Source organism: Molothrus aeneus, chromosome 7 (genome assembly GCF_037042795.1).
Source record: "Molothrus aeneus isolate 106 chromosome 7, BPBGC_Maene_1.0, whole genome shotgun sequence".
Lineage (NCBI taxonomy): Eukaryota > Metazoa > Chordata > Aves > Passeriformes > Icteridae > Molothrus > Molothrus aeneus.
This window is the reverse complement of record NC_089652.1, coordinates 752,573-874,468: the sequence shown is the minus strand read 5'-3', so window position 1 is coordinate 874,468 and position 121,896 is coordinate 752,573. Positions and strand designations below refer to the sequence as shown.

General features: G+C 45.2%; 1 protein-coding gene across 2 annotated transcripts; it reads right to left on the bottom strand.

Moving 5' to 3' along the window:
• Positions 1–1,294: 1,294 nt before the first annotated feature.
• IQCA1 (IQ motif containing with AAA domain 1) lies at positions 1,295–108,104 on the bottom strand. Of its 2 annotated transcripts, none has more exons than XM_066553380.1 (19): positions 107,877–108,104; positions 96,549–96,873; positions 93,337–93,450; positions 90,833–91,021; positions 90,039–90,110; positions 77,804–77,976; positions 55,116–55,200; positions 49,005–49,127; positions 44,937–45,012; positions 37,418–37,524; positions 37,127–37,219; positions 29,624–29,685; positions 27,085–27,167; positions 24,622–24,729; positions 22,013–22,209; positions 12,388–12,474; positions 9,646–9,823; positions 6,478–6,716; positions 1,295–1,847 (listed from the first exon to the last, which is right to left on the bottom strand). In XM_066553380.1, exons 1-19 carry the CDS (start codon positions 107,885–107,887, stop codon positions 1,734–1,736), a joined length of 2,436 nt encoding a protein of 811 aa, XP_066409477.1. In that variant the 5' UTR covers positions 107,888–108,104; the 3' UTR covers positions 1,295–1,733. The 2 variants fall into 2 exon arrangements, with proteins under 2 accessions (XP_066409477.1, XP_066409478.1); XM_066553381.1 differs by lacking the exon at positions 107,877–108,104 and adding an exon at positions 97,234–97,337.
• Positions 108,105–121,896: the final 13,792 nt, after the last annotated feature.

Here is a 121,896-nt window from a genome sequence, read left to right as displayed (position 1 = left end):
AGAGCAGAGATGAGGGGGTTTGAAACACCAACCCTGTCAGCTCTTTGGAGCTTTTCTGCCCAAGGATGAAGTTAGAAGTGCCTTATTTGATCAGTCTGGGGTGTGCTGCTGAGTTTGGGCACCCACAAAGAAGAAGGGATGGGAAGCTGATGTTTGCAGCTGCACGTTGCCATGGATTGAAGCCAGGGGCTGGCAGCTCCTAGTGTGGGTTATCCCACACTGTATCCCTCTTGTGGAGATTCCAGCAGCTGGATTACTGCTGGAGGAAGGGCTGGTGTCCATCAGGAATGTCCTGAGGGGTGGCACAGGGGAGATGGAACAAGAATTCCCTCTGTTACTGCTTGGATCTCCTTGGTGGGGCTGGAGGTGCAGCCTCAAGGATGGAAGGGTGAAATCATGGGAAGCCCTGAACCAGACTGTAAAATACAGCTAGGAAGGGCCAGAGAAATCCCAAATTGGGGTGGCTCTATCCTGTGTGCTGGGATAGTCTAAAGGGAGAAAATTCCCTTTATTAACCAGACCCATCCAGGTCCCTCCACTGTGCACGGTGACACAACTGCTTGGATCCTTTTCTGTGCAGTCTGTTACACCCAGGAATCCTCCCAGGCCCCTTTTCTCAGGCATTCCTGTTCCCAGGAGTGCCTTTTCCCTTTGGTTCCCTCCTAGGAGCAGGAGGGGCTCAACACCATCCCCTTCCCAGCAGCTTTTTCCAGCAGTGCTGCCCAGCTTGCACCTCCCAGGCTGCTGATGCAGGCACAGAGAGGTTCCTCAGCCCCCTGGGGATGGTGTGCTGGGTATTTCCAGGTACCTGTTGTCAAGTCCACACAGGAATTCTGTGATCAGAGGGAAAACCAGGTGTTTGTGGCTCTTATTCACCAAGATCTTCTCTAAGTGTGATCCTGTGCCTGACATGAAGGTGGTGCTGCCTCCATCAGTGTCCTGCAGGGTGTCCCAAAGTTTTAGAGTGTCCTTATAAATCCTTTGCCCTCAAAACTGCTGACTTGTAAGTAAACAAGGTGCATTAAACAACAAACACATTGCTGTTCATGCAAACGAGCTAATCAGGCATTACTTTCTATGGGAAAATAGAAAATTAAACCCAGATTTTGGTGGCCATCCACCCAAATTACCAGCTGGCTGCTTGGCTTTTTTCTGCTGACACCTACAGATATGAATTTGTCTGTGCTAAGGCCTCAAAAGGTGCAAGTGCTGCTCCTCCTGCAGCTGTGTAAATATTCAGCTTGTGGTGGATTGCACCAAGTGCCTCCTAATCCATCCCAATTAAAAAGCAGTCTTTAGAGCTGTAATGGTTTTATTGAGGACTGTAATGCTTTAGACCCACAGATATATAAAGCAGTTAGTTTTATAAAGCATATAGGATATTAAAGTAATGAAAGACATTAAAGTGACATCAATTTTTAAGGAGAGTTACTTGCTGAAATAAATGAGTATGGCCTAAAAGTTGATGGCATGTTACAGGCCTGAGTAATGAACCCTTCTGCCCCCTAAAATCTCTTAGAATAAATAATGCTTGAGCAAGTCAGTGGTCATTAACTCTTTATCCTCTGAGAGCTACATGTTACATCTCATCTGTTTTTTTTTTTTTTTAACTTAAAAAAAATCATTCAGAGAGGAATTCTCTTCCCTGGAATACCTATAACATTAATTTGTCATGCCTTCACAGAGAAATAGAGTTGTGACTGGAATGGCCAGGTGAGAAACCCTTGAGGAAGTTACTTTTTCCCTTTCCCTTTTCCTTTCTTTTTCTTTCTTTTTCCTTTTCCTTCTTCGTTTGTTTCCTGTGCTGCATTCCACGCTTTCCCCAGCGGGGTCTTGGCATACCAGGCCTGGAGAACCAAAAAAGCATTTAATAAAATTAAAAAAAAACCAAAAAACCAGGGCAAGTCAGACTACTTAAACATTTTACTGCTATAACAGAGCATTCCTTAAAAAACTCAAACCTCTTAAAATCCAGGCTGGCTGGTGGAGAAGCCAAAATGAAACCCTCAGATCTCTTGAGAACATTATTATCCCAAGAAGTGCAGCAATTGATCGAGCTGAGTCTCATTAACAGCAATACTTAGCTGGGCCATTTGTGTTGCTATAGTTATGGAAATGTTAAATTCCATGATCAACCCCATTTCCAGAGAATATAGCTCTTGTCAGAGCTCCCTCTGCTCCAGACTTGGCAACAGACAAATCATCCCCTCCTCGTGCCTCTGCAAATCGATGCAGACAGCTTTGATTTCCATGAGGGAGCTCAGGAAGCCAAACAAACCCCCAGCATTAAGAACCTGTTTATTGCTTTCAGATGCCTGCTCACAGGCCTGTGACTTGTAAATGATGCTGCTGGAGCTGCTCTGCACACTTGCCCAGCTCCTGGTGTCAGGGAGGCAGCTCTAGGCTGTGTCAGAGTGATGGGAAGTGAAGGAGAAGGGGAGGCTTTCAAGTCAGCCCTGGGTGGCAATTACTCCTTCCTTACTCCTTCTTCCCTACAACAACCTCACTCAAAGTCCTGCCTAAACCAGAGATTCACATTGTGCCAGGCATTGATAACATTCCTTCCTGACTATGGGCTGCTATTTAATGTCACATCTCTGCCCAGGTCATCTCCAAGCTCCCTCTCAACGTGGCATCCTGCAAAGTCCATCTGCTCCACCCCAAATCCCTGAAGAGTTTGCCTTCTCCACTTGCCCAGTGTGTGTTACAGGAAGAGAAGCTGGGAGAAGAGGTATTGGAAGGGAATAGGGAAGGAAAACTCAGCATGTTCCTCTCCTGACCCCAGATGGTCCTTCCTGGTGCCACCTTTTCAAGATGGGGTCAAATTTCCAGCTGCCTGCTGGACACTGCAGTTCTGCTTTAATTATCTGAATTAGCTGAGCTTCTCTCCTCCAAAAACCCTGATGAAAACAGCCTCCAGCCTCCTGGGTGCCCACATCCAGGCAGGACATGGATGGTGGTGGGCAGGAACCCCGTGGCTCTCAGTGAAGTTGAATTTTGCTGCCTCAGTCCCAGGCCAAACTATTCCAGGTTCTGGGAGAACCACAGAGCTGGGATGTGTTGCTGTTTCTGGTCCTTCCCATGAGAAGGATGAGGTGGGGACTGTGAGTTTGGGCTCCCTGGCAGTAGCTGAGGGAAGCCAGGAGAGCCCAGTGATGTCTCTGGCCCAGTGAGACTCCACGAGGCCACAGAGATTTTATTCCCCTTATTTTTGTGTTCTGGGTGTAACACCCTCCAGACCTTATGTGGGAGGTGGAGAGGGTGGGAAAACCTTGCCAAGAGCTTTCTGGGAGCTTGGTGGGCTGGAAAGAGCTGTTTGATCATCTCCCTGCCAGCTCTGGGTCACTGGCAAAGGACTCGAGGCATTTGGCAGGAGAAGCCAAGAGACCCTGGATGTCTCTTTTTGTTCTCTTCCCAATTCTTTGTCCAAATATTTCAGTGCACAACAGTAACCTTTTGTCTATTTAGCTGGTGGAGCTGTTCCATGAAATCAGCTCCTCAGACACAGCTAAAATTAAAGTCCATTTATCACCAGCAGCTGCACTGGGGATGGAAGTTACTGGCAGCAGTGACTGATCAGTGTTAAAATATTTGGCTTTTGGAGGAATGATGTCCACAGGCTTTGGAATGCATTTTCTTGGGTAATTCTGTGGCTGCCACATCCCTGGAAATGCTCAAGGCCAGGCTGGATGGGGTTTGGAGCAACCTGGGATAGTGGAAGGTGTCCCTGTCCTTGGAATGGGGTGGAACAAGGTGAGATTTAAGGTCCCTTCCAACCCAAACCATTCCATGATTTTGGTCCAGTCACTACCAGGCAGAACTGGTGTGGTGAGCTGGCTTTGCCTCTCCAGAAATCCTTTCTGTGTGAGGATTGATATCAACCACCCTGGTGCACTAATTTATAATTTCAAAAAATGTGGCTGTGTAATTGGGGCCAGAATTTGAGTAAATGGAAGGCAGAAATCACATTGTCACCAAATTTTGCATTATTTATATTCATTTTGGAACCCTGGCAGAATATAAATGTTAGACTGGGAGATTCATGCTTTCAGGAAAGAAAAACCCAAGATTCATCACAGGGCTAATCTTCACTTGGAACACAGTGTTTTAGCTGCCCCACTTCCACAGGGGACACAGCAAAGCAAAGGGAAAAGTCCAGAAATGGCAGTGATTGGAAGCTTGGGAAGAGGGGCTTCTGTGTGAGGAGAGATGGGGATTACTGGAGTTAATTAATGCACAAGGCTATTTTGACAATCCTGCTCCCCTGTGCCATATCACAGGTGCTGCAGCAAGGCTCCGTGACATTTAAAAGGGAAACAAAATTCCACCAGATAAAAGGAAATACTTTCTTAAGGGCTGTAATTAATGCAAGGAGATGATTGCCATGGGATGCTGAGGACAGGATCATTTGAGCTGTGTTCCAAATGAAGGGCTGCCTGGGCACTTTGTGCTGTACAAGATAGGAACATTTTATAGTGACTGGGATAATATTTTCAAGTTAAACTCACACTAAATACTTGCTCTCATGTTTCAGGGTACAAATGGATTACTATTTGGAGCTGGGAATGATGGAGTATTTTTTTTTTCTCTTTGCTGTAACACTGAACCATTAGCCTTTCCCTGAGGAGAGATATTGGTTTAGTGAGCAAGCATGAGGAAAAAAAAAAGGGTAATTTGCCAAATATCACAAATTCTGCATGTGTTGAGTGAGCCAAATGGCTCTAAATGGAAATGGGGAAGTACTCAGCAGGGCTGGGAGAAATGTGCACTGTCATTAGGGCAGCAGTGGGAGAAGCCTTGGAGAACACTGTGGGAATCAGCATCCTGGTTGTGGTGGGAGGTGCTGGGGGGTTCAAGGAGCAGGACAACAAGGAAACCTCCCAGCCAGGAAATTATTATTCCCAATAATTCCTAGAGGCAGTAGGAATTAGGGGGGGCATGGGATGGAGAAAGCTCTTTTGGGGACTGCTGGAGCAGTCCAGAGGTCTCACCTCACTGGGAGCCCCTGGGGCTCCCTGGGGCACAGCAGGGCTCTCTGCCCAGTGCCCAAGGACTTTGCAGCATTTATCAGGCTGGAAGGTGATCCATGGGTATTTGAGGCATGTGTGGAATCACAGAATCCCAGACTGGTTTGGGCTGGGAGGGACCTTAAAGCTCATCCCATCCCACCCCTTAGTGGGTGGGGACACCTTCCCCTATCCCAGGTTGCTCCAAGCCCCATCCAACCTGACCTTGGACACTTCTAGGGAGCAGCAACAGCTTTTCTGAGCACCCTGTGCCAGTGAAAAAATACACCTCAAACTCTCTCAGTTTTGCCCTCAAGATTTTATAGCCCTGAGGGATGGAGCTTGAGGCAGAAACTCATTTATTTTAAAGCCTGGAAGGAAAACCTCTAAAGAAATAATTTTTGAAATTATTTAAGAGAGGGGCCTAGATCTTGGACATTGAATGGCCAAGTGTTTTGCCTTCTCAGGGTGATGTATCCATGCTTGCTGAACACCTCAGCTCTGGAAGGAAAAGGACAAATGCATGGAATTGATGGTCCCTGTGTGTTTTATCCATGCATGTGGAGGCTACTCTGCTCAACAAGAGCAGCAGCAGGTTCACCAAAGCACTCTGCCAGCTGTGCTGCCAAAATAAGGACTGGTTTGGCACATCCCAGCTTGGGGGAGATGGGTTTTGGTGCTGTTGAGCCCTAAATCATCATTCAAATAGTGAGGTGCCAACCCACCAGCACAGTGAGCCGGTCCCTACACCAAGTGTGGCTGGACATGGCAGGGAATGTGTTCCAGACTGCAAGGCAAGATGTATTCTGTTACCATCTGCAGGGCAGCTGTCTTCTGTTAATTGGGCAGTTTTCCTTATCTCTTCCACACCCACTCCTCCCTCCAGGTAGACATCTGCTGATAACAGCTATTGAATGTCACTGCATGCCTGATAAGAACTACAGCATCCCACTGGGAGATGGGAGCCCAGGGGGAGGAGCCAAGCATTCCTACCTGGATATAATCTGGAGATTCTGGAACACCAGCACAGCTTCTGCACTGGATTGCCCAGAGGAACAGCAGCTGCCTCTTCTTCCACTGGATCTTCAGAGGAAGATTGCACCCTTCTACAGGATCCCCGCTCCAGCAGAACCACCCCTGACACTGCAGGAGGGCTGCAGCCACAATTCCAATTGGACTGCCACCAACACCCTGACCCACATGGTGTCAGGTTGTGTTCTGACTCTGTCAGTGTTGTTCTGGTTTACTGCATTGTTTATTTTATCCTTTTATTTTCTTCTCTAATAAAGAACTGTTCTTCCCTGCTCCCATATTTTTTGCCTGAGAGCCCCTTAATTTCAAATTTATAGCAATTCAGAGGGGTGGGGAGGGTTTACATTCTCCATGTCAGGGGAGGGTCCTGCCTTCCTTAGCAGGCTCCTGTCTTTCCAAACCAAGCCAAATGACAAAAGACATGAAACAGAGAATTCACCTGGAACGCTTCTTCCTCCTCGTTGTACACTGGGTCATGTCTGGCCAGAGAAGTAACAAACTCAACAGTCCTCAGGGGCTTCCTGGCCATCTGCAGCAGCCTCAGCTCAGTCAGCACAGTGTGCACCACGTCCACAACGTGGCCCTGGGTGAAGCCATCTGACACCTGGGCCAGGCAGTTGAGGTTCAGCAGCTTGGTGAGGGTCCCACCACACTGCAGGATGTAGTGCTTCCACAGGGCTGAGCACCAGGACATGCAAGAGAGACAATGCAAAGACAGAAATTCAAGGAAAGCAGGGGAAAGATATTTTATTATTATTTATTTTGTTACTGGAACAAGAAAATAAGGACTATCAATCAGGAAAGTCAAAATTCAATTTTTTTTTATGTGCTCTCTTTTCTCTTCAGATTTGCAGCATAGGGCTTTTAGGCATGTGTGCTTTTAAATCCTTACTGAGAATTTTTGGTTTGTGCCAGTGCCTTTCACTACTGAATTTATGGTCTAGTTATTCAAAGGCAGGCAGGAAACAATTAATTTAAAGAGGAAATCCTTATTTCCAGAAGAAATCCTTATTTCCAGCTCAAGTATAATAATATTTTATTATTATTTATTTTGATACTGGAACATGAAAATAAGGACTATCGATCAGGAAAGCTAAAATTCAAAATTTTTTTTTGGTGTGCTCTCTTTCCTCTTCAGATTTTCAACATTTGTGCTTTTAAACCCTTACTGATAATCTTTAGCCACCAGTCCGTGCTTCTCAGCAAGTCATTGAGGGCACATAGAGTGGGGTGGGTATGTGTGTAAGAATGGGAAGAACCACTTGTGTGTGCACACAGAACCTGTGCAGTGCTCCCATATGGATGTGCAGTGTTAAATACCTTTACCACCAGCCTGTTTTTCTTTCTCTGACCCTCATCACAGCTTATTCCTGCTGAGCTGAGGGGCTCCATGTCCCAGAGGATTCCAGCTATCAGGCACATGTTTAAAGGTGCAAACTTTCTGTGATTGGGGTTTTCTGGTTACTTGAAAGGTGAACTTGATTGTAACTTTTAGCTGTGAACTTCTGTGACCTGATTGATTTCTTTGGGGTTGTGAAGTGGCTGAGATTTTGTTCCCAAAGAATAGGAACAATACCAATTTTTTTGCTTTGTTTTATGTTAAGTAAAGCTCTATTTCAGAGAAATTTAGGGGAACTTTGATGTGGCCTCCTCAGGCTTTGCTTTAAAGCATTACATAGAAATATTTGGAAAAGATTAGGAGGATTATGGATAAGAGGTTAAAAAGTTTCTTGAATGAGACATTTTGAGTCTGCTGTGCCTGAATGCTCAGATGTAGCATGAAGATGTTGGGTGGAGGTTGGTGCTGCTGGAAAAGCTGCCTTGTTCTCCCCTGGACATCAATTCCCTGGACTGGAGCCCATAACTATTGACAGCTCTGCTCTGCATTTCTCACTCCAGCAATTTGTGGTCTCCCACTTGACTCGTGCTCGTGCTCAATAAATATTGGCTGAATCACTAATTCATAAAAGAGGAATTGATGCACACAGGCAGATATTGTGTGCTGCAGCTCCTGGTGCAGGTGTGTAACACAAGGCACTGTCTTGCTGGGTGATTAATGGCAAGAAATCAGTATGGGATTGTGAATCTTCCAGTTTAATGATTTCCATTGTATATTTACTGCTCCCACTGAGCACAGATTGGAATACTCTGCTCTGTAACCAGAGGGGGGGCTGCAGCACACAGGTAGCTGTGCACTGTGTGTTACAAGGATTTGTTATGTCATTATTTTTCTGTCAAAACAAGTTTCTTTCCTTCTCAAAGGGGGTGTCAGGCACTGAAAACTGACAGCATTGGGAGCTGAAGATCCTATTTCCATAGAACTTCAGAGAAGGCTGGGGCTGAAGAACAAGCCAGGCACTGTTTGAAATGGGGCAACATCAAAGAATTAAAAAGCTACAGATTTATTCTGCTTTAAAATGCCACAAGTTAACTTTTTTGGGCATTCTGAAGTGTGCAGTTGAAATCCCCTTGAGCTGGTCATTTTTTTGGACTCCAGGTTAGTGGTGAGAGTCCCAGAATGTGGCAGTTCAACCCCCAGAAGTGAGCACAGCTAAATTCAGCTGCTGTCACCTCCTTTCTCTAGGCTTTTCTTGTGTCTCCTTATCTCTCAGCAATTCCTCAGAGCTGTCACCTAACATGAAACACTTGTTCCCTTGCTTGGTGACCATTTCCCATCCACAGCAGGAAAATTATGGAACCTGGGAGAGGTTTGCAATGTGCCAGGCAGCCAAACTCTGTCCTGGGCTCACCCAGATGTGCATCACCTGGGTACCTGGGCTGCCCTGGAGGGATGCAGGATGAAACTGGGCTGCACAAGGTGTTTGTCAGAGTTTTGTAACAAGGTGACACTGGACAGAGCAGAGACTGCCTGTGTGGCAAGGTCCCTGAGCAAAATGGGTTTTCTTTTATTGCTGTTTATTGCAGATTTCAGGGTGCTTAAAAACCTCAAAACATTGGAGTTTTGTTTTATTAAAAAAACCCTGTTTTTCTTGAAAGCTTTGAGTCTCAGTACATGGAATATTCAATGATTTTGTCAGAATTTGGGAGGGCCTGTCTGTCACTGTAAACATTTGATAGACCAGACATGCAAAATCATGGATGCCTGTACAATTTCTCTCGTGATCTGTAAGCACAAAAAGTGAAATTTGTGAGACAGAAAATTTAGTCCTCCTGACATGGTTTGGTTTTGGAGAGGCTGAGAAGTTGTGTTATTTGGAGTATGGAGACTGGAAATTCGGAACTGCAAACTGGAACCAGAAATTCAGAAGCAATGTGTTAAAAAAAAAATTAAGAATTAAACCACAAAATGTGTGCTGAAATGGGGGGGGGGGGGGTGGGGGGGTGGGGGGGAACCAGCTCAGCTTGGTGCACACTGAACTCATGGAAAAATGTGAATTGGTGGTGAAGAGTATTTTAAACTCTTCTCCCAGCTTCCATTTTTATTATTTGGCCTTTGGAGTAGCCTGTATTGATTTAACCTACATTTCCAGGACTTGAGACACACCATGGGCATGACTTGAGCTGAAGGGCAGTTCTGAGGATGACCAGGCAACAAGCAGGAATTTGAAGCAGTGGCATTAACCCTGAGGATGAGTGAAATACTTGCCAAATCTTGTCAGGTAGTCAGGCTTTGGGATGAGAATGATTTTCTGGTAGACTTTGCAGAAAGGTCCCACATTGGCATCAAAGGGTCTCCTGGAGGTGCCCACCAGCAGAACCCTGTCCTTGGGTTTCAGAGCCCTCAGGAATTGGGGCAGGAGCCTGGCCAGGCGCTTGAAGTTCACCTGCATCACGTGGAAACAGGAGAAGGAAAGAGTTGTTAAGGATGCTGACAGCTCAGAGTTAATGAGCTGGAGCTGGACCTGCTGCCTGCAACAGGATTTTGGGGGTTTTTCAGTGCTCTGGTTGTATTTGGCGTGAGCTGGTGAGATATTAACACAAAGTAGGAAGATTCTGCTTCCTCAAATTCAGGTAAACACTTGATTTCTGCTTGTGTTTTTGTGGGTTTGTGCCAGTGCCTTTCACTACTGGATTTATGGTCTGGTTATTCAAAGGCAGGCAGGAAACAATTAATTTAAAGAAGGAAATCCTTATTTCCAGCTCAAGGAGAAATATTGCAGGGACCTGCACACCTGATGAACCTCAACAGGCAGAAAATTGTAACCTGGTTTGGAATCCTCCCAGCTCTTGGAAGTTACGATTTTCTGACTTCTAAGTGTGAAAAATACACTCCCTATTTTTTGCTGTGCTTTCTAACTTTGCTGAGGCTCTGAGAACAAAGGTTCTGGGAGCTCAGGGTTCATTTCTTTGCAATAATTTACTGCTTGACTTTGTAACACATTTTTAACTGCTACTTACAGAACAGATAAGTATTGAGCAGAACCTTTTATTGGAGAGCCTTTCATATACAATATAAATATTATTTATATTTGATAATGTTCAAGTGAATATTGGCTGCAGAAGCCTAACCAGATTGTTGCGGTGTCATTACTGTTCATCAATAAGCTTTCCCACAAGTTTTGGGGTAGAGTAGCACTTTTTTTTTTTTTCCTAAATAAGCTTGTCTTAACACAATACATCTGGTGGATCATTCCTTTTCTTCTCATGGTCATGCTATGCATTTCTGTCACCCTGGGATGAGCACAGTAACTGATTCTTGCTTTGGCTTCTGAAGGCTGAGCTTGGCTCATCTTTTAGGATGGGCCTGGTCTAGTGGAAGATGTCCCTGCCTTGCAGGAGGTGGAACCAGATGAGCTTTAAGGCTCCTTTCAACCCAAACAATTCTTCAAAATTCCACCACTCCCAAGGGACCTCTGCCTGTCGTTCCAGGCTCATGCTCTCTCCTCTAAGTGTTGGGTGTGCTGTGAACAGTTTGGGATGTGTGGGATTCCAAGCCTGGAGCCAACAGGCTCCCATCAAGGGAAGGTCTTGGGATGGGTACAAGGGCCAGAGGGGATACCCTGGACTCTGAAGTGGGCAGGACAAGAAAATTTTCCACACAGATGGCAAAGCAAGCAAGGATCATGAGTAATCCAGGCCATTTTGGGCCCCTAATCCTTATTTTAGTCCCCATCTGCATTCTCTGTCAGGGTTTGAGCCCAAGAGAAAGGTTCCCTCCCACTGTGGGGACCACTAAGGGTCCCTCTGATGCCTTGAGAGGCTGACCTAGAACAAGAGTTAAAGAATAAAGCAGGGATTTATTAAAAGGATCTCCTCCATGGATCCACCTTGGGCAGCACAAGAGCCCAGCCAGGGCTGCACCCAATATGATCCAAAATGGTCACAAAATGGACAACTGGTCACAGGGTCTGTCACTTTTGTAAGTTCTGCTCCATTTGCATATTTGAGTTAATTGTCCAATTCCAGCTTTAGCCCCTGCAGTCCCACCCTGCTTCTTTTTCTCTCTCCAGCCCACGTTGTTTGTGCTCTTGGGCTGAGATTTGGATCATTTGTCCTTGGTGCCCAGCTGGAGCAGGAATTGTTTTGTCTCCCTGCTCTGTGAAGAGAGCTCAGCATCCCATAATATGAAGCCCAGACCCACACACTAAAGCAGCACAGAATCTGAAAAATACCAAAGCTAAACCTGACGCATCACCTCCAAGGATCAGTGCACCCCCATCATCTCACCCAGCCCTGGCAGAAGGAACAGCCCCAGCCAAGGCTGGGTTGCCTTGTGCTGCCTTTCCAAAATACATTCTTGTGACCACCCCACAGACACTCTAAGATAAAAAGGTTTAATTTTCCATATAAAGCTCTAAAACAAAATATTCTGCAGGCAGCAGGAACTGGGGTGGTGTTGTTGCTGTGAATATGGGGCAGAATTTTAATTTTCTTTCCAATGTGGAAGCCCCACGGGAGAGGAAGGAATGGAAGCAATGGCATTAGGACTCCTGGGAGCCCAAAGAAAATAATCTGTAATTGTAACTATTTAACACAGGCTCATTGTTTTTGCAGTGGAAATCTATCCTTGTTACTTTATTGTTCACTTTGGCTCTATCCAATTTCTCAAATTAGTAGAGCTGAACAATTTAGGTTCATCTCAACTTTTAGCTTCTTGCCTCATATTTTGAAATTCTCCATTTTTCCCTTTTACTTTCCAGTGCACTGATGAGCAGTGACTGGACTATTTTTAAATAAAGCAAGGATAGGTGGAAGAGAGAAATGTGACCTCTTGGGGGCTCTTAGGAAGTCACAAGACTCTCTGAAAAGCTAAAAAAAAAAAAAAAAAGTTAGTGAGACAAGCTATTATCAAGCAAGCTTTGGCAGGTCTGGTCATAGTGGTATGTGCTTTGTGTGGGCTGTAGTGCAACAGGAGAAATGATCTGCACTGAAATAAAGAAGAATTCACCTCATCTTCTCCCTTCGATGCCCCTTTGGAATATATTCTCTCAGTGTCTCCAATCCACACCACTGAAGGCTGCAATTCCTTGCCCACCTAGGAGAAAATGGGGGAGAAAAGGCAAAGAGTTGATTAACACAGCTGCAATTTCACACCTGGGAGCCTTCACTGGGCTTTTGTATCCAGATTTCAGCAGCTCAATTAGCCTGGCTTATTTTTTATCCCTGGGAATGTTGAGCAATCATGGATAGCAGTGCTTGGCAAATCCAACTCTTTCTAGTTAGGAATGGAGCATTAAGAGCCCACCCCAGACTGGATCATTTTGTCTACTATGCTTATCTTTAACTTCTCAGCATGAATTCAGTTGTGTTCCTGCAAAATGAAGCCTGGATTTGGTGTTCAGTGGAAAATCATAGTCCCAGGGCAGCTTTAGGCTGAGGCTGGGACCCCACCCTGCTTTTCTGGATGGGGACACAGGCAGGGCATGGCTGGTGCATGAGAGGGAGGGCACTCTTCATTAAGCAAAACAGTTTGTCAATTTTCTGGTTGAAACATTTAATTTGCAGTGAGCCCAAGAATTAAATTTGAAGGTGGGGCATTGCCCAAAACTGGTTTTTCCTGCTCCAAAGTGGGAGGCACGATACCCCTGGTTCACAGCAGGATGGCAGCAATGCTACAGGCTTTTTCCACATCCTGCACTCTTCCCCATTGCTATAGAAACGCCAGAGGTTGAGCCATTCCAGAGGTTTAGACACTCTGCTGCCAAATTTTAATCACTTTCCAGTGGCTCTCAGAGTTTGCTCAGCAACAAAAAGTGACGGCTCGAGGAGCCAGTGGTAACGAGAGAGAGAGAGAGAGAGAGAGAGACAGGCACAGCTTCTTTCTATCCTGCCTATTTCTTTTTTTATTTTTTTCCTTTAATTCCCCCTAGTTGAAGCTGCTGCTTCCAGGAAGGCAGCTGACAAAACCCAGGGGCTGTGTACATCACAGGCTGCTGGCTGATTGGCAGCCAGGCAGGAGGAATTAAGTTGTGAGCAGCCCTGCAGCTGATTTTTGTGGCTGTGTTTCAAAGAGTGAGTGTGGGTGTGCAAGAGGGGTGGGCTGGGGATGGGGGAGAGCACAGGGAACAAGGGCTGGTCACTTTGTTTGCTGTGCTGCTGATGGGGTCAAGTGGAAGCAATGCCACCTTCAGCATGTGACACTTTGGTGGGTGGCAGCTGGTCAGTCCTAGAATATGTCAGGTGATAGCTCCAAGTCCAGTTGGATTGTACAACCCTGGAATGGCTGGGGCTGGAAGGACCTTAAAGCTCATCCAGTTCCACCCCTGTGGCACTGTCCCAGGCTGCTCCAAGCCCCAACCAGCCCAGCCTTGGACACTTCCAGGGATCCAGGGGCAGCCACAGCTGCTCTGGGCACCCTGGGCCAGGGCCTGCCCACCCTCACAGGGAACAATTCCTTCCTAACATCCCATCTAAACCCATTCTCTGTCAGTTTAAACCCATTCCCCCTTGTCCTGTTCCTGCAGGCCCGTGTAAATAGCCTCTCTCCCTTTTTCTTGTAGCCCTTTCAGGCACTGGAAGTGATGCCTCAGGTTTGAGCTTTTATATTTTCAGGTTCTGTGCTGCTTTAGTGTGCAGTTCTGAGCTTCATATGAGGGCATGTGAGCTCTGTGCACAGAGCAGGGAGACAAAACAATTCCTGCTCTAGCTGGGGACCAAGGACAAATGATCCAAATCTCAGCCCAAGAGCACAAACAACATGGGCTGAAAAGAGAAAAACAAGCAGGGTGGGATCCATAAGCTAAACCTGGAATTGGACAATTAACCCCAATATGCAAATGGAGCAGAACTGATGCAGAACCGTGACCTCATGACCATTTTGGGTCCATCTTGGGTGCAGCCCTGGCTGGGCTCTTGTGCTGCCCAAGGTGGATCCATTGAGGAGATCCTTTTAATAAATCCCTGCTTTATTCTTTAGCTCTGTCTGGCCTCTGTTCTAGGGCAGCCTGCACAGAACATCAGGAGGGGCTCTAAGGTGACCCCCAAGCCTTCTCTTTTCTAGGCTTGACAATCCCAATTGTCTCAGCCTTTCCTTGGAGGAGAGGTGCTGCATCCCTCTGATCAGATTGGTGGCCTCCTCTGGGCTCACTCCAACAGGTCCATGTCCTTCCTGAGCTTTTTCCTTTGGTGGACGGCAGGAACTCAAATATTTAATGTTAATAGTGAAGATGGAAAAAAACAAAACCAACTTATTAGAAAAGATATCACATCCATGGGGAGCCTGTTCAGTGCCTGCTGCTGCAGTGGGAAATAAGGGTGGGGAAAGGTTACAGAGGCTACAAAAGCTGTTGGCAAAGGTTGGATACTGCTGCTGTCTCTCTTTGTCCTTCTGGTGGGGTCTCCACAGGCTGGGAGGTGCAGGTATTCCTTGTTTGGCTTGGAGATGGTTTCTGTGCTGAGCAGCCCCCCTGAAATGCAGCCTAGGTCTGAAACCAGATTATACCTTCATTTTCACAGGAGAACACTCACTGTGGTCACACCTTTCATCTTCTTTGCCCCCTTTGTTTCCCCACTAAGTGGAAATACAATTAATAACCTCAGTTTTGGCCCCTAAAGAGAGAATTCCCTGTGTTTTCTGTTTTGAGGCAAAGAGCTAAATGTAGAAAATGACCTGCATGTGTTTGCTGCCCAGAAAAGCTGTGGATGTTCCATCCCTGGAAGTGTCCAAGGCCAGGCTGGACACTGGGGTTTGGAGCACCCTGGGAGAGTGGGAGGTGTCCCTGCCATGGCAGGGTGGCATTGGATGAGCTTTAAATCCCTTCCAACCCAAACCATTCCATGATTTTTCAGGTGTTAATAGACATTCATATAACCCAATTCAACACACTGTATTTGAGCCTGGCTGTTTCTTCTTGGAAATCCAGATGAGATCCCCAGAATACACTGGCATCTAATTTCAATTGTTGGCAGATCTGTAGCTGCCTGTATATCCCCATGTTAAACGCTCCATTTGAATTATCCATGGACAGTTTGAATCCATGGATAATTAAATGCACTGTACATAATTAATTTGTAATTGAAATTTTATTAGCTTCGCTGCAATTCCACAATGTGTTGGAGCTGCCAGCAGATGGCCCCTTAACCCTTCTAATACCACACTGAGTGAGATTTGCTTTTCGGGAAAATCATTATGGAAAAAAAAAAAATAAAAATCCCTCTCATCCTGCTGTCAAGAGTCACCAAAGATCAAACAGCACTTTTGAAAGCCTGGGGTTCAGCTTTTCAAACCTGGGAGCCTGAGTTTAACAGTTAAATTGTTACACTTGAAAATGCAGGAATTTGATTCTTGCCCAGCACATGTTGCACAAGGCTCCTCCAAACTTGAAGGATTTGATGGAATTATTTTTTTTAAAGGCCCAAGATATTTTAGAAGTTCAAGTTATTGCTAAAAAACTTAGTGCTCTGTAGTTTTATACCCCCAGAAATGCTGCACTGAAACCTGTGATTAGACCTGATCAGTGGGAGCATCACCAGGTAAATATTCCTGTGCTAGTGATGAGGCCACTGTATTCTGTTTTGTGAGGCAGAAAATGACTTGCAACAGGATAAATTTAATTTTTAACCTTAGGGTAACACAAGTTCAAGCTGCTTTCTCACAGAAATAATTGCATATTTGAGCACTGTATGATACTTAACACTTCAAGGATCTCAGAACTCCAGCAGGCTGAGCTGCACCAAGAGCAGAATTGTTCTGGATGCTGGAAGAAAGACTCATTGTACTGTTGTCAAATTTTAGCTGTGGTGGGAGAGTCTTGTGGCATGGAAATGCTAAACACACACAGAATTCTGTCAGTGTACCAGGACAAGCTCCTGAACCTGCCAGAACAATGGTCTGGCTGACAATACAGCAGTGTTTATGAACAAATGAACACAAATCAGTGGGAAAAAAATTAAATTAATGGCAGCCTTGAAAATTCTGTTGCTTCTAAATGCTGGGGTTGTATAATTTAATCTAAATAAACTGCATCATATCCCTTTTTTGGGTGTAACACTTGTACAGTCACCTCTGAGCTGCTGAAGAGCAGACCCAAAGAGGCTGATAAGAGTCCTCCAGCACTGATGGTGCTGAAATATTTCTGGACAATATTTAATTTCTGTGGCCCTGCACAGCTCACACCGAGCTGCTGTCACACACACACAGAGCTCCCCTGCTGGCATTTCCTCCTGGTCACCTCTCCCCAACCTTGCAGCCTGGCCAGAGCTGCTCTGAGGAGCTTTCCCCAGGTGTGCCTTGGGGCACAATGAGCTCTGTGTGTGCTCTGTGCCCTGAGAGGGGATGGACCCTGGGAGGGGCTGGGTCGGGGTTAATCCTCTGCTCGGGATTAACCCCCTGCTTGGCATTTTTATTGCCCAAAGCTAAACCTCTGAACTACCTGGGCTTTTGTGTCACTGAGGTGGGCATTCTCCCCTCTGCCCTTGCTCCTTTCTGGATCTGATTTTGCTTCCATGCCTCCTTCCCTGCCCTTCCTTGCATCTTTCCTGGATTTTATGCGGACATAGGAGAGGCAATTGGCACAAGCTGGCAGCTCAGGCTGGGAAATGGGGCTTAATTGGAATATTCCAGTGTGGAATATTTCAGTTAATATTGAAATATTAAATAAATAATAGTTCATTAAATTGTTATGTAATATGACATAGAAATAAATAAGATTTAATATTGGAATATTAAATTAGTAATAGTTCATTAAATTGTTACATTGTATTACATTATTATTGTATTATATTATAATGTATAATATATAATTACTATAATAGCTAATATTACATGATATATATAATATTACATTATATATAATAATATAATTTAATGATATATTATAATATAATGATATTATAATATATTATAATATAATGATATATTAAATTATAATGATAAATATGATAATATAATATTATATTATGCTATATAATATGATATTATATTATAATATAATATGATAATATGATAATAATATAATATAATATAATATAATATAATATAATATAATATAATATAATATAATTATCATATTACACATTAGAAATAAATAAGATTTAATATTGAAATATTAAATAAATATTATTTCATTAAATTGTTATGTAATATTACATTATTCTTGTATTTTATTATAATGTATAATATATAATTATTATAATAGATAATATTATATAACATATATAATATTATACATCTTATTATATTACAATATTACACATTAGAAATAAAGAATATTTCATATTGAAATATTAAATAAATAATATTTCATTACATTGAAATCATTACATGATATTACATTGAAATAAATCATATTTCAATATTATTTTAGAAATAATATTTCAATATTTATTTTATAATAAAATTTATCAATATATTTTATTGAAATAAATAAGATTTCAATGTGGAATATTCTGCTTCACGCTTCCAGAGTGAGTTTTGTTTTGGGGGGAGGATTTCTGGGAAGTGCTTCTCTGCTGGACACAGATCCTCCCCTTTTGGCTGTGAGGCAGAGCTGACCTGGCAGGATTTGCTCAAGCTTGGTGTTTGCAGCCTCTTTCAATAGTTTCCCTATTCAATATCAATCTCCCTCCCATCTCTGAACAGGCAGATTGAAATGTTGGTGTTTCTGCTCTGGTATGAGAAGTCATTTCCTCTGGATGACATTAAAATGCCTGCCTGGAGTCACACACAAGCTCTCTTGGATCAGGGCTGCTGTGTCTCCTGTGAGTCCCCTCCCTGAGAAAGGGGCGGGGGGGAAAGAATTTGGCTTTTGCATCTGAAACAAATTAAAGTTTCATTTTTTCCCCAATCCTATTCACTTGTTTAGGGCGTCTTCCACCAAACAAGTGCCAGCAGCCAACACTTCAGTCATGGAAGGAAAGTTTCCTCATGGTCATTTTATGCTCTGCAGAGTTTCCTTTCATTACAGAAACTCTTTTGTTTGCACATAGGACAGGTAATCAAAAGTGTGAGGTGACTTCACCTTTCTCACAGAGCACCATAAATCCTTATTTACTAAATCCTGGTTGTGTGGATCAGAATTTAAGAGGCAAAGAGCTGTCATGTTTCCTGTCCTTCACTCACAACTTGCAGTGCCAGGTCTGTATTTTGCTTGACTAACTCTCCATAAAGGCACTTCTGGGAAGGTGGAGTACAAAGCTGCCTTAACAAAAGTTGCTGTTTCCAAAAAAAGCTGCCCAGAAGTGTCTGATTATGGAGATCTGGGGCATTTTCAGTGATCTCTGCACACAGGGCCCTCAGATGGGGGGTACTGTGCTGGCTCAGGTAAGACTCAGAGCTGGGAATATTAAATATAAAATATCAGCTGCAAGCTATCAACGACTTCCATGGTTTGTCTGCCACATGTGCCACTGTCCAGTGTAGTCTTACATTAATCCAAATAACCAGAGTTTTGTACTGTGGTGAAAAATGAAGTTTTTGGGGAGGGCAGGTACCAGTGCTCAGCTTTCTCTTGTCAAGGAATTTGTTTTGAATGTGTGTTGTTTTCTTCAGCTTGGGTAGCAGTAAATTCCTGCAGGATATAGGAGATTTCTTGTCCTCTGGTTCCTCATAAAACTTTCTCCTTAATACACAAACAAATTTCCTTGTTGCTGCTTGTGCCCATTTCTTCTTGTCCCATCTCTGTGTACCTCTGGGCAAAGTCTGACTCTGTTCTCTGTGTTATCCCCTGAAAACCCTGAAAACAGCAGCTAAACTCCCTCTCCCTCCAGCTTTATTTTAGCCCCAAATAGCTGGATTTGTCCAGATGTGTCTCACACTCCTGCCCCTTATCTCCACAGCTCTCCTCTGGAGCTGCCTGTTTAAACAGGGCAGCCCAATACTGCACACAATGTCCAGTTGTGGTCTCATAAATGCCCAATAAGAGGCAACAATTGATTATTTTAAGGTGTTTGCTATATTCCTGCTGGTACAGGCAGGTATTTGGCTGAGTTAGTGCTGCTGGACTGGAGCAGAGAGAGGGGGGAATGAGGCACATTTGGCATTGTCAGAAATAAAGAGGTGGAAGTTGTGTGAGGGCAGGATTGTTTCCAGCCTGGCTCTGAGAACCTATAGGCTCTGAGCTGAAATGCTCAGCCATGGGGACAGAAGGTGATGGGAGAGCTGAGACCACCACAGGAACTGGGAATGCAAATGGAACACAGTGGATTTGGATGCTGCTAGTACAGGCCAGTGTGAGGTCACAGGGTCACAGACTGGTTTGGGTTGGAAGGGACCTTAAATCCCATCCAGTGCCACCCTGCCATGGGCAGGGACACCTCCCACTGTCCCAGGCTGCTCCAAGCCCTGTCCAACCTGGCCTTGGGCACTGCCAGGATCCAGGGGCAGCCCCAGCTGCTCTGGGCACCCTGTGCCAGGGCCTGCCCACCCTGCCAGGGATGGACTGAACATCCAGGAAAGAGAAACCCTGTGCTGTGCCATTGGCTGTGCTGTTGAAGCAGCAGGGTTTGCAGCAGTGCTGCAGATGGAACAAGTCACCTTTTGGTAAACAAAGGTGCCAGGGATGCTGTGCCTCCTTTGCTGTGCCTGCAGCAGTGACTGCTCAGCACTCCTGTGAGAATTTAAAAAATTAAGAGTGTTTTGGGAAAGCTGTAAAAGGTGTGCTTATAGTGATTGGATAAAACTACTGTCAATATGCTTTTACTTTATGTGATTAGTCAAAAAACTTTTAAAATAAGTTGTAACATTAAGTTCTTAGTCTGCTGCCTAAAATGTAAGCTGCTGGCATCTTCCCATTGTCATAACCATGTAATAAAACTGATGCTAAAAACCAAAACAACTCAAGATACGTTCCTAGCAATCCCATCCTGTTTGTGATTTGGACATAACCCCCAACCAACAACACATTCCCACTCTGTCTCCATGGCTGCTCCAGGTAAATTCATCCTGGGCTGTGCCAAATATGATCCATCACCTGGGAAAGCCTCAAACTGGGGAAACACAACAGCCCTGGAGAGCCCTGATTCCATGAGATTGTGAGCAACTCCATCCCAGGAACTCACAGGGGCTCACTGAAGTGTCACTGTCCTTTGCAGGAGAGAAATAAGCTTGGACTGCTCCCCATGGTTTTGAGGAAGGAGTTGGAGAAGTATTTCCAGCTATTTTTAATTAATGTGGAAAAATGTAGGGGTTTGAATGTAGGCACACACATACATGATGTGTGTGTGTATTCTTATTAATGTGTATAAATACACATTTTATGCATACTCCTCTTATTGTTCATATTATTTATATGCAAGTATACCAAAATTGCTATATTCCCCTTGCTATCTTCAGCTGGAACCTTGTCCAGGAGTACAAAGGCTTCCCTCATTTTCTCCTGTGCTCCAAGCCCTTGTGCTCTGGCAGGGCCTGGCCTGCAGCCAGAGCTGAGCTCTGCCATGGATGAGGGCAGAGAAATGGAGAGCAGAAAGGTGAAATGTGCAGAGAAGAGGGACATTATCCTGCTAGCTCAGGAGAATGGCTCTGAATTGTGTCAGGGAGTGCCAGGCCCAGTGCCAGTGCCACAGCATCACAGGTGTGTGATCACAGCACTGCCACCCCTCCCTCAGCACCACCTCCTCGAGGGTGGCTTTGCTCAGCTGTCACAAAACCTGCTCCAGTGCTGGATTCCATAAAATACAGCTGATAAATCCCCAGCAAGGCCAATTTTAGTAGACCTCTGGCACTGGAAAAATATTCCCTTTGGCTTTTTCCTTATTTTTTTTTTATTTGTCTGGAAATGTCTACCAGCTCCCATTTCTGGAGCAGAAATGCTGAGGATTTAGAATCTGGAAGAAATCTTGCCAGGATAGTGTATTTTTTAATTTTTTTTTTTTTTTTTTTTAGGAGGAGGGTTTGGGCTGTGTTTTTCACAGTTCATATGCCTGCTTTCATTTCCAGACTTCTCATACATTTCTGTTCCTGTAATCCTGAACCAGGATTCCTTCTTTTGAAGAACTTGCTGATAGGTAAACAGAGAGCAATATAGGGGAGAGAGCTCTTGTCCAGCAACAGCCCCAGAGAGGAAATTTCTGACCACCCCCAGCCTAGCATTTGATTAAATACTGCATGGCAAGCATTCCTGGCTGATGTGCACATAAACAGAGAACAGAATTTGCTTTATCTGTGCTGCTTTTCATATTCAAGGTAACACAAAGCTCCCATAAATCTTAATGTGAAAAATATGGCTGCTCCCAGTGATTTCTCCTGGGGAATGAAATCCTCTGCAGAGCTGCACACACTGGCTGTCAACAAGTGGTTTCACAGAATCACAGAGCCATTTTGGTTGGAAAAGACCTCTAAAATCAAGTCCAACCTTTGACTTATCACCACCTTTCAATTAGTCCAGAGCACTGAGTGCCATGTCCAGTTGTTCCTTGGACATCCACAGGGATGGGGATCCACCAATCCCTGGGCAGCCCTTTCCACAAATTCCAGAAATTCCTCCTGATGTTTTGAACACTTGAAGGCAGGGAAGGAACTCCAGATTGGGTTGAGCAGCTTTGCCCAAGCTGTGTATGCTCCTTGTTAGGGAGGAACAACAATCCCCTGTTTGTCCCACAAAAGAACTGGGCCACCTTTGTGGAGAATTGCCCACCTTGAGAATCATGTGAAGCATCATGATGAGGCCTTCCCTGCCTGGATACTTCCCAGTGCTGGAAGGAGTGAGGCTGAAGAGGTTGGCTCCTGTTTCTGTGCAGATGGCATGGACCAACATTTTCTTTCCAACACCAGCAGGTCCTGCCAGCAACAGGGATTTCACCAGAGGAGCATTCTCATGGACAGTTTGGGAACCTGTAAAAAGTCATAAGGCACTATTATTGCTTTCATTTAAATCTGCCATAAAGGTAATGGAATGATTCCTCCTTTTTTATTCCCCATAAATAATTGATAACATGAATTAATTGTTTCCTTCCTATGCCATGAGTGCTCTTGAGTTCAATTCTGTATAACCAGAGCTGAGAGCCCAGCAGATTTAACATCTCTCTTTGGAACAGGACTCACCCACCCTTCTTTGTACCTCCTGATGGGAAAACTTCACTTTTAAACCCCTGTGAGCTAAAAGAATGATTTTGAGAGCAGAGGAAATGTGAGTGCCAGGGCTGCTGTGCCTGCTCAGCATTCCCACTCTGTCTCCATGGCTGCTCCAGGTAAATCCATCCTGGCTGTGACAAATATGATCCATCACCTGGGAAAGCCTCACCTTGGCAAAACACAAGCACAGACAGATTTAGGTGGTTGATGGGGATGGAACTTGTCTTCCCTGCAGCTGCCAGCACATGAACTGGGGACAGGGGAACCTCCAGAGGTGGAAGTGGCAGGAAATGTCAAATGTTTTGTCCATGCCCACTTTGCCTCGATGCCTAAAGATGTGCTGTGTCAACAGTGGTGCTGTTTAAATGTGTTTGAAAATCTCTGGGAGCACCCACTGCATCTGGAGCTCTCTCAGCCTGGTGTCCATCAGATTGTGGGAGTGAAACTGGCCCCAAAACTGATGGGCTGCAGAGGGAGCCTTTGCCTCAGCCTGGAGAAGCCCTCTGGCTTAATGGGGATGGCTGCTATTTAAAACAAATCCAATCAGGGTGGTTATCTATGTCCTAATGGTTTAACATCCCAAATAAATGGCAGGGAACTGAGCACAGAGACAAATGCCATTATTCCAGCACGGTGCAGGGTGTAGGAAGTTGTCAACCACCCAGGCTTTATTAATATTTGGTCATTCCACAGCAATCCATTACTATTGCACAAAGATTTATTAGGAGGGGAGCAGCAGACTCCTCTGTGTTAAAAATGAAGTATAGCTTCTAATATTCTTTCTCCTTTCAGCTGCTTGTAATTTTCTTAATGCCATTTAAGCTGGGGCTTTCCTTGCCATCAGGTGGCTATTTTGAGAAAAACTTTCACTTCTGTGATACACAATTATCTTATGATGAACAAGTTTGGAGACCAATTAAGTGAAATGTCATCTGTAACAGATCACCCCATAGGTGAAACCATTCCTGAACCTTTTTTTTTTTTGGTTCATGTAATAGCTTTTGTTACTCCAAGGCATTTTTCAAACTGCTCTTGCAAGTACCTTTTGTTTGTTTAACTAGTCCAGGGTCTCCTCTCCCTAGAATTTTTGCCAATTGTATGAATGGCAGAAAACTTATGGGTTCTCTTGATTAAGGGGGTGTCTCAGGGCTTGATTTCCCTAGATCAGATGGTGTCAAAACACAGCTTTGGAGGAGTCTGGGGATATGTGAAACACATTGTGCAGACAGGGATAACTGCTGAGCTCTCTCAGCTGACTGCAGTCAGACCTTCAGCCTTCCCCAAACCAGCTGAGGGTGTTGCTCCAGGTGGGAAGAGCCCCATCCAAGCTGAGGAGAGAATAACCTGAGCACTTTGGAAGGAGGGGAAAACAGAAATTCTGTGTTTGCTCTGTGTTCCAGGGCGGGAGGCAGGCAGATGTTGGTGATTTTGCCCTCTAAGGGGGATGAGCAGACACTGACACATCCTGGAGGAGTTAAAATCTCCCTGAGATCCACTGAGATTCCATTCAGGAATGGAAAAGGAGGCAAGTGAAGTACTGAGGCTGGAAAATCCAATCAGGAGTGGAAAGGGGCACAAACGAGGTTTTGATAAAGGCCCCCGAGACAGGCACTTCTTGCAATCACTGGAGTTTGGCACAATGCCATTCCCAAGTGAAAAATGGGATAGATTTTCCATTAAAAGCAAACAACCTGACCCAGCAAAGCCTTGCTAGGTATTGGCTAAGCCTGGCATTAAAACTGCAAGGGCATTTACAAGTGTTTTCTGTGATGTACAAAATGTATCCAGACTAATTCCTCCAACGATTGCACCGTGCAGCACCAGTAACATTAGCCAGCTTGTAAAAGGTAAATTTCAACCTTAGCCCTTCCCTTAACTTGATTAATTTTGATCACTGGAGCTTGTTTTAGCTATTATCTTTCCCAAGTGGTTTCCCTTGATGTGCTGCCATTCACAAACTGTTGCCATGCAAGCAGAGATGGGCTGGGGAGGGGATGCCTGCCCCTCTGCACTGTTCAAGTGCACAGCCCTCACTCTGAAGGCTTCATTGAAAAACAATTAGACTGCAAAATGCTTCAGATTGCCACTAATCAACCCTGTCAAAGCCAGTAAGATGCACTTTCTGGCAGGAAGCAAAGCCTCAGAGTGCTCTGCCCTCTGGTGTGCTCTTACCCAAGGGCAATATTCCATAGAGTGCCACGAGCTGCCTGACTTCTGGGATGGAGGGCATGGGCTGGGCCCCTGTCTCACGAAGGAGGCTCCCCAGACAGTCGTAGTAGCCTGTGAGGAGGAAGCAGGAGCTCAGCAGACGTGCCAGAGTTGTTGCAGAAAGCATCACTCAGGGAATGAGGAGCTGCCCCAGCACGGGGGCTGGAGCACACGCTCAGCAGAGCCAGGCTCAGGGACTCGAGCTGGGCAATCTTCTGGTGGAATGTGGCCCTGAGAAAGGTGAAGTGCAGAGGGAAACTGGAGCTGAGCAGGCTGTGGAAGTTGTTCAGCAGAGAGCAGACGGTTTCCAGTAACCCTTGAAAGGAACTTTGTGGAGAAGAATCATTAGCAGCGCCATAAATCACGCTGCTGGCAAAGCATTCCTGGATTTGGGATTTTGCAGGGCTAGAATCCCAGTGAACCATGAGCTCTCAGAAGGATTTCAAAAAGGGGGAAAAGCTATTTTAACAAGCTTTTCCCTGGCTGGGTCCCATCTCAGCTCCTCGCTGTGTCACCTCATTTGGTGGGGCCCTCTGCTTTGCAGTTCACCTCTTCTTTTTTTCCCCCCCTTTTATTCAAAAAAACCTCCACAAAACAACCCAAGGAAACTAAAAATCCCTGACATGAGCTGGAAGGATTTAATCTTGCCTTGGCTCTGGTTGCAGAGCTATAATCACATTGCTTGCCCTGTCAAAGCCCATATCCAAGCAGTGCTGGAGAACAAAGATATAGGAGGATGGGCCACAAGCAGGAAAAGCAGTTGTGATGCAGTCAGTGATTATTTTTAGCATAAATTACATGTGATTATGGTGATTATTATTGAAAAATAATAATATATTATGTTTTACTGGAGATAAGAAGGCAGAGGGCAAGAGGCCTCTGGAGCAGAGGCAAATTAGCAGTGGTTAAGAGCAAAAGTGGAGGTATAATTTGGGGGCAAAAAGGCAGACAAGGCCTGGTGCAACTGCCCCCTCCCCTCTGAAGAATAAAATTAATTTCAGGTTTTATCTTTTATTTAAGGAGAAATCAAAAGAACGGGATAGGAATTAATCTTCACAGATTTAATTAGAAGGCATCAAAGGGTTTAATTGCAACTGCACATAAATCACAGTGGATATTCTCTGACTAATTTAGATAAGGTCACCAAGAAAATTAGTTCAGTGATGTCAGTTTGTCATAGAGGGGGGACATTTCAGTGCCTTTACTGGCTGTGTAGCACAGTTCCACTCTTTGTCCTTTCCCCAGGAACTGGAAGTGACCTTCCTTAGGCTCCAGCCATGGAAGGCTGAGCAGATGAAGGCTTCTTTCTCTGCAGGCTTTGACTGTGTCCTTGGAACCTTCAAAAGAGTTTTTCTGGATTTCAAAAAATGGTTGGAGATGTGCTGTTTTAAAAGCATTTGTGATGGGGGAATGTTTGTTGGACAAAAGTGACCTTGATAGGTTGGGAGAACAAAGAAAGAATGGAAATCTTCCTTTACTCGGTGGTCTTTAATGAGCATGAAATGGATAGGACACTTAATTGAGAGAATGAACAGCTCTTCAGAGGGGTGGGCAGAGGCTCTGCAGGCTGAACTGGTGCTTTTAAGAGTTTATATAAACATGGCATTTGGGGGTGATATTGAATTTGTCTTTTCTGCCTTGGCCTTGTACTATCAGCCTATAGCACTTCTGCTTCTGGATGGCTGCAAATTCAAACCATGGCCATTGACATACCTGAATCTTGGGGTTTTTTTTGCTGTTAAGATGCTGTGATTTCCCTGTGTGTCACAAAATGTTTGTGGGCATGGTGTTAGACACCTCTAAAGTCTGCAAATGTGGGGTTTGGGGGTTTTTTACCCCTTTTTTTTCTCTGTAGAGCATAGATAAGCAGGTCTGGCTGCAGTTGCAGCTAACAGAAACCAGACAAGAGGAGTGTGAAATGCAGAACTAGGCAGAGACACATCTTACTCACATGAAGGGCCAGATATGCCTCAAAGCACTGCTCAAAGTTCATGGGCAGTCAGGGAGGTGCAGGGAAGGGGCTGAGTCTTTACAAAAGACAACAAAAGCTGGAGGTACAATTTTTGCTGCTCTCTGGGAAATATTCTGCATTATGGATTATGACCCCAGCTCTGTTAGACTGGCACTGTCTTGGCACTGCCTGGCAAGGGCTCCTTGAAGGGTGTTGTGGCTCCAGCTCAGAGTGGCTGTGACATCCACAACCATTCCAGGCTGTTGCTGCCTGGAGTCAAACACCAGCTCTGCAAACAGGTCCTGCCTTCTGTAGCAGAAGTGAAAGCTCCTGAGCAGCCTTGATTTGCATACCTGGCCTTAGATATTCAAAGTGCAGTGACCTGAATTCAGTCTTGACTGAAATAGGGGTCAGTGAAGGTGGAATGGCTGGAGGTTTGGTCAAACACCATGTTTGCTCCAAAAGGGGTACTTTACCCATGTAGTCAGAGAGATTCACATTCTTGACTTGGATGAGCAATCTTTCTTCTGCAAGTTGCTGGTACAGGGAATCAATGGTCCTGCAGGCAAGAGACATCAGTCAGAAATGGTCAGGAAAAGCTCAGTGCTCTCAGAACTGAGCCAGCCTGGGAGTTATTTGTTTGCCCAGCTTTATAAATGCCCTCTGTGGCTCAGAGGTGCATGATTAGTGCCATCAGTGTGAAATCAATAAGCACAGTTTCTGTCTTGTGCTGAGCAATGACTTTCCCTCCCTCACAGGCTGGGTCCCCCTCTCCTGCTGACTCCATTTACCCATTTCAGGTGATGCCAGATCAGTTATGACTTGTGTAATGGACTCATTCATTAATATCAATTACTGGGAAATTATTTTTAAATTACACAATAATGGCAATCCTAACACTACTATACCTGTTCACCCAGCTCTCCAATTAGTACTAATTCATTAATTCTTCTTGGAATTCATTGTGTTGGCAACAGACAGCCTCATCTCTCTGGGAACACACTGGGAATGCCTCACTCAGATCCACCACCTGCAGGGTTGTGGTCACAGGGGGATTGGGGCAAAAATATCCAATTTGGAAGTGTTGCCCCATCCCTGGCAGTGTCCAAGGCCAGGCTGGACAGGGCTTGGAGCAGCCTGGGACAGTGGGAGGTGTCCCTGCCCATGGCAGGGGTGGCACTGGATGGGCTTTGGGGTCTCCTCCAACCCAAACCAGTTTGGGATTCCATCAAATGGGCAAAAGTTCCCCAGGGGAAGTTTCTCCCTATCTCCATTAGTGTCTGGAAGTAGATTCCAATAATGAAGGAGTTAAAACACTTAAATTTGTGTGTGGTTTTCTAGTGATGTGGATCCTCTCTATGCTTTCTTTTGGAATTCTAGGTATTAATTTCAAGGACATTTCTGGCACTTGGTTTTATAGAGTAATACTGCTTCCAGGATGATGAAAACTGAATAAACCTGTCGGAAATTCTCAGTGTATTGACAGCATAAACAATATTGACTTCAGTCTTTTTAGATCTCTCAGTGTTTTTCCACAATTTTCACATTCTTTCCCCTCAATTATTCTGTCTTTCTCACCTATCTTAATTGGGATGTCCTGGTCTGGCTACAATAAATATATTTAATAGTGCCTCTCAGCTGGCTAATAAACCTCCAGGTATAATTTGAGGTCTGCAGCCCTTTTTTCCATTTCAGCTGAGAAGTTTTATGTTTATGCAGTCTTAGTGGCACAATTAATGTAGGAGCAGCAATAAGCAAATCCAAAATTTAATGCACCTTCAACAAGGTTGATTTTGCTGCTCTGACTCTTGCTTTCATCCTCAGTGGTTTTATGTTGGGAATGCATCATAAACCAGGCAGAAGTTGGAATGGGACTAACCTGGCAGCTCTGGTGGGAGCAGGACTTCTACTTTTCCTCGTTTATTATTTTTACTGTGCCAGTTAAATGATGCATGTCCCCTGCAAGGGAGGGGGATGTGACCAGTCTGTGCTGACTAGAACCCCCTGTGCCCCCTTCACTGGGCCAAAAGGGAGATTTTAATCTCAGTTATTCAGCTCCTCTCTGGGTTATTTCTGAAATGCTCAGCAGGGAAGAGCAAAGCAGGGAGCCAAAATTCCAGATAAAAAGCCAGCTACTAAAAAGCTCATGTTTTCAGCTGGCTGCATGGTAAGTTTATATCTAAAGAAGCAGATATGTGCAAGAGCAGTTTTAAAAGCAGGGAATATATCAGATTTTGGCCCTGTTCTGTAGGAGAGATCCTGCTCTGTTAGAATCCATGAGACATGGATTTTAAATATTTGCTTGGAGGTGTTTTTTAATTTTTTAAAATATATTTTAAAGCAGGTAAAGAGCTCATTGGCTGATTGTGTGGTGCCAGCACCCAAATGATGGAGTCCAGGTCTGGCTGTTCTTGCACCAATGGGTTTGGGGGGTGAATTTCACTGACTGTGTTTGGCACTGTGCTGTTCTCCAGCCCTGCTCCTGGATCAGCTGCTCCCTGTGGTGATGCCTCTGTGTAGTGTGAAAAATGGCTGGGTTTTCAGGGAACACATCACTCTCATTGAAAATGGCAGGGCAGAAGGAAAAATCCTCTCAGATGCTCCAAATAAAATAAGAGTGATTCAAAGAGCAAGGGTCCACAAGAGGAGGCCAGGTCTGCCAGGACTCTGATTGATCCATGAGACTGATTTATGGCATGTACACCACAGCTCAGCCATGAGGGGGATTTGGGGAGTGTCTGCAGCCTCCCTTACTGGGATGGAAAATCTGAGAGCCAACAAACCAGCCAGGTGTTTCTGCACCTGCAGAGAGGGGGAAGAGGCACCCAGGGCCCATCTCCTGCTGAAATGCTGCATGTGCTGAGCTCTGCCCACTGCAGTTCACCTGCCTGCAGGGGAGGGACTGCTCCTGCTGCTGTGTGGCAGCACAGTGGGGACTCGAATTTGTGTTTGGTGGTGAAGGTGAGGAAAACCAAGGCTGATATTGGAGATGTAATGCAGAAAGGTTCTCCTCACCTGCCAGGAGTCAGATCTTTCTCCAGCTCAGATATCTTTTTCTTCGCAGGTGTCTTGCTTGCCTGAGGACCACACAAGCAAGCAGGAGTCAGTGACTTTGGAACAGATAAATATTTTTGGATGTACTGAAGCAAAGTGAGGGCCAGAACAGCCAATGTTTCAGTGTTTGAGTGTAGCCCAAAGAGAAAAACCAAATCCTTAACCAGCAGTGCTACATAGCAAAGCATCCCAGGGTCATTTTGCTCCAAGGGAAGAAGCTTCTCTCCTTCCTTTTGCTTGGATATTAAACTTTTTTTTTTATTGGCACAGCTGTCCAGGACAGAGGTGGAATCCCCAGCCCTAAAGGGCTTTAAAAGCTGTGTGGATGTGGCACTTGGGGACATCATTTGTGGTGGCCTTGGCAGGGCAGGTTAAGGGCTGGACTCGATGATTTCTCAGAGACCTTTTCTAGTTGTGTGATTCTTATTCCATGATTTTTCTGGAACCCACTTCTGTGGGTGAGGGGAGACATGGCCCTTGCTCAAGAAGGAAGCAGGAAGGAAAAGGGTGTGGGGTCTAAGTAGCTGCTCCAGAGACTGTTTATGCCTTTTTAAAAAATAGATATATATTAAGTAAAATATCTAAGCAGCTTCCCTGAGGGGAAAAGCTCCTGAGACTCTGGCTACCCTCCTAACCACTGGACATCCTTCTCCTCCCTAATGCCTCAGGGAAGAAGCTGGAAGAGGTCAGAAAACACAACCTGCTCTTTTCATCTTTTCACCACAATTTCACCACAGAAAGATTTTGACTCGTCTCCCTCATTTCTTTCCATCTTACAAAAAGAAACTCCTGGCAAACATAAATAAGGAAGATGTGACTCAGGCTTGTCAAGCCCCTCCATTAATTACAGCTCAGGAGCCATAAATATGGTTAGGGATAATTAGTAGTGTGGAGAGGGCATCATTAATCCATGTTAGTGCCCACCACTGGTGTCTGAGCTCCTTAAACCACCTCAGCATTGCTCCAGTGGAGCTGTTTACACAGAAACCTTGGTGCACCAGGGGATTTCTCCAACAGCTTAAATTTAAGCACGTGCTTAAATGCTTAGTTGAACAAGACAGTTTATTCTTTCCAAAAGTTTATGTTCACTTTCCTGGGAATACAGTCATTTACTTTGCTTTTTTTTATAAGAGTGAATACTTCTGCAGAGCTCTGGCAGCTGTGTTGTTGAGTTTAAAAAAAATCCTATCCAATTATCTGGAAAATGCTGGGCTTTTTCACAGAATAGATCAGCAGCCTTCAGGAATACATCAATTTCAGGTTTTTCAGGGATAGACACAATGTGAGGAACCTGTGGTTCTATCACCTGTTCTGTTTGTGATGCCACAAAGATAATGCAGATGAAAATGCAGCCTAAGCCCAGCATTACATGGATCAGCTACTGAGACAAGGAGATGGTTTGGGTTAGGATAAAGCAAACAACTCTGTATTTGGAGAACTAAACCTTGGGTTTCTTTACATAAATAAGTTTGGCAGCAAATATTGATCCAAATGTGCCAGGGGGATTTTGTTTTGAAGAAAAGGACTGGGAAGAAGAAAGCACATGCCATGCTGTTTTAACAACTGTGGAAATATTGAGGCTGTCACTGGTTTATTTTTGCTGTTCCTCCTGTTTTGTCTTTTTAACTTCTCTTCCAACAAGCCAGAAATTACGTATATTTGTGTCTGACTGGGAAGAAAAGCTCGTTTCAACCTATGTAAAGACACAAAGCATATGTTGAATTTATTGGCCAACTGGTATTGTCCTCAAGGCAGCTTCACCAATAAAGTAACTCCAGAGCAAAACAAAAATGAACTGTGTGGAGGAAAAATGTGTTTTCCTAATTAACAACAGCACTTGTGGGGAATTTGGCACAGGCTGAGATGTGATAAGGGCAAATATGAATTGTAGACAATGGCTTGTCTCCAAAATGTCTTACTGGGAACTGCTTTTATTTAGGAAATGATAATGTTTAATGGATGTGAACACGCTGCTCATTTAGAATGGAAATCTCCTGGCTGCTCTGCCTGAAGTGCCAGCTGAGCTCCTGTGCAGCCATGCCCTGACTGGGTGATTTCCTGCTTTGCTGACCCCACAGAGTGAGCTGCACCAGGTGGCAGCTGGGAGGGACACTGGGCTCTGTCCTGTGCTCTGGGGGTGGCTTCTCCCACCCAGCAAAACGTTTTGGGCAGCTCAGAGGTTGGAGCAGGCAAGAACCTGATTTCAGAGCCAATTCCAGAGCCCTGGCTGCTGCTGGGATGGCAGCAGGAGGGAGAGGCTGTCCAGAGGTGTCCCTGAGGGGAATGGTTGAAACTGGAGGATGTGTGGCACCCTTTGGCTGTGATCTCACAGTCCTGGCCACCACAGGAATCATGGCATGGCTGGTTTGGAAAATCACCCAGTGCCACCCTTGCCATGGCAGAGACACATTCCACCATCCCAGGGTGCTCCAAGCCCTGTCCAGCCTGGCCTTGGGCACTGCCAGGGATCCAGGGGCAGCCACAGCTGCTCTGGGCACCACGTGCCAGTGCCACTCACAGGGAGAAATTCCTTCCCAATATCCCATCTAAAGGCACTCTCAGTTGGAAGCCACTCCTCCTCGTCTGTGGTGTTTGTGAGGTCCCCAGGAGGAGGTGAGAGATGAGAATCTGACTCCATGTTCTCAGAAGGCTGATTTATTATGATATGATATGATATGATATGATATGATGCTATACTAAAACTCTACTAAAGAAAGAGAAAGGATACACACAGAAGGCTTAACAAGAATGAATAATAAAAACTGGGGACTGACTCCTCAGAGTCTGACACAGCTGGCTGGGATTGGTCATTAATTAATAACAATTCACATGGAACCAATCAAACATTCACCTGTTGGTAAACAATGTCCAAGCCACATTCCAAAGCAGCAAACACAGGAGCAGCAATCAGATAATTACTGCTTTCATTCCTCTCTGAGGCTTCTCAGCTTCCCAAGAGAAGAAATCCTGGGCAAAGATGATTTTCCAGAAAATATCATCGTAAAACTTGTCCCTTGTTGTAACAAGTCCCTCTCTGTGGTTCTTGCAGGTTCCCTTGGGGAACAGGGACAGGACAGAAGTGCTCCTGTGGTTTAAGGGAAACAGCAGCGGCTGATGCAGTTTTTTAGGGGATTCCTTGGATCATGTGAGATGTTTAAGATGGGAGGTTGAGCAAGTGAAGCTTTGCACAGGACCTGGGTTGAGAAGTCTGTTCTGGCAGTGCTGAGATAAAACAAGCAGCTTCTGACACTGAAAAATGCTCAGCAAAGATGCTCCCACTGATTCATTAACTTGCTGAATGAGGGACTCTGCTCTGCCATCCCTGTTGGATTTAGGATCCAAAGAGGTGACAGCTCCTACAGCTGGCTGAGGGCTCTGGGTGCAGCAGTTACAGGAAATCCAGCAGGGCTTGGGAAACAGAGCCTTCAAACCCAGCCTTTGCTCAGTTCTCACCCAGCTTCTCTCCTGGCATTTATATCTATATCAATATTTATATTTTCATATAATATTTATATTTCTATATTACATATTATATAAAAATTTATACCTACACATATAGCTATATTATAACTATATATAATTATTATATATTAATTTAATTTTATAATAATGAGTAGAAATTATTTTCATTTATATAATATAAATATTTATATTTTATACTTATATATTTATATCTATAGAGATATGTTTATATTTATAGATATATTTATACATCTTGTCAGTATTTCTGTCACAGCCACTTGTGGTTTTCTTGCTTCTACCCAGTTTCACCAAAAAGGAACCTCCAAAGCTGTGTTGAGGCCTAGCTCAGAAGCAAGTTTTCCATCCACACTTAGGTTCTCATGTCCCTCTTTCCTGGGTTTTCTGTGTCTTTTTTTCTTTTTTTCCCCTGAATTCTGGCCATGCCTTTGTGTATGTGTGGGTGTGTTCATTTCCAATGCATTGCTTTACCTGCACTTGGGGATCAGCAATAAATCCTTGGGGGAGCAGAGCAGGAAAAGCAGCACAATGGGCTCGAGAGAAAGAGCTCTGATAAGCTCTTAAATGTAACTTCCAGATCAGTGACTGCCATGTTCCTCCCTCAGAGGACATCTCCCTGCCAGCCCTTCCTCAGCCTGGTCATTCCCAGTGCTCCCAGTCCTACCTTGGTGATCCTGCCTGGGCAGGGGATGAGCTGCCACTGTGCCAAGAGAAGGAAAATGCAGCTTAGAGCAGAGCTGACCCAATTCCTCTGTTCCTGTTGTGTCCCCATCCCCTTTCCAGTGAGTCATGGGACCAGGGGCTCTCTGGAAGAATCAGAGGCCAGCAAAGTGTGTCTCAAACAGGACACTCTGCTCCATCCCTGGGTGTGGGAAGCTCCCGGCTTGGAAAGAGGCACAGGTGTCACAGACATATTTTATGAAAAATCCTTTTTGACAGGATTTTTTCTCCTCAGAAGCTGAGAAGCCTCAGGGGAAAAGAAAAACAACAATTATGTGCTGCTGTGGAATGCAACAAGTGCATCTTTGATTGGTCCATGTGAGTTGTTTCTACTTGATGACCAGTCACAGGTCCAGCTGTGTTGGGACTCTGGTCAGTCACAAGATTTTATTATCATTCCATTCCTTTCTTTTCTAGCCTTCTGATGAAGTCCTTTCTTCTATTCTTTTAGTGTAGTTTTAATATCTCATTTTCTTTTAATATAATATATATATATATATATATATATAATAAAATAATAAATCAGCCTTCTGAAACGTGGAGTCAAGATTCTCATCTCTTCCCTCATCCTGGGACCCCTGTGAACACCACCACACACAGGATCTGTGACTCCAGCAACAGCAATGTGCTTTATTGACTATTAGCTGCAATCTAATTAATTTTGCTATTTCCACATCAGTCTGCTGCTCTGGAGACCCACTTGTCATGAGAAGAACAATTTTTTTTCACCCAAGTTTGTTCTTCCACAAAGCTGCCAAATGGAGGATTTGTAGTTTTACAAAGTTTATAGAGAGAATAGTTCTTTCAGGTGAGTAATCTTAACTTCAGCAGTGGGAATGGTGGGGATGGAGGAGGATGGGGTATTTTGGTAAAGGAAGACACTCCAAAGAAACTCCTCTTCTCTTCAGGAGGTCTAAGAGCAGCCCTTGGTAGGGCTAAGTGTCAGCTTTTAGCAGTAAGTGGTGTTTGAAGGTTTGGGAATCAGTGATAAAGAACTGATGAAAATAAAGGAGTGGCTCTGGCTAGGCCTGGAGATGTTATATATTGTTTTTCTTAAATCTAAGACCTGAGAGGCCATGATTTCCAGTCTGGAACACTGACTGGAGGGGAGAAATTTCCCTTTAGATTCAAGTTCCAAAATGTCCTTATTGTATTCCCCACAAAAGGGACTTTAAAACTCAGATTGGTTCCTGTGGGTGAGGCAGATTTTTTGTTTTTAATATGGATTTGACAGAAATTTTCTGAGTTGTGAGCTACTCATCTTAAGGCTTGGGCAGGCACAGAACACCTGCCTCTGGTAGGGATTATTCCCTGACAAAGAGAGCAGAAGAAATCCCTCCCTAAAACAGAGAGAATGGCCAAATGTGGCATCAGGAATTTGGGATAATGGTCTCTAGACACAAAATTCCACCTGTAAAAGCTCTCCTGAAGAAATGACCCTTTCATTGCCCCTTGCCCACTGCCAGAGTGCAGGAGAAGGTCTGATTCCTCTGAAGAATGTTGAATTCTCCTGAGAATGCAGAATATCCCCTTTGTTTTTTGGCAGGAGGATGTTTCACACTGAACTCAGACACACTCCTGGCTACAATGAGAACCTGAACCTGTTATTTTGTGCTGCAGAGCTGAGGGGAGACATATGGAACCTCAAACGTTGCTTGAAAAACTAGAGATTTTTTTTGCTGAATAATAAATTAATGAGGCATTCCCAAAACTTTCCAGCTCATATTATTCTTATTATCTAGAGCAGGTTATCCTAAAGCAGATCTGCAGTCTGTGTGCACAGGTATGCACTGGTTTGGTTTATGGCTGAGATATTTATGCAAACACTAATTGGAAAAAGCCTTTGCCAGTGCTGAATGGACATTTTAAATGGCTTTGCACAGGGAAGATGTGTTTTGACTTAAACTGCACCTTTCCTTTGGTTCCCCATCCCTCAAACAGAACTGTTTTGGCTTGGGTGGGGTTATTTTACATGAAATCTTTAAGGAATTTCTATTCTCTAATTAGTGCTTCTTTCCCTGCCTCTTTCTCTCAGGCTACTGGCACAACTTGGGAAGATAAAAGTTAAATAAATCTTAAATAATCTCCACCCTAAGCTATTCCAACACTACACTGAAGGGAAAAAAACAAACCCAACCCAGCCCCTAAGATAAAGCTCTGTAATTCCAATGGGACATTTTGCAGCAGGGCACAGACCAGCTGATCTAAATGTGGCTGCCCATGAAAACTTGGGGGAGATTGTTGCAATATTTTGTCTGTCTGTCTTAAGCCCCCCCTATTTTTGAAACAGATTTAGGAATCCAGATGGGATCAGCTTTCAGAGCTGCCCCAGTCTTTTCTTATTAGATTGTCCCTGGAGGTTTGTCAGGTGAAAGAGCATTTTTAAAGATAATTTGAGTAGAAGTAGAGCAACAGCAAGTATTTGCATGCTAAAAGGTATTACAGAAATGAAATGCAGCATGAGATTAGGGCTGGCTATTTGCCCTGAGGGTTTTGAGTGGATCTGCTGATTGAGTGGTGGGCTGTAAGCTCTGAGTGATTTTGCACTGACATGATCTCTAATTTAAATGCTTTGGTAAGGAATTTTAGAGAACCACAAGCAGTGGAATTCTTCATATGATAATGCTATAAAACTAGATGTGAACATGACATGTGCTATATTTTGGGGAGGGTTTAAGCTATTTTTTATGCCTAAATAAACTTGGCTTAATTGCAAATTCCCAAACCCTTCAAGAGGATGTAGTAACATAATGAGTACCTGGCTGTGTGTGATCTATGTGGTGTTACAGACAAATGAAAGGTTACATCAAAACATTCAGAGGGAATTTTTTTGGTGTATGGTCTTGAAACATAATAACCAGTCCTTATTCAGGAGGAAAACAGCCAGCAGCTGGAAAACTCACTGGCCTCCAGATCCCTGTTTTCCTTGGAAAACTATAAATCTGAACTGGTCACCCTAAAGAGAGGGTGCTTCCATTTTGCTGTTTGACTGCATCCAAGGATTTCAGGAAGGTGAAAATCTGAAATATTTTGTAGTGATTTATGTCTGGAATAGCTCAACTTGCCCTAAGCAATATTTATACAAGTTAAAGAGCAAGAGCTAATGGAGAAGGCCCTGAAAATTGCCACAGGTGAAGAGATTTTCAGATGCTCCTGACTTGAGATTCAGTAAATGTTATGGGGGGACATTTTGATGTTTGTCCCTGAGGTTTGCACTGATGGAATTGAGGCTGCCCCTCAATTCTCCCACCTTGCTGCTCTTACCTTCTCTTTGGCAGCTTTGACCTGACCTGGACCTGTCTCTCCATCCACAGCCTCTTTGACTCTCAGCAGCTTCTCCTGCATCACTTCATCGACCTGCCCAAGACAAACACAGAGGGACCTTCCTCAGTTTTCTGTTCTGCCACAAATGTTCAGCTGAACAAGCACAGAACAGGTAGAAGGGACTATGGAGGGAGGGAGGGAAGGGCTGTGCCAGGGCCAGTTCTTGCAGCTGGAGAAAAATCTCCCCAGGTAATGCATGTGAGCAGTGTCCTCTTGCTATTGTAAGCTCACCTGCACTCTGATCTCCTCCTCCACTTCTTCCCGTTCCCCTGCTTTGATCAGCTCTGGGTCATGATCCTGGAGAAAATCTGCTTTGTTATCTCTGTTCTCCCAAAAGACTGTTAGCCAAAAGAAAGAAAAAAAAAAAAGGAGAAAAGTTACAGAAGCCATTGGTTTCTCCAACTGCTTCTGGAGGCAAAAGAAAGGGTGGCTGTAGGCAGCTTTTGTTAAATGATGAGCTGCAGGAAAGCAGCAGGCTCTAGGGACCCTCACCAAGTTCAGAGCCCTGTTGTCACCATGATCTTTTCTGAAAAGTCCCTTTGTCAGGATTTTTCTCCTGGGAAGCTGGGAAGCTTCAGCTTCTCCATGTTTTGCTCCTCTGGAATGTGGCCTGGAGATTGTTTATCCAAATATATTAATTGTTTTTAATTAATGACCAATCCCAGTCCAGCTGTGTTGGACTCTCTGAGTCTCTCACAGGTTTTTATTATTCATTCTTCTCCAGCCTTCTGATGTCTCCTTTCTCTTTCTTTAGTATAGTTGTATAATATAATATAATATAATATAATATAATATAATATAATATAATATAATATAATATAATATAATATAATATAATATAATATAATATAATATAATATAATATAATATAATATAATATAATATAATATAATATAATATAATAATAAATCAGCCTTCTAAGAACCTGGAGTCAAATTCTCATCTCTCACCTCATCCAGGTGACCCTCACAACCCCACAACACCCTGTTGTGTTAGGATCTGCAAACCTTGAGGTTAAGGGATTTCTGCTTTTGCCTTGGGTTGCAGAATGGGATCAGAATTCAGGAGGATAATGGGATATAGTGAGGCTGTAAAGCTGAGAGCCTGGAGCGTGCTCAATCTCCACGAGCCCTGTCCCGTGCCTGATTTTTTTTTTTTTTTTCCCATTTCATTTCACAGCACAAGGCTTCAATCTTTTCCATGAAGAAGGCACAGAGGTGGCTCCTGCCCTGAAGGATGCACTCTCCACCAGTGTCACTTGGCTTGGGGACCAAAGGAAGGGGGTTAATTCAACCCACAAATTTCCCTCTTCTCCCCATGGCTCAGCTAGAGCTGCTGCATCCTGTGGAGCTGGCCCTTGTAGTCATTCCCAGGAGGCTGAAATATGGGAATAGGGGCACTGGAACGGGAATAAAACCAGCACTGAGCATTTGGAGGTGGGAGAGAGGAGGGGACAGTGAGGGTGACAGAGCAATAACCTGCAGCTGACCACAAGGGATGCAAGGCCACATAGAGGCTTCACTTTTTAAGGGGATTTTAAGCTCAATTCAGAAATTAAAAGGCAGTTAAGCCCAAAAGAGACAAGAACCACCAGATCCAGCCCCTCTGTTTTGAAGTGCTGTGCAAAGGAGAAGTAACAAGGAGACCTAACACCCAGTCACAGTGAATTTGTGGAACTGGGGATGAAAAAAAAGCTATTTATGATAAAGTACCTAATGATCCTGAGGTGCAGCTCATTATTTTTGTTGAGGCAAACTGCAATTTGCTCTTTAGAAAGAAAACTAAATGAAGTCTGACGAGCTCAGTGCATATCTGAGTTCTCTAAGTGCCTGGTTTTAATGGAAACACTTCTTTTTTTCCTACACTCCTTGAGATAATTTGAAGGAAGACAATTCATATCTTGCCTTTCAAGCCCTGATTGTATCTTCCTAAATGACAGCTAATCTCCAGCTGTGTGCTAATTCAATTTCCTGACGATTTGAAATGACAGTTTTCCACTTTCAGATGTTGGCTCCTGTGTGAATCAGTTTTGTACAGACATTCTATTTGTACAGACATTCTATTTGTACAGATATCATATTTGATATTCTCCCCTGCATCCCTGGCCTGCTGAAGGCACCATGCAAATTCAGAAGGGTTTTAACATCCAAGTTTTAATTAATCCAAGACTGGCTGCTCTTTCCATCCCCCCCCCCCCCAAATTTTTTCAGGGCCCAATTCCAGGCAGAGGATTTGTAGTTTTACAAAGCTTATAGAGGGAGTAGTTCTTGCAGGTGAGCAATCTTAATTTCAGCACTGAGAATGGTGGGGATGGAGGAGGACAGGGGATATTTTGGTAATGGAAGAAACTCCAAAGTACATTTAATTTCTTTAAATTACTTGTGGGTCATCAGAGGGCATGACAGATGTCATGTAATATTTCAGCAGGAAAAGCTGATTTGCCCAAGTTATGAGGTAGTTCCTCCAGCCTGGAATTCCAGCCTTGGGGAAAGGGGACATTACATAGGAGTTATGTGAACTTTTAAACACTTTCCTGACTGGGTCAGCAGGTTGCCAGTGCTATGTTTTCACAGGAGTACCAGGCTTTAGAGATTTATTTTTCATAGAGGGATCTGTAGGTTTTTCTATTCTGTTTTTTTTTTTTCATAATTGTTTATTGTCATTTTGTAGATTGATTAGTGGTTAATACCCACTGCAGGCAAAGCAGGGAGGGTCCCCCCAGACTCTGGGATTACCTGGCAATGAGTTATCTCAGTGTTATATTAACCAGTGGGTTAGAGGGGCCTAATTTTAGTGGAGAGATCAATAACTCATAGGTGCTAGATGCTCTGTTATTCTTTTATAGATCAACAAAATGTTTCAAAGTTAATTTTAAAGGGGGGTCAGGAGGCTAAGGATGTTATGTTTTCACTGGCTGGTCAGCAGAGTCTGGTATTTTGTTACAGGCAGGGTCAGCCAGCTCCAGAAGCTATTTCTGGGCCTGTGTGTGTGCAGTGAAATTTATGTCACCTTTTCTAAAATAGTGTATTGCTTATTTTGGGATTGTTTTATATGCAGAGCTAGCTCAGGGCTCAAAGGCAGCCCAGAGCACTCCTAAATCTGCATCCCAGCTCTGCAGGCCAGTAGGGAACTCCAATATCCCAGAATTTCACAGAACAGCCTGTTAATAACAATTCTATAATATTTATTTGAATCATGAAGCTTCTCTTGAAATGGCCACTTTGAACCTCCTGGCAAAAGGATTTGAATCTTTTGAAGGCTGGTTAAAAATACAGAGTATCACCACACCTTCAAGGAATATTTGGGCACACCATGGAGTATTTGAAGTCAAATATCCTCTGTGACACTGAGCAAGTCATAAATATGATCTGTAGAATGGGGAAAATAGCACATTGCTGCCTCACACTGCAAAAATACGCTGCAAAAATACAGAGGGAGGAAAAGGTTCAGCCTTGCATTTGCCCCCTGTAAACTCTGGCTATTCCAGTGTGACAGGAGATGCCACACAAAGAGGCTGTTTCCAACCACATCATTTAAAATAAGTGTTTTAGGGCTTGGCAAGTGGAGTTTAGCCACTAGAAAAATGGCCAGGTACAGCTCTAGGAGGATAAAAGGCTTCCAGTGAAGTTTAGGCAGCAGCTTGGTAAAGGAGTTAAAAACAGAGTGAAATGTTCAGATTTCTGTCAAAACTGATTTATATTTTAAAAAATATTCAAGAAAGCTAGGTATAAAGCACCAATTTCATGGGATGGGAACACTTTTTTCAAATTAAGTGTTGGGGGCTGTGACAAAACAAAGATGTTTGTTGTTTGGTCAGCTGTCATTTAGGTGAACTTTAGACACACTTTGAATTACTCCTGATAGAAACATTTCTTAATCCACCTCTGTTGCTTCAATTATGTCTTCAAGATTTCTGCACTAACAAAGCTGAAGTTCTGTGCAAATGCTGATAGCAAATGACCTATTTCTGTATAAGATTAGGGAAAAAAAAGTTCTCAGTAGAAAGTCCAAACTCAGACCTAATTTTTTCCTGCATAATTCTGCTACTGAGAGGAAAGCAGCCTAAAAATTAAAAATACAAGAGACTGTGGTGTTCTGGGTGGATGTTGTTGTAGATTTGATTCTGATGAAAGAATTTGATTCAAAGAACCTATGGTTGCATTCAGAATAAAATCATTTTGGACAACCCCCAGGTAGTATTGTATGAGTGCCCTGCAATGAAAAGCCCAAAGTGCTGCAGGATTGTGCTGCAAGGAGGAATTAACAGCTAAAACAGCTAATTACTAAAAATAAATGTGGTGTCAAACAGACCTGGTTCACCAGGAGAAAAGGAGGAAAAAAAACCCCACCTGAAGTTGAACTGCACAGCTACAGACTCCTCCTGTGCCTGAGCCAGAACTGCAGGTATCCTTTGAAGCCTGCAAGAGAGCTTTTCCACTCTGAGGGCTCCTGCTTGTGCTCTGTGCACAAAAGGGCTCCTTCTCATGTGCCTTCAGAGCTGGGCAGCAGCTGGCAGCTCCAGCAGGATGGGCTGGAGGTGTGTGGTGTGTAACTGGGAAATGGGAACCACAGAGGCACTCACACTGTGGGGATAACCCCCCAAAGTTCTGTGTTTGGAAATGGGAATGACAGAGGCACTCACACTGTGGGGATAACCCCCCAGAGTTCTGTGTTTGGAAATGGGAACCACAGAGGCACTCACACTGTGGGGATAACCCCCAAAAATTCTGTGCTTGGAAATGGGAATCACCCCCTAAGTTCTGTGCTTGGAAATGGGAATGACAGAGGCACTCACACTGTGGGGATAACCCCACAAAATTCTGTGTTTGGGAATGGGAACCACAGAGGCACTCACACTGTGGGGATAACCCCCCAGAGTTCTGTGTTTGGAAATGGGAACCACAGAGGCACTCACACTGTGGGGATAACCCCCAAAAATTCTGTGTTTGGGAATGGGAACCACAGAGGCACCAACACTGTGGGGATAACCCCCCAAAGTTCTGTGTGTGCAGGGCTCAGAGCAGGTGTCCTGATGTTCAGATACAGCTTGGTGACCAATCCCCCATCCCCTTGTAACCCTCCTGGCTCCTCACACAGGATAGTTGTGAAAACTGGGAGTCTCCACGGCTGTTAAAGTCCCCCCTGTGGTGTCTTTATTCCTCACTCCTGTCAGGTTTTTGTGGTTGAAATGGCTCCCAAGGTATTAGAAAGTCTCTTCCCAGCTCCACAATGAAAGAAGTCAAGATTCTTCAGCTCTGCTTCTCAAGGTTGTTTATTTTCTCTTATCTATTCCATTCTTTCTCTGACCTGCTGAGATCTGTCCAGAAGGTTGGGTTGTGGCACCCTGACCACCCTTGGGGTGGTGTTGGCTTTTTATACTAAGAACTGTGTGTACTTTATTTACAGTAATTTTCCAATACCTATCTGTTGGAACCCAGGACATCCCTCTGGCTGTCCTGGATGGCTCAAGCCCCTGCCAGGGGGCTCAGAGACCTTGGCACAGAGCCCAGGACCCCTGTGCCTTTGATTTTGACCCATGGAGCAAATTACCACCTTTATATGAGGAATTATAATTATTAAGTAGAATAATAGTTAGTTTGTCAAAGGGTGAAAAATAGATTTTTGGGGTTTTTAGAATGGGGTCCCAAGATGGAGGAATTTGGGTGTGCCTTGTCCTTCTTCCTTCTTCTTCCTAGCCTCCATCTTCTGGGTGATGTTGGCACTTTTGGATTGGTTTAAGGTAGAAGCTCACTGTCTAACATAGGTGATAGATATTGGAAAATTATTGTAAATAAAGTACAGGTAGTTTTTAGTATAAAAAGATAACACTGCCTTGAGGGTGGTCAGTGTGCCTCTGTCTGACCTGGACAGACCTCAGCAGGTCAGGGAAAGAATGTTATAGATAAGAAGCAATAAACAACCTTGAGAACAAGAACTGAAGGGTTCTGATTCCTTCTTCCACTGCTGGGCTGGGAAAAGAGACTTTCTGACACATCTTGGGGTCACTCTGACCAGCAGAGATTCCAATACCTATCACCTATGTTAGGCAGTCTGTCTCTACTCTAAACCAATCCAGAAGTGCCACCATGACAGCAGAAGATGGAGGACAAGAAGAAGGAGAAGAAGGAAAGGACACACCCAGATTCCTCCATCTTGCCTCCTGAACCCCCATTCTAAATCCACAAAATTCTACATTTTCACCCTGTGACAAATTCACTGTCATCCTACTCAAACTCTTGTGGTTTGTAACTCCTCACACAAAGTTGGTAATTGTTCCCATGGGCTAAATCAAAGGCACAGGTGTTTGTGACTCTGTGCCAAGGTCTCTGAGCCCCTTGACAGGGTCTGGAGTCCTCCAGGGCAGCCAGAGGGATGTCCTGGGTTCTGACAACTCTGGTACCCACAGCTGAGCTGAGTTTACAGCCAGGCATGTTCCCTCCAAGGCAAACCCCTCCTGCCCTGCCCTGGGCACTGCCTGGCTGGGAGCCCCACTCTTGCCAAGGCTGCCTTTGTCTTCCAGGTGCCATTTCATGCTTGGCCAGCTCAGGAAAGAAGTTTGGATGGATTTGATGCTTATCTAAAGCTCCTGCTGCCTTCAGCAGGGTTCTGACGTGGTAGTTGAGAGCAGATGGGATGCAAAGCTCCATTTTTTAGCCAGAAAGCTGCTCTGTGATTTATAAGGTGTAAGAAAATCCTAATTGTTGCGAGTCAGAGGTCAGGCCAAACTACTGATGCACATTTAGCAAGTTTAAGTTCACTTCTTTCTCTCCAGCCAGCTCAAATCAGGCAGAAAACTTGACACCAGTAATTTGTCAGCAGGAGGGAATAATGGAGACTTTTCATATGAGGAATTTTAGCAAGGCACTAGCTCTAAAGAGTGGAGAGCAGAGAAGCTATTTTTCCACATTGTATCAGAACAGGATCTGCAGAGATACAGCAAAAATAACCCCATTTTCCACTTTAGACAAGTGCAAGACTTACTTCCTAATTCACTTGTGGATCAGGCTGAGCACTGAGGACAAGTGTTGAAGAGATAAACAGAAATATCAAAAGCAGAGGAGAGGATAGAAGAGATCTGGAAAAGAACCAAATGCCCTTTCATAGTTTTTATAAAGAAATCCCTGCTTTTTGGGGCTTTCTCCAAGTGAAAAACCAGCCAGACCCCTTGCTCAGTCTGAATTATGTTTTAGTTTCACACACTTGGCATGAAGCAAGTACATTCAGAGTTTTGTGCCTCTGCTTGGGAAAACGCTCCTCCTATTGAAAGATATAATAAAAAAATAATTTGAGCAGCTGTGAAGGAATCCATGGACTCTTCCATGAGTTCTCACTCTTGGAGGAGACAGGACAGGTAGAATAACAGGAGTATGAAAACATTGATGCTGAAAATTGATCTACAGTCTGCTGCTTTTGAATTATTGGCTATTCTGATGTCATCCTTGTTGCCCTAAGAAAATCCTAAAATGCCATTTTTTTTTGCTTTCTGAAGCACTTTGCTTTGAGTTTGTTCACTTTCACCCACAGAAATGTCCCTTCCTGCATGATTAGCTCAATGGTTTTGACAGATCCCTTGGAAGAATTGAGGTCCTGAGAGCCTCCCTTCCTAAATACCATTTTTAAATCTAACATCCTAATTTCTATAACATTCCATAGTTTGGGCAGCTGCCCACCTGACCTTATAGGAATGACACTGCCATTAAGCTGATCTGGGAGAACATTCCAGCTGGAATTGTTATCTTCTGCTACTGACCTTGGTACTGAGAGCTTCCTTCCTCCAGCATCAAAAGGAAATTGCTTGGACCCATTTTCCAGCCTTCATCCACTACCTAGATTAGGGGCAAAGTGAAGAGAGGAATTGCTGACAGCATTGTTTCACACAATTATGGAATGGGTTGGAAAAGACCTGAAAGATCCAATTCCACCCCCTGCCATGGGCAGGGACACCTTCCACCAGTCATTTTATCAGCTGAAGTCACCAAATTAAACAAGAATTAAACTCCAGCTTGTTTGAAAATGTAATTCAGGTAGGAGACTTGCAACATTGAAATCGAGTTTCATTTAAATGCCATTTTTTCTGTTACTTTTGCTGCTATTGCCATACTCCTGAAGCAGTTTCATTTCATTGAAGCAGTATTTCTGAGGGAAAAACCTCCCAGAAAATGATCAAAGTTTCTTCATCTTGTATCAGGCATTAAGTCTTAAGATGTGAGTGAAGTAATAGTTGATAAAGAGAGATTAGATCACTGTTTGGGGAGGAGGTGAATGTGGATTTATACCAAACAGGATCAGGATTTTGCTAATTAACCTGCAAACCACTTGTTATCAGCAAGATAAAATATCAGCAGCTCTTGGGATGATTAAAACTGAACACTCCCTAAATTAGCTCTGTAATTAGGGACATATCTGCTACCTGCAGGTACAGCTGCAGCCCCATTATGGGAGTTACCAAATATCTGGTTTTAATTAAAGTATCATTACAGTAATTCCAGTTTGGGCCCAGAAGGACAGGAAAATAATACATTTATCACTTCTACCCTATAGATGCATTTGAAAGAGACTTGGGAGGTTCTTGACTGAACATCAAGAATTGTTTTCTTTTAGAACTTTGTTTAAAGGGTAACAAAAAGTTGGAGGATTTGAGCTCAAATCCCCAGTTACTCCAATGTATTCCCAGTTTCACAGGGTATGGTTCATCCTTGGATCATTTGCAGTGGGCAGAATACTTCTTTTACCATTTTTTCCATGGTATTTTATAGAAAATTATTCAACCATGATGTTCTGAGAGGAAATGTGTCAACTATTAAAAAACCCAACAAACAAATTCCCCCCAAACCAGCCTAAAAATGGGTTAGTCATTTTTAGCCTCTCAATACCACAGGACACATCAACATTTTATTGTTATAAATAAGCCAATTAATTGTTTTAGTTATTTGCTTCAGTGGTTTTATACACTGATGTCAATGATATCATTGTGTCAATTTAATTGATTTTAATCAAACCCACTCTCTTAAGGATAGTTGCTGCTCTGTTTTCTCTTGCCTCAATTAACAGCCTAAGAGTCAACATAATAAAAAGAATTTTTCCTTTGAAACCAGTTCATCCATTTCAGTGGATTGAGTCCATGGTTGTTCTGTTTTAAATGAGTTAAGGCCCCTTGAACCAGCAATATATGTTTGAATTTAAGCAATATAATTTGAATTAATTAAGAAATGTGGAAATAAGAGCCTCAATCTATTTCTGACGCTTTCCAAAGCCAGCTCCACACCAGGTGATTCCCACTAGACAGCAGGGAAACCTGAATTTGCTTCACTGTGCACATTTCCTTTGGAGATTTCCCTCAGAGGTTTCATCAGGGACAGGAATGTGCCTCACTATTTGACATTTCTGGGTGAAATTCAGGGATGCACAGCCTTGCTCTCACTCAGTGGGACAAGCTCCAGCAGGTTGCTGGGTGAGGCAGCCCAGACTGCTGCTGCTTTTGGAAAAAGGGATTTTTTTGGGGATGGAGCCATGGGTTGTTTTTTTCCTTAGGGAAATCAAATCAGCACCCTGCAGAGAAAAGAAAAAGTGAAGTTCCTTTGATATCAAATACTCTTTTGTAAAGATTGCTATCAGGCTTTTCAGAAATACTTAAATTTCCTTCTGGGATCCAACTTTTGTTTTCTTAAAGAGCTGAAGTTGGGAGCAGAGCTTTTTTCTGCCTGCATCCCTATGACTTATAGCCTACACTTATTTTAATAAGAGTCCTGCTGTTAGAACTTTTCCAAATACTTCTCAACTGGTCTAAGATACTCTTTTTTTTCCCCCCTGTCAGTGCTATAACCTGGAGAGAATGTTCCCTTTGTTGTTTCTCAATGAACCACAGAGAACCTGATATAATGGCTCAGAATTTTACTTGACAGGAGTTGTGATGGCTGAGGAGATGGGAATGACATGAAGTTATAAAACCCCAGAGCTCCACGCTGTTATTTCACCCCAATTCAAAACAGCCTTGCAGAGGCTGTCAGGGGATCAAGACACATTTCTGCTGTTGTTGGTTCTTATCTTCAGAAACGTGCAAAACCAAGAAGGAATCCAATTTTATCCTGGAAAAATCAGGTTTTTAAGCAGATGAGTGAGATGCCATCCAGCTTCAGGAGTTTCACCAGGGCTCTGACAGTGTCACCCAGCAAACTGGTCACAGTAACAAGGGACTGAAGACATGTGTGACCAGAACTTAAAAATTTGGTTCGCACAGGAGCAGTCACAACCCTTCCTAGTTACCAAAGTTAAGCAATCAGGCTTAAAGACCTTGAAAAACTTCCATGTAATTGTTCCTTCAGCCTGTTGTGTATTTTCATTTACATTTTTGTATTTTCATTTACATTTTTATTTAAGGGGAAAACAAAAACACCCACCCCAAACCCCCAAATAGTGTTTTTAAGATGCTCATTTACAAGTTAACATTTAGGTATCTACCTTCCAATTAAATTGACTGATGCTTCCTAAATTCATGTAATTTAGGTTCCTGGCTGGATGTTTTGAGAACTTTGGCCAGATTAATGGATTTTGTCCAAGAAAAGCATAATTTTTTTGAAATATATTTGTTCTAGGGTTAGGCCTTCAAATTAATTTGTGTAAAACTTGCAGTGAAGAGTAAGCTTTGCCCTAGAAAACTCACCCTTCTCCTCCACATATTTACTGAGAGATTAATGACCCTTATTAAAAAAATAGATATTCTTTTAACTTTTGTTTATACTGTGGAGGTAAATGAGAAACAAAAGCTGCTGCTTCAGCAAAAGCTGACAATTTTTGTTGCACAGCTTGCTTTTGAAGATGCCCTTTGGTCACTGCTCTGTTCCACAGGTGGTTTGGTCTGTGAAGATGCTCCTGAAATAAGCTGGAAGTGTCTTTTGTGGAAGCAGCCCTTTACCTCAAAGATTTCAGGGGGTATATTGTACATTAAGTGTACAAAGATTTCAGGGGGTATATTGTACATTAAATGGTGTCTGTTGATATTTGAAACAAAACTAGTTCCTACCCTGAGGACATGGAAAATGCATGGCTTTATTTATGCATGGCTGATGGGGTTTAAAAGTTGGTTTGAAATGCACACAAGCTCTGAGGCTCTTAATTCCTAATTTTGCAAGGGGTGGCAGTGATGAACTCCTCTGCACCATTAAATTCTTTTTAAGGTTCCTTCCAACCCAAACCATCCTTTGATATTTACCTTTGGGGATGTATGCTGAGTACATCTGAGTGCTGTAGAAATTCTACCATATTCTGAAATTGGGAAGGGTTTTCTGGTTTATAATCTGTATTTTCTGTGGGATTCTCCTCCTCTGAGAGGGTGCAGTTGCTTGGGGTGATGTGGCTCCTCTCACCTTTTGTTGGTAGCAACTTCAGCAGGTGCTTATGTTAAAAAACAAGGGGAGGAGAAGACAATGTCCATCTTTCCATGGAAAGAGGGTCAGGCATTTCCTGAGCAGCCAGGGATAGCTGGGATTTTCCATGGAAAGAGGGTCAGAGAATGCTTGATTACCACTTTGTGTCCTGGCAATGATCTCAAAGCCCCAAAGTGGATTTTTGCTCTCACTGATGTCCCTGACAGTCTGCACATCCATCAGCTCTTCCCACTGAGCTCAATTGTGGCCATTCCTAAAATATGAGAGGTAAAAAGTTCCCCAGAATCCCTGAGGTCATGGGAAGGCTGAGAGAGATCAACCCCAGGCACTTCTTGGTGTCCTGAACCTGAGCCTGGAGCTTTGGTGACCACTTTAATGTTGCTTTCCAGCCCCTGCCCACACCTGAGGCTTCACAACCTGCTTTCATTCCTTACCTGCTTTTCAACTTTTGGTGGCTTTTTCTCTGGGGCAGGTTCCTTGGCTTCTTTTCCCTTCTTATCCTTTTCATTTTTCTCTGCCTCTGCCTGTGCCTTTTTGGCAGCCAGCTCCTCAAGGATCTGAAAGAGGCAGGGAGGAAAGGGATTTGGAAAACATAATATCCAACAGGCTGCACTCTCTGAATTCCAGACCATCCCAGAGAAGCCTTTTTGTACTGACCAACTGCAGCACAGGTGCTGAATATCCCAATTTATCATTAGGGAAAGGCTGATTTCTCTGTCCCAAATCATGGAGGCTTTTATGGAGTAAGACCAGTTCCTGAAGCTGTCCAGAGCAGAATATTCTAATGACACACAACTCCAAGTTCCCTCTGGACTCAGACCCAGATGATGAGTACATAATGAATTATCTCAGACCCAGATGATGAATTTGTCCTGGTGTTTGTAAGGCAGATTGATTTTTACAGGAATGGATTTTGAGAGGCTGCCCTGAAGTGTGTCTAATTTCAATATATGGCTAAAGACTGAAATTGTTCTAGTGGCTGAGGGAGATTGGATGGAGATATTGTGACAAACCCTGACAGATACACAGGGACAGCTCAGCATCTTTATCCCTGCAAGCAAGCAGCAGCTGATAACTGGCTACAGCTCCATCAATTCCCATATCTTTAGTTCCTGGCCAATTATACTTTATTATCTGAAAAAGGCAGGGAAAAATTTGCTGCTTCCACCATTCTCTTGTTTGTAGGCAGCTTTCTTGTCCCTGAGAGGAATTCTAAGATCATTCACTAATGAGTCTAAATCAGAAAACCCATTGAAGTTTATTAATGGACGACTAATACTGGCAGTACTGTGAAAGAGTAAAAAATAAAACATTTCCTTCTGTAAGATGTGTTTCCTGTAACAGTGAAAATATTTGTTTTCTCAAGTACACCTTTTAATGTACTGAGCACTGGATGCTGGAAGGGGACAATGACAAGGGCTGTGCTTTGCAGCCATTAGTAGCAGTTCCATTAGTGGCTCTCCTCAAGCCTTTCGGTACCTTACATTTAATTAAATATGGTAATTCAAGCCCTGAGCACTGCTCAGTCACATCTTGTGCTGATAAGCAGCGAAGCATTTCATTCCCTGGGATAGATTAACAGATTGACTGGAGTTCAGAATAGCTTTTTAGTGTCCCAGCAGGCCTGTTGGATCCAAAACCAACACAGCTACTCAGAGTGTATCCTTTACTGCAGTGCTCCTACACAGCCAGAACCCAGCCCTGGCACCTCTGCTCTGCTCTGCCTGCAGAGGGGAAGCAGAACCATCCCCAGCATCTCTGTCCAGCAGGATACCTGCACACACACATGGGATTGACAGAAGGTCCCTGTTTGCAGGAGGGCCATTCTGCAGGCAGAATTTCAGTGCGTCCACACTCTGAGTGCACTGATCTGCTTTCATGTTCCTGCACAGAGCAGTGATGCTGGAAGGGGTGAGCCAGAGTTTGTGTTCTCATGAACCTGCTGGGCATAAACAAGGCACCGAGCAGCTCAAGTGTCCTTGTGCCTGGCCTTGCTGCAGCTCCTCCAGCTCTGCTCCAAGCAGCTCCAGGATTGCAGAGCTGGGGGAAGCTATGTGTCCAACCTTGAGTGGCTTCTGCTCTTTTATGCAGAACCACTTCCACTCCAGCTGCAAGGTGTCACTGTCACATTTTCTGAAAAATCCCTCAGCCAGGATTTCTTCTCCTGGGAAGCTGAGAAGCCTCAGAGAGGAATGAAAACAACAATTATCTGATTGCTTCTCTTGTGTTTTGCTGCTTTGGAATGTGGTCTGGAGATTGCTTATCCAACATGTTTCATTGGTTCCATGTGAATTGTTTTTACTTAATGACCAATCATGGTCCAGCTATGTCAGACTCTCTGAGTCAGTCACAAGTTTTTATTATTCATTCTTGTTAAACCTTCTGTCTGTATCCTTTCTTTAGTATAGTTTAGTATAGCATTCTTTTATATAATATAATATAATATAATGAAATAAAATAATAAATCAGCCTTCTGAGAACATGGAGTCAGATTCTCAATTCCTCCTTCATCCTGGGAACCCAGAAAATATCACAGCAAGAAGATGCCTGAACAATCTGACAAAACAGGAGGGAAGAAAGGGAATGGCAAGCAAATGTTAGTTTGAGATGAGTAGGCAATTGACCCACATTTTAGTGTAGGGTTTTTTGGGTTTTTTTGCTCTGGAGAAAACTTCATTGTAGAAAGAGAAGTAGATGTTTTCTTAAGTTGTTTTGGACTCCCCTTTTCTTTGCTAGGTTGTCTGGTTTTGAAATGATACAGAAAGTAGTTAGCAAACTCTTAATACTGAGGAAGAGACTGTGTTTCAGTAGGAGCAGATGAATTTTAGCCTCTTTGTATTTTTTCCCAGTCTTTCCTAGAACTCCTGTTGTACCAGTGATGATTCTTCTCCAGTAACATTTTCTTCAGTGGCTGAAAAGACATTTTCCTTTAAAACTGATGCTCCATGAAAGTTGAATTGACTTTTGTATTCCTATATCAGTTTCTAATGTCTTGCAGTGCAAATCTCCTTTTTTTTGGAGGCAGGGGAAGAACTGGGCACTAAACCAGAGTGTAGCCTGTGAATGAAAGTGTCTAATGCTGGTTTGTATGAGCCAAGAATAAGAAAACTTCCAGCTGCCAGCAGGACTCACTTCTTCTGCTGTCCTCAGACTCAGGAAGTTTTGGTGTTGGCTTGGGTAAAAGTTCTTCTTCAGGAATAAAACCTTCCCTTATTCCTTGAAAGAAAACCTTACTTGAACTTCTTGCCTTTTAGAGTTGTGGGCCCAAAAGAAAAGCAGGGCTAGAGTGAGTTTGGGAATGCTGGGTCTCCAGCTGTGCAGGTGAGAGCAGCCTCAGAGCCTGGCTCTAACACTTCACAGGGACACAGCCCAGTGTTCCTGGAGGGAAAATTCCTCTCTTGGAATATTAACTCTACAGAAAGAAGTTTTGTTGGAATCTAGGAAATGTTTCTTCTTTATGGAGGATTTTTGGTGTGTTTTTTTGGGGTAGGTAGATTGCTGTCTGTAGTTGAGTATTTTAAGTGTTGTGTAATTTAACAGAGGCCAAGTAGAGTTTCCCTCCTGCATGGTTAACTAGAAATATTCAGAATATTTTAAGGTTTTTAGTCCTTCTCTGACATCTTTATTTTTGTTTTTCAATGCTATTTAATATTGGAAATGAGGAGCTGGGAGAGGAGGAAGTGCCTGTGAAATGGCAACTCTCTTGGCTTATTTTCATGGTGATGAGACTTAATGAGCTACAGGGAAAGATCATAATTTTGTTGGCAGCAGGATAAGGGCAAAGCTAAAAATTGTCACAACTGATGATTATCTGTGGAGCAAAACATAAAAAACCATTAGGGACAGAAATCTGGAACAGATGCAGGGAGATTACACCAATGTCCTGGAATGTTAAATTTCTCTTGAAGAGCAAGTAAAGTAGAGAAAAAGCTTCTTTTTGAGGGACAGCACTTCTTTTTCTGACTGAAGCACCAAGTGCTGTGCACTGGGGATGTCTTTGGAAAGGTATTTGTAAAATGTCATGGAAGCAGTTTGTGCAGAAGGCCAGCTACATCACAAAGTCAAGTAAGGTCAGGGTTGTCAAAGGATCAAGAAATATAGAATGCATAATAATGCAGCAATGGTTCGTGAAGTGATTAATTTGTATTTTATTTTCCCCAAAGTGTCTTTACTAAAGACTTATAAAATGCTCCCTTTTTAAATACGGCTCAGTCTTGATTTTTCATGGAGTTTGACATGGGAGTAACCAACCTCTGCTCATCCAGGAGCTCATAGAGACAAGAGGTGAACTCCTGTCCCCCCTGGAGTCAAGGACAGAACTCCCATCAGCTTCCATGGGGCCAGGATTTCCTTCCCTATGTTGCCCAGTAGACCAGTGTGTGGAACAAACCCAGTGGCCTCAGGGATTTTTTTAATATGCAGCTGACTCAGTGGAACAAAAAATGTTTTACTTGTCTGACATTCAGGTAAAATCATGATTGCACTGAACTTTCTCTGGCCAGCTGCACTGGGGAGATCTCTTGAGGCTGTGACACACATTCTGCTGGCTAAAAAGGGAGAAAAAATGAGGCCCCAAAATTGGTGAAAATCAGATAATTGCTAGTGAAAATTTGTTAGGAAAATAGAGGAAGGTTTTTTTTTCCAGAGTGCAGGGAAAACAAGCAGTTAAAACAACCTCTCCAGACTTTTGGCTTCCATTTTTCCATGCAAAGAAAAAGCAGATGCTCAGCAAAGGCAACAAAGCAGCTGAAGGTGGGAATTGAAAGCAAGGAGCATGACAGGGAGGTTAAACCCATTTCTCCACAATCTACCTCCATATCCAGTGTTGCTCAGAATAATTCCTTGCTGTGTTTTCTTCCCCATCTGTGTTAATCCTTGATGCTGGCAGCTCTATTTGGCACCACATCCCCCAAACCCTTCCCCAGCAGTCAGCCCCACTTGCTGGGTGGCTCCCATCAAAACCTTCTGGACTCTGGCAGGAGTTTCTGCTTTAGAGGCTGAAAACTCCACTGAGGGTCTCCTTCCCTCTGCCTGCCTGAACAGCAGTGTCACTGTCACATTTTCTGAAGAATCATTTCACAGGATTTCCTCTCCTGGGAAGCTGAGAAGCCTCAGAGAGGAATGAAAACAACAATTATCTGATTGCTGCTCCTATGTTTGCTGCTTTGGAATGTGGTCTGGACACTGTTGACCAACAGGTGAATGTTTGATTGGTTCCATGTGAATTGTTATTAATTAATGACCAATCCCAGCCAGCTGTGTCAGACTCTGAGGAGTCAGTCATGAGTTTTTATTATTTCATTCTTGCTAAGCCTTCTGATGTATCCTTTCTCTTTCTTTAGTAGAGTTTTAGTATAGCATTCTATAATATTAATAGAATAGAATAGAATAATAAATCAGCCTTCTGAGAACATGGAGTCAGATTCTCATCTCTCACCTCGTCCTAGGGACCTCACAAACTCCACACAGCAGAGCAGAGGCCAGCAGGGTTTAGCCCCTGAGCTTGGCTAAAAGCAGGAGCATGCCCCAAACTTAGTTTTAGTGGGGCACAGGGAGCTCTTTGTAGCAGTTTTCCTGTGTTTTTAGCAAAGCTAGCTGATGGTTAGTGCTGTGCTCTGTGCTGTCCTTACATCCCCCCAAACCACACAGAGATCCCAGGGAGGACTGGATCCAAAATTCTTCATCCTGGAAGCATTTAAGGCCAGCCTGGATGGGGCTCTGTGCAACCTGGGCTAGTGGGAGGTGTCAGGGTGGCTGTAATGAGAGGATTTTTACATCCCTTCCAACCCAAACCATTCTGTGATTCTATAAAAATCCTCTTTTACCATGCCTGTGTTAGAGCACCAGTTGCAGAAAAATCATGCAACAATCTCAGGGGTGGGGCTTTCAGGACCACAGAATTTGGGTTTTGACCTCTTAAGTTTTGCTAGGCCAGCACAGTGCTTGACTCAGGGGCCAAATCCTGCTTCCTGTTCTCCCCCACCAGAGCCATGACCCCCTTGGCTCCTCGGGATGGGTGGGAAAGGCTCCAAGGGCTCAGCACTGCCTTCAGCTGGGCTTAATCACTTTCCCTGTGTGACACCCAGTGATCAGAGGAAGAGATTATCAGCCACTTCCATTAGCCAGAGAAATCAGGAGAGGGATTTACCAGGAAAAACAACCTACAACACACAAGATAAACTGAGATACTTCCTTAGCTGGGATGTTCAATTTGCTTAATGAGCCTTGGCAGTAAATCAAGGCTTAGCCCTGCCTGCACTGGAAACTCTCCTCTGCTGCTGTTCTCTACTTTCCCATCACCTGAGCACCTTCAGTGGTGATTAAGTGGCTGCACAGCTCAAAAGGGAACAGATTTTAGCACCTGATGAAAACACCCTGGGAAAAAACTTCATTCTTATATTTGCAACAAAAAGCTTTTAACCATAAGGGTCTTGGAGAACTGGAGCCACTGTTAGGGAAAATTGCTACTTAAATAAACAGACATGTTTTGTAGCAAATCCTTCTCCAACACCATGAGGTTTTTTTCACTAAAAGAGGGACAGTACCTCCTCTGGATGTTTTTCAATAATAATAGCCTTGGAACCACCTGTCTTCTCAGGGGGATAGTCAGGAAACCTGCCTGTGACATGCCTGTGGGGGAAACAAAAGTGGAAGAGGAATTAGAATTCATCATTTTTCCCCTGGTTGATAAAGATGTTAGATAGCTGGAAAGCTTCTTATGGCAGTGGTTTCTGTCCTGTAAGTTCATTAAGACAGTTACCAATCCATGTCTCTTATCCCATGGCCCAACAAAAACTGCAGATTCTCAGGGAAATTTCTAAAACTGCAGATTCCTGCCTAGCTGAGAGATGGAGATTAAAATGTTTGTACCTGGAAGTGGCCAGGGCCAGGTTGGACAGGGCTGGGAGCACCCTGGGACAGTGGAAGGTGTCCCTGCCCATGGCAAGAGGGGAATGGGATGAGCTTTAAGGTCTCTTCCAACCCAGATCGTTCTGGGAATGGCTATTATGGTATTTTACATTATTTCATGTTCATAGCCCAACTCTCTGCTTTCAACATCCAGTTTGTTTTTGTTGTTTTTCTTTTTTCTCAAAGAGTTATTTTGCTTAAATCAGGATTTAATCTCTAAATGTGAGGATTACCACTCCTAAATTTCCAGTAGACTTGGTGATGATGGAAGCTGGGAAGGGGCAGTTGGTGACTGTGGGAAGGTTTCATGGGTAACACAGGGAGCTTCCAGACCTTTCAGAAAGGGATTAAAAGATATAGAAAATAATTTCAGCCCCAAGGCCATTTATACTGATAAAACCCTTTAACTTCTTTCCCTTTTGTTGCTTGGTGGAATATATTTGTAAGATTTTCTGTTTATTTGGTAATACCAGGAAGATTTTTCTGTTCCAAAGAAAATTCTGACAGTGCAGAAAAACCCTTGTGATACTTTCAAACAGCATGGTTATATTTCCTCTAAATGAAATTAAATTTCCCTGGAGAAGAAAAGAGCTCAGAAAGGTCAACACCATTCCTAAAAATGTTTTCATTTTTTTTAAAAACAACTGGTACCTTAAGGGACTTTGCTAGGCTGGTGTTAAGCTGCAGGCTCAGTTTTAAGCTGAGATCATTGGAACAGAGCATCTGTTCTGTTTCTGAAGCACCACGTGTAGGGTTGGGATCTCTTGCTGCTATTAATGCAACACCAATTAGGGCAGAATCAACAAACATTCATCTGTGCTTGGGAGCTCTGGCTTGTTCCACAGTTACAAGTTCTACATGCAAACAGATGCAAATCCTTGGTCACTGCATTCCCAGAAACCAGCCTGCATCAACAAAGGGCTGTGCTTGTCAGTGTGTTTTTTAAAAATCCATTAAGAATGGGATTTTGGCCTCAAAACCCTGCCTGATCTATTATTTAATGTTAGCTTGTGTTCCATTTTTTACAGACAGCCAGCAAATAGCTCAGTTTTATGTTAACTGAAGCCTTAAATGCTGCTACAAGTCTGGTAACAGTAAAAAACTTCCCAAAATTTGTAATTGAGGTTGTTGCTACCTCAGTGCCAGCTGGGAGGAAGGAAAGGCAAATGCACTGTGGGTGAAGAATCAGCTGGGAGCCCACTGAACATGATACCAGGGCCAGCTGCCTATATTTATTCATGTTACATTTGGTATTCGTACTCCCTTTTTCACTTTTAAATCATTTACAGCTCTTGGAGATGCTGGGGGGTTGGAATGAAATTCTTTTTAAGGTTCCCTCCAACCCAAAGCATCCTGTGATATTTACCTTTGGGGATGTATGCTGGGTATATCTGAGTGCTGTAGAAATTCTACCATATTCTGAAATTGGGAAGGGTTTTCTGGTTTATAATCTGTATTTTCTGTGGGATTCTCCTCCTCTGAGAGGGTGCAGTTGCTTGGGGTGATGTGGCTCCTCTCACCTTTTGTTGGTAGCAACTTCAGCAGGTGCTTATGTTAAAAAACAAGGAGAGAAGAAGACAGTGTCCATCTTTCCATGGAAAGAGGGTCAGGCATTTCCTGAGCAGTCAGGGATAGCTGGGATTTTCTGGCTGAGGGCACTGCAGGATGTGATTTTCCATGGTCATCAGTGATCTGAGAGCAGAGAGTACCAAACAGTTTGATGTTCTAATTCATCCAGGGCATCTGCTTTTTTCTTGAGTGTATCCATTGCTGTCTGATGGTCTGGAAGCAGCACTCTTAAATCTTATTTCCCTACCCACCCTCTTGTGGGTTTTCCTCTTTCTCTTCTAGGTTGAAATGACCACAGCTTCAATCTTGTAATGCCTGGGAATTCACACATGTGACCCCCAATAGGCAAATTCCTCCCTTTATGAAACCCTCCGAGTTCAGAGGTTAAACCAGGGATTCATTTGGCCTGTAAATCTGCCCAGAAAAATGGAGCCATTCATCTTCCTGGTCAAAAGTCCACTTTAAACATAATGAATCTCAATTTTCATTCCCCCTTCACTTTCTGGCAGCGTTCTACTCAGAGCCATCGCAATGGGTTGTCTCGGGCATTTATCTTAGGATGTTCATTTGGACTCAACTGGACCTAAATTCTTTGGTTTGCAGTTGGAAACACCAGAATAAAATGAGCAGCCAGGGAAGCTGTGGCTGCCCCCCAACTTTGGAAGTGTCCCAGGCCAGGTTGGATGTGGCTTGGAGCAACCTGGGACAGTGGAAGGTGTGGGGTGGGACTAAATGGTGTTCAAAGTCCCTTCTTACCCAAACCACTCTATAATTTTAAATTCTTATATCTTTTTGCCATCAGATAAGGTACACTCCATCTAGGGCTGAAGAGGGTCCCACCAGGCCTGTCCCATGAACAGCTCTTGAATTAGGAGGAGGTCCCAAACACTCTGGAGGGATTCTGAGCTTGCTTCACAATATTATTTGTTCAAATAATTTTTAACCGCCTTCCCCTTTTGAAACTTCCTAGAAACATTGAAGTATTGGTGATTAGAGGTAATAATAGTGTAAGAAAATGATCCCAGATGATGCAAGAAGTTGCTCCCAACTGGAGCCCCAGCAGACTGCTTTGTTTTGTGGGAAGTGTGCAGGGGAGCTTTGTGATGAGAATCCTCCCTGGTTCCAGTGCTGATGGGGAGAGGAGGATGTAAAAAGCTTAAGCTCTTGATAACAGGAGCATTAGAGTGTGTAATATATTTGAAAGACATGGTACATGTCAGAGACACCTAGATCCGAGTCAGAACTCTGTGAATCTGTTACTTATTACTGTCTCAGCATTTGCAAGGGGGAAAAATATCCAACTGTACTTTTCCAGCGTCTCATAAAAATGTGTAAATGCCAGAACTGGAAGAAGCAACTCTTATTTTCAGTGTGATTGCTTCAGTGGGAGTGCTGACAACGTGCTAAGCACTGCAAGCAAAAGCAGAAGCAAATTGTCCTGGATTTCTTGAGGAGGACACAGTTCCAGCAAAAACCAATTGCGTGAAGGAACAAATGAAGTTTATAAAATCCCATGGTGGGACTGGACTCGGTGGCTGAACAGAGTAAAGAAGGAGAGATGGAAGGACAGGGCTAGGAAGAAACCTCCTCCTTGTGAGACAAACCCCAGCAGCAGCCTGGGGAGGCCCTCAGGAGCCCTGAGGCCCTGCAGGCAGGGAGCTGAGGATGGCTCCTAGGGGTGACCTGCTCCTCGTTTTCTGTTCCCAGGCACCGAGCAGCAGCCTCTGCTTGCACTGCTGCAAATAAAAATGAGGAGTGCTGGAGCTCACAGCAGGCAAAAAGATCCTTCTTTGGGTCAGAGCCACTGCTATAACACAACTGCTCAAGGTTTCTGTGCTGAGGAGGATGCTGTTGAAGAAGGGACCTTTAGAAATTGTGCTATTTGAGAAATCCATCACTTTTCTGGAAAGCACTGAAATCCTGTCAACGGAGGCAGAGCAGGGGTTGGAAAGCAGCTTTACAGAAAAGCCATCTAATTGGGATGAATGGGGGCCCTAAATCTGAATCAAAGCAGCTCAAGTGGAAGAGTAAAGGGATGAACAAGGATGGAGGGGTGAAAAGAAACGATCTTGCACTCCCAGCTGAAAAGGAAAAGGATGTGATGAGGTTTTTGTGCTGTTTCTCAAATTACATTATGCTCTCTGGTTCACTGTTACTGCTCCAAACCTATTCCTCTTACAATAACTCAGACCTGTCAAGTGTAATTGAAAAAGAATGATCTTTTATGGTCTGCAGTGCAAATCCTTTTGTCTGTGATCTGTAGCAAAGAGTTCTGGCTCTTCTGGGCTCAATATTTGTACAGCACAAACCCCACATAAATGTTCAAGTTTTAACTAGGTTCAAATGGTTCTGCAATGTCTCCAAATCACCACCAGACTGGGACAAGTCGGGGTGATTGGCAGGCTCTGCTCAGCCCTCGATGCTGTGGCACCTCCATTCTCACCTGTACAATAAATTCTTTGTCTGGGAGATGACCCTGCACTGTGCTTGTCTCATCTGCTGCTTCCTCCCGTCCTCGTTTAGGAGCTTCAAATTTGTTCTAAAGTGTTTTCTCTCTATTCCACATTGCTCAGGGATGGTTATAGCTAGGACTAAATATGGCTTTTGATTTATGAGAGCACACCATTGATTTAAACATTTTGTCTGGTAATAGACTCAACAAGTTCCTACCTACTCTGTTCTCTGGTGTGGTTTTACATGTGTTATTCTTTCTTTTTGGCTAGGGCTTCTCCAGCTAATTGCATAAAAGGCCTTGTCAGGAAAAATAAATTGTTCTTTGGAGGAACAAGAGTGTTTAACTCTTCTCAGGGGAAGAAAAGATGTGGGCTGTGTGCAGAAGAGGAGGCATGAATGATGGTGAAGGCTCTGAGTGGAGGGACACAGGGGTGTTCTGTGTAGAAAAGGGACACAAAGAGGGGGGAGCTCTTTAAGGAAATAAAACCCTCCTCAGTTGTGTAGTTCTTGCCTGTTTCTGTAATCCCACCTGATATGGATTCTCTCAGACTGCTTAAATAGCAGTGCTGGTTTATTTTAGGTGTCTTTGCTGTGGTGCTTTTTTTTCCCTTTTGTATTTGTGATCTCTTTAGCTCTTTGAAAATCACTTCCAGAAAAAATAACCTGGGCAAATACAGAATTACTTCTAAAGTGAGATTGATGTCCACGGGCTTCTTATCATCTTTAATGAGTTTGGACACAGGCAACATTACAACTGATGTTTTATCTCAGGTCCTGATCCTCCCAGTGTTTACTTGTACGTGTGCTTGTTATGCATGGAAGCATTTCAGTGCAGGGTAATTGGAGGATCAGAAACTTTATTGTTCTGCATAAATATTCAGCTTTGAAAATTGAAGATCAAGTGTAGTGAGGCCAACAATGTGCAAGGGAAAGCATTCCCATGGAGGAATGAGGAGGCAAGGTTTGTGGGGAAAGGTGATATCCTTTATTATAGTAACTATCATAATTAGAATGGTCTTTTGGGTCCTCAGTGCCTGCCTTAGATCTGAAATGGGAGAAGGGAACTTCAAAGCCAAGTAATAGTTGGGAACAGTTGTTGGAGGGGACAGAGCTAAATGAGGAATGTGGTAATTCTCCCTGATAGTTTTATTACATGTGGTGTTACTGGCCAGGAAAGGTAGACCTTTGGCTGACCCAGTGCAGTTGTTCATAAGCTGCTTGAGTTCTTACAGCAAAAGAGTCTGTATGCTTTGTCATGAGGTTATTACCTTTCCAAGGATCCTTCTGGTCTTTTTGGGATAGCAATAAGTAATTAATGTAATGGAAAAATGGGAATCTCTGTTCCCCTTCAGGTGGGCTGGGGCATGAGCTGTCTCTGACAGGACTCCTGGTTTATCCTGATTCCTGCTGTAAAACCACGAGGGAAAAGGATTTTTCAAATTTTTTTTTTTTTCTCTTCAAAATTCTGACAAATCATTGCTGGTTTAAAATGGGATTAGGTTTTTCTCCTTGAGATAATTGGAGACATGGATGATAGCACTGCAAATGGCTCCTAGGTTTTTGAATGGGAATAAAAGGCAGCTTGGGCATGAATAATGCCAAGGAAAACCAAAGCCACTTATCCTTCCAATATTAGCTTAAGTTAAAAGAAAACCTGCTACAATCAGAAGAAAAACTTTGCAATATTGACACTGATGAAACATTCTGGTGCTCTGATTTTGCATGACCCTCCACACTCAAAAATTGTTGCCCAAAGTTTTCTCAGAGCTCCCATTTGAATTAACTGAGGATTGGGAGAAATCACATCCTGGCTGATAGAACTGAACTGCTTGGCAAGAGCTGGTACCAACCAAGCTGTGCTGAAGGCTCAGACTAACCTAGAGAACACTCAATGTACCCACCAAGCATGGAAATGGGAAGATTAAAGGGGCTGGAAAGCAGATCCCTGGAAGGTTATTTAGGGTTTTTGGCTTGACTCTTGCAGTGCAGAACAGCTTTGGGCAGAGCTGCAAGGTGTGGAATAACATTGAAAGCATCTCCTGATGGATCTGAGGACACCTCGATGTCCCATGCCTGCCCCTGGAGGGAAAATTGAGATCCAGCAGTACCCCATGCTTGGTTTTCTAGCTCTGAAATTCCTCGAGTGTGTTTCCTTTGGAGAAGGAAACTCTTTTGGAGTTGTTGATCACCCTGTGTTTACCAGAGCTGCCTTCCTCCGAGGATGAAGGGCTGCTCCCCCTCTTTGCCAGTCTGGCTGTCCCTAGGCTTCTTTCCAGTGTCAGCTTCCTGGTGGCTGACTCCAGCCTTTGGAGAGCAGGGTGAGCAGGGTGGGCAGTCCTTGCTGAACAGGAGAGCAGGGTGAGCAGCCCTGGGTGAGCAGGAGAGCAGGGTGAGCAGCCCTGGGTGAGCAGGAGAGCAGGGTTAGCAGCCCTGGCTGAACAGGAGAGCAGCCCTGGCTGAACAGGAGAGCAGGGTAAGCAGCCCTGGGTGAGCAGGAGAGCAGCCCTGGCTGAGCAGGAGAGCAGCCCTGGCTGAACAGGAGAACAGGGGAAGCAGCCCTGGCTGAACAGGGTAAGCAGCCCTGGGTGAGCAGGAGAGCAGGGTGAGCAGCCCTGGGTGAGCAGGAGAGCAGCCCTGGCTGAGCAGGAGAGCAGGGTGAGCAGCCCTGGCTGAGCAGGAAAACAGGGTGAGCAGCCCTGGCTGAACAGGAGAGCAGGGTGAGCAGCCCTGGCTGAGCAGGGTAAGCAGCTCTTGCTGAACAGGAGAGCAGGGTGAGCAGCCCTGGGTGAGCAGGGTAAGCAGCCCTGGCTGAGCAGGAGAGCAGCCCTGGCTGAGCAGGAGAGCTGCCCCCAGGGGCTGCTCCAGGGCTGGGGCCTCACTGATGGAATAGCTCCCATTAAACTCTCATCTGGTTTGATCTTCTCATATCTCTCCACTCTCTTCAGAGCAAGGTCAGAAATACAGAAGCTGGCTCAAAGAAACACCAGGTCAAATTCCCCCTGCATTTACTGAATTCCTTACCTTTGGTCAGCTTATCCTGCCAGCATAGAACACCCAATCCTGGCTCAAATTTGGCAGAATTTCCAGTGCTCAGCATTCAACTTAAGGGACTGAAACAATTATGGGCAGTTTTAAGCAAGATTACTTTAGCCCAGACTAGGAGCTTTTCAAGAATAGTTTTCCTGCAGAGTCAGCCAGAGGGAATCAAGAGTACTTTATTAACAAACATGAATCCTGTAAAGAGGAAAATAAAGCATGCCATTTTTTTCTAGCAAGGCCAGCCAAAAGAAATAACTTGCCCTCCAACATCACAAGTTTCTTTGGGATTTGGAATGAAATAGAGTATAAGAGAGCATTTTGTTTTATGGGATTTGTTTATGAGAAATTTGAGCAAATGTTTTTGCTTCTCAGAAGTCAAGGTGGACCAAAATGCATCTCTACAGGAGGGGAAGAAGGCTCTAACATGGCTGCTCCACACTGCTTTGCCATGGCCCATCACTTAAAACTGAGGATAATGCAGTGCTCCTGGGGTGTGCCAGACTCCCTGTGTGTGCTGTGCAAAGGTACACCCTTTGGATCTGCCTGGAAAACTGGGAATGGGAGCCTGGGAGGAGCACAGAAGCTCTGTGCTTTGATCCACCCTTTTTTCAGTACTACATATCTAATATTCCAACAAGGAGGACATGTAGGGGTGCTGTGGTGATTAGACAACCCTGCTTGTGGGGAAATGGTGTGATTTTCATTGATGGAATTTTTGCAGTGTGATGAAAATGGATGGATCTGAGGTGGCATCAAAGGTGGCATCAGACACATTTCAGTATTCCTATCTCTGCCTTATGGCTGTGGTATCAGTGCAGAAATCCAGCCCAGGCTGGCAGAACTCATTTTTTGCCTCTCAGGATTAAAATGCTGTCCAGGCACTGTGTCATGGCTGTCCCACTCACACATCACCGTGCCCCTGACGTGCTGCCTGACCATGATTTAACCTCAGGAGTTTCCAAAGGACAGAGTGTGACCAGGCTCATCAGGCACTGCATCACTGCTTGGGAGAGTGGCTGGAGATTTCATTTAAAACTGGAATCACTATTTGCACCCAAGACTGAACTGCCTTGAGAAGCACTTGTGATGCAGCAGGAAAATGTCAGTGGGAAAGGAGAAGCTGAAAATGGGTTTTAGGGATGTAACCAGACACTGCTTTCTCTTTCACTGCTCAGAATCCCAGAATGGGTCAGGTTGGAAGGGACCACAGTGAGGGTCTGGTCCAGCCTCCCTGCTCCAGCAGGGTCATCCCAGAGCACAGGGCACAGGATTGTGTCTGGATGGCTCTGGAATATCCCCAGTGAGGGAGGCTCCACAGCCTCCCTGGACACTCTGTTCACTGCTTGGTCACTGCCCAGGGAAGAATTTCTGCCTCCTGCTCAGGTGGAACTCCTGGGCATCAGCATCTGCCTGTTCCTCATGTCCTCCCATTGAGGAGCATAGCCTGGTCCATGCTCTGGGATATCCAGATATATAAATATCCACCCTTTGGATATTTATACACGTTACAGAGGTCCCATCTCTGCTGTGGCTACTCTTGAGCTCCTCTTTTCCTCCTCAGAGATGCTCCAATCCCTTCATCACCTCTGCAGCCTCTGCTGGACCCCTCCAGGAGCTTCTTGTCCTGAGGAGCTCAGAAGTGGACACAGCAGCCCAGAGGTGCCTCCCAGGGCTGAGCAGGGGGCAGGATCCCCCCCTAACCTGCTGGGAATGCTCTTCCTGATGCACCCCAGGATCCCATTGACCTTCTTGTCCCCTAGGGAACACTCATGGCTCAGGGACAGCTCCTTGTCCACTTCAAGAGATCTGGTTCTCTGTGGTTTATGTGAAAGCATAAATGAGCTATTTAATGATAATTCTGAGGCAATTTCATGCAGATGAAAGCAGTCTCAGTGCTTGATTTTTCCATGTTCATCCCAAGTGGCTTCTGCAGCCTTATTGGAATAAATCCCCATCAGGTGTAAAACCAGGGAAAAAAGGAGAATGTTGCAGAGCCCATCTATAAAATTAGAGATGTTTACACTCCTGGCCAATGCTGATAACCAAAGAGCTCACTAGAAAGAAAAATAATTTAGAACCTCTACTCTGGCATTTTAAAAGTGTGGGAAAAAAACAGGAGAAACATTCCAGATGAGCTCAGCTCTAAGCCAGGCATGGTATTAAGAGCAGCCATTTATCAGGAGTTTTAGCTCAAAACCCCAGTCATCTCTGCAGTCCAAGAAACACACTGTAATGCCTGGAGGTGCCAGGTTCTTTAACTATCACCTTTTTAGTTTCGGGAGAGAAAAACTGGGATGTTCTAATCCTGTACCTCTTTGGTATGGCTCTGATGCGTGATCCATAGTTTCTCAAAATTGGCTGGAATTGTGCAGACTGATAGAATTAAATACCTTTTGCCTCTCGAAATGACTGATTCCTTCTGCACATTACTCAGTGGGGTACACTCAGAGTTAATCAAAAATAAGCACAAAGTGCAGCTTTTTTATTATTGTTAATTTAAATGGTGGCTTAATAATGTGCTTTTAAATAATTTCTTTGGTAGATGGGGTCGGTGCTGCTGAGAGTTGCTGGCAACGTGGCAAAGAGGCTGGAAAACCAGGGTTAAAAGGGATATTCTCTGGCAATTTGGAGCTGGAGCTTGCTCTGGGAAGCAGCAGAGAGCCCAAACACAGGTCATTTCCCCAAAGTGGTGGAACAGGCAAGGTGGGGTGGGACGTGCAGTTGGGAGGTGAGCCCTGCAGGGCAGCTTTGCTCAATCTTTTGTGTTGTTTTCCAGGCCTGGAGACGTGACTATGCTGCTTGCCAGGCCTCTGCAGAGCATCAGTTGTCTTGGATGGCCTCACTGCACGATAGCAGAGCTCCCTGGGGCAAGGGATGGGGAGATTTGGGCAGAAGGGAATGCAGGCACACACGTGGGAGAGGCAGCAATCAGCTGCTCCCACCCTCGCTGCCAGGCTGGCATCACACAGGGACAAGGGACAGGGACAGGGACAAAGCCACATGTCAGATGGGGTTTTTCAGGAGGGGATGGAGGTGGGAGGATGTCATGGGATGGAGTTACCCTCTCTGTAGCAGCCCTGAGAGCTGAGCCTGTGATGGAAGTACACCTTAGCATATGGCACAGCGCTGGCTCTGGAGTTTTGGAACAATTGTGCTTTGCCTTGGAATGCTTGGAGGAGTCCTGCAGCTACACTGGCTTTAACTCACAGCCATGCTTTCAAGCAGCACCTTCAGGACTGGCTGCTGGATCAGAGATGCTTTCCAGAAAAAAATAAAAAATCTGGGAAGAGCTGTTTTAGAGCTGGTTTCCCTGTGTGATGAGGAACACAAAGCAGGAGAGAAAATTTCCTTTCCAAGCCACCAAAGGATTACTGAGGCAGTAAGGGGCTCTGGGAAAAGACAGGGGAGTATTTGAACAGATTTCAGGGCCAGGAAGTTTCCTGCTATTCCATAAATGTCTCAGGAAATACTGAACCAGCTTTTTTTATGCTTCTGCACCCTTTGCTCAAGTTGTGGAATCAAGGGATAGTTTGGGTTGGAGGGACCTTAAAGTTCATCTCATTCCATACCCTGGCCAGGGACACCTTCCACTGTCCCAGGCTGTTCCAAGCCCTGTCCAGCCTGGCCTTGAACTCTTCCAGGGATGGGGAAATTCAAACACATTTGTATTTGGCACAGGATCTTACTGATTTAGTTATTATTACTGTTGATACAGTTATTTTGTACAAGTAGAGCCTAAGAAGAGCCACCTAAACTCCCTTATATGCCATTAAATGTCTTTTATTCAGCCTAGGATGATCCTAAGCCTGCCTGACACAGCACACAAACCATAATAGCTGGGTGTTTTTAGAGTAAATGACTATAAATAATTAGAATTTCTGTTGTCTCTGCACAGGGCTGCAATGCAGCATGACTTAAAAGCCCTGGACTCTGACCTGGATAATAAAAACAACCTGCTTGATGGAGTCTGACTAATCTCCCCCATGCTGAAATTCCCAGTAAAATTGAAACACATTGGCTCTGGAAGGAATGGATATGACTCAGGTTTCAGGCAAGTTCTTGCTCTGCCCACAGAAATACTGCCATCAAACCGTTTCAGCCTTGAATCTGAGTACAGGATTTGGACAGAGTGGCTTTAATTTGAATTTTTCCCTGGGAAGAGCTTCTCTAGGTGCTCACCAACCCACAGTGCCCAGCTAACAAAGGAGCAGCCTGGTAGTCTTGAGGGAAATAATCAAATAATTTTTAAAAAAGCTTTGTCTCAAGTGTGCTTGCCATATTTCCCAGCCCTGGGATTGCAGCCAGTGTTCTGCTGTCACCTAGAGCCTGTTCCAGCTATTCCACCATGGAGATGTTGAGGTTTAGGGGATAACCTGCTCCTGTTGCCTGTGTCCTCCTTCCCCCTCAGCTCCTGCTCGTTGGATTTGCAGCGTAAGCCTGGAATTTTCTCTGCTGGGTGTGGAATTCACTTGGAATTCAGCACTTGAGGAACTTGTCAGCAGCCTGTTAAATAATCCTGTTGGCACACTGGAGCCACAGTGCCCCGAATCAGCCTCGTGTTCCAGCAGACATTCCCCTGCTGTGGTCCCCAGGGTGCAAAGTGGGAAAAAGCCCCTGCCAGTGAAAACAGGGAAACAACTGGATTTCAGAATGAAACATATCCTTCTTCTCTTGGGGGAAAGAATAACAGGCTGTCATCCACAGCCACATTCCCAGCCATGACTTGATTCCTTCATCTTCTCCAAGTCAAATATGTTCTCTTGGCAATCAAGTCTTTTTTAATATATTCACCTGCCACTGACATTTGAGAACTGCTCTTTTGTCTTTGCCTTGGAAACACTTCCTATTTTCTGTCACTCTTTGGTCCTAACTGTGCCTATTTATCAAAATGGTAACTCATAGGGGTTTTTTCCCCCAGTTTTATGCCTCTTTCATCCCTTCTCTTCTGATTCTGCCCCTCCAGCTCCTCGTGGCTGCTTCTGCTCTCCCTTTGCTCTGCTTGTGTCAGTCCATGCCACGGTTCTTTTTTACCCCACTTGCCTCCTTTTTTCTTTGCATTCTACAGAGCCAAGACTGAAAATGCCTTTTCAAGCTCCTCTGCTTGCTTCTCCAAAGAGATCCATCTGTGGAGCAAGGGCTGTAGCTTGGGAGCCACTGGTCTGTGCTTCATGCTCATTTTTATTCTCCCTAGTTCTGAGCTTTTCCCTTAGTCTTTCTCTTCCCAGAATACCCATTAAACACCTCTCTTCTGCCAGCCACTGGCTCTTCAGCTCTTCAGTGCTTCTGCCAGGCACCAGTGGGACTCCTGGCTCTTTTTTCTTCGCCTGTTTCTTGTTTCTGTATCCCAGCAGATCTTTGCTTGTTGGAAATGGGGAAGTGGGGAAAATTGCTTCTTCCTCCTGCTCTGTATTAACTTGCTGGAGAAGACACCTCTCCCTGTCACAGTAGAGTGAAATAATAGCTGGGCTGGGGCTCTTCCCCTTCCCCTTGGGATTCATTCCCTTCTTCCTTTCTTTCTTTCTCATTGATTAGGACCAGGCTCTGCTGGTTAAACCAAGAGCAGATCAGATGGCAGAGCAGGCTCCCCTGGGCCAAGCCTAGTAGGTATCTAGCTGGATTCCTGAAAGAGAAACCAGCTCCAAGGTGAACATCAGGCCCCAGTTATCAGTCTGAAACACCCCACTGCTCTGTTCCTGCCTTCAGAAACCCAGCCTGCTGTGTTAGGACTCTGCTTGAGAAAGGAACAGAGGAGGAGCAGCTTAACACACCCACTGAACGGGCACAGCCTGCAGGATTTTCCAGGGAAAAAAGAAAAAAAAAAACCCAATCCTGCCTTTCAGACATGTAGAGCTTTATTATAACAAGCTGCTGGCAAGTGTGAGTCCCTGGGTGCCACTGATGTTTGTGTCTGTGTGAGTATCTATGACAACAAATAAACCTAATGTTTGGGAAGTGTCCTTGGGAATCCCACTGGGGGGGTTGCTGCATTAGGTCGGGAACACTTTGCATTTTCAGACTTTTAATTCCTAAGTATTATGGAGATGAGTATGAAGTGCTTTAGGAAAATGAACTAATTAGTCACCAGATTTTATTTTTCTTGTGTGCAAATGGGCAAGCTCAGACTAATGCTATTTACTTTAGCTGATTCCAGACTTTTGGATGTATAAAGGAGGGAATATTTTCTAAGCAGGAGGCTTAGCCTCAAGGTCAGTGGACTGTGGGTATCCGTGGGTCACTTGCAGCCATTTGAAGAAAGTAGGAAAGGGAATCTAGCCTCAATTTTTTGTAATGGTCAGTTTTGCTTCTAGAGTGCTACAAATCAAAACTTTGGAAGCCTGGAGTTATCCTACAGAGCAGTGGTCAGGATGGGCAGGTCTGTGAGAATGGATCAATATAGTTAAAGGCACAATAATTATGCTAAATAAATGAAAATGCTTAATTGGACCCATCTTTTTGCTCACAGGAGTTTTACCTTTCTCTTTGGTCCTCCTGCCTTTTGGAACAGAAATGTCTCTGCTATCCCTGTAAAAATTCACACAGGCTGAGGACAATCTTGCCTTTGGTCTACAGCTGAAAACTACAGAGACAGAAACTAGGGCAGGAATGGGGTGGGGAAAAGGTAAAGCCTTTTTGGGCAAAGGGATTTGGGAGCAAGCAGGTTGAGGAGAGCCTGGTCTGTAGAAGAACTGTGCTTGTTGTGGCTTTGCTGATGTGAGGCTGTTGAGATCTGAATGAGCTTTTCATGTTGCTTCTGCATCATTTGTGTGCACGTGTGGCAAGAGGTGTGCAGTGCAAATCCTGCCTGATGGAGAGCTGGGTATCAGCTCACAAATTCTGGAAGTTCTGAGCATTCCTGCAAAAGGTGCTGAGGGAAAACCCCATCAGAGGCAGAAAGCCCCAAGTGCCACGGCACTGAAATGTGTTTTTTCCTGGTTTTGCATTGGTGAACTGCTTGGAGAACAAGACTGTAATTCTGCCTGGCTGTAACAGCCTTGAAAAAGGCTCAAAAGCAACAATGTCTTATTCTCTGAATCCCTGTGGAAGTCAATGGGAGTCTGCTTAGAATGAGGACAATTAAATAACATCAGGACATGACCCTCTTCCCAGTGAATGCAAAACCTCTCAGGGAAAGGAGAGCTCAGTCAGGGAAGATCCCTAAGGGCTTTGTGATCTGAGATAGCTGAGTGTCTATCTGGAAAGGAATCACAGTGTTTGGAAAGCTGGTGAAGATGTGCTTATGTGCAGCATTGGTGCACTTGGTGATTAAATAAGAGTGCAGGAGCATTACTTGTTATGTTGAAAACCCCTTGGGGAGCTCAATTTGCACCTGTGCAGCTTTAAGAAGCTTATTTTCATTCCTTAGAAATTTGGATAGTTGAATGAGCAAGATCCAGGATTGCAAAGAGCCCTTTGCATGTGTTTTCAATCACTGCACAGAGGTGGCAATCATAAATCCAAGTGTCAAACTGGAAATAAAACGTTATCTCGGAGTTTGTGGTGATTTAGAAAGCAGCATTGGTGATCTTATCAATGCCTCTCTGGAGATGTGACACCAGGGTTCAAGTGGCCTTGCTGTTTCAGATACCTGCAAGCCAAGATTTATCTGTGTGTGGGAAATAGGTGAATCCAGGGGCTTCCTGCTGGTGCCCCCCAAAGCCATGGAGCTGCCTCCATTAATGTCAGCACACTCATAAATTCTGAGCTTGCACTCAAGGAGGCAACTTCTGCCACTGCACAGAAGCTTCCAGAGGTGTCCCCTGCCTCCTGTAAATCCATGGACACCCAGTAAAGTAGATTAACTGCAGGTGGACTCCATAACAGCTGCCCCTCCTTTGGAATTAGAGGGGTTCACACTTCTAAAAAGATGATCCCATAAGCAAGAAAGGCCTGAAGGGGTTTTTTGTTGTTGTTTTGTTTTAAATGGCTTTCAGGTTAGGTAGTTGATTCCAATCTATGGGAAAACAGGTTGCAGAGCTGTTGGCTCCACTCTCCTCTGCCATAAACAAACAATTCTCTTGTTTCTGATAACTTATTTCCCCTCTATTAAAGGAACCCAGTGGGTTATTTGCTTTGGTTCACTCTTCCCGTGAGCCGGTGGAGCATTTGCATTCCATTCCCCTGCTCCCTCCAGCCCTAAAGATGCCTGCCAAAATTACTCAACAGATAACTACACAGTGGAAGCTTTTAAGAACGTGTTACGAAAGGCTTGAACATTACCCATTAATGTTTACATCTCCTAATTATATTAATTAATCAGCCTTGGAGGCTGTCTGAGCAGGGAGCCCAGAGGCAGGATTTCAGTTCCCACAGATGGTCTTTAAGTCACTGCCATGGCTGCTTGCAGCGAGGAGCTCAGCAGGCTCTGCCTGCCAGGATATTTGTGCTGGGTCCTGGACAGCCTGTGCTGGGGGGTTCCTGCCGGAGTTTGAAACTCCCCAAAGCACCTGGGAGCAGGCTGGGCTGTGTTCAGGGAGAGGGATGCTGAATGGAAGCTGTCCCTGCAGAAATGCCTCCTGGCAGGGGACAGAGGCACTCACCAGCATTAATTGTTGGGATACAGGGATTGCTGCCTTGGCAAAACCTGGGACTGCTGGCTCTGTCAGAAAACAGAGGTGAAACTACTGATAGAAACCCTCTTCCCCAGATACTGCCTCTTCTAATAATGTTTCTTTACTTCTGCAGGAAGACCAAGTGTTTGGGCAGAGGACACCCCAGGTTGTGCCATCCTCTTTCAGAGCTTCATTTCCATAATTCAGAGCTTGTCTGCACTCTCCTGAGGAAAACCAGGAGATTTGGCTAAGAGACACAACCCTGCAGAGGAATTCAGAAGGAGAATCTCCTTTTATGCTATTCCCAGAAGAATTTTGTTTGTGTAAACTGCACAAAGTACAAGAGAGAAGGTGAAGATGTATTCAGCTCCAGGAGAAAATATGGTGCAGGTACAGATCTCTTTCTAATTTAGTTCAGCTCATCCTCATCTGGTGGAATTAGCAGACAACCACTTATTTATACCCAAATCCTGATTATTACCATGAGCTCACAGCTGCTCCTAGCTGGTAACTTCTGCTCCTGGGTGGAATGTCATGTGCAAGTGGTTTGTGAGCATGTGACAATGATGACAGGGAAAACAAGTAATGAGAGTTTTCATTAGGTGAAAAGAGAATGGTTCTTCAGCCATCTACAGACAGCTCTTGTGGACAGCAACTCCTCTCTGTGCTGAATATCAAGTGCCAAATACCAAAGAGGCATTTTTTTTTGGGTAGGTTGCTACAGCAAGAATGCCCCTGCAGTGTGGGAAATGGATTTGTAGGGAATTTTTAGAGTCTGATAGAAGGTTTACATAGTATGTATTTAAATGTAAATACAAATTTCAGCAGGGATTCCTGCAGGAGTTCCTACAGCAGGAATGCCCCTGAAGGAGTGGCAGAGAAGAAGGGAATGGTTTTCCCAGACTCACAGGGCATTGCATGGGAAGAGGCCTGTGATCAAAGGGCTCCATGTTTCTGGTTGTGTTCCAAGGATCTTCAGCCCAGCCCTTGCTTTTGGACAACTGTCTGCTGGAGAGGCTCGTGCCACCAAAACCTGGTTTTTAAGCAATTTTCCCATCAGCTGTTCCAGGAGTGGCTGCCATGCTGTGTGGAGTGTGCAGTCCATGCTCCTGGGCTGCTTGGAAAGCAGTGCTGGCAGGTTGAGGTGAGCCAGATGGGACTGGAAAGCGCAGCAAGCCTGGCTGGGTTTGGAGCTGTGATTCCCTGGCCTTGTATTGGACTAAAAGGCAGGAATTCTTACACCTTGGAAGCAGAGCAGAGGGGGTGCTGCTGCTGGCACTGCTGGGGTGCCATCCCTCTCTGCCTTGTTGGCCAGGCTTCCCTGCTGAGGGATTGCCTGGCAGCTTCACCACTGACTCCAAAAAAGCAGAGTGCATGGAGTGGGAAATGGGCAGTGCCTGACACTGATGCCTCAGGTTTTAGCCTTCCTGTTTTTCAGATTCTGTGCTGCTTTAGTGTGTACTTCTGAGCTTCACATTATAGGATGGTGAGCTCTGTGCACAGAGCAGGGAGACAAAACAATTCCTGCTCTAGCTGGGGACCAAGGACAAATCATCCAAATCTCAGCCCAAGAGCACAAACAACGTGGACTGAAGAGAGAAAAACAAGAAGGATGGGATTCATAACCTAAAGCTGTAATGGGACAATGAACTGCAATATGCAAATGGAGCAGAACTGATCAAAGTGAGAGATGTCTTGACCAGTCATCCATTTTGTGACCATTTTGGTTCATCTGGGGTGTAGCCCTGGCTGGGCTCTTGCGCTGCCCAAGGTGGATCCATTGAGGCCTCCTACTAAATCCCTACTTTTATTCTTTAACTCTGTCTAGTCTTTGTTCTAGGTTAGCCTTGACAAGGCATCAAGACAAATGAACACTTTCCCTATTCTGTGGGGTTTGAGTGCAAAAGCCTCTCTATCCATTCACCTCCCTCCTGCCTCCCCCTTCCCCACCCCCTGCTGCCCAGGGAGCCCCAAGAACAGGAGTATTGGCAGTAAACTCAGCTCCACAAAACAGGCTGGGGAAAAAAGGGAAACAAAACACCATCACTTCCTATTTCTTTCTCTTCCCTCTGCATCAAAGCCCGGGCTGGCTGTCAGGAATGTTCAAAATGAATAAATAAAGCACAGGAACCCCCCCTGCTTCAGGAGGAGTCTCTCTCATTCACTCACCATGAAGCTTGGCCAATTCCTTTTCTGACAGTACTCGAGTCAGCAGGCAGAGCAAGAAGATCATTCAAAGCTAATCAGTAAAGTGTAAACCTATTATGAAAGCACATTTACCCCTCACTGCCTCCTCCCTCCCGAAAACCAATCCCCAAATCTGTGGGAATAACACACAGCCTCCATAAAAGTTGCTATTACTTAGATCCCCTGTTATTAGGTCAGTGATGGCACTGATGAAATGCTCCCCAGAGCTCTGAGCAGTGGTGGATAAATCCTGCCAGAAATTCATGGAGTAATTTGTTACAGCTCGAGGGCATGAGGCACAGCACAGCAGAGCCCGTGCATGAGGCTCTCCCCTGTGATTCTGGAGGCCATCTCTGGTAATAAAAACCTCATCTTGATTTCTCATCCTTTGTATTGATTTCTGTCAGAAAAGACTTGTCTTTGACAAAGATACTGCTGTATTTCTCTGGATAATAAAGGCATCCTTCTCCCCTTTTCTGCCCATCCCTTTTTGAAATTCATTTTAGGGATGACTCTAACAAGACTCGTTCTTTGGGAACTGGTTTATTCACTGGGTAAAGAGTTGAGAAGATGATGAGTGCCTTTGCATATTCAGCACAAAACCCTAAATGTGAAATTTAACAGAAAAATGGGTTTGGTTTGGAACAGGAAAGGAAATTGAAGCTAAAACCCCAGCTCTGCTGCATCTTAATGTGAAACTCTGTTATTAATTGAATGGATGGAATGTGTGGGACTCAAGTGATTACCATCCAGCCTCAGATCTATAGAATCATAGCAACTGCTAATTTTGGATCATTTGCACTCCTGCTCTTGGAAAAAAAATAAAAGAAGGGCGGGTCTGTAGGTAAACTGCATGATGCTTCTTCACAAAGCATTCATAAACAATTATTTTTCTTTTCTAGTATGGTTGGACAAGGCCACATGGAAATCTGGAAGGCCTTATGTGAATAATTTGCAAGCCAAAAAAGAGCAGCTCCACAGAAGTCAACCCAGGTAAATTGAAGGATGGATGGTAAGGCTGAAAAATGCAATGTTAGATCAAAATTATTTTATCTTCTCTGCAGTAGGATTGATATAAGCAACTGGAACAATTTCATTTAGTCCATTCCTTTGGGCTTTGCTTTCCTTGGCTTTTTTATAACCTCTCTTCCTAAGAAGCTGCTTTGGGTCTTGAAATGATTGAAGCTGTTCCCTTGTGCAATGAAAGTGATAAATATTTACAGCAGCTCTTACAAGTTGAGAAATTTAATATGTGCTCATTCCTTTTGTAATCTAAGAGTAACTGTGCTGAAAGACAATACCTGCTAATTGTATTTTCTATCACAGTGCTTTCAGAGTGAAGGATAAAATATGGGACTTTGGCTTTATTTTCTACTCCGCACAGCAAAATTTATTCAAAAGAATCTTTGTTCCCCTTTATCTATTTATTTAATAGACTATAAAAAATGGTAAACTCTGTCAAAAAAACCTAGTTGAAGAATAATTTATAAGCTACAATTAGCAGTTGATCTGTCAGACTGGCTTAGGGGACAGCCAAAATATATCCTGGCAGGTAATAATTAATGCAAACCTTGACACTTCAGGCCTGGCCCTCTGCTGAGCAGGACACAGCTCCCAGTCCTCTGGCAGGAAAGCCTGGCTCTGCAGGATACACACACTCCCCTTATGGAGAAATAGGCTGATTTTTTTTGTTGTTTTTAAACCTCTTTTGGATGCCAACAAATGTGTCTGAGGGGAAAGTGATTGTGGTCACTTAGACAGAGGCCTGCTGTGAAGAGCAGGGCTCAGCAGCTTGCTCTGGTTCCTCTCAGCTCTGTAAATCACTGCCTCACTCAGCCAGAGTCAAATGAGCTCCAGCACTGGGCCATGGCCAGCCTGTGCTGCAGCTGATGGCAGCTCTCCCACTGCCTTCACCAGGGGCAGAATTTCATCTGCTAAATCACCAGAAGAGCTTTTATCAATGAGAGCTGTCTGGTCTTGGCTGAGCCATGCACTAATGATTTTTAGGGGTCATGACAGAGAGTTCATTTGAATGGAGAGAGTAGCAGGGAGTATGATGGGGCTTGGAGCAACCTGGCCTAGTGGAAACTGTCTCTGCCCATGGCAGGGGGTGGGATGAGATGAGCTTTTAGGTCCCTTCCAGCCCAAACCACTCTGGGCTTCTCTGATCAAACACTGACTGCAACAAGTGTGACACTGTCCCTCTGCCACCTGCAGATTGCAGTCCCACTGTCCCACTGCAATGACCCTGCTCTCAGGCAGGCCACAGAACTGCACATCTTGAGCCAAAAAGCGGTTTTAAGCCTAATCAGACCATTTTGATAGAAAATGGTTAATGGTTAAAATATGATATTGTTTCAGATGGGTGGGTTATTGTACAAGGTTGGAAGGGAGCTGTTTTCTCACTCTGTCTCAAATGCAGCAGAGCAAGCCTGACTGGAGGCTTATCTCTAAGCACCCTGTGGGTGTATCTTAGTCCCACCTAATATAATCCCTTGCTATGGGGATTATCCATAAAACTATCCAAGAACAGTTAATGTGGTGCTTAAATTCCAGCAGCTGCTTTAATCTTTGTTAATTTTCAAACCTAGATGAGATTCAAGACTACTGAACCTGACTAGGCAGACCAGAAAAAGGAATCCTTGGAGCTTCTTTAATCAGGTATGTTCATATGCTGGGCTTCAGGTGTGCCTCTAGCCTTGAGTCTCACCTGAAGCTGAGATATAAATGTAGCAAGCAAGTTGCATCCTGCTTGTAAGGGCTGCAAAAAGAAAGCTCAGCACTTTACATTCCACCTTGGACAGGTACATGAGGCTGAGGGCTCCCCTGAATCAGGCAGCAGGGGTTTTGATGAAGTGCCCTCTCAGCCACCCCTCTGCACCTCCCTCCACTGAACCATGGCTTCAGCTCCCTCAAATGATCCTTTGGATGGCTTAGGCTGCTGGTTGGCTCTGCTGTTAAGGGTCTCTGTGGACCAGATTTAACTTTTAATAGTGTCTCATAATGTCTTTAAAGAGGTTTATGGCTCAGGCTGGTTCTCTGGGAGATTGCCTGTTCCCTGCTAATCTGCTACAGAAACATTGCCATTGGTTCCTGCAGTATTTCAGGGAGTTCTCCCCCAGCTCCACAGCCAAGTTAATTGGACACAATTGACCTATGGTAGGGAATGACTATTAGGTGAGGAATATTAAGCAAAGGGAATAAGATCTTTCTGTAGCTCAGAACATGCTGGGAGCTGTGGGGAATGGCAGGAAATGGCAGCTCAAGGAGTGTGCAGAGCAGGCCCTGGGAGAGGGCTGATTTAAGGAATGGGAAAGTGCTTTGCAATAACTGAGGTTTGTAAAACCAGCAGCTCTTTCCAAAGGAGAGTAAAAATACACTGCAGTCTTGAGAGTCTGTAAGAAGCAAAAGTGCAAGAAAGAAGAGAAATAGGTTGTGGCAGACCTGTGAGAGTGCTGGTTTTGATCATTCTTTCTTTTTTAACAAACACTTCACTGGAGCACAGCTGCCCAAACCTGACTGAAGGAGTGAAGGAACAAACAGGGCAGGATTTTATCAGAATGCATTTGTGTTTCCAACTGGAAACTGCATGCTGAAGGCAAGTCCAGCACCCCGAGCAAACACTCAATGATTAATGGGCATGACACTGGTCCACAAGACAAATATGAGCCCTGTAACATCCCTGAGCAGCTCAAGACACAAAAACAGTTTGCAGAGCAGCTTTATGCAGAGCAAATGAAGCCTTGCTGCCAAATCCTGGAAGTTTTGGTTGCTGCTTCCCAATTTACTTTCACACACTGATCCTCTGGATGGGGCAAATCCCATAAAATTATAAAACCAGCCCATATTCCTTAGGACAAGAGTTTCCAGTGTCAGAATTGCCAGTCTCAAAAGTTCTTCGGCTGAAGTAAACTTCCTGAGAGAAGCAGAGGTGTCAGCAGAGGCTTTAAAACTGTGTAAGTACGTGCTTAACTCTACTGAGACGTGAAGTTTCCCTGAGATCAGCAGAGTAAAGTTCCATTTGGGGGAGTGGCTCCAAGGCCAGGCCTCAAGAACAGAAGTGCTTCAGATTCATGGCTAATACCAGCAGCAGGATGGCAGTGCCAGTGACGTGATGTGATTTGCTATGGCAAATAATGGTCCTTCCATCTCATGGAAGAGTGAGTTCCCTCTCTTAAACTTTTCAGGGAGAAAAGTCACTGCTCCTGAAGTTTAGAGTGTGCTGCTTGTAATTCCAAAGACTGGGCCCAAGGTAATGTGCAAGGTGAAGGTGTCCCACTTGAATATTTGTGGACCTGATCCACAGCCAGTGACTGCAGGAGCACCTCTGACCCCTGCCAGGAGCTCTGGTCTCCCCAGTCAGGAATGCTCCAGCTCAGCATTTGGGCTTTGCAGCTGGTGCAGAGCTAACTCCTCGCCTGGGACTGGCAGCACTGCCTTAAAGATGGATTTTGCAGTTTGTAGGAACTCAAAATCAGGCCCTTTGGGGCAAATGGGCTGGTTCAGGGGTCAGTGTTTGTGCTCACCTGCACTCGAGGAAGCACTGGGTGATCTCGTCCTGGAAGGTTTCCTTGATGTGGGGCCCCTCTGCTGCCCTCAGCTCATGCCTGAAGGAGAAGTTTTCTCTTTCCTGGACTTCACCTTCCAGGACATTTGTTTTCTGCAAACTGCTCATTGCCTCCAACTCAGGAGGCAGGCTCTGAAAAGGAGAGGAGAAAATAAAAGGTATGAATGAAAAGAAACTTAATATTTACTGGAATGTCAGGTTGACAGTGAATCTGAGCTTAAGCCTTAATTTACTTGCAGGAAGCCAGGAAACAAAACCAATCCTGTGCTCATAAAAAGTGCCTGGATGCACACAATGGTCTATTGTTGGTATTTCAGCATTAATTAACAACATTGCAATGTACAAAAACAACCTTTGCAGCGTGGGATCCTGGATCTCAATGAGACAGGTGAGAAAGCTGCTGTTCTGCAAATGCCAGCTTTATCCATGTCAGAAGGGTGCCAGAGAATTTTTTAATTGAATTTTCAAATGTCTGGACTTCCCATTGGAGCTTTTTAATTAGCCAGTATTGTTTTTAATTTGTGCACTGAAATTTTTATATGCACACTGCTTGGTCAGTGGTTTCCTGGTATTTTGTTGCAGCTGGTCAGGCTCCTTTAGGAAATCAACTTCCCTTGAGGAACAACAACAACAAAAAAGGAATAAACAACCCCCTGCCTCCCCCCAATCACTATAACAAAAATCACAGCTCCCCAAGTTTCCCATGATTTGATAACCTTGGAAAGAAAGGCTTCTCAGCCAGTTTCAAGTCTTACAATAATTTCTGCTCTGTGATTGATTTTACACATGTAGTGTGAGGGAGAAAAATGAAAGTCTTTCTGGTATTCAAATACAGAAGCATGAAAAAACCCATCTGCGTGGGTGGGCTGAAACTTTGCATTTTTCAGCTTGCAATCATTGATAAAATTAAGATGTTCCCAGTGTTTTACGAGCTATTGCTACCTTGTAAGTGCAGAGGAAAATCTATTTTAAAAATCAACTTGTGAACTGGCTTTGTGGTTTTAGGTTTTCTTAATTCTGGAGCAAATTGGTTTTTTCATGTACTTGGGAATTATTAATCATATTGTCTGATGGTATATGGCAAATTTAAGAAGGGAAAAGAGGAGAAAATATGACAATCTGGTTTTGTAGTATAATTTTATTTCTTTTCAAAGTTTGTAACTGACATAGGTGGCAGCATATGTGAACAAAAGCTTGGTTTGCATGAAAAAAAACCCAACATAATTTAGCTCTGGTGTTTCAACTTCAGAGCATACAGAAATTGTCCTTAACTGGCACATCTCAAACTGATTCAGTAATGCATTCTTCTTGCTCTGGTGATGTATTTTCTAGTGTGCTCCAAGTCTCAGTTCCTGAGGCCTCCCATGAAGACAAAAAGCTCTGTCAAAGCTTTGGCCAGCTCATATTTAAGATCTGTTATTCCCTGGTTTTCTGTGCTTCCACCAGGTTCCAAAAATCACTAATAAGTGCCAAGCAACTTTGGTTTCTGAGCACCCAGAGGGATCCCCCAGTGTCCAAAGCAAGCACACAGGCCCCATTCAGAAAAGCAATTTACTGCATCTGGGATGTGTGACTTGCACTGTGCTCCAGGAATGGGTCAAGGCCACCAGGGAGAAAATATTCAGGAGGAAATAAGAACAGCAGTGTGCTTCTGAAAGGTGGCTGCACATGTTCCCTCCCTGAATATGTGACCCCAAGTGCTGCCTTTTACCCTGAGATGTTGCCTCTGCTCAGTTCCCAGTTTTCAGGGAAGTGGAGTGTTTCCAATCTTCCTCCTCACCAGCACCTATTTATGAGCATAACACAGCTACTATTGACAGTGTTTATTTGTATTTCACCATTGCCTGCATTGCTGATGTTAAACAAAGCCCAGGACAGCCAGATGTGATGCTGCTCTCTCAGGGGCTCCTTTGGAAACCAGAGGAGCCCCCACAGGCCCTGTTTTCCAGACTGAGATCCAAAACTAACTCCTCTATTTGTGTCCCTACAGCAATCCTGAGGGGATTCCTGAGAAATTCCCAGCAGATGGTCATGAGGAACCTGCAGCTTTAGGGAGGCTGATGGAGAGAGACAGGCTCCTCTCCAGCACAGCTTGCACACTGGAAGGTGCAATGTCACCAGGTGGGCAGGGAAGGGTCAGCTCCTGCAGCACCTCAACTGCTGGGTGCATCATCCCTCCCTTCTGCTCAGGCTCTGGCACTCACCTGAGCCCACAGTGAACCAGTTCAGCTCCCTAAAAAGTGGAAAATAATCCCTTTTGTCTTTTCCTCTCCTCCCACCTCCTCAAGTTACTCATCTCCCTCCATAATAAGGTGATCAGCCAGCCAAGGAGCAGCTGAGGGCCAATGCCACAGCAAGGGCAGTGGGAGCAGAGCAAGGTGGGGAGCAGCAGCACAGGCAGCAGAGCTCCTCCCTGCCATCCCAAAAGCTTTGCAGCTCCTCTGAGCTGCTCTCCACTGCATCCTGAGGGAGCCTTGCATGACCAGCTTGTCCCACTGTGAATTTATTCAGCCCCCCTTTCAGGAGCCCCAAAGCCAGACAAGGTAAGAGCTGTTTGAAGTGGCAAACAGGAGGTGCCAATGTGAGATCAGCACTAGGAAATTCTTCTCTCAAAAAGAGAATTGCTACAGCCCATATCTGATGTCAAGAAGCTGCTGAGGACACAGCCCAGGTAGCTCTGAACCAGCTGGCTCAGATGCTGATAACAACAAGGCCATGGGAAATGTTCTGGTTGGAAAAACCCAGCTCAGTCCTGGGTAAATATTTGTCCAGTTCCCTGTCTGAGCACCATTCAGTTATCAATACATCTGCTAACAGGAGTTTATCAGCAGTACTCAGCACCAAGGCTGGAGTACACACATAAACCTGCAGAAGCTCTGTTGTATTCTATTTTTTGTTGTTTTGTTTTCCACAGTCCATTTTACTACAAGAAAACAGAAGAAATGAGAATTACTTCTAGAACAAGACTCCAGCCATTCACCTTCAATATTTCCCTAAAGAAAAAGCATGAAAGAGAAGAGAAGTTGATAAGGCTGTATCCTCTCTTTCCCCCAGTTCTCCCGATTTCTTGTTTGGCAAGAACGTGCTCCAGCTATGATGGGAGCAGGACATGAGGAGCATAGCTGGCTGTGAGAAATAAAGCCTGAAGGACTCAGGGCTGGCTGATGAGGAGCTTACATAGAGTGCCCTGCCCATGGGGGAAGAGCAGGAGGGGTCAGGAACCCAAGGCTGGCTCCAGTTCTGGGAGAGGAGAACCAGGAGGAAAGCACTGGCTGGCAGTGAGGACATCATGCCATGGGCACTTGGTTTTTAAATTCAACAGCACAGGTTAATGTACAGCTGGCTTGGCTCTCTGTTCTGTCACTTTGAAATCAATGCAGTCAGGTAAACAAAAAATGAATGGACTTGAGGAAAATAAGGATGAAGAGACATCAAATGAATTTATGTGTACGTGGGCCAAGTGAAATGGGGACTATGTTAAAAATGTAAGAACTGATCCAAGCATGTGGATACAAGGAAGTGAATTAATTGATAAAGGAGGGAGGGAATAAGAAGAGGAACTAGACAAAACTAAGTGTGGAAGGGAATTTAGCAACATAACCTAGACACTGGGGCAGTGGGAGCTGCTGAAGAGATGTAAAAAGATGTCCAGAAGATGGAACTGTCAGTTCTCTACCATTTGTCAGGAATTTTCACAGAAAATGCTTTTCTTCTGAAATGATGATATAAAATGTTTTAGACTATTAAAACGCTTTAAAAAAAGAAAATAAGCTATGAATAGCACAGGTGATTCCTTCCAGCTTTGAAGAAAGCTGCTCTGTTGAACTTGTTTTATTTTGTCCCCAGTGTTCTTGACCTAATCACAGAAGCATGTGTCACCCTAAACCTCACCAGCTTCAGGGTTTTGTTTGCCATGGAACCTCTATTAACACCATTTTCATCTGGGGGGTTGCAACTGGATGGGCTTTAAGGTGCTTCTAACCCAAACCATTCCATGATTTTAAGGTTTCAGCACAAAACATTCAGCATAAAGCACATTCCTAACCCTGTTTCAGAATGAGGAGCCAACTGCACAACCTGGGGCCTTGTGTTCATCTTCAGGTGCTCCTGGACCTTCAAAAGGAGACAGAATCTCTCCAACAGCCCTGCTCTTGCCAACCAGCAGAACTCAGAAGGAAACAGGTGTGAAAAAGCTTTGGCCATCTGAAGATGCAAGAGGGAATAGGAAGTGAAATGGCTGGAGAGTGCCAAGAGAGAGGATGAATTCCAACAGCTCCAGCAGGAATGCTGGAATCCCTGCTGGCCAGCCTGTGACCTGTGCCTTGCAGCATCATGGAAGAGCTTTCCATGTTTCCAAATGGCTCTTGTGGAGCTCTGAAATGATCCTGAGTGTGCTTCCACAGCCCTCTAATGTGCATGGAAGGAAGACAAAGGCCAATTTATTTCTAACATCCCTTCTCTCAGCGCCTCTAATGTTCCTACTTCTGAATCAAAGGGAGGCATTCTCCAGGAAGATGCTAATAAATAGCTTTTCCTTGGGGGAAGAAGTATTTTCCCATCTTTAAGAAATTTCTCTGGCCATGTGAAATTCAAATTTGTTAACTTGCCCTACAAACAGCAACTCATTTAGAAACAAATTACAAATATTACATGGAGACAGTGAACTTGATAATGCAATGCTGCCACATCAGTTGTAGAATAATGCATCTTAATGAAGGCTTCCCATGTGAATAAACCATTATATTTACAAGCTTTTCACAGTTAATGACCCAGAACTGGATAACGAAACTCACATTTTTAGTGTGGTCCTCTGTCAGCAAAAGTATACATATTAATAATTGATGTTGCTGTAAAAATAGGACATATTATGAAGATTCCTGAGTTTGTGGGAAAATAGGACTACATGGTCCATTAACTTAAAAGGCTTATCTAATGTTTGATGGGCTTTGTCTTTAAAATCCTTGTTTAAATTAATAAGGCAAAATGGACATTTGTCTGAAAGAGAATTTTATTCCAACTCATCAGTCACGAGTGTGCTGCTAAGATTCTTCTGTTCTGTTCTTTGCTCGTTCCCCAAAAGAATTTAAGTTTTAGGGAAGGGGATGATGCACCAGCAGAAGGGAGAAGACATTTCCTACAGCTCCCAGGTGGGATGAAGGACCATGTGGGTGATAATGGGACAGGAGAACCTCCCATCTGGAGACAGGGTGAGGGAGCTGGGCATGTTCAGCATGGAGAAGGTTGTGTGGAAACCTCAGGGCCCCTTCCAGTATCTGAAGGGGTTACAAGGAAGCTGGAGAGGGCCTGGAATGGCAGGACTAGGGAGAATAGGTTCCAACTGACACAGAGTGGGTTTAGATGGGATATTGGGATGGAATTCCTCCCTGGGAGGGTGGGCAGGCCCTGGCACAGGGTGCCCAGAGCAGCTGTGGCTGCCCCTGGATCCCTGGCAGTGCCCAAGGCCAGGCTGGACAGGGCTTGGAGCAGCCTGGGACAGTGGAAGGTGTCCCTGCCATGGCAGGGGTGGCACTGGCTGGGCTTCAAGGCCCATCTCAACCAAAGCACTCCGTGGTTCCACAGAACTGGGTCTGTTTTCCCTCCCCACCTCGGGGCTTTGCTTGCTGGGATCCCTTTCCTGGCTGGAAAGCCCTGCCTTGGTGCTGAGCTCCCCAGCAGAGCCTTCACTGCTCATTGTGAAGCACTCAGAGGTGTGCAGGCTGCCTGAGCATGCTTGGGGCTGCTCTTCCTCACAGAGGAGGAGGAGGAGGAGGAGGAGGAGGAGGGCCTGCTGTGGAACTAACTGCTCCTCAGTTGTTCCATTAGGAGGGCAAGAGGCTCAGTGGCAGTGAAATAAATACATTTCATTTCCCTCCACGTTGGAAGGCCAACATCCCTATTATGCCTGAGAGGTAGATTTACTGCAGCTTTTATTGCTGGGTACTTAATTTAGGACAGCTTCTTGTCGTAGGCCTGGAACAGCAGAGCTGAAGCACATGCTCTGTGGTTTTATGGGGCTCCAGGAAATGTTCTGCCACAGCCAGCATCGCCCCTAATGGTAAGATTTCAAAATTTGGACCAGTTGTGTAGCATTTTTTCAGTTCATGGTCAGAGAAGCAAACAATTACCATTCGCTTCTCTGGGGGAGAAGCTTAATTTCCAAACATTTTTAAAGTAAGTAGTTGTAATAGTCACTTATTTTAACCAGTAGTGAAAGGGAAATTCTTTTTTTTTTATACATTTGGACTACACAGGCATGTAGACTAAAATAATTTACAGTCAGAGCAGCTGGGGTCTTGTTCTTTACTTACAACTCTTGTTCCTCAGGTGGAAGGTGTCCCTGCCCATGGCAAGGGATGGAATGAGATCATCTTTAAGGTTTCTTCCAACCCAAATCATTCTGTGATTCTATGATACAATTCTGCTGAATTTTGAACTGTGATCCAAACTGCATTTAAAAGTTTGCAGTAGGATTGAGCTATGTCCTTGCTTTATTTCAATATAATTTGTCTGGCTGAGGGAAGAATAGATTTTTAAAGAGGTCTCTTATCTTGTGAATCATAAAATCATGGAATGGTTTGGGTTGGAAGCACCTTAAAGCCCATCCAGTTCCAACCCCCCAAATGAAAATTGTATTAATAGAGGTTCCACAGTACACAAATGGTGATAGCCACATCAATTATATGGCTGAATTCCTAAATTAGGCACAAAAAAAAGGAACAAGTAAGCAAAATATATTGCATTCATTAAAGCTTCCCTACTCTCTGACTCACTCCAATGGCTTTGCCAATTAAAGTAATTGTCATATGCATTCAAACAAAGCATTTGTAGTAGGAGGCCTTGCTAAAAAAATACTGAAAATGGCTGGTTTAGAGATTCATATGATACATATTTAGAAATATATTTACATGTAACACCTTTTAGGAAGATAAAGAAAATTTGAAGGTTTACACGCAGGGCCAGATGAGTTTACATAATTTGGGTTTTGTTTATTTCTGATATGATACCTGGGCACGCTGTTAAACTTGACTAAACATGGCAAGCATGTTTTGGGCTCTGAAAGGCAGTGATTTCATTGTTAGTGTGACTGCAGCCAATGAAAGCCAAATTATTTAGCATTCTTTCTTCCCAGAGTCTTTCTGTTTCAAAAATAAGCAGGCTCAAAATTTCTATTGAAAACAGGACAGATTAGTTATCACTGCTGAGATGTGAAATAACAGAGGACTTTGTGCTGACACCCAGGCAAGCAAAACTCATTTTAATCTTAAACTTGGCAAAACCAGGCCTGATCTGCACCATTGCTGTAGCTGCCCACTCTCAAGAGCTGATGAAATATTTTAAATTTCACTTGATGGAGTTTGTAGTTTGTTAAGTCCTGTGTAATATTTATTTAGCCATAGTCTATAATGTTTACACAGAAAGCTATTCTGGGAAATGCTGATTTTATTTTTTTTTTTTTCTGACTGGATGAAATGAATTATATTTATCAGGAATTCAGAGAAGGAGGAATGTTTGGCAGACTGTTTTCTCAGATATAAATAAAGCGTTAACCAAGACAACATGCCTAAATTTGGGTATGTTTAAAAGAGCTAAGAAGGAGAAAACAGCTTTTTATTTAACACCACACAGATCCTTTCATGTGAAAAGGATCATGGAATGGTTTGGGTTGAAAGGGATCTTAAAACTCATCTTGTTTCATCCCCTGCCAGGGCAGGGACACTTTCCACTAGGCCAGGGTGCTCCAAGCCCTATCCAGGCAGGCCTTGGATATGGAGGAAGGAAGGATGTTGGAAAGACCATGTCAGAGAATCACAGAGCAGCAGGTGTTGCACCTCCAACTCTTTGGGAAGGGCTGGAATTTCAGGATAGAGCTCTGTAAATGTAAATTCATAGCTGTGAGACCCTAAGCTGGGGTTTAGTTTGTCCTGCAATGTGTTGGAAGTCTGGTATCCTAGGAGATGTATTTCTATGAGGACCTTTAGGAGAAGTTGGATCTGGTGTGGAGAGGAAAACCTGATGCTCCAGTGGGAACTACAGTGGCTCCACGTGGCTCATGCATCCTGCTGAACTGTATCCATTTGAGAAAAAAGACAGAAAGAGCCATGAGGCTTTGTGCCACTAAAAGGAGAATTCCTTAAGCTGTGCAGTGTTTACTTTTCTGATGGGATGGGTTTCTGGATGTGCTGCTCGGATTGCAGTTCTTCTGGTGAAAATGGAAGGAGGGGCTGCTCTGAGTCAGCGCAGCCCAGGGAGAAGAGGCTTGGGGGAAAATGTAGCAGAGCACTGCAGGTGGAGAGAGGGACTTGTCTTTCTGTTCTCCTGGACTCCTCTAATTCCTGCTCAGCAGGTTTAGGGAAGGCAGTGTGATTTACTCTGGGTGGTGCAGAAACAACAAAATTCTCAGGAGTTCCAATAACAACTTTTACTTGCCAGCGTTGGAACATCCTGACAAAATAAGGCACGTGGCAAACTTTAACTCCTCCAGACACAACAGAGGATTTACCAAAGCATTGACTGGAATTTTTTGGCCTGACTTCCAGAATATTTTGAGAAGAACAAGGTAGAACTGGACACAGCATAGGATTGTTCTCTGTCATCAAGCAAAAGATTAAATAGAATCAAATTCCAGAAAAGATACATAAATTTTTTGTGAAGCAAGTAGAGAGTAAAGAAAATAATAGCCTGACCAGTGCCCAGCCCAGGGCAGGTACACAAAAGTGCCCTTGGCCACCTGGGCGCTCGCTGGCTTCGTGTTCTTCCCACTTAATTGCTTTAAACCAACTGTTCCTCCAGTCCCCAACATCCTCCTACCCTTCATAAATCAGTCTGATGGCAAACTGTTTATCCTAATGTTTTAGGTTAAACCCAGCCTTTCCTCTTTCCAGTAGCCTGTGCTGTGAGATTAAAAGTATAACTTCCTGCAGGAGAGTGCTGAGGGGGGATATCCAGGAGCAGTCTGCACCACCCTGAGACACAGCAGTTGCCAAAAGCCAGGTCACACAGCTCTGCAGCAAAATTCAACAATCATAACCTCTGAAGGGGGCTTTCAGTGACAGGGAATCTATAAATGCCAGAAGAACAGGGCAGTTTAAAACCCTGATGTGTTAAATGGAGCTGGGAGGGTAAAACAGAGCAAGGAAAGGCAGGTTTGCCCAGACAGCATGTCTGTGTTTTCAGATAGCTCAATGTGTCTTCTTGCCACATCAGTGTGGTTTAAACACAGCCCCGTGCCTGGAGCAGTGGTTCTGGTGGTTGTGCTGGAGCTGGCAGTAAACAGCCCTGTGGCAGGAATGTGAGGAAGATCAGGAAGCAGCTCAGGATACAGTTAGCAAGATATATGTGCTCTTAGGAGGCTTGCTTCTCTTTACAAATTAAACTGGGACTGCAAAGTGTGATTTATCGGGGCTTTGGAGAACGTGTGCTGAGGGGATCATGCTGTTTCTGCAATTAGGCTTTAATAAATAATAATAATAATAATGAGGCTTTATTTTTGAGCCAAGAAAAATCTCTCTACCATAGGCTTGTTCTCTGTCATCAAGCAAAAGATGAAACAGAATCGAATTCCAGAAAAGATACATAAATTTTTTGTGAAGCAAGTAGAGAGTAAAGAAAATAACACTGAATTATGCAAAAAAAGTGGACAATTCTTGGGTTTGACACTTATTTTCCTATTTTTTAGGCCAACACAATCGAATTTTCCCAGAAATCTTTTACACAGAACTTCAGATGGATCAGCTCTTTGTGCAAAGCAGTCTTTGTCTGAAAGTAACACAGACATTTTTTTAAAAAAGCCCTAATTATAAGAGAATTTATATTTATTGCAACAAAAGTCGAGTCTCCTTTGGGATGGACTTGGAGTAATGGATGGTTGGGTCTTCTAATTTATCTAAGTCGTGCAGCATTAGAAAAGCAAATTCAACATATTTACACATGAAGATCTGTGGTCATTTTTTAGAGGGCTGACGTGATCATACATCAAAGGGACTTGACCTTTGGAGCTCCCTGCCTATCTATCAGTAGGAACCAATGTCTGCTTCCTTTGGAGACCAGGGAAGGGAATGCAGCATGGAAAGGGAATAGAAAAACCCTGGAAAGATGAACAGGATTTTTAAAACTTTATTTAGAGTTATCATTTTTTCCCTCACATGCTTTGATTATAAACTTGATAAAGAGCAATGAGTCAGAGTGCAGGGGAGCAAACATCAATTCTCTTGCTTTTTAAATGGAGGTCAGGAACTGAATGCACTCGATGTGTTTGGTTTGAATTCCCTTCATCCCTCTGATGATATAGATTACATTATGCTCCCCATAAACCAGGCTGTTCACATCCCAGTTTCCAGTTCCTCCCACACTGGCCACCATGAAATGAGGGCTTGGCTGTGAACCCTCAGATAACTGATGCCAGATTTACATTTCCTTCCTAAGGACTCGGTAGAAACATCGTGGGATTTGACAGGAAACAATCCCTTGTTCTGCAAAAGGTGCCCTTTCTACCTCATTTTCAGTACATCCCAAGTATTTAGGTCTGCACTGGTTAAAATCTCTGGGAATTTTGTCTTAAACAGAGGCAGAATTGGCACCCAAAGTTCTGTTTAGCTGTTAGAGACCAGCAGATACTAAAGGCAGTAATCCCTAAGGTGTTACCTGTATTTAACATGACAAAGCTTATATAAATGTACATTATTTTCCATCCTAAAGGTAAGATATTAATGGTATTTTTAACTGATGTGAGATGTATTCTCTAGGCACAATCAGTTTTCAGAACCCTCTAAAGTAGCTAAGGGCAATTCTATTGCTGGGCAAGAAAATCCCCCAAACTGCTTGGGAAAAGCAGAAAGCATGTTTTAAATCAAAATTAAATTATTAGTTTATAAATTAATCACTTAAGTACTGTGGACCATGGAAGCACAAATAAACTTAACAAATGCAGAGCAGTGCTGGATGTTTCTGTGATGTGCTGCTGCTTTACTAGAACTTAACTTGGTACAGGGGCTGTGCTATGTGAAAAAGGGATTTGTAGAAAATGTTTAAATTTTTATAGAAGAATACACTTATAACGTATTATAATTAAGAAATAATTAGCTTATAATAATAATAATAACATAAATTATAACATCTGCATTATCTCAGCCTTCACATAAAACTAAAAATAAAATAAAAGTTTTTAAACACCTCTCAGTTACCCCATCTCTAAATCAAAAAAAAACCTTAATCCAACAGTGCTACTGCAGCTGGACTTGGGTGAGGCTTGACACCTGTTACTGCCTCCAAAAACTTGGAGGGGGGCAAAAAAAAGATCAACAGTAAAGAATTTATCCTATTTTTGGGGTGTTTGTTGCAAGGAAGGGGGTGGGAGGAACAGATTCCTTGTGGAAAGGATGCCATGATTTTTTTCTTTCACCCCTGTGCATTTTAACTGACCATGGGCAGCTGTTCACTTCCCTGTGCCTCTGCAGTGTTATGTGAGGAAGATTTTGATTATTTCTATATGGACTTAGAGAAATATTGATGGATTAACATGCCAGTTCTTAGGTTTCTCTTCCCTGCTCTTGACATACACAGGCAGTGGCTTGCAAAGGGGTGGGAGAAGAGGATTTTGCTTCTTTGGTTTAATTGGATGTTAGGAAAAATTCATTATTTTAGCCCACTCTAAGGGCTGTCAAGCATTGGAACAGGCTGCCCAGTTAAGTGGTAGAGTCACCATCCCTGGAAATGTTCAAAAAATGTGTGGATGTGGCACTTGGGGATATGGTTAGGGGTGATGGGCTTGGCAGTGCTGGGTTAATGCTTGGACTTGATGATTTTAGAGGGCTTTTCCAACCTTCATGAATTCTACTCCAGACATAAGGCACCTCACCACTCTTGAAATCAGGACTGAAAAGCTGATTAACAAAATTTCCTTGCTGATCATGCCTAGGTCAAATTCCCTGGAACCCAGGGCAAATTCTCCACAGGCAGTTTCCACATCTGCCACACACATTGGAGAATGTATGGACAGCACAAACCCATTCAGCAGAAGACAAATTGTGCTACTCCTGTGCCATTTATCATTTCAGCTGATCTCTGTATTCCTTGGAGACTCCTTTTAAAATAGGAGGAATCGTAGAAATTAATTTCTCCTCTTGGGCTGAATGATAGAAGCCTGAAGAACAAACAGAGTGTGGCATTTTGTGTTCTGGAGGCACAGCCCCACTTACCATGCCCAGAAATATCATCTCCTCCTCTCTCAGCCTCTCTGTTTCCTTGCGCTGCCTGTGCCCACGCCAGACCTGCATTGTAAACAAAACTCTGATCAGACAAATGGGCCTTGGTACAGCTTCCTTTTCTGGGGCAGACACAGGAAAAAACAAATAGAGGAAGGAAAGGCACAATATACCATTGAAACTATTGCTTTTTAACAGGTTGCCATCTGCTATTCTTTTTTTTTTTTTTTATGACAAATTTTGAGGTTTGTTATCCCCTCATGCTGCTCTGGGTGGCTTCTAAAAACTGTCACTGCTTCATGAAGTTCAGACATAAGATTTAGGCTGAGCTCCTGCTCTCATCAGGCTGAATTGTCTGAATTATTCATGTGCAAGGACTCTTTGTGGAATTTAGCACTGACCTCCCTCTGTCCTTTTTTCCAGATATGGGATGAACTCTTCCCTTGGAGATCACAGAAAAAGGCATGAATTCAGAGATGCACTGAATTCCAAGGGGAGGCCAGAAAGAGCAACTGAGGTCATAAAAATCAGAATGGAAAATCAACGTGTAAGTTACAAAGTCATCCTGCATTGCCAGGGCAGGACTGGTTCCATTGATCTTACATCTGGGGGTCCTGTCTCATTTTTTAAGTGGTTCAAATGATGTATTTCACCTTGCTGGACACCCTAAAAAGGATCATTTCAGAAAGCTCCCCATCACGTGAGCTATGTTGCTGCCTACAGCTGCTCTCCTGACCAAAACACTGTCATTTGGCTTTGCTAGAATTGTTGCTACACAAGAAACCCACCTTTTGAATGCAAGTGGCAGCATCATCTGGACTTTTAGCCATCTGTTGCTCCTGTTTTTTACTGTGCCTTTTCTCTTCAAGGTAAATTCTCCTCATGAAGGCTGCTCGAGCGCGGCCCTGGCGAGCGCGTTCTGCCACCTGGATCACCCGAATGCCCTCCTCAAGTGTCATGGCTGTGACAGCTTCCTTCTACAGCACAGCCAAAAAAAAAGGAATCAACACAGCAAAGTTATGTTTTGTAAATTGCCTGCCTCAGTTAGAAAATGGGATCTTAGGAAACAAAGAGCAGAGACTGCTGTTGATGTGTGAGGTGGAAAACCTGCTCTGCTGGGAAGCCACAGTGGCTCATGCAGCCCTGCTGAACTTGATCCATTCGAGCAGAAAGACACAACCATGGGGCTTTGTCCTTCTAAAAGGAGAGTTTCTTAGGCTGTGGAATGTTTTCCTTTCCTTTTCTGAAGGGAGGGTTTCTGGAGGTGCTGCTGGGATCACAGTTCTTTAGATGAAAATGGAAGGAGGGGCTGCTCTGAGTCAGAGGGGAGAAATGGATCAGAACAGAAGGGACTCCCCCTTCTCACTCCTGAGAACCCTCATGCTCCCCATGGAAAAGCTGAATTAGTGTTTCTTGATGTTCCTCTCCCAGCTGGAGGCAGCTCCTATTTAATTATTATATTTATATTGTGTGGCACTTACTTTCAGCAGGGCTTTCTAGGACACAATTACACAGAATAGATTTCCTGAACAGAATCCCATAAACCATGTGCAGAGCAGATTCCTGAGATGAACTCTGCTGGTTTTGATTTATGTTGGACTGCTCCTAACAGCAGTGCCACGGACATGGAGAGCTCCAGTTGGTTACACAGCAGCCAGGATTTCCTGAGAGGATGAGGTGCAGAAGTGCTGACAGCCCTGCAGCAATCCCAGTGGTGAGTGAGCTGGAAGTGCAGCACAGGACACTGGATTTGCACTGGCTGAGGTGATTTTATTGCTGTTTATTGAATCCCCTGGCTCCCTGCAGCAGCCTGGACCCTGCCAGAGCCTGGTGCTCTGCCTGAGCTGGCTGCTCACTAGACAACCTCATCCCTAATGGATGCCACGCTGGAAAGGGGCATCTTCCCAGCAGAACTCTGGGAAGCAAAAAGGCTCCAGGATAAACTGTGCTGAAACAGGATCTCCCCAGAGCAACAGCAGGAGAGCAGAGAACTCAACCAGGGGAGCTCTGCAGCTGCCCAGCAAAGCCTCTCTCCAGCAGGGAAGCCTGTGCTCTGTCTCTGCAGCCTGCCTGGGGCTGCTTCCATCCCTGGGGACTTTCCCTCTGGTATTTTGTGGGATCAACAGGCACAATCACTGCTGGAGAATTCAGGGCAGCAGTGTGACTAAGTGGGCCATCAGCACTGTCTCTTATGGCTACAACATCCATGAATCCAAGTTATCCAGGCATGTAGGCACAGTTGTTTACTTCAGGGGTCAACATGCCACTCCCAAAAGGTCAAAAGTATATCAAATCCAGAGCAGCCTTCACTGCAGTGCTCATGTATTTGTCTGCAATGACTTTTGCTCTGCCAAAAGTCAGTTTTCTGCTCCTCCCAGCAGCTGCAGCTCTGTTAGCTGCACGGGGGAAACTGCACTCATTGTTCAGAGGTTATAAACAAGTGAATGCCAGCAGTTGTGCTGACCTGAACTCTGAGTTCTGCCTGCTCCACTGAGGAATCCTGGGCCAGGACAGTTTGGTTTCAGTAGTGATGCTTCAGGTTTGAGCTTTTATATTTTTCAGATTCTGTGCTGCTTTAGTGTGTACTTCTGAGCTTCATATTAGGGGATGGGAGATTTCCTCACAGAGCAGAGAGACAAAACAATTCCTTCTCTAGCTGGACAAATGATCCAAATCTCAGCCCAAGAGCACAAACAACGTGGGCTGGAGAGAGAAAAACAAGAAGGATGGGATTCATAACCTAAAGCTGTAATTGGACAATGAACTCCAATGTGCAAATGGAGCAGAACTTACAAAATTTAGAGACCCTGTGACCAGTTGTCCATTTTTGTGACCATTTTGGGTTGACCTTGGGTGTAGCCCTGGCTGGGCTCTTGTGCTGCCCAAGGTGGATCCATTGAGGAGATCCTTTTAATAAATCCCTACTTTATTCTTTAGCTCTGTCTGGCCTCTGTTCTAGGGCAGCCTGCACAAGGCATCAGCAGGACTAATTACAAGATAAGGGTTAGTTAGACAAATAAAGCACTGACTTGGCCAAAGTGCTGCTCTTTCTGACATTTTCACACACAGAAAGCAGAGTAGAATCATTCCAGTCTTACCCAGCCTTGAAATGTGACTGGATGTTGTTTGACAGGGAAATCTAAGGTTTCTTTCTACTTGTGCCTTATCTGTAAACACACTTTTAGTTCCTCCCTGCTGTAAAGCACTTCTCACTTCAGTGTCTCATGTTCTGACACATGTGGCTGTGAACTAAACAAACCAAGCACAATATGTAGGTATGGGGTACATTTACCTGTTCTAGCAAACCAGCATTCAGCAAAATCTCATGCAGGAATTTCTCCCTGTACTGCAGGATTCCCAGGTTTTCTTGAATGAAATACTTTGGGATGGGTATTTCTATGTCTTCCTGGAGGAAGAAAGTCACAAGATGCTTTTTAGGACTGTATTTAAAACACATTACTGATTAATTGAACACCTCTACAAAGCAATAAAATAAGGACAGAGGTTGTTGAGTATTTTTTTGAGTGTTGGGGAATTTGACCTTTGTAACAGCTGCTGTTATTTTTCAATTACTTTAGACCTAATTCAACAAAAACAAATAAATCAACCCAATTTGTGAACCATGTGAGCCCAGAAATCTTTCTTCTTATAATGGCTCAATTATATTATCAAATTGCTAAAATATTTGGCAGGGTTGCTAGAAATTTAAACATGATTTCCACCGAGCTGAATACCTATGGTTGTGTGATCATCCCACTTCTTGTTTTAATCAACATGAAAAATAGGTCTGCTCTCTTGCCATTTTTTTTTACCATTATAAGGAACCAAAGCATAATTCTAGAGCTTTTTATAGGTATTTTGAGCTGTAGACAGTCTGTCTGCCTGTGACTGTGGTATCTCAGACACTTCTTAAAATCACACATGGCCAAAAATGCCTGTCTTTACTAATTTCTGTAATTGAGAAGATGTGACTGATTTACATTTCTCCCAGTTTCATTCCTCACTCCCTCAGCTGCACACTGAGGGACATCCCTACCATGACACCACAAGAAAGCTTCCAAGTCAGGCTGTGCTTATCCCTGATGATTTTATCAGTGCAGAGGTCTGCTCTGATAAAGTTTCTAAATATTTGTCTTGCTAAGCTCCCTGTTTGCACCTTCCAACAACCCTTGGCAGTTGATGGAAATTATTATATGCTGTACTCTGAGTGCAAATCACTCTGGGTGGATTAAAATCTGGAGGTTTAAGAAATCAAGGGTTTGTCTGGACACCCTCCTGGAGGATGAGAGGGTTTTTAGGCTGCCAGGGAACAGAATCAGTGTAGGAGTATCTCTGATGTCTCGCCTGGCCTGTAATTCCAAGTGATTCTGGATTGTGACTTTTACTGACTGGAAAAAGGAGATCAAAGCCCCAGTGCCAGGGCTGGAAGGGGTGGGGAGCCTGCTTCTCTTCATAATCTCTTTTTGGGGCCCAGCACTGAAAAGTGAGGCTTGGGATGTTGAACCTCCAGTCAAATGTGTGGCTTTTTAGCCACTCCCAGCTCCACATGGGATTTATGGATCCAAATACCTTCACAATTACCCCAGGAAATGGAGTGACTGGATGCTGGAAGGCAACTGTACAAAAACACAAGGTACAGAACTTGTGGGGAAATAGGAAAGCTTGGCCTTGCAGTGACACAGAACAAACCAGGCAATATCATCACATAGATTATAAAATGTTGTGTCCTCTGCCTTCAATCCTGCAGGATTTTAGCACTGATAACAAAGGGAAAGGAATGACAGGAGATATCCTTTCTGGGCAGATCCTTTGAGAAACAGGAGTTATTTGTCCAGTAATTTTGTTCTATTATCAAGAATATTGAAATATTTTATTAAAAAGAACACCCCATAAATCTATATTCTTATCTAGTATGGAAAAATTTTTCTTTGAAAAAACCTGAAATCTCCTCAGTGATTGATTTCTTTTGTGGTAGGTAGGTATGTTAAGCCCTCTTAAATTAAGGTGTGGTGCAGGAATTTGAATTTATGCTTGTTTTTGAGGAGACGTCAGGCATGAATCCTCAGACTTGCCAACTTTTTGCTGCAGATGGATTTACTGCTGAGTCATGAAAACAGCAGTGCTAAGGATTTCAAAATATGATTTGAAGGATTGTTTTCCCTGGAGATATGTTTAAAATAATTTAAAACAGTGCTTAATGTTGAAGGGAAAGGGCTGGTGGAAATTCCTGGCAAATCCTCTCCTAAATTTGCAGATGTGCAAACAGAAACACGATGCAGATCTCAGAGTGATGCTATAATGATACTGGGCAATTTATCTCGGAGCTGCCATCCCACAAAAAGGAGGAATTTCAAAGCACAAAAAGCAGGAATTTCAGCTGGTTTTAGCAAAGCAGCGGTACCTGAATGTGACAATAGATGGAGCTGTCTGCGAGAGAAGTAACCCTCTTTGCCAGCTCATTTTTCCTGCGGCTTTTAAAGCACAGCTTCCACGCTTGGCCTCATTGTCATATTCACGGTGCTGATTTCACCGTGCCACGAAGGGCAGGCTGCAGTGGACTCCACTTTACTTATCAGTGGCCCATTTTCTATCTCACCCCACATTAAAATCTGGCAGAGTCAAGCTCCCTGCACTTAACAGCAAAGCTGTGAAGTTATTACTGACAGAGAGAAGGGTTAGATGGGATATTGGGAAAGAATTCCTCCCTGTGAGAGTGGGCAGGCCCTGGCACAGGGTACCCAGAGAAGCTGTGGCTGCCCCTGCATCCCTGGCAGTGCCCAAGGCTGGATGGGGCTTGGAGCAGCCTGGGATAGTGGAAGGTGTCCCTGTCCATGGCAGGGGATGGCACTGGATAGGCTTTGAGGTCCTTTCCACCCCAAACCATTCTGGAATTCTATGAATACAAATTCATGCTGTATTATGGAATCATGGAATGGGTCAAATCGAAAAGGACCACAAAGGGTCATCTGGTCCCACCCTCCTGCTCCCAGGCAAAGACTCCCCTCCCTTCTGAGAGAGGTGGGTGCTAACTGATGCCAGCACTCCTAGCACTGCACAAGCCATTGCACTGTCAAAACCCTCAAAATTATGGTGGTGACACCAGCTGGGGAGCCATCTGCTTCTTTCAGTATCGCTGCTTTCAACTGGAAGTGTCAGGAGTGTGCCCCAGAATCCCTCACGAAATGTTCCAGAACCCTGAAATAATTTGTGATCACCCTCAGACTATGTGTCACCCTTTCCCTGCCCTCTGCATGGAAGATCACGTCCGTGAGGTGTGAAAAACGTGGAAGTTTCCTGGTGGGCCCAGAGAGGCAGCAGGCAGGGTTACAAATAAAAGGCCTATAAAGAGAACCCATCCTTCCCATGAATCAGCTCCCTGTGGGGTGTGAAAAACATGGAAGTTTCCTGGTGGGCCCAGAGAGGCAGCAGGCAGGGTTACAAATAAAAGGCCTCCAAACAGAGCCCATCTTTCCCATGACCAACTCCCCATGGAGGCAGCCCTACCGGGACACGCTGCAGCTCCAGCAGGACGGCAGCCATGGGGTGGCACTCGCACTTCTCCAGGGCCACCATCTCTCCCTTGATCTCCAGGATGCGGCCCATGACCCCGTCCAGCGCCTGCCGCAGCGCCGCCCGCTTCTGCTGGTGCACCAGGTGGGCGTGGGCCTCGGCCAGCTTCCGCAGGATGGCCAGGTACCGCACGTAGGCAGTGGCCAGCATCTTCATCACCTGCTCAGGCTCCTCCTGGGGCTGCAGGAACTCCTCTCTCTCTCTCTGGAGCATGGTGTCCAGCTCTCTCTGGGTGTCTGCCCATATCTGGCAGTAAGTGCTGGTTGGGAAGAGGAGAATTTCATGTCAGCCTGACGTGAAAGAAAGAGTGAGCACACAGAGCCAGGGCTCTGAGGGTGTGGATTTCTCACAGAGCAAGGCTGGAAGTGTCAGCCATTACATTTATAAGGAAGTTTTTTGTGATGGTGTTCACAGGGGTCCCCTGTTTCTCATCTCAGGAAGAGATGAGAATCTTGACTCCATGTTTCAGAAGGCTGATTTATTATTTTATGATATATATAGATATGTTATATTAAAAGAAAATGATACATTAAAACTATACTAAAAGAATAGAAGAAAGGATTTCATCAGAAGGCTAGAAAAGAAAGGAATGGAATGATAATAAAATCTTGTGACTGACCAGAGTCCCAACACAGCTGGACCTGTGACTGGTCATCAAGTAGAAACAACTCACATGGATCAATCAAAGATGCACCTGTTGCATTCCACAGCAGCACATAATTGTTGTTTTCCTTTTCCTCTGAGGCTTCTCAGCTTCTCAGGAGAAAAAATCCTAGCAAAGGATTTTTCTGAAAATATGTCTGTGACAGTTTTTAACTACAAAATATTTTGAAAACCATTAGCAGAAGTTTCTGGGTTTGTTTTATTAAAACAAGCTTAATACTTTAAAGCTTTCCAGCTTCATTCTAAAAGGCTTGAAGCATCCTTCAAGTGTTTGAAGTTACAATCCCCAACAGTGCCAGGAGTTTTATTCAGCTGTGCTAATTGAGAAGATGGTTTAGTTGAAAAGGTGTCTCCCTCCAATGCCTTTTAATAGGCATTTTAATAGTCCTTCCTCCTTTTAATAGGGGGAAGGACTATTTGAAGCTCTGCACTTTTAGGATCTGGACCAATTTGTGTTTCTAAAGCTTTTCTGACTTTCTGAAGTGGTTGCTTGAAGTTAACTGCAGGGTAAGGGTGGGGTTGGTGAAAATGCTGGAGTGAAGTTGGGGGCCTAATTCAAATGTGAGGTAAGGAAAATAATTTATTTCTGTGGTAGCAACTGTTGCACTCCAAGGAATTGCTAAATGTCTGGTCTGGTGGCTGTGGGATTAAGTGGCATGGAAGCTGTCACCTCAGGCCATCTCCATTTCCAGGAGCAGTAATGATGCTCACTTGGTAGTTTTGGTGGGAATAGGTGGAGTTCTAAGGTGAGCATGGACTGGCTGTCAGTGGCTTTTCATGGGAAAAGCAGATCAGGATGTCCTGGGCGATGAGCCTAAAGGAGCAAGAAATGAGACATGAGGTTTTTATTCAGAGAAGAGCTCAAAGAGCAGTTTTGTCATGGCAAGGTGTTAATAACACCTGTGGCAGTGAAGACACTTTTGGATCCTGTTCTCCTTTGCCAGACGCAGATTCTTGGCACTGATAAGTGTTAAAAAATCCTACATCTTTGAAAATGCCTCTCTAGGAACAGAGCAAGGAAATTCCTTCTGTGCTGAGCCATGGTTGTGTTGGGAGAAAACCAGTTCATTCACACTGTCCTGCTGAGGGGAAAACAGTGGCTATGGAAACAGGGACAGCTGACTTGCTCCTTAATCCTAGGAATGAAGGCTTCAATGGTACAATCTAGACCCATCCTTGCTGAACCAAGTTGCTGTTCCTAGAGCTTCTCAAAGAGGGATGAGAACAGCAAAAGGCCCTGCCTCTGTTAGATGAGCTTTGAGAGCAGACCTTGCACTGGGGGAGTGTTGGTTTATTTATCCCGACCAGAAAGCTGGACAGATGTTAGCATTGTTTGTGCATGACAATAAATGTTGGAGCTCTGTGAGCTGATCTTATCACTCCCAGTCCTGGAGGTCAGAGTGACCCAAGGCTTTTGCTGCAAGAGGGACGTGTGGGGTGGGACAGGACAAACTCCAGCCCCCGAGTGCCCCGAGTGTGGGGTGCCCTGGGTGGTGACAGGGCTGTGGGACTCCCTCCTGCAGTCAGCAAAAACACCAACAACCCAAAGCCTGCTATTGAATTTGCACCATTAACGTTTTAGAGGGCGTATTATACACTTCAGCTGACCTGGCTTTCTGCAGGATGCAGCTGGCCTTGCTTTTCCTAATGCTTCTGCAGCCCACCCAGCTCTTTCCCCTTCCCTTTTTTTTCCTACTTCATTTACATCCCGCCGCACCACCCCTATCAGTCAATTGCAGCAATTAACCCAGGTGCAGGAGATAAACAGAACCAAGCCGGCCGAGGGGAGGAGATGGGGCCGAGCAAGGCCAGCAGAGCTGGAGCCAGGGCACGGAAGGATGTGAGGCATGCGGGTTTTCCAGCGAGGGAGGAAACGGCGCGCTGTCCTGCGTACTTTGTGTGATTTCTCACGGATAGGGCACAGCTTGTCAAACTCGGAGGAAGCCCTGCCCTGTGGGGTGTCCCCACAGCCATCCAGCTGATTGATGAGCCCTGGGGATGCTGGGGCTGGAGCCTTTCCCTTGCAGGTTGCTCTGTGCACGGAGAAGTGACCGATTTACAATAATCTGCCTTCTCTGAGTGAGGAATGTCAAGTGGTTCCTCCTGCTGAGCCAGCTCATATCCAGTTTCTTTTTATACTGGGAATGGCTGGTGGAGGGAGGAGAGGAGGGGGCTGGAGGACCTTACCATGAGGCACTGCAGATAGGACATAATTGCTTCCATAAAGCATTAGTTTATCAGATAAGCACAGGGATGATTGCAGGCACGGTTGCTGGGGGTCAGATGTTAAGACTATGGATATTATGGGATGATTGTGGCTTTTGCAACATGAGGGCAAAAGAAAGGATGGGCCCACTGGAAAATGAAGTGCTGAAGGAGAAGGTGGATGTGAAAGTGATAAATTTGTAGCTGATAACCCTATGTACCTGCTGTGTTCAGGGACCTGGTCCCCAAGTTTCTTAGGTGTGGGGATAGGTACAGGCCAAGCAGAAATCTGATTTGAGTGTTGCACCCCTTCACCCTGGTTAAAAACTAGAGGACACATGCACAAAATGGGATTAAAATGGTTATTCCAGGTTTTACTGGTGCCCAAATGAGAGCCCTTCTGGACTAGTCTGAAGGGTGAGCTGTGCCTGGTGTTTAGAGCTCCTTTTGGGGGACTTGGTAGAGCTGCTGTGAAGCAGAGGAGCCTTTCAGCTTTAGAGAAAAACGTGCTCAGGGGTAGTCAGGAGGAGTAACTTCAAGGTTATGCCTTAAAAGCAAAGGAGAGCACTGCCTCTCCTTGCCTGTGAATCAGACACTGTGTGATCCCTAAGTCCCTATTGGAATTTTTGCCTATTTGCTCAGTGTCCCTTTGCATTAAATTGTGAACTCCCTCAAAATTGCTTCCACACGCTGCAGGGGGAGGACAATGTAGCCTTGAATGCACTGGGTTTTTATTTACTGTGACTGGTCCACCTTGTAGGGTGTGCTCTGTTCTGAGCTGTCTGTGCCCAAGGATATTCCACCAGATTTAGGTTGGATTAGAGCCTCTAACTCACCTATTAGTGCAGGTAATGAGCCTAGCTTTCTTATTCAAGGCTTAAGAAAATAAAATCCTGGGAAAGAAAGCTGTCTCCTCATCTCTCTGTGCATACAGCACTGTAAGTAATGCTACAAATTGTCATAGCAACTCCCAAATAGGGATGTTATGGGGAAATAAGCAATGCTGTAATGGGATGAGGAAGAAGCACATCAAGTGACTGAACTCCAGAGTCCCCAGAGTGATTTCTGGCAGCTCACAGCTTGGAGGGAAGGTCAGAGCTTTAACTCCTCACTGATGTCCTTTCTCTTCACTCCCACAAAGTAGAAACAGAGACTAAAACATGGGCTTAAGAATTTCTTTTACCCATAACCTGATTGGCAGTTCAAAACTCACTTTTATTGCTCAAAATAAAGCCTGGTCTCCTTATTTAGAGTGAAGCTTAACAACATAGGGTTTTCCTCCTGCTGAAGTTACAAAGTGATGTTTAAAATCCTGCCAAATGGTACATGCCTTGTTTTGGTATTGTATGGCCCTCTAAGTCTGCATGTTTGCTTGACCCATCTCTCCTAAGACTTGGAAAAGCTTCTTGGTTTGGAGTCCAGCTGAGGTGAGCCTGCTCACTGGTGCTGGACTGGTTTTAAGGCTGAAGCATGCCCTTCTTGGAAGGGTTTGAGCTGAGCATGCAAACTGTCCCTCAGGCCACTCCTGAGCCAGGGCAAGAATCTGCCATCAGTGGGGTCACCTTTGTGTGCCTTTTCTTCTTCCCCCCAGAGCGTCTCTGTGTTCACTCACTGCCAAAGGGAACACTACCCCTGTTATTCCAAGACATGGCACAGCTTGTCTCTGGATTTGTGCATGGGCTGAACCCTGGCTTCTTTGCTGCCAGGTTTTTCTGGGCTGCCCTCAGCAATATCTCCTGCTTTCCCATGCTAAAGCTGCAGTAGTGCAGTGCTGCCTGAGTCTCCCTGGTTTATCCTGATGGATGGAAGGAGGTGGAAGGCAAAACATTTGACTCTGACTCCAGCTTTCCTCACCTCGTTTGGGAACTCCTGTGTGATTAAAGGAACTCTAAATTGTGTGTGTTAAAACGCTGCTGAAGGAACCTCTGCTGCCACTGCAAACCCACCTTGTATTTCTTTCTCAGAAATGGGACTGGGCTGTGCTGGGGGCTGGAGAAAGTGCCCTAGGGTTTGTGACAGCTCCTGGGATGTGGAGCAGGGCTCGAGGAGCCTGGCACAGGACACACAGGCAGCAGGGACAGAGATGCAGGGCTGGTGACAAGGAAGTGCACACAGGGGCCACTGCTCAGGGTCCCCTGGCCACACTGGGAGCCTGACAGGTCAGGCATTGTGCTGAGCCCTGGGCAAACACGGGGGAGGGAAACCCTGCCCTGCAGCCTCTGGAAAATAAAGAAACAAGAGACAAAGGTTGGGAGGGGAAAGTGAGGCCCTGAGAGGAAAAAGGGTTTTTAATGCTGCTGCTGCTGCTTTTTTTTTTTTTTTCTTCTCTCTTTCTAAAAATGACCAGGCTTAGGATGATGCTGGCTGATCCAGGTCAGCAGTTACCTGTTCCCTCACAGGTGTTGGGTGGTGATTACATTACAGGAGTAGCCCCCCCTTTTCTCTATTGCCCTATTATAGGCAAACATTTGTTGTGTTGCAGAGGTGCAGGCAGAATCAGAGATCAGTGTGGCCTTACAACAAAACATGTCTGAGTTCAAGAAGTGTTTAGACAATGCTCTCAGGCACAGGGTGGGGGTCCTGGGGTGTCCTGTGCAGGGCCAGCAGTTTGGATCAATGGCCCTGGTGGGTCCCTTCCAACTCAGCACTGATCCTGTGAACCAAATTGCCTGAAATGTTGTTGGAATTAATTGCTGATTTCAAAGCCTTTAGCCTGCAGTCTGGAGCAGTTCAGGCTCATGAGCCTGTTTAAGCCTGCCTTGCTTCTAAAATAAGATTAGTCTCACAATTATGCCAAACTTCTCAGCTGGTGGTGAATGTGACTCTGCCAGATGACTTTTTAAGCAGGCTTGCTCCAGCCACGATGTTTTACAGAGTTGGAAGCATTTGGGGGAAAATAAAGGATAAACCTCAGTAGGCTTTGGTTGTGACAAGAGAAGAAAACACACAGCCTGCTGGCATTGTTAACGTGAACAGCTCTGTGCTTCTGTCATCTCCAATTTCAGTCCTGGGTACTATGACAGAAAGTGAAGGGGGAATAAAAGATTTGTGTGGCAGAAATGTAATGGGAAACTGCAGGGAAGGCGAGGAAGCAGCTCCATGGAGCAGCAGCAGCAGCAACACACCTCAGCAGGTCTCAAGCACCTGCTCCAGCCAAACTCACAAGGCTGGCAGGAAAAAGAACTGTTTTCTTTCATGGGTTTTTTAAAAAACCAACGTTTCCCTAAATGACAAAGCAATTAAGGTGTGGGAAAAGCTATTTTGGGCTGTCAAATGCTGCAGAGGCTGCCCTCCTGTCCCTCAGCTCCTGCCTGGGCTGTGCCCTGGGCTGATCCCACAGCCTGGGTAGCAGGAAAGGGGGAATTCTGCCCCTCTGCCCTGCTCAGGTGAGACCCCACCTGCAGAGCTGTGTCCAGCCCTGGGGCCCAGCACAGGAAGGACCTGGAGCTGCTGCAGAGAGTCCAGAGGAGGCACCAGGATGAGCAGAGGGATGGGGCAGCTCCATGGGGAAAGGCTGGGAGAATTGGGAATGCTGGAGAAGAGAAGCTTTGGGGTGACCTAACTGTGGCCTGCCAGTACCTGAAGGGAACCTGCAAGAAAATGGACAGAGACTATTGACAAGGGCCTGGAGTGCCAGGGGAAGGGGGAATGGCTTCCCACTGCCAGAGGGCAGGGATAGATGGGATATTGGAAGAAATTTGTCCCTGTAAAGGTGAGGAGGCCCTGGCACAGGTTTCCCAGAGAAGCTGTGGCTGCCCCTGGATCCCTGGAAGAGTCCAAGGCCAGGCTGGATGGGGCTTGGAGCAGCCTGGGACAGTGGAAGGTGTCCCTGCCCCTGGCAGGAGATGAGCTTTAAGGTCCCTTCCCACCCCAAACTCTTCTGTGTCACATGAACAGCAGCCTCCTCTCCTTTGCAAGCAGAATTTTTCCTTCCAAGCAGTATTTGCCCATAACACACTTTACTGCTTCTGACAACAAAGTTTATTTCAGCTTTAACCATCCTATGTAATCTTTTTCTTTTTACCCCTCTCTTCCTTGGAAAAGGAAGGGGCAGTTACCCATCCAGCTGCCTACAATGCCAAGCACAAAGGGCTGTGTCTGGGTGCTGCTCTATCCCTGCCAGGAGCAGGAGGCTTTAGGCACAAAGCTGACACCATCTACTCAGTTTCCTGGAAAACTGGAGCCTTTTCTTTCCCTGTTTTCCAGCACAAGTGCCGCTGGGATATTTCCACTGACAATGCTTTTTCCCAGAGGAGACACTGAAAGAGTAATACACAAGATCTTTCCCTACCTGCTCATTAAGGATGAAGGGAGGCACAGAAGGGAGTTGTAGCTTTGAGTCTTAGCTGTGATCAATTTGATCCTGTCTCTGATTTCCTGCCTTAACATAAGCAAGATGATGTGCTAATGCTCACCAGGGGTGGAAAGAGGGGCAAAGATGAATCTCTGACTGCTTGGGAGATGTATGAGAGAGAACATGCAAGGAATGCCCAGGAGGAAGCTAATAATTGTGGCGTTTGGTTGGAATTTGAAGAATATGGCCTGGGGCCAGACGCTGAATGAGGGGATAAAAAGAAATATTCAACAACGGGCCAATGGCTGAATGAGGCTGGGGCCCCGTGGGAAGGGAATGGGATGTGATCACAGCATCAGAAACTGCATCGTAATGCAGCCACAGAACTGAGGGGGGACACGAGAGGGGATTAGAAGTTGCACTGACATTTTTTTCACATCTGGGTGTTGCAACCTTTATTTTCTTCAGCTGAGCCTCGGGGATGTGATGTAAAACAGAGAGCTCTGCTTTGGTTGTTTCTGTTGGAAGCGGGAAGGGAGATGCTCAGGATCTTGTCTTAGATCAATATTTAAACAGTGAATTAATATAAATTCTATTTGTGACACGAGATTAAATTTTAAAGCGCTTTGATTGTTTAAAGCTCCTTGGTGGCAGTGGCAAATGTCTTGTAGCTGATTAAAACCTGGCAGGAGTGCTAGCAGTGCCAAGGCTTGGCTTTGAACGTGTCTGGGCTAGGGCTGTCAGGGGCAAGGTAAGAAATCACTGGTCAGTATCTCAGGGGTCAAGGAGAGGGTAAACAAATCCATAAAAAAGGAGGAAACAGCAGGAAAACATAAATACAGCAGCATCTCTGTGAATCTCCAGTGTCTGGAACAGAAGGTACATCTGCATGCAAATGGCTGGGGCTGAGTGCTTTGGGAAGTGAGATACCCCAGCACTTTTTAATCACCCTACACTGATGGCTCTGTTCCCTCCAGAGGGCTCAGACTGTCCCTGGAAAATCCCAGGCATGTCTGGACATGCTGACTTCTCCCTTGGCTGCCTGCTGCACTTAGTGACCCTAAGAGAGCATTGCTGCTCTCTGAGCACCCTCCCTGCCCTGACACAGCTTCCTGAGGCAGGGGAATGAAACCTGCTGCTTTAGCCCACACCTCTGAGAATCACAGCACCTGGAGGGTGCTGAACATGCCTCAGAACCCAAGGTTTAGCTCAAGGAAAGCTGTGTAGCAGTCCTGTTTCTGAAGAACCAAAGCTCTTTCTCCTAGCCCCCTTTCATTATTGTCTCTCTGTCTCACTGCCTTCAGGTAAGGCAGGCTGTGGTAATTCACTTTTGTCATGTGGCATTTAAAATACCTTGGACATGGCCTCAAGTTGCACCAGGGAAGGTTTAGAGAAGAACAGAATCCCAGAATGGTCTGGGTTGGAAGGGAGCTCAAAGCTCATCCCATCCCACTCCCTGCCATGGGCAGGGACACCTTCTACTATCCCAGGCTGCTCCCAGCCCTGTCCAGCCTGGCCTTGGGCACTACCAGGGATCCAGGGGCAGCCACAGCTGCTCTGGGCACCCTGTGCCAGGGCCTGCCCACCCTCCCAGGGGAGAATTTCTCCTCATAATCCCATCTTTACCTGCCCTCCTGCTTAAGGCCATTCCTCCTTGTCCTATTACTTTATACCTGTGTGAAAAGTCCCTCTCCAGCCTTCTTATCAACCCCACTGGGAATTAGCTACTGAGAGGACACAGGATAGACTGGATAGTAACAAAAAGTTCTTCATGGAAAGAAGAAGGTGGAGGCCCCATCCCTGGATGGATTTAAAAGCCATTTGGATGTGACACCTGGGCACTTGGGTTAGTGGTGGCCTTGGCAGTGCTGGGTTAAGGCTTGGACTTGATGATCTCAGAGGGCTTTTCCAACCTAAACAACTCCGATTTATGGTACACAGCCAGCATAACCTCACTGCAACCAACCACCTTAACAGCAGCCTTTGAGATCCAACTCTGGCTTGTTTAGGAAGGGCTGGATTAGCCCATCTGTAAATCCTGTGCTGTGCACAGCTACAGTGTCATTACAGCAACCTGAGCCAAGGAGCTTCAACACCAAACTGGAGTCCCTGAGCAGCACCTTGCTCAGAAACAGGAGTGGATGTGTGTTCTTGTCATGTGGCGTGGGCATATGATCCTGTTTATATGGATTTGCTGTTCAGTGCTGGCAATGCCATAGGAAATGCTAAAATCCCTGTCTCTGTTAAAATTAAACTGAGCCAAACCAGTTGAAGCACAAGTGTTTTTTCCAGCTACGCTCAGTTTGACTCCTTTGGTGTTAATCTGGCTCAAATAACAGCAGCCATGATTCAGAGACTGGGTAGGAATGACAGATTCTGAGATAACTCTGAAGAAGAGGTCAAATGCTGCTTTTGTGGGGTTTTTTTTCTTTCTTCCTTTATCTCTTTTTTTTTTTTTTTCTTTTAAAGAGCACAATTCAGACAACTCTCCACTACCCTGTGAACTTCAGTTAACTGATTCCATGAGAGTGTTAGGCAGGATTTATACAAGCCCTGCAGTGAATCCACCAGGGATCTAACCAAGCTCTCCTCCAACTGCAGGCTGAGCTGGGTCTGTCCTTGGACACAGCTCCCAGACAGTCTCTGCCCTGCCCTTGGGGATGTTGTTCTTCATTCCTCTCACCTTCCTCTCCTGAACCAAGGAGCTGCCTGGCTGGAAAGCAGTGGAGAAGTATCTGGCTGGGGCTACCAATGTGTGGAGGCAAAAGTGGAGAAAAGAAGGCTGGAGAAAACAATCTCAGGGGAAACCTTATTGCTCTCTGTAGCTGCCTGTGGTCAGCTGGGGCTCAGCCTCTTTTCCCAGGCAACAAGCACCAGGATAAGAGGAAATGGCCCCAAGTTAAGCCAAGAAGGTTCAGATTGGTTATTAGGAAAAGGTTTTTCACTGAAAAGAGTAGTTAAGCATTGGAACAGGCTGCCCAGGGGAACAGTGTCCCAGGTGTCACATCCATCCCTGGAAGCAGATGTGGCATTTAATGCTATGTTTTGGTTGAAGGCTGGACTTGGTGATTTTGCAAGTCTTGTCCAACCTTAATAGCTCAATGAAACCCAAAGTGTTGGTGACAAGGAGAGCTGCTCTGGTTCTGAATTTGGAAGGATGGTTTAGGATCTGAGGGTGTTTTCCCTGGCAAAAAGCTGTGAGTTTGGAAATGGGATACTGGGTAAAAGAAGCAGTGGGCTTTGAGGTTGGTACCACTGATGCCAGAGGAGGGAGACCATGGGAAAGATGCCAGGAAAGGCTTTGCTCACAACCTGCTGGGACAGCAGTTTGGATATGGTCAGGTTTGGGTGTCAAGGAGAGGAGCAGAAGGAGGTAGCAAAACCTCCCCAAGGTTTTCTATTTTTTTTTTTCCTAATGCACTAATATTCAGTGAACTTAAATATGCCATACCCAGCTTGGAACTGGGAAAAAGAGCCTCCACAAACTGGGCTGTGCTGCTGGAGCTGGGAGCAGCAAACAGCACAACAGTGAGCGATAATATTATGGAAGATGCTCACAGTTTAGCTCCCAGCACCACAGCACATTATTATTAATAATAATAACAATAATAATACTTGCTGGGCTTGGAGTGATGTTTCTGGGGCAGTGAGCACAGCTCTTTGCAGGCACTTTGATCCAATGCCGTCCTTGTCTGGTTTTTGCAGACAAACTTGTAAAGCTTTGCACTATGCTAAAATTACTGGGGGGAAACAAGACACAATGTGGGCTCTAAGAGAGAGGAACCTTTTGCACAAAGGGTCCGAGTAAATAACATTAACATTTGTCTGGTTTTCCTGTGAGGACACGGTCACTTTGTGGGGTGCACTCGCCTCCCCCCGGGCTGTATCTCACCCCTCTGAGGGCATTTTCTCAAACATGAGCTGGAAGAGAGAGGAACCTTTTGAACAAAGGGTCTGAGAGAATAATTTCAGTATTTGCCCGGCTTTCCTGAGAGGATGCGGTGGCTTTGTGGGTGCACCTGCCCGCCTCCCCCCGGGCCGTGTTTCCCCCCTCTGAGGGCATTCTCGCCTCAGCCCCGCTACAGCCCCGGGCTACTCACGCCTGGGACATGCTGAGCACCGAGAGCCGCACCGGCACCGAAGGGGAGCCCGTGTCGAGGGGAACGGAGCCCGAATCCCGCTGGGCCGACACCGACACGTCCCTGGAGCCCCGGGGCACCGAGGCCGAGTCCCACTGGGCCGGCACCGACACCGGCACGGGCCCGGCCCGAGCCGCCCGCGGCCGCGGCGTTGCCTTGGACACGGCCGGGGGGGCCGAGCCCTGCCCGCAGCTTCTCCTCCGAGCCAAGGGAGCTGCCGGCCTTCCGCCTTCTTTTTTCCACCTTTTTCTGCCCGCAGAATCGCGGGGTGGTTTGGGTCAGAAAGGAGCTCAAAGCCCATCCAGTGCCACCCCTGCCATGGGGCAGGGACTCCCAGCCCTGTCCAGCCTGGCCTTGGGCACTGCCAGGGATCCAGGGGCAGCCACAGCTGCTCTGGGCACCCTGTGCCAGGGCCTGCCCACCCTCACAGGGAACAATTTCTTCTCTTAATCTGATCTAAATATCTCCTTTTTTACTTTAAAACCGTCCCTCGTTGCTATCAGTATCATGCCTCCCACTCCCTTAGTTTTGGTTTTTGCCCCGAGAATTTCATTCCCAGCCCCCCATTACTTTCACCTCCCCATTAGTTTCCTTCACTCCCCTTTCTTTGCCTCACTTTATTTTCCTTTTTTCTCCCTTTCTTATATCTTCCTTCCCCCTCCCCCTTTCACCCTTCCTTTATTTTCCTTCCCTCCCTCCATGTATTTTTCCTTTCCCCCCCTTTCCTATATTTCCTTTTCTCCCCTTTCCTATATGTTCCTATCCCTTTCCTGTACTTTCCCCCCCTTTTCTTCCCTTTTCCTATATTTTTTCTCTTTCCTCCTTATTTTTTTTACTTTCCCCCCTCCCTGTTATTTCCTTCTCCCACCAAGGGCTTGTCCCTGTTGCATTCACATTTTTCCTCTTTCTTCTTACTTCTTTCCCTATTGAGGCAACTTTCTAGTGGTCTTCCATTCCCTTAGGACTTAAAAAACCAATTTAGAGGACAGGATTACAGCACAGATTTTGGGAGGGGGGGAGATGCACTTATCCACAGAGCCAGTGAGAAGGAAAAAAGCAAGAAGTTTGGGACAATAAGTAAAGTTTTGCCAGTGATCATATTTTTTACACAAATTTCTGTATGCTTGCATTCCTTTTCTTTGTTCCCCCCCTCCTTTTTTTTTTCTCCCATTGAAGCCCCAGCTCACATAATTAGGTGAGACTCTTGGCTATCAAGTTTTTGAAATAAAGTTTCTAGCCCTCCCTGGTTTTGGAGGAAAAGCTTGAAAACATGAATCTTGAAGACCATAATAAAAGCATCTAAGGATATTATTTTTCAAGCCATATGATGACTATGCCCACCACATCATTTCTTTAAGTGTATAGGATCAGTGGGGGGTTTTTAGGAGAACTTGTTGCATTTTCTTCGTGCTGAGGTTGGAAAATGCTGTAAAATCAGCTTGTAATTTTCAATGTTAATATCAAAGTGGTTCTTCACGCTGAAATGAACATGGGAAATTTGTCTGCTTCCTTCCAGTGCCTGATCCTCATCCTCATGCCGGTCAGGAGGGTCTCAAAAGCAGTAAGTAACTTGTATTTTGTTCCTTTTTTAATAAAATATTCCAGTCTTTGCAACCCAAATAGGAACCTTGCATTTTTATTTCCATTGATGCTGGCATCTGTACGCCGCTTCTGATGCCAAACTGTGCTTTTTTCAGCCAAAAGTTTTACCTGCAGGGTCCCAGCAGCGCTGTCTCCATCAGCGTGTGTGGTTTTAAGGACTGATCGACCTATTGCATGTGTTTGCAATAAAGAAGTAGGAAGATTTCTGAAGCAGTTGAAATGAAAGCACCAAGATGGCTTGATACGATGTGGATGTTAATTATTAATTTGAATTTATTGCCCTCTGTTAGCACCCTCGGTGTCACAGTGCACAAGATTGTTGTTGTATTAATGATGAAATAATACTCATTGCTCACTTCCCCACCTGCCTTCTCCACTCTCCCCCCCCCCCCTAAAAAAAGTTGGAGGAAAGCAAATGTCTTCCTTTTAAAAATGGGAAATTGAGCTACAAAGAAGCTTAAGTGATGTACATGAGAGCATGCAGGGAGGCTGAGGGGATTTTCATTTTCATCAGTTCATAGAGAACTCGGGAAAAAAATGAGTTATGTTGCTGGGAAAAGTCATGAAGAAAAATAATTATGAAATGAGTAGAGTTGATTTTTATTTTTTCTTCCATGGGAAAGGAGCCTTTTTGGAGCTGAAATGGGAGCTGTGTATGACTGAGAGTGAGTAAATTGGTTTAGCCTAAGAAAATAGACATTTATAAACGGAGAAAGCAGGGAGTGGGAGATGTTCTCGTTTCCAACAGGGTTCCAGTTGACTCCTTGAGCTTTTCAGTCATTTGGAGTGAGAGGACACAGGTCTGCCTGGGCTCTGATGTCCCCACAGCTCAGCCTGGAGCAAAGGAGGCTCAGGGGGGCCCTTGTGGCTCTGCACAGCTCCTGACAGGAGGGGACAGCCGGGGGGTTGGGCTGTGCTCCAGGGAACAGGGACAGGATGGAGGGAAATGGGCTCAAGCTGTGCCAGGGCAGGTTCAGGTTGGACATCAGCAGGAATTTCTCCATGGAAAGGGTGCTCAGGCCTTGGAAGGGCCTGCCCAGGCAGCAGTGGAGTCCCCATCCCTTGGAGGTGTCCAAGGATCTCCTGGACATGGCACTCAGTGCTTGGAGTTAGATGTCAAGGTGGGGATTGGTCACAGGTTGATGGACTTGATGATCTTGGAGGTGTTTTCCAACCAAAGTGATCCTGTGATTCTGTGCTCACTGCAGCTGAGGTCCAGCAGACCACTCATGGTCAGTCATGAAGCATCTCACTCTTTCCATTCTGGAATCACACATCTCCAATAATCCCTGCAGGCTCCAAACAGTCTGAGATGTCGAGGTAAGACCAGAGATTAAAGGGATTTGTAGTTGTTATCCCACTCATTGTACATTTTTTGTACAGCATCACTGGCCACTTCCTCCTCCAGCTCGTGTTGCATTAAAAACTCCAAGTGTGTTATTTGATCTATCCAGCAGGAACAGGGGATGGGTTTTGTACAGCCTGTGCCTTTTGGCATCTCTAATTCCTCAGGCTCTTGCAAACACAGGCTTAAAAGTCCTGCTGCCTTGGAAACTAGGTGCCATCATTTTTGAAAAAAAAAAAATCTTTTATTACAAGCTTAAGAGGTGACTGTGAGCTTACAAAAGGGATAAAACATAAAACTGGAGGGTCTTGTTCCTCTCAACGTGGGTCCCTGGCAAAGAGCTTAGTGCACCTGTCTGTTATTGAGGAGGGCTTAGGGAAAGCAAGCAACGTAATGAGAATAATGTTCTGCTTTTGCAACTTGTATTTCAAAGCACTTCCAGAGGTCTGGGCTGTCCCTCGAGGCGCAGGGTGGAAGGTGGAGTGGGTTTTTCCTGAGTGTTGCTGGCCCAGAGAGATGCAAAGGGAGAAGCTGTGGGTCAGGGCTTCCTCCTCCATCCGTGGTGGGCTGAGGCTTTGGGCCACCACTTGGGAGTCCAGCATTCTGTTTGCTGTGTGGCCACAGGGTGTGACACAGGTGTGACAGCCTGGGATGTAGTGTGGCATGTGCTCTGTGAGGCTGGGCAGCCACCAGCTGTGTGAAACTTTAACAGAGTGCTGGATTCTGCAGCTGGAATGGGGCAGCCCTGGAGGCAGGGCCACACTGGGGAGTGAGAGAGCAGCAGGGATCTGGAAGTGCTGGTCGATGGCCAGTTGGATCTGAGCCAGCAGTGCCTGGAGTCAGGAGGGACATCCCTGTCCTGGGGCATCACCCCAGCAGTGCCAGCCAGGCCAGGGAGGGCATTGTCCTGTCTGCTCTGGGCTGGGGCAGCCTCACCTCCTAACCTAAAGTGCTGGGGGCAGCTTTAGATAAGATCTAAAGCTGTTAGATGGTGTTCAAAGGAGAGACAGAAGATAGGGAAGGAGCAGCTGAGGGCACTTGGCTTGTTCAGCCTAGAGGAGACAGAGGACAGACCTCACCAGGGTCTGCAGCTTCCTCTGAAGGGGCTCTTGGGCACAGGGTGGGATTTTTGGGGTGTCCAGGCCCAGGAGTTGGACCTGATGATCCTTGTGGGTCTCTCTCATCCTGAAGGGCTCAACAGAAGAGCTCTCCCAGAAGGGAGAGATGGCTGTGACAGCAGTTACAGCAGGATAGCTGTCCCCAAATGGGGACCTGGTTACAGCTGAGTTGCACAGCAAACCTGTGAGTCTGGAAAATGAGAAGCAGGACCTTGTGATGGGCAAGCCTGGGGAGTTGTTGCTCAGGGCTTCACAGAATCCCAGAATGGTCTGGGTTGGAAGGGAGCTCAAAGATCATCCCATCCCACCCCCTGCCATGGGCAGGGACACCTTCCACTGTCCCAGGCTGCTCCAATCCCTGTCCAACCTGGCCTTGGACACTTCCAGGGATGCAGGGGCAGCCACAGCTTCTCTGGGCACCTGTGCCAGGGCCTGCCCACCCTCACAGGAACAATTCCTTCCCATTATCCCACCTAATCTTGCCCTTTTTCAGTTTAAAACCATTCCCCCTTGCCCTGGCACTCCAGGCCTGTGTCCAAAGTTCCTCTTTAGATCTCTTGGAGCTTCTTTAGGGCTCTGAGGTCTCCCTGGAACTTTCTCTTCTCCAGGTGAACACCCCCAGCTCACCCAGCCCACCTTTGTAGGAGGGCTGCTCCCTCCCTCTGACCTTGACTTCCTTGCAGGTGCATGTTTGGTTTTCCTTTAGGCTTGGATGGAAATGTTAAAAGGAGCTCTGGGTGCCCCTTTGCAAACCTTGGGGACTGGAGTCACCCTTGTGGCCTCAAGTGCTGGCTTCCAGCTCACGGTGACACCCACGATGGGTGGCTCTGCCACCTGGGCTGCTCTGACCACTTCATTCAGCCTTGTGACCAGTGGCTGGGCTATTTTTTCCCAGTTAACATGGACTCCTGGACCTCCAGGAGGTTTGCTGCTTACATCCAAGTTATTTTTTCTCCAGTTAACATTGACTTCTGGATCTCCAGGAGGTTTGTTCTTACTTCCAGACTATTTTTCCCAGTTAACACTGACTCCTGGATCTCCAGGAGGTTTGCTCTTACTTCCAGGTTATTTTTTCTCCAGTTAACATGGACTCCTGGATCTCTAGGAGGTTTGTTCTTACTTCCAGACTATTTTTCCCAGTTAACAGGGACTCCTGGATCTCCAGGAGGTTTGTTCTTACTTCCAGGTTATTTTTCCCAGTTAACATGGACTCCTGGATCTCCAGGAAGTTTGCTCTTACTTCCAGGTTATTTTTTCTCCAGTTAACATGGACTCCTGGATCTCTAGGAGGTTTGTTCTTACTTCCAGACTATTTTTCCCAGTTAACAGGGACTCCTGGATCTCCAGGAGGTTTGTTCTTACTTCCAGGCTATTTTTTCCGAATTAACATGGACTCCTGGATCTCCAGGAGGTTTGCTCCTTACTTCCAGGCTATTTTTCCCAGTTAACAGGGACTCCTGGATCTCCAGGTTTGTTCTTACTTCCAGGCTATTTTTTCCCAGTTAACACTGACTCCTGGATCTCCAGGAGGTTTTCTCTTACTTCCAGGATATTTTTCCCAGTTACACTGACTCACTCCTGGATCTCCAGGAGGTTTGCTCTTACTTCCAGGCTATTTTTTCCAGTTAACATGGGCTCCTGGATCTCCAGGAGGTTTGCTCCTTAATTCCAGGCTAAGTGAAGGGGATTTGTCAGCATTCAGGTCCTTTAAACTTTGATATAACAGTGTGTTCATCAGGCCCGAGCGTGGTACATGGAGGAGGAGGATTGCAGCAGAATTAGAAGGTATAAAGTTCAAATCTAATTTGAAGAATTTTCCCTCTATCACTTAAATGTGGGAAATGTTCCTGTGGCTTCAGGGATAAAATGTCACACTTCATAAGGAGCATGCGTTTTAAATCTCAGCCAGATATTAAGTGCCGTGTGCTGCACTCTACTTCTCTCTTTGTTAAAAAGCAAAACCCCAAATCATCTCTCCTGAAAGAGTGTTGTTTGATAAAATTAAAGCTTTCCAAAGAAGCTGTTTCAAACAGTGTCAGCTCTGTATCATTATGACACAACAGCGAGTGGATTGATTTTATTCTGTCTTGACAACAGTTCGTCAGCGCTCAGCTATTTAATTATATAGGATGCTGTTCCTAAAGATGCCTACAGCATCAAGAGAGCAGTCAATACAGACTGGCAACACACACCAGATGTTTTTTGGGTGAGAAAGAAACAGAAAAAGGGACCAGACTTGGGCTTCTGGCAATTATCCAAGTAATTTGTAAGCAGACGTTTTAGGACATTGGTTGGCTTGAATGTTTGGCTTCGGCTCAGGAGTTTTTAATAAATTCACACAAACCCTCTGTCAAGCTTTAGTCACTTATAGGGGCAAAGTTCACTTCTATATCATCCTGCAACCCAAATATTGGAAATAAGTAGCATTTCTTGTGAAGATATATTCAGTATGGCATGTGGAATGACACTTCTAGACAGACCCTTTTCAGTTCTGCTAAGATATACAGAGCCTCTGACCACTTCCTTACTGTACAGGCTCACCATCAGCAATCTGAAGTGCTTTATGTGCTTTTCTCATGATTTTGAAGGAAAAATGACAAAGTTTGGGTGTTAACACTGGCTTATGTGCACATTAATCGCTGAAAGCTTCAAGAAATTCTCCACAAACACTGAACAGCCTCAGCTGCTGTCTGCTCCCTCCAGCTGCAGTGGGATTTTAGCTGACCCAAGCTCCCATGTCTCATGCTGTGGCCAACAGGAGGTTTGGTGGGACCAGCTGGAGAGCCCTGGGTTGGTGAGAAATCAGAACAGCAATTTGTAATTTGCTTTCCATGGCCTAAAGGGGAGGAAGATGCTGGTCTCTGTTTATTCCTGTGCTGTTTGATGGTCTTCCTGCTCATGAAAAAAGAGCTGTGAGGTGTTATCATGAATTTACAGGGCAGTAGTCTGGGCTTCAGCCATCCTACTCCGTGCACAGGGCACAGAGACTGCTGGAAAGTCCTTTGTACTCCAGCTGGTGTCTCTGAGCATGACCAGGGTGCAGAAGACCACGAGTCAGGGGCAATGGAAGCAGCTCAACTCTTCAGAGGTCAGGTCTGTATCAGCAAGATCCCCTTCCAGACCTGACTGAGGGGAAGCATTTGAGCTCTGGGACTTGAAGTGTTTAAAGCCAGAAGTAAGAGTGACTCAGGGCTGGAGGAGAAGGGGATGTTTGCCATCTGCTTTAGCAGTTCGTTCCTCAGAAAAGGAGGAGGAATTCATCTGCTATTCGTGCACGTAGGCAGTTGTTTCATTGTGTTTTGTTTTGTTTTCCCTCCCACTCTTCAGTAAAACACCTGTTGAGTTAATCCTCTTTGACTCAGCTCAAAAGCAAGGAAGTCAAACTCCATGAGAGGCTGAGCAGCTCAGCTCTCATTCCCCCAGGTTTCTGAGGGGGGGCTCTTACTGGTGTGTTTTGAAGGCTTCCAGAAGTGAAAATATTAAAGGGAGGACATGAAGTGAGGGAACACTTAATTGCTGGACCTAAGAATGACTTGAGTCACAAAGTGTTAGTCTGGAAGGCAGAGATGCCTTGGAGCTTCCCAAGCTGTTCTTAAGGATGGTGAGAAATATTTTAGAGGTTTCATTTTGGTGCATCTTCAGTGAATTTGATTAAAAAAACCTTGATCTTGTTACTAAATTGGATGTGTCCTGCTTTGTTTTAAAGTTGAAAGGAAGCAGAGCAAAATGTCATGAGAAAGAACTTGCAGAAGCAGTGGTTCTGTGGGGGACCACAAGCCATCAGCAGCTGAAATCTGGTGACAACCCTTGGTTCTGCAGATGTGCTTGGTGCACTGTGCAAGGGAAGAAGTTCCTCTGTGTCCTCTCTGAGCTCTGGAAGAGCCTCTTGCTCTGTTGGCCCTCAGGATCCAACCTTAAGTGCTGAGGATGAGGAGTTTCCCTCATCCCTCCCCCATAATGTCTGTGAGTTTAGGCTTTAGGGACGTTATTTCCAGTTCATGGTGACTCAGTTTCCCTCCAGGGTGTCCCAGAATGAGTCAGGCTTAACTGGTCACATAGATGAAACAAACCCAGCAGGTTGTGCCCTGGTCATTAATTAATTGCAGCCAGAGCTGAGGGGTTAATGAGATCCCAGAGCTGAAGGGACAATACAAGCCAGCGCCTGCCACGTCGCACGTGCGTCACTCCTGCATGGAAACGAGTGAGAAACCTCTCACTTCTTTCTTCCTCCTCCTGGTTCAGCTTCTTGTGCTATAAATAAACAGCCCAGTGTGAGAAAAAAAAAAAAAAAAAGAAAGAAAGAATAACAAGGGGCTGCAGCTTTTTAGGTGCCTGTGGCAGGATGTTTTCTTGCTTATCCTGCTTCTTGTAAACACGGCGATGACTTTTGTGGCCCAGATGTAGAGGCAGCTCTGCTTCATTGTTCGAACACCTGCTGGCTTTTCAAATGGACCCAGTGCAGCCCATTGATAAAAATTCAGACTCAGAAACCTGCAGCACCAGGCTGAGCTCCTGTAGATAGCTCCAAAAAAAAAAAAATCCTTGAGGATCCAACATCCGCCCTGTTGAAGTTTTTTTGGGTTTTTTTTCTCTATTATATTTGATTGGGAGGGGAAGGGAAGCATAAGATTATTTTTTTCCCCGCTCTTGTTCTCACAATAGCAATAAAAACAATACTCCTTGGCCTGGAGGTGGTAAACTGTGAGAAATAACAACAATAGCTGACATGACTTGGGGGTTGTGCTGCCAAATTTATGAATGAAACTAGTGGGTGCAGTTTAATTTCCAGGCCTGGCTCTGCTTTTGGTGTTATGGAATGAAACAAAAAGGCCAGAGAAGGAACAGCTCATAAGTGCTGCAGGGTTGTCACTGGGAATGAGCACAGGGAAAGGTTTGGTCTGAGTTGGAGAAGGGATTTTTCTGCTTCTTGTATCACCAAGTATGAAAAGGTGAATTTGCTCAGCCAAAAAGGGGCTTTGCAGAATTTTCTTTATTTGACAGAAAATTCTTTATTTTCTTTATTATTGTTATTATAGTGTGTGGTGGTGGGACACCTTTGAGGCAGCAGTTCCAGCTCTTACCTCAGTTTGGCTGCGTGGGGTAAATGAAGCAGGTGGGCCCTTGCTGGGACAGCTCTGCTTTGTGAGGTGCACAGCAGGGCCACCAGGTCTGGGAAGAAGGGGGTAAAGTTTAGGGAAAAAAAGCACCAAGGATACTTGTTTTTGCAGATAAAGGTCAGTTCTTTGCCTGAGTGTTTCTTTGGATGGGACTTGAGGATTAAAACCTGCTTTTTGGGGAGGGCTTTTTGTGTCTGGAGGGAGAGGTTAGAGCTGAGGTGTTCAGGCAGGACTATTTGTGTTTCAGCAGCCTCTTCTCGCCCAGGAGATTTGTTCTCCACAGTGCTCAGAGCAGGATTTTTCTTGTGTTGAGATCTCCTGCATCCTTCCCTGCTCCTCACGTGTCCCCCACCTGTGCCTTTGGCTGCAGGAGCAGAGGGGGGACGTGCTGGGTTTGTTTCCTGCAGCTTTGAGCAGGGATTTGGAGCAGATGGGGCTGTGAGGATCCCTTCCAGCCTGAATGACTGTACACTCATCCTGCCAAGAGAGGCAGATGCCAACAGCGAGTCCTCACAAAGGCCTGCAATGGGTCAGGCCTTTCTCCCCCACCTCTGAAAGGGAGATGTGGGGCTCTGGAGGAAGCAGTCCAGCCCCAGAATGGTCATTCTGCCTGAGACAGGTGAAACCAGGTGGCCAGAAGTGGCCAGTCCCAGATGTTGTGCAGAGAGGAGGGCAGGGTTTGAAGGATTCCTTGCTCAAGGTGTCCTAGGAGAGGGGACACGGCTCCAGCTGTGGGATGAGGCTGCGGAGGGACCTCTCTCCTCAGCAACCCATCCCTCCTCGGTGGGGACCTAGGGAGGGAAGCACCTCAGGATGATGTTTGATTCCTGCAAACCTCTCTCTGCATCTGCCTTTCGTTAAGGCTCCCCTAAAGCCACGCGTGGATGTCGGCGTGCGACGGGACCTGGCTGCCACCCCATAGGCACCGTGGGCAGGAGCCAGCTCCTGCTGGATCATGGGACACAGGAAAACCTCCCAGCAGCCAGCTCCCAGGAGAAATTTGGCTCTTAAATCCAATTATGTCTGCAGACTGAGCTCTTTTGTCCTCACTGCTGCCAATGCGTGCGCAGCCTTCGCTTTTTATCCCTGTTTTTCGGTCGCTTTGGACTTGTTAATGGCCATGTTTCAAATCAAGAGAGCAAGGAGTTGGAAGGTGCTCCATGTCCTCAGCTCTTTCCGAGGGGAATGCCTGTTTGCTGATGTCATCTCGTGTGGCCCAATGTCAGAACTCTGCGCTGACCACGCGAAATGCTCACATGAATTTTTCTAGCATGCACAGGGAGGTGTCCTTGATGACCTTTCACGGTAATTACAGCAGTTAGGACATGTTTGCCCCAGGCAAACTTCTAAGGTCCTCAGCGTTGTGCTCGGAGTTGGTTTGGATTTCCCCTTCCACGTTCTCCTGGAAAATAGCAGTGTGGCCTCGTCTTACTTTTCCCCTGAAATCTCTCAGTCGCTGTTGGGAGGCAATGAAAGCTGCTGGGGATTTTCACAAACAACCCGAATATGGCTTTAAGGAAGCATTTATGTTTCCTATTTATGTTTTTCTTTTAAACTCTGACTTCCAGAAATGCATTTTTTTCCCAAGAAAAACCCAGACAATCAGACTAATGTTTCTTTTCAAACGTGTGAAAGATGAAGGATGAGGCGTCGAGTTTCCTTTCAGGCGATTCTGAGTGAAACCGAAGCCTTTTTGAAGTGGTTTACTGCAATTGTAGTTTGCTTTGCTTCCTGCTCCTGCTTTGGGCACACCTCCCAGCTCGTTGTGTGTGGCTACAGGCAAAGGGGGAAGCTGGAAGGCCAACAAAAGGCAAGGGGGCTCTAAAATCTTATTTCTCTTTCTATTTAGAGTGCTGCCAACGAGACGTTGCATTTTATTCCTTCCTATGATCAAGGCACAATGTGTCCCCCAGCATCAGCACCGATGGAGGCAGGGAGGGGTGGGGAAGGAATGGGAATAGATTTCATGCTGGATGAGTCTCCAGTTAGGAGTCCAGACTGTGGGCAGGGTAAAAAAAAGCTTTGTTTAGTCTGCACTCAGTAGTTTTAGCAGGAGCCCTGGGCCCAGAGCTGGGAAGTTGCGTGTCCTCTTCTCAGGCTGATGTGATTTACAGTGTTGGGATCTGACTATGGGATTGACAGAGCCAAAGCAGAGGGAAAAGCATTCTGGAGAGCTTGTCTCAGTGCCAAAGGGTGGGAAGCAAGGGTAGAATTGCTCCTTCCCTGCAGCCACGTTTCTCCTCATGGCCGGGTCCATCTTTCCTGCCACCCTCTGTGATATCTGGACCATTTGCCACGTTGGAATTGTGCTGGCAGAGCTGTCTGAGGGACCTTGGGATGCACTGGGTGAGAATGAAGGAAGCTCAGGATGGCCTTGATGCTGCTGCCTGGTTGGGATGTTGTGAGTGATGAGGGTTAAGGACACTCCTGCCCAGCTCCAGCTGCCTCCACGAGAGCGGGAAGCACCTCCTGAGCCCCTCCTGGCCTAATTCCTTCAATAAATAGGATATTGCCAGAGCAGGACTCCACCAGCTGGGTGAAAAGCTGGAGCTTGCAGCAAGGCTATGGCTTTGTACCACCATGGTCTTGCCAGTTACTCCAGCAGTATAAAAAACTCATTGCTTTTGGTGTCAGCACCATTGGAGGAGCTGTGTGCCTGAGTTTTCTACGTGCTGTTTCAGGGCAAGAGCTGTTCTCCTTGCTTGATCAACATATCTGTTAATTACATTAACGTAATCTGACCCTGTGCTCTTGCAAAAACCTCCTCCTGCTGCTGAAGGTGGTGGAAACCCTCCCTGAAGTGAGCAGTGAAGCAGCAGATGTGGGATCAGAGGGGAATCTGGGCACATCCAACACCCTGGATGGCAAAGATGTGTTAGCTCTCTGATATCCTGGTAGTGTTGGTCTCACACTGGCCTCACATCCCCATGTGGCTCCAAATCCAGAGGCTGGCAAAGAGCATACAGTCCCTAAGAGATGCAGCTTGAATTGCTACAAAAGCCTGGAAAACTGGTGAGCAGCCTTTCCCTTTAACTCGTGCCTGGCCCAGGGAGGAGCAGGATTTAAGCACGTACCTAAATTTCAGCATGTGCTTAAGTGTTGTCCTGAATGGGGAGCCTCTTGAGCTTTAGCTGAAGTGCTGTTCTGAACAGGGCCAGCAGCCCGTGGAAGTCACCTCTTGTTGCCTCTACCCCACCGTGTTGGTGCTCATTGCAGCTCTCTGGCTGTTTACTACAAGGAGAAAATCACTTCATTTACTTGCAGCTCACTCAGTAACTGAGAGCAGGCAGGTTGTGAGAGTCTCACATCAGCTGGGAGCGAGACATCTGACCTTGTCTCTTGTCTGTCTTGTTTCTATGATCCTAATTCTGCTCTAAATTAATTCTTTTGTTTAGCTGCTGGGGTTTTTTTTCCCCTCCTTTTTGTTTTCGCATGAATGCTTGTCTCTATATTTAGGTCTGCCGGGGCGGGATGTTATGAATAATTGTTGATTGATATTATTAAACACTAACACGCTTGGCTGTGTTGCACTAATGATGGGGCTTTGGGGATATGCAAATCAATTAATTGCAGTAATTGCTGTAATAGCTGTTTTGGAGGAGGCTGTTGAAGAGCCCTTGGGAGAGCTGACAAAGACGGAGACGTTTGGAAGTGCAGAGGAGAAAGGGTGCTCGAGTGTCATTCAAGAGGGCTCCTTCAAGTTGCCAACTTGTAAAGTTGGGTTTGTTTTGCTCTCCAAAACCCACTCACACCAAATCCTCTCTTGCTTTTTTTCAGTTGCCCCAGCGTGGCTACTGCTGGACTTTACCACTGCAGTGGAGCTGAAGATGGTCACGGATGAGACAGAGCCTTTTCCAGGTAATCTCTTGCCTTAGAAATCTGGGAGACCTCCCTGGAAAACACCCAAGGGGGAAAAAAAAAACATCTCTAAGGCTAAATCTCTGTGTCACCTCGCACTCAACAGCTTTGGTTTGTCAGCTGATTCTCATTCAGGTCAAAGCTCTTTCTCCCCTTCTGTGGCAGCATCACGGGGCCTCACAGTGGGCACAAAGGGACGTGAGGTGCCTCAGGAGCCACGCTGGGAAGGCTGTGAAGGGAATGGGATTCTGGGTATTGTGAGGATGGGGAGGAAAAAGTCTCTTCTGGCTTCTTCCCCGTGCTATATGTGTTTTCCCTGCCTTTGTGTATTATTGTATATTCTTTTGTCTGGCTTTCCATATGCAACGTGCCTGGGTCTCCGTGATGCGGGGCGGGTGCTCAATGTGGTGCACAGATGGTGCTCCCAGAAATCCCGTTATTTGCTAATGGGATTTTGTGCTAAGCGTTTCCACTCTTCTTTTCAAAAGTCTGTGTGTTTGTGTCAATATGCCCAGACCCCCATCTTGCAGAGACACCCTCTCCCATGCAGCTGGGAACACCACTTTATTTCGTTATTTGCCTGGCTTTTTAATCCCTGGGAAGGATGTCAGGACAGCTTCTGTGGGAGGCAAAGGTTGCAGGACCCAGGCAGCTCTGAGACCACCTTGCCCAGCGAAAGGGGGTCAGGATAATTGGGGTTTGATGGGACCTCTGGAGATCCTCCAGTCCAACCCCCTGGAGCAGGTGACACAGGAACGCATCCAGGTGTGTTTGGATGTCTCCAGAGAATGAGATTCCATCGCCACCCTGGGCAGCTCTGCCAGATGTCACAACCCTGCCAGGTGGCCTGGCCAGGCCTGTTGGGGCACTCCAATGCGCACTTGTCACCTTGCTGGTGGCCCTGCCCTTACATTTTGTACTGAGATGTACTTACCTATTCA

Coding starts and splice junctions, on each gene's coding strand:
- IQCA1 (XM_066553380.1), bottom strand. Junction 90,111..90,832: donor CTGCCACTTGCATTCAAAAG/GTGGGTTTCTTG, acceptor TTTACAATGCAG/GTCTGGCGTGGGCACAGGCA. Junction 9,824..12,387: donor CATCGAAGGGAGAAGATGAG/GTGAATTCTTCT, acceptor CACGTGATGCAG/GTGAACTTCAAGCGCCTGGC.